At 39.7% G+C, this 144,179-nt stretch overlaps 1 protein-coding gene across 2 annotated transcripts; it reads left to right on the top strand.

Moving 5' to 3' along the window:
- Window positions 1–32,410: 32,410 nt before the first annotated feature.
- Window positions 32,411–128,156, top strand: RBMS1 (RNA binding motif single stranded interacting protein 1). Of its 2 annotated transcripts, none has more exons than XM_086464971.1 (14): window positions 32,411–32,531; window positions 59,957–60,132; window positions 86,012–86,070; window positions 88,651–88,742; window positions 100,741–100,898; window positions 104,052–104,131; window positions 113,935–114,041; window positions 114,928–114,977; window positions 115,072–115,165; window positions 118,424–118,474; window positions 120,619–120,729; window positions 121,389–121,469; window positions 122,714–122,798; window positions 125,642–128,156. In XM_086464971.1, exons 1-13 carry the CDS (start codon window positions 32,469–32,471, stop codon window positions 122,789–122,791), a joined length of 1,200 nt encoding a protein of 399 aa, XP_086321097.1. In that variant the 5' UTR covers window positions 32,411–32,468; the 3' UTR covers window positions 122,792–122,798; window positions 125,642–128,156. The 2 variants fall into 2 exon arrangements, with proteins under 2 accessions (XP_086321097.1, XP_086321096.1); XM_086464970.1 differs by having other exon boundaries at window positions 113,935–114,050.
- Window positions 128,157–144,179: the final 16,023 nt, after the last annotated feature.

Raw genomic sequence — 144,179 nt, 5'->3', positions numbered from 1 at the left:
GATGAACACTAATTGTATTGTATATGAAAAATGCTCTGAACTTTCATCAGCATCCAGAAGAGCAGTTCAAAGCTTGTGAACAAATTATAAACATAAATGCTTCAAATAGACAATGTTTTCTTTCAAATCTTCTTTTTTTTATCGAGACCTCTTGACCTTTGCTTTCTGTAGGAATAATACTAATCCTGTGCAATTTCAGATAATCACAACAGTCACTCATCAGAGAACACTACAGGTTTATGTAGTATTTGTAGACTTGAAATTAAAATGTTTAAACTATACATTCTCTTCACTTTCACTGAGCAATTTTTACTGGTCATTGACCAAAAAATATTCATGCTATTGTCTGAAGTTGCACTTTATTAGGTATGATAGAAAATTATGTTCTATTCTGTACTAGAGCTGATAGCAAGAGGAATAATAGTTTTATGTTGTCAGACCCTCAGTCTCTCAGTTGTGGCTATTCTGTAATAATTTTTTCAGTTTAAAAAAAATGGCATCTCGTTTGTCTGGACAGCTATTCGGCTGGAGAACGGTGACTTGCCAGTATTATTGCTTAAAAAACACAGAATTTGGAATAGTGCATGGGCTCTTGTGGTAGTAGTAGTAGATAAACAATTTCACTGTCCCTCAGCGTGTTTGCTAACACCGTTAGAAAGTGCTCTTCCAAGCAGCCCCATCATGAAGGTTTTTTTCTGTGAATGTACAGCAACTTTATTACCTTTGAAATACATTTCTCAAATTACTGTCCTTTGCATTAGGCCTTTCTGCCAGATGTGATTGATATTACATTGCCAACTATTGCCAATATTGTATTTTTAATACAAAAAAGTTCTTTCAATATCTAATGAGGTCTTGCTTTTTAAATTAGATCGGGTTTTGTATGTCTTGGGAATCCAAAGAAAGTCCCTGTCTTGCAAAGTCAAATTAATATGTTGGTGCTGTAAGTACATAAATCAACCGATAGTAACTGTGTAGACTGTGAGAGGAATTCACTGTTTGCTAAACACGCTTGGTACACAGCTTTGTGCTTCTAGGCTGGAAACAAGCACCCTGTGGGGACACTCTCCGTTTAGGCGGTGACTGGTATTTAGGCGTGCAAGAATCGCAGGCTGAGGAGAGTAAAAGGAGATGCTAAACCTAAAGGCACATGGCTGCTGTGAATCAGTAAAGTCACAGCTGTGCCCACTGTGGACTAGAAAGGCTTGCCTGCTAGCTTAGGCAGGGAATTTTTTTGTTGATATCTATGCGTAACTTCACCAGTATTTCCACCAATTTGAATGGGCTTATGCCCAAGGAATAGAGGGATAAACTCTGAAAGCTATTAGTTAGTTCACTTTCAATTGTAATTATCACATTTACTTTAAGGCTGTAGGAATACCGCGCATGTCTTGTGACAGTAAATAATTCTGTCTAAATAAAATTTTAATGTCTGCTAATATAAATCTGCCTTCTCCTCACTGGCAGTACATTTTTCTTCTAATAATACGTAATGGCATGCATTTGTAACTAGGCCCTCTGTGTACTGGTGCCAGCCATCCCTGTGCAGATAAGGGGTTGTCACTGCTTCCGTGATGAATTTGTATTATCTAGGTTTGGAGCTAGAGTGCATTTTGTTTCTGTTAACTCATAAACTGGGACTTTACTCAAAATAAGTTTGTAGAAAATAGTTTGTACAAAGTACGTTTCTCTGATTTTTTTTTTTTAATTGTAAAAGGAAGATAGCATCGTATTTGAGCAATACTTTTCTTTCAATTTGACTTAAATTACCTTTTTTAAGTAAGTGAGAGGATGTTAGCTGGTATTTTAAAATGTGGGCCAAACGCCTTGATGTTATAATGATAATACAGCTGGTTGAATTTTTTAAGGGATTCACTCAAACATTAGCAAAATAAGTGTTAAAACAATTACCAAAAGATAAAACACAAACTGCTTCTTCTGGCAGATATTTTCTGATATATATTTGGATCCAAATCATGTCAGTATAAGGTAATACACAAAGATGAAGTCCTATTTATGTCCCAAAAATAGGCCTAAAATGATACATGAGCATTGCGTCAGTCCCCTGTCCAGATACATGAACCAGTTTCATGGCTATTGTGATTATCTCAGTAGACTTGAAACATCCAGTTGATATACATCCACGTCAAGCTCACTTCAGCTACACAAATCGTTATTTCAGTGGAATTAATAGTCCGGTGTTGTACCCCAGAAAGTCAATGATATGTTCACTCAGTCTCATTTGCTGCTTCCAGAGAAAACTACAATGCATTTGTAGACCTTCCTGTCCAACACACCCAGATGTGCAGGTTTAATTTTGTGCAAGTACTCTCTATTTGCACAGTCCCTAACCACTGATGTGATTGGAATTAGATAAACGAGGAATCCAGATACCGATCATAAAACAGGTTTCCCTCCTAGTCTTTGTCCCCATAAAATCTTGATGCTTAACCTATAAATTGTTTGAATAGTTTTAGTGCTTTTTTTAGATAAGTCCTAAGTATGAATTGCCAGAATGTTGCTGACAGAAAGTCTCGCTATTTACAGAATATACATGTGTTCATAAATTCTTCCAGAAATTTGTTGTTTATTTTTTCATGACACAAAAAGCATGACAAAAAAGGCACAAGCCCATTCCACTTGTAGCCATAAAAAAAATACAAACCACTGTAACCCATTAAGCTAACTATAGTATTAAAAATTAACATCTCCAGACTGCATGCTTCCTTTTCTTAACTTCTGCACAAGGACAAAAATGGATGTGGCGTGCATGTGAATCAACATGAATTTGCAGTCAGAAAAAAAGGACTAGTAACAATAAACCTCCACGGATGCAGTCCTGAAGAACTTTCTTTCCAAATGTGTCCTGTTGTAAAGCACTGGGATTACTCATAGTAGTAAGGATTTGTTCTGGGACTTTACAGGGTTGCCACCCAACCATTTTGTGGTTCCCAAGATATGCAGACCTTTTATAAAACACAGAGGAGCTGAAAAGCAAATGGAAAGTACTTTTTTATATGTAGCCTTGCCACTTTGGAGACACTGGGACGTTCGGGCCTTATGGTGCCATCACATTTTAAGCAGAACTCTCTGGTGCTTTCACTAGCAAGTTCTACTTAAGAATTGATGGCAAGAATATGACCCCGGTGTGGTGTGTGCTTGCAGGCTGAGCGGTGGTGGGAGGCCAGCTGTGGAATGTGGGAAAGCGGCTGAACTGCTGAAGTCATGCAGGGAATGTTAAATGTGTCTCCAGCTGGCAGGGAGCTGCAGCTTAAACACAAGCTCCCGGTCCTGGGTATTGCCGAGTGTTCCCGGCACCCTCAGCTCCTGCTGCCCTGAGCACGGTGCCGATACATGTGGCAAACGGGTCGAGAAGAAAATTAAATGCCTGTCACCTTTTAGGGGAGTTTTAATGACAAATGAAGCAAGGCAGTGAAGGCTTGAACTTTTTTATTATAAACTAAACTGTTACAGTAGCCCTACCGAGGCAGTGAGAAGAGTGGTGGAGAAAAGTTAATTCTGCAACTCTCAGTAGAGAGAAAAAGGGTTCTCGTATGTTTCTTTTTTATTTCCTTGGGGTATGTCCTTCTTAAAGAAAATGCAATTCATCCTTCTTTAACAACGCTCTAAATCAGTGGGGGTGTTCTCCAGCAACTTAGCCAATGAGTTCCAGTTTCCCAGCAAAACCAACAGGGGCAGGGACTGCCACCTACCTGGCATGGCAAAGGGCAGAGGGAGAGTAAGTGGGAAATGTGTTGCAGCCCTTCTTCTGGGTGGGCAATTAGAATTTCCTCAGGTGATTAACAGGGGAGCTGCTGTGAATACCCCTAAGGGATACCTGCAGGTATTTTCACATGGTATTTTATCATGCTGACATAAGCTCAGGTTGTCTCAGGCCTGAGCTAAAGGGAAACCATAGTGGGGCAATGCTTAACCTGAGCTAAATAATCCTGCTGAGGTGTCAGCAAGGTGACTGCTGGTCCAAGGGCACAGGCCATATAATCCAGGTCTACTGGAAGAAGACTGTGTAGACATACCCTATGTTGCCTAGAGGTATGCTGAGGGAAGAGTTAGAAAGCATGACAGTGAAACTCAGAGGTGGCAACTGTGTTACAAATAACAGGAGTTTGTAGAGTACTATCTGTTAAGTATGATATAATCAACAGTAGCAAATGGATTATGACAAACTGCAGCATATAACTGCCGAACCATGTAAGTCCCTAGCAACAGTCCTCATCTGGAAATTCCTTGATGCCTTCCTAAGGTTAATTTTCATAATAAGATTACAACTTTCAAGAGACAGGATTGATCGGCTGTTGATTTTCAGCTTTTGTTTAGCTAAAGGCTCCACCCAACTAACTCTGGTCATAAGACATTTTCTTCTGTTAGAGTCATAACTCAGGATGTGTCACAAATGGCATTAACACTGAAACAGCAATGGGCTGTGCCTCCTTATTGCTAATCCTGACCACAAACCTCTTGACTCTGGTTCAGCAATAGAATGGAGAAACATTAGAAAAACACATTTTTAAACTTTTCCTATGCAAGCAATAATTGAAAGGGTTTCAGAGCTTAACTCTGGTGAATCTTGCTGCACAGATTTCAGATGTTACTTTCCCCAGCTAACCGCACTCCCCCCACTGCCTAGCCTCTCCCTACTCATATACCTTCTCAGAGGAGGCAGCAAGGAGACATCTGCCCATACCTCTGCTGTTTCCTTGCAGAATTTGACACTACCACCCAAGTTCATTATCCTTGATCATACAGCATCATAAACACTGCTTCTTGAAGCAAGGTGTCCCCACCTTGGTAACTACAGAAGGCTACCTGGGAGCAGAGAAGAGTGTTTGCTGTAGGCAGTATATTAAAAAGGAATACATCTGGGACTGAAATAGAGCTTCATTGAAAAAAATCTAGGTGGCAAAGGGGATGGGAACATAGCAGCCAAGGCAATACAGAAGAGCAGAAACAGAAAGAGCACTTTGCAAGCACATGAAGGCTCAGCTACCAGCCTCCTCCTCAGTCCGTCCTATGGGAATAAAATGCTTCTCATAGTCAGGAGGTGGGAGTGCCTGGAAAGTAACTCTAGTGGTGCGGGAGGGTGGGGAGATGTGGGGAAAAAAGGTTGCTGAGCTAAGATACCACACGCTGTACTTGGAGCAGCAGAGACTCAGGCTTTCCCTTCTGCTCACTCTGCTACTCTGGCGTTTTTGGCAGAAGAGCAAAAAGGACACCTGGAGGCAGCAATACCTCAAACTACTAGAGGAATGCTTGCAAATGCTTCTCTGCCAAAGCCTAACTTGTAGTAAGAACATTCACTGCTGTCAACAGTCAACAAAGGAAGTTGTTGCTGTATCGTATCAATAGAAGCAGCTGGTGCAAGTAGTGGGTCTAAAGGAGATGAACGGGAGGTGAACATTAAGTGCTCCTAATTTGTTCTCCAAGGTCTGCAGCTCAATTCAGATCAGTATCCTATAATACAGAAGATGCATTGTAAAACTAAAGCTGTTTTCAGATGTATTCTTTTGTAGCAGTACCAACTTCAAGCATCCCTCTTGTCTCCAGCCATTCTTTCTCCCCACATTACCCCATCAACAATGCCAGCATAGCTGTTAGAGGGGCCATACAATGAAATAGATCTGGGAATCGGTCCAGGTTAAAAATAAACAACCAAAATGAATACCAGGAACAAGCAGGATAAGGGGGGAAATGTTTATGCTAGCACTGTTGCTGAAAGAAATGTGTAAGAAACTTTGCACTAATGAATTCTCGTTTATTATTGGAAAAATGACAACTGATGATGTGCAAAGTAAAACATCAGATCTATGTCCTGATAGTCTGAGAAGAGCAATCGTGATTATTATTTACCTTTCTATCTTATGAAAGGGATTAATATAATGTGAGCTAGTATTCATTTATTATATAAATGTTATTGCCATGGAGAATATGACCTTGATAGGCCTCCCTGTAATCTATAAGTAAAAAAGGGGTTACAGGAGTTAAATATTAAAAATTGCTTTTGTGGTACAGAGGAGGAAAAAGTCATTGTGAAACTTGGACTAGAATTAGCGAGTTTCTAGAGAAAATCCTGTGCTTTAGTATTAAAGCATTTCAAAACTAGATTTTGTAGTCTTTGGTATGAAGTAGACCAACAGTCATGATAAAAGGCTAATTGAAATATATAAAGAATGGATTTTTATTTTCATTATTACAAATGAAATGAGGAAATTAATTTATTCTTGAAGTATGGAAATAGGGGGAAAATGAGCTATCTTTTCTGAGTAAAGGTTAATGACTGCTGTTTTACAGCATAAAAAATAATCCAGTCAGTCAGTCTGTTCTTACTGGTGAAATATCTTCATATCACAGGACATAAAATAAGCTCATAAAGTGAAAATGGAATGAGAAGAGCATGCTATATTTGGGAAGAAACCAGCTTTAGGCTAGGACATCCTATCTGATGTGTTTGTAAACAGGTCTTTTGATTCATGTAAATAGGGCATGACACACTATATTTCATATCTGTAGTTAGTTAAACAAGAAAAACGTAGCAGTGAACAACTGGATGTATGGATGTTGAGACACCGGCGTTCCCTGGGTATGCGGTGAAATAGGGTGCCACAGGCAGAGGTCTTTCCACACCCAAGGAGCTTCGCCAACCTCTTCTAACATCCTAACCCCTTGAAGAAACCTATTTTGCCTTAAGCAGGGATTCTGTTAAATAGTTTCAAACACAGCCATATCTTATCTATCTGGGTTTTATGCCTTATAAAGTGGATCAAAAGACTGGATAGTTTGGGGACTAACATTTATCTGACAAGAACTATCTCAAGAAATTTTTTTTTTTTGAGTTGCTGAAATTTGAAAACTGGGAGTGGAAGGCAAAACATTTAGAGTCTACCTGAACTGGAACATTTTTAGGTATTTCAGTGAAACAAGAAGTTGAGAGCATTCTGCTTCAAGCTGAGTTAAGCATTTCTCTGCCCCAATTAATTTTCAAGATTTTTTAAAGCTCATTTCAAATTAAGTAAAGATCATTTTGAAATGCTATATTTAATCATTTAATAAGAAAAAGTTTAGAAAGAAATAAATGGGTGTATTGTCAATGGCTTTTGTGAGGTTTGTTGTTGTTGCTGGCTGGCTGTCATCCTTGATACCAATGAAGAAATTAGCTCAGATTTGTTGGTGTGCTGTCTCTGGACCCTCCTTGTGCATCCGTCTTCCAGATCAAATGTCTCCTTGTATATTTAAAGCTCTGTCCCTAATGCCATGCCTTGATTTCTGGAAGATAGGGGTATATCCTTTATCTTCTTCCTGGCTAATAAAAATGCTGATTGAACTACATTGCTATAAAATAAATAATTTTTAATCAACTTTCGCCTCTGTGGCCTGCTCCTCTATGCCTTTGCTTTTCATAGATTTTTCCAGTAACTTCAGCAAAAGTGACACAGTTTCTGAGAGTTCAGTATTCACTTACTTTACACCAGGTAAATTGTCCCATCATTTATAACACTTAAGATTTTAGAATAAGAATGTTGTTTATAAAGGCATGAATGATGTTGACATGTCTTTATTCCATCCGCAACTGATTTAAAAAAATCCATATTTCCCCAAAACATACGTGATTTCCAATCTGATGTTACTGTCTAAAGTCACAGTAGCTAGTAGGAAGTGAACAACGTTGTCAGCGTTCAATGGCTGTTTGTTGGTAATGTGAAATGAGATGCTGGTCTCAGCCTGTATTTGCTGTAGTTACAGAGGCCACTGTTTCAGCTGACACTCTTCCTTGTACGCTCAGCAGAGTTAAAAAAAGAGAAGAATTGCATACTCGTTCCTTTTTGAAGGCAAACCTCCAAAAGCAGGATTGAAGCAAATCCACAGGGCAGTCAGTATCAGGAAGTTTGCTCTCCCACTGCCCACGTTGTACCTCCTTTTGTGGAAAATGGGATCTTGTCATTTCCAGAGCTACTAAACTAGCTTTGAGGTAGAGAAGGAAAGGATTTGATGTTTAACTTCAAGATGAATTTAAGTTTTAACTTTGGGATTAATGTCTTAATCCAAATTTAAGCAAGTCCTTAACTGAAAAAAACCCAACCCTTTTGAGATTTAATGTGAAAATCATGCAATGCTGACTGTGGGGCAATAACTGAGGGTCCAGGCCAAATGCAGAACCCCTTTTCTGTGAATCTCTTGCTGCTAGTCCCTAAGATTTCAAAGGCAATAAGCAGGATCATGTTCAGTGAAAAAAATAAATAAATTGGGCCATCAGGGAGGTTTTAAGGCTGTAAAGAGGCTGAGAAGAACAGACTGCATTAATACCACTGGTGCCCTGGAATGATCCACTCCAGCTAACTTGGGAACTGTTAGTTATTCCTTATTTGTTTAGGGAAGTTTAAGACTAGATGACGTTTATCTGCTGGCCCTTGTCAGTGAGGCTGAACATGGCATAGATGAGCAAAAGATTTGATTGTGAAGGTGTTAAGTCACTGAGTATTCAACTTGATGCTGAGTTAGTGAACAGGCTTTTAAAAATTGATGCACAAGTGGGGAAAAGTCTTTAAAGCTCGCTGTCTTCTGTTTACTCTTGAGGATAGCCCCCTAAAATGGTTACAGATGTTCCACCATCTGTAAATAAAGAGTTTAGTAATAGTAGTAAACAACAATAATAAATATTAATAGTAATAATAGTGTTGAGAAGATTAATTATTTGTGCAGTGTTCAAGAATGAAAAGTGTTTAATAAATCAAATTAGTAATTAAAGTTTTTCTATGTAACAGAAAAATATGCTCAGTGAGTTAGATTGGAAAATAATTAGCCAAAATTGTCATTCCCTCTTTGGTCCATCTTTTGTGGAAAGATGAAACCCATGATTGTTATTTTATACACTGTGAACACTGAGTAAGAATGAATGGGTGTTTTATAATTAAATTACAACACATCATGTTCATTAGCACAAAGTTATGGAACTACAATATTCCCAGATATGTCTGTAATATATTTTAATTTTTCTAAAACATTTAGTACTTATATACTTGAGTGCTGCACACAGGCACAACTTCTGTAACGCACAACTTCTAGTCGCATGGTGAGATCTGACATTTCAAATACTGAGGAAAAAAAGTGCTGTCTGCCAGAGCAGACAACAGGCTTGCCGAACTTTGTACTTGAAAATAATGAATTCAGGAAATACCTTGTGCCTGACTCCAGCAACAACCTCTTCCTCCCTAAGAATGATCCCTGCTCTGCGCTCCACAGTGATGGCAAACACACAGACTGGGGTGGGGGGGAAATGGAAAAAGAATCTATAGCTAATGCAAATGTCTTCTGATCATATGGATCCATGTCGCTGCTTTTGCTTACATGAGGCAAAGTCCTTCACTTCTCTCAGGAAAGCTCTGCATTCTGCAACTGAAGGCACCATTTTCTTCTAAAAGAACAGGCAACTGCATTCTAAAGCTGTCTAGGGTAGCAGCCACTGTAGGATAACATTTTAAATCCAATCCATCTCTGCTATTCAGCCACCATTTCCAATGCAGTATTGAATTATTTCCATAATTCTCCTGCTCTCTGACCCAACTTCTGCTCTTCATGATGAAGTGAGCAAGGAATCTGTACACAGATCAAGAGAGTCAGCATTATTTTACGCTGAGAATTTGTCTATGAAATTTGGAAGAAAGTGATATGGTGGAGTCGTACATTTTATCTCTAGAATTGGTTATATCTATTGATACACCTCTGAAAGAAAAAAAAAGAAAAGATGATACGAACATATGTTAAAAATAAGCAAGGTTTTGTGTTGGTGAACACCCCTTCCCCCTCCCTGAGAAGGCTGAACCAAGCATACAAGAAAACAAGGAATGTCCTTGTTATTGTATGCTGATCATCATGGTTTTTCTGTGTCTCCCTAACCAGGATGGACAAGGGCTGTGACTCTTTATTGCCTTGCCCTGCATGAAAGTATTTATAGCAAAACAAAGTGGGCATAAGGTGTCTGTTATCCAGAGTCTTCAAATAAATCTAAATCTAAATCAAATCTTCAATAGTCTTCTAACACTAGAATAAATGACTACCCAAAGCATGGGGAATTTGTGAATCAGATCCCAGATCTCCCCCATCCCGGACTACCTGCTTGTCATCAGCTTTCCAGTAATGGATAGCTTAGGTAGTCTGCAAATAATCAAGACAAAAGGTTGATCCAAGAGTACCCGAGACAGTGGGAAGTCTAGCAGCAGACACACCTCCCAGAACACTGTAACTCCTAAATTGTCCTTTAGTTAAAGCCCTTTTGTACCTTCAAAGAAATAAATCCTGACTTCTGCATTTGGAAGAAAGATACTGCAACTGTGTAATTACCTATTATAGGTAAAGAAAGTCCTAATTTGCTTTCAAATGGGGGTCAGCTTTCTTGTTGCAAGGCTGGCCTGTCAACACAATGTCTAGTTCTCTTGTCTAAACTAAAAATCTGGATTGGTCTAACAATATATATTTTTTTGTCAGTCAGGTGCTTATTTCAGATCTAATCCCCATTATGGATGTTTGCAGGCTGCAAATGCAAAGCTTCCTGTCTGATGGCTGCCTCCATGTTTCCATTTCCATATTTCACATAGCCGTTACCTATTTCATAATTTTGGCAATAGCCTGACAGATCGCTTCAGCAAGGTAGATGGAAAAATGTCACTTTTCCCGACGTGACTCTCATGGTTTCTGTTGTCTCCCTTTATTTCTCCCAGTTAAAACCAGCAGCAATTAAACATTAGTAAGATGACAGATCACCACCATTTTAATTTGCTCATGTATTATCTCTATAATATTTTAGATTCTTCTGTTGACTCTTAGATCATAAGCTAAATTATCAGCATATAAAAGTTCAAACAGTAATCTGTGTGAAGGGAACAGTACTGCCTCCAGTTCTCAGCTCTGCAGTGCAAGGAACTTTTCACTGTCCCATTTGAATGTATCACCTTGTGTCTCCCATGTTGACTACAGAGGTTTTAAGGCACTGCAGCAAGGATTAGGTGATGGTAGTCAGTAGGAGTGCTGTGTATTCTGCCATGATCACCAAAAGAATATTATTCACCTGCTTTATACTCTTGTTTATACCTGTTTTATGCACTATTTTGATGTTCTTAAATGATAAAGATATCAAGACCTGAGGTCAAAAAAAGAATTGAAACATCATTCCACCTGACTTTCTTGACCTTGCCCAAACCAGTGTTTGTCAAATGACTATTGATTGCACGTTTCAGTAACATTTTATTTTATTTAGATGTCATTTTCTTTAATAGTAAGTGATGTTTTTGAAACACTCTAAGTATTCTATGTTATAAAGAGATCAAAAGCAGTCCTAGGTTGAGAAAAAGATTGAATTTGGTCTCCCAAATATTGTATGAATCAACTGCTTTAAAAAAAAGATTGTCAGAAACATTAAGATTCCAAACAGGTAACATGAAACATAGACAAAACTATCAGCTGTTATACTGTTTGAGTCATGCTACAAGTGTATAAGCAGAACTGCTTTAAAGTCAATATTAATAACCAATATTGGATTGAATAAAAGGTCAAAGTATATCAAATCTTATTTAAATTCCAAGGGTAAAAAAATGTTGCTAGAAGTGTATTCAATAACAGGGTTTTTCAAATCTTCAAATATGAATGGAAAAGTAACAGTAAAGAGCAACCATAACTCTAATATCATAGTATTAATGCCCCCTTTTTCACTGATACGTTCAAAATAGCTTTAAAGTAAGATCCCAGGATATCCGTATATTTTACTGCAGAGCAATGAATGCACAGTGGAGGAATCATGCAGTGGCAGAAGCAGAATAGAACCTATATGGCTCTCTTGCATCCTACCGTGGTATACTGATCACTAGACTCCTTTACCATAAGTGTCCTTTTTTGCTAGGGAGCTCAAAAGGACAAATTTTAAACTATGTATGTTGGCATCTCCCTTTTGTATTGGCTTTCAATACCTGGATATTTGTACTGTAGTCCTTTTGTTATAAGAATGTGTTCAAAATTAGTATACAGGTTAGAATCTGAGGAGTAGTAAAATGAAATGGGGGGTAACAGATGCTTGATTAAAATGATGAATGATATTCCGAGCATATCAGCAATCTGTTACTAAGGTTTTAAGCGAATGAGTAATAATATGGATTTCAGAGGATGCTGAAATAAAAGCATGTATTGTCAAACTTGATATGAATAGACTCCAATCTATTGTCACAAATAGTGCCTTTTTACTGCTCAAATGTATGTCTCAAGCTTTTGTGCAAAGTGGTTTTCTCTTCTTTTCCCTTCTTGTAGCAACTGTATTTCCTAAGGAGAAATGTTGAATGGGAAAAGCAGAAACTTCTAGTTATGCTGTTAGTTCATTTGATAAAGGCGAAAACCATCTCTTCTGCACAAAACCCGCTTTGTGAGGGTGCCAAAGAGCTTTTTGGATGGATGGAAATTAACTGACAAATACATCCCAGGACTGCACCCATCTCTAACAGCTTTTTTAGCTGACGGCCTGGCCCAAGAGCTGCCTCATTCCTGCAAATTGTGTGAAACCCTACAGCCCGTGGTTTGGGGAAGTGTGTAGGAACCCCTCCAGTTCAGTGCATCTAGAGCTAAATCTGCTCCCGGTGGATTCAGAGGTAAAATATCTGATGATTTTAGCAAAACCAGAATTTACTCCCTATTCTAGCACATCTGCCAGGGGAGCCTTGCTAAGGGTTGAAAAAAATGGGTGTTTGTGATCTGCATTCTGCTTGTGTGCGTGCACACGTCTGTCTTTCAGACTAAGCATACGCATATAGAAAATATTTTAGGGAGAGTTTTGACTTCCATGCTATTTTTAAAGTGCATTAGGAACTGGTGAGTTTATATAAATGCTGCGTAACAGGGATAGCCTCAAAACTTCAAGGTTGCTTTATATATTGCGATGAGTCAGTGAAGCTGTCGGCAATGTAGAGAGGCAGCTCTGCAGCGCTGGAGGTTGTGGGTGGGTGGTGAAGTGTTCTAAATACATCACATACAAACTTTCCGAATAAGTATAAAAGCAATTTCCCTAATTGAATACACTTTTATTCTTCCTATCACAGGGATTTATGGGCTCCCTCTAGCGGGTAATTTTAGCGTATGAGCTTTTCTCGCCGACTCGTTCTTCTCGGAGAGGGTGCAGCTGACAGGCAAGATGGCTGACAGGCTGCAAGAGCCCCGCGGTTTAAACGTCCTCCCGGGTCTCCGGTCAGCCCGTTGCTACCGCCGCTCTCAGTAAAGTTACGGGGAAAAGTTACACAGCGCATAAGAGGCGCCCGTTACCGCCCGGTTCGTTTGAGAGCAGAGGCTCTGCCAGGGCTCCCTCCCGGGGCGCCACCTCCGCCCTCCCGCCAGCCCGCCTGGGCGGCAGCAGCCGGACCGGCCCCGCGGCCGCCCCCGGCCCGCGCTGCCCTTGCCGGGCGGGCCGGGCCGGGACGCCAGTTTCCCGCCGAGGCGGGCGGAGGGGCGTCTCCGCGCCCCCTCGCCCTACCTCACAGCCAGCCCCGGCCGCAGCCGCGGCCCCGGGCCTTTGCCACCCCGCGGTAGGAAGCGCAGGGCGCGGGCGATAAGCGAGTCGGGACGGCCCTGGCGTGGGCGGTGGGGCCGGGGCCGGGCCCGGGCCCCGCGCCCCCGGCCGGCTGCCCTTCAGCCCGTGGTTTAGGCCGGCGATTAAACCCAGGTTTTAAAAGTCTGAAGCGGTATTACGGTGAATAACGTTTGTTATGAAAACTGGGAGCGTTTCAGGGGCCTCGCTTACTCTTGATTGCTTCAGAGAAAACATTTTGTGGTAGGAAAGAAAGGAATTGGTTTGGCTTTTTTTAGTCTTTTAGTGCGTTTTACTTCTTGGTTCTCTAGTCTTAGCAGAAAGCTAAGGGTTCCGGGGTGTGAACGCTGATGAGGGGTGTGATTGCTACTACGTATTTCTACTTGTCTTAAATTCTAGTTTGCTTAGTATTATTTTTCTGAGGTTTGGTTTGGTTGGGTTGTTTGGTAGGTTTTTTTTGTTTTTTTTTTTTTTGAGAGGATTTTAATGGCGTTTTTAATTCTACATTTGGGTCTAGTTTGACCGATAAAGTCCTGCTAAAGCTTGCATTGCGTGAAGGGTATGTGCTTGTCATTGGAGATGTGCGTAGAACAGCGAGTTACTTCAAGGAGAAACGAACCGACAGAGTCTTGAATGCTGAATCCTGCAGCTCTCCTAGCTGCAAAAGTAATTAAATTTGATTATTTTTCTTCTCATTATAGAGGCACAAAATAAGAGTGGGAAAATGTCACTGAAACAATTAAAACTGGCAATGAAAAATAAGAGGGTTTTTTTTTTTCTTTCCCATACCTCCAGCATAGTTACATTTATAACTGAGTATGTGTCTCTTGTGGTCTCGATTACATCCTGTGTTTTTAGCTGGCAGCGTTTCCTCTGCAGAGGCCCTGTTCTGTATGCCAGCATACATTTCTGTGTGTATTAAGAGAACAGAATCAAGATGAAATAGTAAATGAAACTACACCCCACCCCCCCAACAAGTGGGTTTTTAATACTAATTCTTGGAACAAAACAAGAAGCGGTACATCTTTGTGTTTCTTTTTTAAAACCAGCGAGTGTGCTAGATTTGCCATGTCGAAAGAAGAGTGAGCAATTCATTTAAGTCATCAAGCATGTTACACAGACCTTTCCCCCGTTCTCTAAATATTTGAAGGCTGTATTTCTTCAGTAACGTTTGCTGGAAGTGGAGCTTGGCTTCTCCAAAGTATTCTGGGTTTCAGAATCAGGATGCGAATCCTCACCTTCAGCCACATCTCTTTTTTTCAGTTTGCATAGAAACATTTTTGGAACAGTGAACTCCACTAACAGCTGTATTCAATCTCGAGTAAAAGCACTTCCTGAAAAAAGTGAAATTAAACTTAATATACAAGCTTGCTTGGAATATAATACTATGGAGTTAGGGAACTTTGTGATTGTGAAACCGAATACGTTCACCCCGCTGAGGTAATTTCTTGTAAATTGTACACTATGGAAATCTTTAATCAATGTCAATGTTTTTAAAGCTAAAATTCATACGTTTCAAATGTGCTTTTTATTTCCCCTCGCCCAGAGAGTGCATTAGTTTGCTCGATTTGGTTTTGTTGTTTGTTTTTTTTTTTAAAAAGAAGAATTTTCTGCTGTGCTTGTGTGAAGTAGGAGAGGAGTTAGGGCATGAAGAATGGCACTTTTACCTGCCCTAAGTGTTCGACATCGTAAGTCCAGTCATGAAAATCATGAGACTGATTAAAAAAAGACAAGTATTTAAAAGCAACATCTGATTTTGTAGAAAAAAATATTTTTTAAAAATCAGGCTGTTCTTCAGTTTAACAGTGCAATGTTACAGAGAAGGGGTGGGAGGTATTCAGTATTTTTTTTATATGTGTATGATGAAATGTGAGACTCTGGATATATTTATACTATGATCCAAAGGTAGAAACTGAGCTAGCCTGCATACTGGTAAGCGTCACTCTTGCAGTATAGACTAAAACCACGGACTAAGGCTCAGTTTGCAGCCAGACTTACGCCGTTGAAGCTGAAACCCACCTTGTGGTGGCCACACTGCTCAGGGTATGCGAGCTTCAAAACACAAAACAAAACCAAAAGCAGCCACGCATTGAAGCCGCATGTTGGAAGTGTCGACGTAAGTCTGTCGTTCATCTGACTTCATGATCCAGGACTTCAAAACAAAACCAAAAAGAACACCACACCAAACCCAAATCGCTCAGTCGTATTTAAATTTTAAATAGAGGAATGGAATGTTTAAGTCCTTACAGGGGCTAAGCAGCAGCGTCAGTCATTGGGGCACGCCAGTGAAGTCCTGCCCTAGCTGGTACCTAATTCTGTATGTACCTAAGGATCTAAATACATTTTGTGTATATTTCTGCATTCGGTAGCTTGGAAGGAGAGTATAAGGGCAAAGGTTTGAATGGAATTTTCTTATGTTTGGTGTGAGTGTCGTAGCCACAGGTTACAGAGCTTATTCCCTTCTTCCTTACTAGCATTTCATTATTTTACGTAAAACTGTGACCACGTTGATAGCAGAGATTGAGAGATCCACTCCTGAGTGCTCAAGGCAGCGGGCGCTAGGACTGGGTGTGAGTGCTGGCTCCAGGTTGAATTTAGGGCTCTTGTTTCCAGTGGGATGTTCTGAATGTGTGTTTCTTCTGAAGCATCTGTGGTTTGTCTTCCCTTTCCCTTTACTCAGGGCATGAGTAACCCAAGGGCCTACCTTGGAGCAGGAAATTCCAGGAGGGGGAAGGCCACCTACTATGTGCTACAATAGCTAGCCAAGTGACTGACAAACTGCCATTTAACTCCTCATGCTGTCAGCTTTAAAGAGAAACCCTCCTTTCAGCAGTTTTGCTTTAAAATCAAGCTTCACTTCCTGATTTACCAGGAGAGAACAGAAAAAAAAGGTCATTCGAAATATTGTAAAATACTTTTAAATTCTAGGAAAAGTTGGATTTTGTGTAAGCACTGAGCGTTTGGCTGTATTTAGCTAACAAAACACGCAAAATTTCTGCTCTGTGTCATATTGTGGATTCTGGAAAGTAAAAATGGTAAATGTTTTAACTCTTAATCTGTATGTTCACAGGCACAACATTTCCCATTTGATGAGGACAGTCTAACTTTAGTAATATTTGCTGGTTTTATGATTCATCAGTTTAGAGAACTTTCAGGGCAAGTTAATTATCTAGTGTGAAGTGGTGGGGGTTGTCATGTTGCTGTATATGCTGTATATTTTTGGATTATCTGTATTTTTCTGTGGAAAATACAGGTGTGAATTGCAGTAATGCAACAGACTATTTGGGGTACAAATACTTTTGTACAAAAATATACATTGGAAGTTTTCTTTTAATGTAAATAGAAATAGTTGTTTGCACCCCACTTGAGCTCGGTTATGGCTCTTAGGGCAGCAGAGTATACCTTAGCGCTTTGGCTGCTTTATGGCTGGAACACCATATTTTAGTTGGCTTTCTTGTAAAATGTAGGCTATATACTCATCTGTTGGATGTTTTGTTCTCTCTCGGGAACAAAATTAGTTTCTTTCTTAGCATGATTTCTCTTTATTTTATCCAAATTCATGTAACTGAAATGAAAATTCTGCCCACCCCAACCAGTTTTTTCCTTTTTACCACCAACAAAAGAACTGAGCATTTTTTCCATTCCTTGTCCAAATTGTTAAGACCCCCCTGAGGAGCTTTGTTTACAGTGTCTTCTCATTCTTTTTTTCCTTGACATTCTCCCCTCCCTCCAGCAGTGAGATACTAATTAAAGAGAGGACACAGTGACCCTGGGTTGTTTAGAAGTCACAGGGGAGGGGTGGTGGCACAATGACAAAGCCATCCCTGCAGGAAGTAACCAGGCCGGAGAGCCAGCACAATACTCACTTCCATCACCTGGAAAACCCTTTCAATCTGGGGATCTAGCCCAGAAGCAGTTTTATTTTCCCTTTAATAAAATATCTTCGTTACAAACAAAACCTCAGTATCTCTGTGTGTCAGTCTGTTTAACAGGGTTATTATACGAGTACTCTTTTTTTTCTTAAACCATTACTGAAAAATATGGCTCTTATTAGAGTTTGTGAAGTAAAAGCAGTATTAATAATAGCACGTTACCAAATGTCATCTACATTTGCCTTTAATTTAAAGGGAAAGCATGATAACATCCAGCAGGATTATGGTCTTATCTAGTATACACGAATGTCGCAATATTATTATGGCTATTATGACTTAATTACTAGGTCATCGATACGTATGGTGCTTTACAAACACCTAGTGACAGAGAAATCCAGGATTCATTCCAAATTAGATTTTGTGAACTGGACCAAAAAGCCATCACTTTGGATTTACACCTGTGAAAATAAGATTTCTATTTATGCAGAAATCTCCGCTGCAGGGCATTTCCAGCATAAAGGTGAAGGCAGGGTCCTGCTGCTTGCGCTGGGGCACCGCCTGCTCCCGTGCAGCATTCTGCTGGCAAAGCCAGGGAGACTCTGTTGATATGTTAGTGCAGCCAATTAGATAAATCAGCAGGCTCTAGCCTTCGCACTCCACCTTCAGTGTTATCTGTACAGTTTTATCTTGTACCCGTAAAAGAATCCAGCTGATTTCAGTAGCTATCCACTTGGGCTGGCCCGAGTAAATCAGATTGCAGTGTTGAAGTTAGCAACACGATACCTACCATTCCTGTTGAATACATGGAAAAAAAAATCCAACTGTCTGGGAGCTGGATCAAACTGCAGACAACATGCACTTTCAAATGCATAATTAAGGGATCTTTTGATTTTTATCTTTATGGATTTTTTTTTTTTTTAGCAATTAAGAATAAAATCAGCTGGGAGAAACATCCCCTGTTCGAGGCAGAGGAGAGAACACCATTGTGTATCACTCCACAGCCTGACATAATCATTGTCGTCTTACTAATAATCTCTTAACATTGAAGTTTTGTCTTATTTTGGTTTTTTTTTCCTTTGTTTTAATTCTTGGAGGTATGATGATGCATGGAAAAATTGTAAGTTTTAGTATGCTCATTTCACTAAGTATCAATCTGTGCAACAAGGTTTGCACTTAACAACTAAATGTTGTCTCTTCAGCCAAATTTAAAGTCTAAGTGTAACCCAAGAATGGTAGACATGGATCCATTGGATCGGTCAGTTCCACATATCTAACATGCCTTTCACTTTCAGTGTTAAGGGGTGTAAAATATATAAGACAAAAAAAAAAAAGTCAGTGTATATGTGTTTTCAGTTATTTTGTAAAATCTTTGCTTATACCAGTCAAAAATATCCTGATCAAATGCAAGGATTTGTGTAAAAGTACCTATATTCCAGATAGCAGGTGTCAGAATTTTGGTAGCATTTGTTCTGTAAACTCTTTTTTTACTCTTATTTTTTAACGACCTACTGATCCCTCAAAAACTAAGGTGCTGTCACTTTTGATCGGCTAGTGGCCTTGCGTCTTCAGGAAGATACTATGCCCCAGCACCCTAAACCAGCCTGAAGAACAGATCATGTCTTTCCCTGCTGTGACTCTGTGACCCTTCGCACCTACCCAGAGCGCGAGCTGGCTGTGTACCAAGAGACCTGCAAAGTTATTGCTGTCTGGGCAACAGAAAAGAGCCAATGGTATCAAAACCTAATGCTGTGGTCGCGTGATCATGAATGCCAGGTCTGTGCCCTGTGGGACTGCTTGGCTGTGCAAACGTGATCCAGATGGGGTGCGAGCACATGCGAGCTGCATTGCTGCTGCTGCTGCTGTGCACAGCGCAGGCCTTGTGATCGTAGAGGCGCAGCAGCACCCGCAGCCTGCCCAGAGCTCCTAGCAGCCTTCCTGCGCTGGTGCCCTTTCTCCGCTAAATGCAAGCGGTGTATCACCAGCGCCTGAGCCGGGCTGGGTTTCTGGCACCGCTAAGGGAACAGACTCGCTGTCTGATGCAGCAGACACTGCCCTGGGTTGAGCAGTGGTGACCAGTGTCCTCCCAGGTGCTGGCTTTTGCGTGTTTGGATCATTTGTGGGAGGCAAAGACAGGCGTGAATGCAGTGACTGTCTGAAGGAAAGAGTCTGCTTAGAATGAAAACACTGACATTTTGGACACCACTGGGGACTGCAATGTTGGAGTAGACAGGAGACAAAAAGGGACTAAAAAATGCCTCTGTCTGGGTAATCTTCAGTTAGAGAGCAGTCCAGGTGTCTGAGACTATGATGAGGCATATGTACCGCTGGACTAAAATTGTCACCCTTCAAAAATTTGGAAAAAGAACTACATACAGTTTGTTTTTTAAGTGACTTTTACCAAGGAGAGCCCATTTGTCCTGCGTATTCACTGCATCGCATCATGTGGCTAATGCAGCTTTGATCCAGTACAGAGTTCCCTAAAATTTGATTTAGTATCTTAGGGAATCACAGCACAATTGATTCAGACCAAAAAGTATCAGCCAGTCTTGACATCACTGTTCGTTATTGCACTGCCCATTTGACTGGATTGTTATTGTTCAGATTCCTTTCTGGTTTTGTAATGGCTGTATTTCACATTAAAGTTCAATGCTTTAATTAAGGAAATGACTGAATAGGAAGTTACTGTAACCATGATTTCAGCTTTTAAAGAAAGATTGTTGTACACGTGAGGGAATTTGTGAACTTAAGTTTTCTGTTAAATGTGCAACATCTCCACTTTGGTTTTTAAACCACTGATATTCAGATGGATAAATCACACCATTTTCTTTCTCTTTGTGGAGCTTTATTAGTTTGTTTTCAGGCACATAGTATATTGCAGTGTCTTTCCCTGAAGTATGGTTTTAAGCAAAGATGATTTAATTTGCAAGTTTAATTGAGAACTGAAGGCAAAACTAAGGACATTCTGTGTTTGCAAATGTCTCTTCAAATAAAAATATTTCATGTGCTGCTACATAAAACCCTGAGTAGCTGCTTGCGTTCGGTTTTGAGTCTGGTCGGGGCTCTGCAGTCAGGCTGCTTCTCGCCATTGCCGTTCCCTCAGCAGTTGGGTGGGATTTGGAAGTTCCGGCCTCTGTGCCTGGGCCTGGCCAAGGCTGTTACACGTTACAGCTGCTCCCTGCATCAGAACTGGGAAGTCGCTCCTTAGGAAGAGTATGTGTGTATAGCTGTAGATTTAAACTGAATCAGTTTCCTTTTCCACTTCATAGCACGCCCGCGTGAACAGTTGATTCAGTCCAGCTAAGGAGCGTGGTAATGTCTGCTGCGAAGAGTGGAATAAGTGGCTGGCGTGGATGTGGAGAGGGAATGCTGTGGTGGGGGGAGACACCGCTTAGATGAGATCTGATAGGAAAGAGTAGCAAAGACTCAGTGAGAAAAAGAAAGGAGCTCACATCTACTCATTATGACAAGTACCTACTCTGCCAAATGGCATGTTTATTAGTTTGATCAGCTATCAAATAATTACAGTGGTACAGTAAATAGCATTAAGTACTATGCGTCATCTGAAGCCTGGAGTTTCTCAGCGTGAAAAGGCATGACTTTCTTTTTTTTTTCCTTTTCAGTATGTTTACTTTATAGTTTACAGTTCTTGAAAAGAGCAAGGAGCAGTCTAGTAGTCCAGCACAAACTAAGATCTGTAGGTAGGTATTGTAAAATAATGCCTGTTGTAGGGTGAGGTGCCTAGCAGGCAGTAGACACTGACAATCAAAAAGTAGCTGGTAGTTAATGACAGGCACATTGCCTGGCTGTTTTAACATTTTAACAAAGGAATTCTAGCACGGTTTTGATTCCATTCTTGAATTTTATCAGCCAAACATAATAGAAAACCAGTAATTAGACAGTTTTAACCATTTAAACCAACTGTACTGAGGAATCAAAAATACAGATTATAAGAGGATGTATTATTTTAAATGGAAATGTTATGGTAATACATTCTAGAATTAACCTTTTAGTTAAATTAAAACTGCCTTTTGTTTTGTTAAAAAATTAAAGGTTGTCTACCTTGGTGACATTTCAAAGACTTAACCTGGTTTTTATAAGGAAAAAAAGGAGGTTTTTTTTTTTTTTCTGTATTCTACAGTGACAGTAGTAAAAACTACAATAAGGAAGCTCAACATGAGTTGCTTGTTTTGTGTGATTCTGCTCAAATGGATTTGTGGTCAGATTTTACTTATTTTAATACAGAATATGTAATTTATTGTTTATTTTTTTTAAATGAAGATTCAGATTGGACTTTATTTTGCAGTTTAAGTAACTTATACCTCAAAGTTTTAGCTTCTCCTATTTTTCTTTTCTGTTCTTTGAGTAAGAACAGTTTGGTCAAATCTGCTGGTGTAGCCAATGCATAGCCCACTGAATATAGTCACCCAGGGATTAATACAGCTCTCTGGCTTTTTTTCACTCTGGCCTAGTTCCTGCAAAATCATGTGCCTACATGATTTAGCCACATGAACCGTCATATTGTATGTTGTCGCTAGGAAAAAGGGTTTATTCTTTCTCAAGTTTAGAAGTAGATTAAAAAAAGCTTAATGCCTAGTAACATCAAAAAAGTTAGTAGTTTCCATAGGTTTTAGCAACTGGTATCAGGAGCTTGCAGGTGAAATTACTGTTGCAACGTATGGATTTTTCTTTACTCATACCTCTTGTCAGTATGTTTGTAGTTGATTTAAGAACGCTCCTTTTTCTCCAGGTAATGTCAATAGATTTCATACATGCAAGCACAGAAGTTAATGCGTATGCTTAAATGATCTGAGGCAGTGTTGGGAACAACCCTTCTGAGGAATGAAGTAGCAACTTCAAGTGGAAATATAATGAACAGGGGGATTAAAATGGAAGCATTTAGGCATATTTAGATTTTGAACTTTCTTTTCAGGTCTTTTAAATGGTGTCTGTAATTCTGATAAAAATTCTTGAGTTGTGAAACAGTGGGCTTTACTCAGAAAACAATTTCTTGGATGCAAAATGTATTTTTTCACTTTGTGCAGAATGTGATTTATATAACATCTCAGCTGACATGATCTGACATGTTTTTATGAATTCCTTTGCAAGGCAAAAATGCCTCTAGTTGCAATTTATAGTAATGAGACTGTCTGCTGTAAAGTAACTGATTACAATGAAGGTACAAGAAGCAAGCATGTTTGCTTTTCCAAGCCATTAACCTCTCCTTGCTTCTGGAGTACCTAAGCCTATGTTCTGCAGCAATGTTATCCATGGGTCTCCAAAATCCTTGTTTGTCCAAACATAATTGTGTGTGTGCTTCACCAAATATAGTTGGATGGTATTTTGGACTGGAGTTCAGCCAATCAGGTTGAATTATAGGTCTGACAGGTAACCAAAAAATACAACAAAGCTCCATCCATAATCACGTAAACAAATATTCACATGAAAACTTTTCAATGATCTTCAGAATGTTGAAGGGTAAATTGTGTCTCAGGGTCAAAAGCAATATTATGGTAGTACCCAGTTGTTTTTATTATGTACTTCTGGATTATATTAGGGGACAACTGGATCAGGTCCTGAAGTGGGCAGTTGTTTGTTTGGTAGTTTTGGTGGATAGGTAAAAAAAACCAGATGTGCATGCAAGGGCATATGTTCAAATAGATTCATGTTAAAATACTGTAGAGAAAATTATCCAAATTTGCTTCCTGCTAGAAGATGATCATCTATTTCCTCCTAGTAAGTAGTCCTAGAAGGTTCTTGTAGCCATTTGCTGAAATTCTTTTTGCCTTAGAGCCCCGTTCAGCAAACACCGCTGGGAGTTTTTCTCCACTCAAAAATAAGTTTGCAGTGTAACTTGCTGCACTGGAATATTGTGAAGATCTGGTCCCTGGAGAGTTTAGTGCAAAATTCTTTTTGAAGATCCCAGGACAGAGAAAATCCTGGCTCTGCAGAGCCTCTGACAGAAGCTGCAATAGTGGAAGATAGGGGAAGGAGTTGCCGAGGCAGTGAAGAACTTCAAAGAATGCTGGAATTAGGGGCGAAAGTTCAACCTAATTCTTGTGTTATCCGAACTCGCTCACCCAACTCTGTTGCAGTGCATCTGCACAAAATGGCCGGAGTCTGGTTGTTGCAATAACCTCACTTTTCTGGAATCTGACTGGAAATGTATGGTTAAAAAAATGGTCGCCAGTGAAAAATGTTCTGAGTAAAATTCCATGAGGGAGCCCTAGACTGAGAGAAGCCACCCAGCCAGCAGCACCTCCTCCCATGGGGGGACACACACCTTCCCCGCCTTGCCTTCTCCCATCTGCGTGCTCCTGACACTTGTGATGGTCTTATTAGACACCTTGGTGACCCAACTCAACTCCCTGCCATGGCAGAAAGAAAAGCAGAAAGATTTCTGCTGGGTTAGTGAGTTGAATCAGCAAGAAAAAGAAAGAGAGGATGAAGCAAAGGGCTCAAAACCGTGAAGCTCAGAGCAAGAAGGGGGAAAGGAACAGAAGAGTTCCTCCTTTTCAGCGTCCCTGAGTGGTGAAATACATTCAGAAGATCACAAAAGCACAGTTGTGTTTTCATTCTGGGTGAAATTTAGGACCTGCTGGTAAAGCCCTATGGACCAGACCAGGATTTCATTCCAGGTTTTAATCTTTGATTTATGTTCATTGATATTGGTGAACAGACCTGTGAGATATGGCTGTGCAGTGTCTGATAGATACTTTGAATCCAACTCGAGAGAATGTGTTGAAAACAACTTTAAGAATCTATTTACCTAAATAAATATAAAACTTAATTATGATGCAGTGAAATATTTCCCCACCACAATTTGTGCTGCTGCCAGCCCATGACACTTAGTATAGAACAATTAGTAAATAACTCTATGAATTATTCCCTGAAATAAATTGTCCTAGCCATCTTGATTAATTTACTGATTACAGAACATAAATATTCAGATCATCTCTGAATTTAAAATTACAGGAACTGCAATGATGAAGGTGAAGACAGACTTGGGATAGCAATGAAGTTTGTTGCTAGTTTAGCTCAGAGTGCAAGTGGCAAAAAACCTGTTTGCAGCCGCTGGTTGTACAGCATGTCAGAAAATGATGCTTCAGGGAAGGGCTGCATCAGCAGGGGCTGCATCCTTCTTTCACCCCCCAAGAGGGCTCTGCGAGTTATAGACAATCACAAGGCGCAGGGAATCTTCCACTGCAGGGTCCGAGTGCCATGCTGCTGGGGGTCTTCCAGTGCCATGGCCACTGGGTGGGTGATTTATTAGTGCTGAATTTACACAAGAGGAAGAATTTTCTTTTTCTGAAGATGTATCCGTTGATCATTTTGATCTCTATTGTATTGGTGTGTATGCATATACAAGTGTAACAAGTATGCAATTTCAAAACTCAGAGGGGTAGAGCATGCATTTTTAGGGGGAAAAACGGAGTTTATAGCTGCTTTGGTAAACTAAAGAAGCTTTTCATTTTGGCAAACCCATAATGCCTGTCAGAGATGTATGCTACACCAGGTACTTCAGGAACAATTCTATCAAGGTTTATGTGGATACTTTTATTTTAAAGATACCGAAAACGAGATAAGATTCAGACTTCTTATTGAATATTTGCTTAACTTCTGCCACATGATCTTGTTTCTTCCCTTCATACTCAAAATTAGGTTATTATAATCAGATTGTGTATTATAAACAAATGTCTTTCTGTTTGTATGTGATTATAAAACAAACTTGGAGGGTAAAGGCTATAATATTGACACAGATAAATTTATATGCCCCTTTGAAATCTATATGGAAATCAGTTTCTCACACTCCAGCTGAGATGATGGAAAGGGACACCAGAGAGCCAGTAAAGCGCTGTCAGTGTACTCAGGGGAGTTTGAGCACTGTAAAGACATTTGCAGGTCAGAAATGAGGTTAATTGACAAGGATGTGTGTGAGGACAGGAAAAATTTGCACAGTGCTTGTCAGCAGGTAGAGCTGTCAGTTCTTCACTTGACCGCTAGTATTTGCCGAACAAACGCAACAGGACTTTGTTCCAGGGAAAGGGAAAAAAACCCCAAGAAGAGTCATCTCAGGACAACAGCATTGTTTGGAAAGAGCCGTGTTTTGTGGTTTTGTTCCAAGATTTCCACACGTACACACCTACTGTACACAATCTCCAGTCTGCTTCTCACTCCGGCCAGCGTGAGTGCTGGCTGCAGCAGAGGTTTGCAGAGCGGTATCTGGTCTGGTTTTTTCCTCAGGTATTCATCAAGCCTACAGCTTGAGTGTGCAAGCCTGGTTTTGCACTAGTGACAATGACTCCGTCTTTTTTGGCATATCACATTTTAAGTGACTTTTTCTGCCTTTTTCCTGTTTCCATAATGAGCCATGTTGGATATAGCATATGTGCAGTTCCAGCCCGCTCCTCGTTGCTCTAGTACAAAATTTGCCTATAATGCAAATAGCGCATGTTTCATTCAAGGCTTCAAAGGCATCCGGTTTTATAGATGTGGAAAGACCAGGTAAGGGTCTGAATTTTCTTTTTTTCTATAGCCGCAGAGCACCGACAAATCTGAGGCTATTTCACAGACTTAGATACCAAGAAAGCAACACATAAAGGAATAAAATTCGTGTCTGGCTGATTTTCGGTCAGACCCTGCACTCTAACCACTGCGTAATGATTTATCTTTTCAATGCCATTAACTGTTCTCAATCTTTAAACATATTTTAATTGTAGGAATCTTGTAATTAATTTTCTTTCTTATTTCTAAGATTCTAGTAAAATAGCAACTATTCAAGCCTGGCCCACACGATTTTCATCCAAGAAAATTCAGCACACCAAAATTGAACTGATTGTGGCTAGAAAGAGCCTCTTTTCTGTTGGAAAACCAGGCAGATACAACCCTACTTTAGAACCATACTAATTCTGAAGTTTTAGAAAAAATACTTGTGTATTTCCAGATTTTGCTTAATCTTTTATTAGTATTTGCATTAAAATGTAAATATGTAAAATATATAAAAAAATCAAATATCTGCATAGATTCATTGTTTCCTAGGAAATACTTAGCAAATTTTTTCGCTTTCTTCTTCTACTGTTCCGTAAATTTATTCTGCACAAGATGTAAAAAAACCCCACAGTCAAGAAAGGACGTCGAAACAGTGAGCTCTTCTTAGTAGTCTCACTTAAAACATAAATGTTTTAATATAATGATGAACAACTTCCTACATAGTTAATAACAAAGAAGAAAAAACAATATACTTTGTCATTTCAGACAGACATTATTTTGTTCTACAATAAATCTGGCAGCTGTTTACAGACTTTGACTGCTTTATAGTTTCAAACAAGTATCTGGCAGCATTATCAAGCTAATGGCAGAATTCAAATCTTTTAGAGTCATTGTAGTTAATTCCACAAATCAAGATTGGATTTTGTCCTGTGCTTTAATTACTGATTATGAGCAGCCTCCTTAAATTCCTGTTACACAGTAATCCTTTACAGTAATTCTGTTTCATACTTGTGCTTCCCAGAATATGCAGGGTATATTTAAGAAGGGGGTGTTTGTTTGACAGTGGAGATACTTCTATAAGGAAGTATCTTGTCGTGGCTTTCAAAGAATAAATAATGCATTCCATAATATAAAATGCTGGCATGGCATTAGCAAGAGATTGTGTTGCTCTCTCTGTTCATATTCTCGACACCAGTCATCAGTGAAGGAATGGCAACAATTACTTATAATTGTGCAATTTATAAAGTAGCCTTCCAAGAACATTTGAGGAAGCGTGGAAGGAATGAACTGCAAGCTAAAATGAATAGGAGGAGTCAAAACATGTCACGGGAGGCACAAACCCAGTGGCCACAGCAGAGGCATTCTGTGGGCAATGAAGGGAGCAGAGGACCGCTCTTTTTTCACAGAGGGCTGTTGAATTTAAGGGAAGAAAAACTCCACAGTAGAGGTGATGGAAAAATCAGAGACAGATTAGAGGATTCACAGAGAGAACGAGCTGATGGGCTCAAATCAAAAGAAATAATTGTAGTGACTGTGCACAGGTATTTTATAATGTGTGCTGAAATGGCATTTATTTTTTGTATTCTAATCTAGAATATAAGTAATTTGGTATCTGGGTACCAATATTTGAAACAGTACAGCTGGAAAAGATTATTTGTCTTCTCCTTTTAGTTGTGATCATCATGGAGATCTTTTCTTATTCTTGAATATATTCCTGTGATTATCTTGAAGACTGCATTCTTAAGCAGTGAGTTCTCATTGCGTGTGCAATACCTCACTCTTAGTAGATCATATACTCCTGCAGAAGTCATTAAAAAAAGAAAATTTACAGAAGTTCTTATATAGAAAGTGTTTTGCCTGCTCATGTCATTACTATGTCCCATTTCTACCGACCTTTCCTTCTCGTCCTCCCTTAGCAAGATACAGATTTTTTTTTTTTTTTCATTACCTGCATACTGGGAATACTTAAGTAATAAGAAAAACAATGATGAGCTTATTTATCTCTGAAGGAACTACCCATGTAATGAAGTTTACTTTATTCCTTTGGCTGTTATAAATGCCTTTCTTGCTTTCAGTTCTGCATAGATGAATTTAAGCCTAAAAATAAATATCTGCTTCTGGACAATACTTAGCTTCCCATAACCTGTTATTAACACTTTTCAGGAAATGCTTAGTATCTCTCAAAGTTCAGCCCTTATGCTGTTTTCTTGGCTTGCATAGGGTATTTCAGAGTAATTTTGCACTATGGCTCAGCCTCCTGCCTACTCTGGTTTGTGTCTCTTTACATGTGACTGAATGTGAGGAGGGGATGGATCCTCAAGCAAGTGAGCATTGTGGTGGAAAGCCCGTAGGTCTTCTAGGTCCTGTCAGGGTGGGGAAATGAGGTGCCCATAATCACTTCTCCATTAATTGGTCTTCAGGAGGCCCCGCAGTGCCCAGGAGAGCAGGGTTGTGGGGAAATTCGGGAGATCCAATCTGGACTCAAAGGGTTTTGCAAGAGACTGAGAGTGCCCCTTTTAAAGCAGATCCGGGGCTGAGGGACCATCTGTCCTACAGAGGCACTGAATGCCCTGAGGGGAAATAGCTACTTCGGTTGAATTTTGAGATAAATGAGGGAAGCCGTGGATTTGATTTAGAACAGAAATGGTAAAGTAGCAGCATTTAAATGCGTAGAACTGTTTTTAAAGTAACGGCTTACTTTTGCCAGTCTACTATTTGTTAAGAATGATGAACATTACTGGAAAGATTCTTGAGGACTTCCAGTTGTCTCCAGGTTTTCATAGAAATCTTTCTTTCTGTATTTACACAGTTTCTCTGCAAACCTACATTTCTGAACTGTACATAAAAAAAAAAAAAAAACCACCAGAAAAAACAAAACATGTAATTATAACATTGTAGCTCCAAAATGCACCAGGTCTGCTCAGTGAGCTTTCCTTATTTCTGAATAAGCAACTCTGGGTAATTTAAAGAAGCTCTGAACATAATTTATACAGACACTTAGATTTTCTTAGACCCTCCAGTCACTTTTTTCCCTCAGGATCAAAATGAATCGCTCATTTATAACTGTAAGCAGCAAGATGCCTGGCTACCTGCAAGCCTGTTCACACCAGTTGTAACACCGTTAATAATAAAGTCCTTGAAAATATGATTTGAATTATGACATCTGTATACATTTTAAGGTTGGGTGTCTCAGTTTTGTGGTTGCTAAATGAGTAAGACTGAGACTGTTCTTTGCAAACAAGGCATGCTTCTTGCAACCCAGAAAATATGTAGGGACTGTTATCAGTATCTTGAATTGATATATCACTGTACATGTACTGAAAAGCCCAGGGAATTATCTTGAGCCTTATCAACTTAATCTCAAAAGCAGGGTTTTACACAGAAATAATTTTGCCAATGTTTTGGAGTAAGAACAAAGCAGCTTTTTCATATGAACATAGTTTCAGGTCGGAAGGGACCTCAGGGGATCTCTGGTCCAACCTCCAGCCTGAAGCAGCATCAGTGGAGATCAGGTCAGGTTGCTTAGGGCTGTACACAGTCTGGTCTTGAGAACGTTCAAGGATGGAGACTGTGCAGCCTCTCTGGGCGATGCCTGTCCAGCCTTATGTCCGGCCAGAAACTCTCGTTCCAATTTAGGTCTGCTGTCCCCTTCCCTCCAGCCACACTGCTGTGAGGAGCCTGGCTCTGTATTCTCAATAACCTCATCATAGCTCTTGGAAGGCAGCTGTTTCCCCGTTTGAGGCAAAAATGGATACAGATTACGCAAGCCTTTTAAAAAGAATCGAAAATGTTGATAGGTAGATTAGCTCTTAAGGTTTTCATCCCAGAAAATTCTGTAATGTGTTTTTCTTTGAGAACAATAAATAAGCAAATACCATTTGATTGTGATCTAGTAGATGTTTACAGGATTATATTTGTTGGTGTGTGTTTTCCCAATATGTTAGGAAAGAGAGTAATGGTAACCAAGGGAAAGGTGTCACACAGTGAGTTCAAGGGAGGGAAATTGTGTCCAAATCACAGGAAGCTGTGGGACATGTGGTGGCAGAAAGGGCAAGACTGCAGCTTTTCGGATGCTGCTTTGGAAAATTCTTGAGTGCCTTCCCTGGTATGACAGTGACTGAGAGTAGGCCCAATGGAGCGTACAGTGTTTACATCCCTCCAGCCTCTTCCCTGGGGGATGGGGCAGGAAGAGGAGAGGGAAGGAAGCAAAGGATGATTGATGGGTTTTGAAAAGCTTTTTCCCTGCGAGGGGGAAGGTGTGGTCACTCTACGCATCTCCAGCTAACAAAGCCCTCCTGTAGGTGTAGCAGATGTAAGCTTTGTCACCCCTTTGGTGACGAGAACACTGTGCAGAAAAATACTGTTCCTGTTTTTCCTTTGGGAGTACAGATTTGAGCAGAAGTAGCCTGTCACTGTTACAGTTCATACTGCTTTAAGACGGTGTTTCAGCACTGAATCCGATCGTGTCATCTGTGAGCATGGGGCTATAATAAGTAAGACCAGAGCACAGATCGCCTACTGTATGTAGTACATCTCGGGAAGGCATGAGCACACAGCTACATTTCTATCAAATTAAGCCGCAGGTACATGAACATATTAAGCCAATATAATCTGATACTGCTGCCAAAGCAAGCAGTCATATCCACCCTCTTACCCCTGCCTATTTTTGCTCCCATGCTACCTCCTCTGTTACGCTGGCACAAGCGGTAGCACAGCCACATGCTGAACCAGACAAAGGAAATGATCTGGAAGAAAACTAACCTGATCAGAGAGAGAAAAAAAAAGGTTTCACCCAGAATCAGTTGCTGAACCATTGCTTTTTTCAGCAGTGATGCCAACTGATGTTGCTGTAAAGCGGGCATGAGGCTACATCCTTAACCAGACCAGGGAATATGAATTTATCCTAGCTTTAAGCCTCTGTGCTGACTTTATGCCAGCAGTGGGAATACAAATGATCCATGATCCAGCATGATGTTAGGGTAGAACAGACAGACAGTACCTGATCTGGCAGAGTCTGCTGGTACAAACTTACTCCGTGTTTTTCAATGGCAGTGATCACCGTGTGGCTGCAGTGCTTTTCATCCAGTACTAGTAGCCCTTAAACCTGTGTTACCAAATGAAGGCCAAACCAAATGAAATCCATTTTAGAACTTGGAAGAGGAAAAAAAAAAAAAAGGAAAGTTCTGCAGAATGTAGTTCTGCCAGGTGACAGTGCTTTCTTACCACCAGCTGTACTCAGGTGGGCTCTGATCTGTGGTGACAATATGTGAGGACACCAGAATACTTGGTGATTATTTGGAGCCAAGTAACTGAAGATTATGGCTTTTGTAGATACAGCACTGTCAGATGGCACTATGTTACTTGGCCTTTCGGTAATGAACTACCTGGCCATTTTTGGGTTTTGCCCAGCTGTTTCCCACTGTCATGTTTGTGTGTGAGAGATTAGGGCCACTGTGTATCAGGAAAGAGGAAGAAGAAACCAAAAGGTGCCTGACGATGCACATCCATACCAGGAGGTCTTCTGCAGTGTCACCAATGAGAAACTCAGTGGCTTGACAAACTGTAGCTCTGAACTGAAAAACTAGATGACCAGCCATCAGTGGGTGACATAAATATCACAATGTAAACAACGCAAAGTGATAGTGAGTGGAGTTGGAAACCCATTTTCTCCACGTGTCCCCATCTCATTGCCGAAGAACTGCAACGTTTTCCTTGGGCCAAATTTTTGTGAAGAAAATCAGACTTTCCCCCTTCTTCGAGGCATTAAGGGGGGGCTTTGACCGGACGTTCCTCCCCCTCGCCCCATCTCTAAACCAGAAAAACTCGAGAGTGAAACCCTGCAGGACTTACTGCGCTCACAGCAGCCACCCCGCAGGCTGGGGGCGGGGGTGGGGGGGTGGGGTGTGTTAGGCAAAAAACAGGTCTCCCTGCACAAGCCGGGGAGTTGCGGGGTATCCGCAGTCACCTCGGAGGGCGGCGGGCCCGCGGCGGAATGCGCGGCACGCGGGGCCAGGCGCAACTTGCGCCTGGCCCCGCGTGCCGCGCATTCCGCCGCGGGCCCGCCGCCCCCCCGCTTTAGGCCCAACCATTTGCGCGCCGCGGGGGCGCCCTCCGCTCCGCACCGCTCCGCGCCTCCCCCTGCCGCCGCGCCCCGCTCCGCACCGCCCTGCGCAACCCGAGGAGGCGGGGCGCGGGCACCGTGCCCGCTCCGCGCTTCCCTGCTGCGGCTCGGCCCTCCTTCCCTCCCTCCCTCTTTCTGGGCGGTGGTTGAGGCCGGCGGGAGGTGGGGTCGTCTGGGCTGGGCCGGGGAAGCCGGCGGCGGTCAATGAGGGCCCGTTGATGGCAGGCTGGGCGGCCGCGGAGGGGTAGGGTCGGCGCGGAGCGGGGCGGAGCGGGGGGCCAGGGGGAACGACCGAAGAGCCGCAGGCGGCGGGGAAGGCACGGAGGCGGGGAGCGCCCTGCAGCCCCGCCGCGCCGCAGCCCGGCGGCCGCCAAAGTTGCTCCCCATCCCGAGGGGCAGCCGGGGATCAGGCGGGGCGATGATCTTCCCCAGCAGCAACAGTAGCGCGGCGGGCAGCAGCCGGACTCCGTATCGGAAGCAGGTAAGAGCCGAGGGGGGGAGGTATTGCGGGTCCCCCACCCCCGCTTCCCCCCACCCCCCCTCCCCCCCACCCCCCCGAGGTGCTGGGGGAGGAGTGGGGAGAGGGGTGGCGACTTGCGTGAGTTGCAGCTTGCAGCGTGTTGGCTTCCCGAGAGCTGGGATTTACAAAAAGAAACTGTTTTTTCTTTTTTTTTTTTTTTTTTTTTTCTCCTTCCTCCTTTTAAAAGCTCCGCCGTGACCTTGCCGAGCGCCCGGGCGGCCTCCGCCGGGTGACCTTAGCGGCGGTGCGGTGCGGGGCAGTGCGGGGGCCGGGCGGCTGCGGGCCCTGCTGAGCTCGGCAACAAGTTAAAAAGGAGCCGGTGTCGCAACACGGGCCGTGAAGCGAAACTTGGGGCTGGATGTTTGTCGCTCGGCGTGAAATGAGCGAGAGGATCGCGGCGCGTGCTTTCTTTCAAACAACCCTCCGAAAATCCGCCGCCGCGCTTCAGGCTTGCCCCTTCTCCCCCCCTTGAAGCACAAGGGAAATCCTGTGACATTTTATGGGCAGACAGATCGCTCTGATAAGCTCGGAGCACTCGCGTCTATGGAGCTGTACTGAAAGAGGTATTTGTTTGTTTGTTTAGGCGCTGCAAATAAAATAGTTGAAATAGTTGGGTTGCAACCTTGCTGGGCCGTTGTCTCTTTGGTTGCGCTTTTTACTTTTTCCCCAAAAAAATGTTGGCATGAATGTTAAATTAATTACAGCGAAGCGTGTTGTTTTTCATTGATTTAAATTTTTTTTTTTTTTTTTTTTTACCTTTTGAGTTAATCGGAAAGTGTGCTGTGTGTTTGTGTGCCAGAGGGTAAACGGAGTAGAGGTCACTGACAAGCTCCCGGCTTGACAAAGCATGCCAAAAATACTATGGCAGGCTTCTTTCCAGGTGAGGAAAAATCCTTCCGTGCCTGCCGCTCTCAGCAGCTGAAACAAGTAATGTGACGGGCTCAGTTGGCAGTGCTGGGACATGTCTCCTGTTCCGCTCGGGGTCAGAACTAGCACATCGGATCTCACTGCCGCGCACAGTGAAGGGTTTCGTAGGGATAATGGGGAAACGGGCTTCAAAATTTTTGGTGCGTTGTTGGGACGGTGTGTGACCTGCGTGGCTACCCTGTGCCGCCGTGAAAGTTAGACTAAAATTTTCTTGAGGCTTAAGCAAAAATCGCTATTTCCTTTCTCCTCCTGCTTTATTGTATAGAAATATCTTTTTGATAAGAAGCACTCGTGTGTTATCTCAGCAGCACCCTGCAGATGCTGCCTAACAGTGCGTGCAATTATCTTTGTATCTCGTATTCGAAGTGTTCAAGTCCATACATAATAAAACATGCTCATTGTGTGTGCTGGTTTTGGTTTGTTTTTAATAAATGCCCTGGATGCGCCCACGCTGATGATCTTGTCTGGTGCTGCTGCACACTTTGAAAATGAGGCCAGTTTATTCGATACTATTTTCCTCCCCTAGCCGAAAGGCCCACCGGTCGACGCGGGCGCCGTGGGGTGCTGCCCCGTGTGCCGGGCAGGGTGTCGGCAGGAGCGGGGGGCAGCGCGGGCAAGGCCCGTGGCTGGCAGGGCTGTGTGCTGCCTGCGGATGCGCGCTGCCTGCTGGTCTGGAGCAGGCTGATAAGATGCTCTTCTTTTCACGGCGCACTCCTTAGATTCAGAGAGCTAAAAGGGCCGACTGAATTGGAAAAACAAACAGACCCTTTTTTTCCCAATAGGCAGAGAAAGAATTGAATGCGGGGGTATTATGTGGGCTTAAGACCCTGGGTACCAAAGGTTTCTTTTGTTAGTGTGTAGCCAAACACTTCCTACATAAGGAGCCAGGGCCTGCGCCTTTCTCCATTTAAGCCCATGGAAAACTCCTATTAACTTCATTGATGTAGACTAAGGTCGTTTAAAGCTTGACTTTCTGATCCGCCTTTCACTCAGACTTCACCTGCAGGGGTGAGCTGATGTCAAACAGTGCTGAAGAGTGTGACGAGTCTCATTTTTCAACTCTTGATAATTAAGAATAGTCTAGATTAAGTCTCTGCATGCTCTGTGTAACCCACATTCAGGGAATTGAATTATAATTGTGCTTTAGTCTGAGACACTAGGTCCTGTTAGTGTAGGGAAAGTAGTCTACCATTGTCCCTAAACGGGAGCAACTGGGTTTCCTATGCTAACAGCATGTAGTGTATGAAGCTGAAAAAAAAACCCACTTAAAAATGAAACTGAAATCTTTTGAGTAGCTTGTATGTCTCTCTTAGTAGAGAGTAACATGTGGTATCAGAATAGTATTAAGAGCATTTCAGTTTTATTATTGTCCTGTTTAATTTTTAAGAGTCTATAACAGATTCAGGTGAAAGAGTGAGCGATTTATTGGTAAAAGGCAAGGCAATACTCTCTTGGCTTATTTTTAAGGCACTGTAATGCAATGTGAAGTTTTGCCTTCATTTAAAACTTTGGCAAAATACCAGTTAGCTACAGTAGGTCCAGAGCTTTACCCATATTCTCTTTTTGTTTTCCCAAATAACCGTTTTGTTTTATAAACGAATCTGTGCTTATAGTATTATGCTTGTTATCTGCTGTATCTATTTCGGTGTGTAACTCGGGCATGTAGGAGCCAGTCAACATCCTTGGTTTCAGGTCAGATTCAATTGGGTGGTGCTGAGTATTTTTTTTTCTCTTATAGAGTATTTGTAAGAATACTAAAATATGGTCTCTGAAGTTGTATTTTCAGAAGATTTTCCTGCATCATGGACAGACAGGCATATTAAAAATACTCCTGCCAGGCTTAAAAGTTAGATGTTGCTTAAATGAGTGGCAACTCGTCTGAGAGTTGTCTTGAAATGCAGATTCAGGTCTGGTTAAAGAATGAAACCCATACAGTATCTTCAGTAATAACCTATCACAATGCTCGTGGCCATGTGAGCCTTACTGAAAAAGGTAGGCGTAAGCTAATATTTTTACTAACAAGGTTACTCGAGGTATGCAAAGAATGCACATGTGTGCATCCGTGATGGGAAGGAAACAAAATGACATACGATATCCTGCTTAATACAGGCTTTCTGAGCTCTCGGTTTGTGTGTGCCGAGAACGTGATGATTCTCTGTCCCTCCTCCCACTTTTGTTATTCTCATGTAAATCGAGGTGCTCCTCCAAAGTAAATATTTCTACACTCTGTAAAATTATTGTAAATGGCTTTCTCCTGCCATCTGCTCCTTGAATCTACAGAGCTAGTGCAGCTATTTGATTAGGGATTTTGAATCGCTTTGTGCAGGGAGGTTTCGCTGCTCTCAGGTTTCTCGAAGAGGAAACCAGAAGCAGCTCTTGGAGGCCTGGGACTGAGGCAAGCGTGGGGTCCCACCTACCACAGCCTGGGTGCTCAGGAAGCCCCGTGTGTCTGTGCCTTTTAACACCTTTGCCCGGTAACAGTGGTTCTTGTTATGTTTTGGTGAGTGTAATGTTTATCTCGCCAGCCTAAGGAGATTTACATAGTTTGCTGCTTTTGAGTAGATTAACTGGGCATAGCTGCACGTGAGGAATTTAACACTGATTTGGTGCTTGGCCTGTGTAAGGAGAGGCATACAAAGCGTTTGATTAATCTTTTCATGCAGCTCTGTTAACATCAAGTGCCCTGTTACGCAGTGGGTTTGTTAAAAGTTGAGGATTAAGGTGGGTTTCTTATGATAGTGAAATGAAGAAAGCTTTTGCCAATTTTAGGCTAAAAATGTAGATTAACTTTTCACACTAACTATAAATTTAATCTATCAAGAAGCTACACCTGTAATCCTACTTTATTTCCCAGTTGGCGCTGTGTGTGGTGTCTGTGTGTGTGAGAAGGAACCTCATTAAACTTGCAAGACCTGCGCATGGTCATAACTCGAAACATGCGGCTCTGCAGAGCAGTCTGCGACCAGGGCGATTGGACATACACCTCCTGTGTATACACACCGTGCTGCGGGGGGAGGCTGAGCAGCCTGAGAATGAACAGGTATCTTTGGTTACCTAAAAAAATGAGATTAATTTTTTTTTGTTTCTTTCTTTCAGAGCTGTAAGAATTACATAATTTTGTGTCATCAGCTTGTGCTGACAGACTCTATTTCCCTTTACATTGAATATTACGTTAAAGGGTCTACCTGGGTTTAACAAGACTCGGCTCTTAAATTAAGTACCAGCTACTTTAAATTCTTAAGTGCATCTGTAAGATTGATTGTGAAGTTCTGCTTTATTCTCAAGGGAGCAAAACTGCACCGTCAGTGGGTTTCTAGACTTGTAACACAAACGTGAGTGAAAAATAAAAGGAAGCACCTTATCTTGTCAGGCATGATGTTACAGATCATGAAAAGCGATATGATTGTCTTATCTGTATTTAGCAATTTGAAATTTTTGTTTAGTATTTCTAACAGGGTGAACAATATATTTTTATCTCTTTGGAAGTGTTATTGTTTAAACTATGTCGTTAAGCTTCACATGGAAGGGAAAATAGAAGTCTGTGTCTTGAACATCTGCTGTTTTGTTTTGGGGTTTTTTTTTTTTTTTTCTTTTTCCTGAAACTTCCAACTGTTAAAAAAAATTGCTTGAGTTAACACATTTCAGAAGGGTTAGATCCTTTAAACTAGGATTACTGGCAGGGAGGAGAGGGGAAGGAAGGAAGGGAGGGAAAAATACGTTCCTGAGAACTTGAGATGGCTCCTAAAACATCCGCACAGTGCTGCAACCAAGTAAATACAAATAATAGTCACTTAGTGTGATAGCTGTTTCGGTCTGCTTTTTTCTTTCTTTCTTGTCTTTTTTTTTCATCTCTAAAGTCTTCATTAAAATTGATCTTTGCTTGTTGCGTGAGATGGTGTATAACAAAAGAAGGCAGTGCAGAATGGGAACTTTTTCTACTGACTTTCCCTCACAGCTCTGTTTCCAGCTTCTTAGGAATGTTTTTCTCTGTTTCTAAATCAGATTATTTCTAAAAGGCTTATAAAGCTGTAAACCTAATGAAGAGGTGCATGGAGGTGTTTTGATCTTGGATGAAGCATGTTGGTCAGAAGTTTTCTAGAAAGCCAACAGAACCACATTTAAATGCTCTCAGAAACATTGTTGAAGTAATTGTTAGTTATTTTGGATACGTTTCAGAATACAGTGTCCTGTGGTAATTATAACAGCCCTGCAGAAGCCACTGTATTTGCAGCTTCCTGATGCAACAGGAAAGGGAAGGGATGAGTTACAGAGGAGAAACGTCGGGGGGGGGGGGGGGGGGGGAGGGGGGGGAACCATGGGTTAGATAAGCACAAGCCTCCTAACCCAGCAACTTAGGAGAACATACACACAACAAAACAACAACGTGCTGTAGGGGCTGGTTACTGTGATTAGCGCAGGTTTAGCTCTTGTTTTCCTCAAGAGACTGCAGTTAAAACAGCGTATTGACACACAAAGTAGTTTTAAACTGCAGTTGAAGTAATTGAATGCTGGTGAGGGATTGCTTTAAACAGATTTGAGATGAACTAGGTTCATGTCAGTTTGAGTTAGTTTATTTGTAGCAGTTTAAATTTAGCAACATTTATTACAGTTTATGTAAATTGATTTTTAACAATAAAACTTTATACCACTTTTAAGGCCTAACCTGTGTGCTAAGCTGCACTGGCTTAAAAATGTCTAGCAAATGTTGTGAAGTGTTGTAAGCTCTTCAAAACAGAAATATAGGTTACAACACTTAAAAATTGTCTTTTTCTGAATTTGTGATGTAGTATGAGGATACATCGGCTCTATGGTCTGTTGCAAAATAAAAGCTGATAATTACAGATATGTAAAAATATATAATAATATAATACATAATAATACCTTTTTGTTCATGTGTCCTCATAAAAGCAGTGTTGTTCACTTAACTATAATAGTTTAGGAAATCACTGGTGTGTGTCTTATTTGTTTAAAGTATTCTGCTTTAGAAAAATGATGTGTCAAATAGAGTGGGTGTTCTGATTTTTTACTTACTATGTTGGTAGAACTGTAGAAATTTGTGAAGTTGCAGTGGGAACAAATAATGCGTTATTCTGGAGCGCCTTGTTTGGGCTTCATTTTCCTTGGTTCCTTGGTTGAAGAGTCAAACTTGGTGAGCATCAAACGAAGTCTAGCCTGACATTTACCTGTTTGAAATGAAATGCTTCTTTATAGCAGCCAAATATACGTAACTTATTTCACCGATTCTGTTTCTTGACAGTGTCTCTTATTGACAACGGCACTTTCACACCTTGTTCTAAGCGTTTTTTTTGTTCCTCCACTTAGATGAGAAGGGGATTTATTTCTTTCCTTACCTTCTATTGTTTTCTGTTCTTTTATATCTGTGTCTCCTTTACCATATGGTGCTTTGCTTCAAGAAAGTGGAAACATGACTCCTTAGGTTAACTACAGCTCGTATATTCTGTCATCTGGGTACTGCAGCACAACAACGTTAGAAGTCAGTCCTTTCAGATATCAGAGGTGAGTGGTTGGCACTTATATTTTTAGCGTGCTTGGGGAGTGAAATCCAGGACTCAGGTGTGAGTTCAGGTGAGTGTTACAGGGAGCTTTTCTCAGGCTTGTTAGTTGCTGCAGGGCACTTCTTTCATGCCTGAATAAAATGCTTAACTCCTCCAAAGTGATTCAGAAACCTGTTGTAGGATTTATCAGACCCACAGGGACATTATCAGGTGGTGCTTGTGCGACTGCAACAACCTGAAATCACTGACAACACCAGGTAGGCAAGGGTACAATCAAATACAGATCCTTGTTTACAAATCCACAAAAAAAAAGTAAGATTCTTAAAACAGAGGAATGGGAAAAAAAAACCCAGAAAACCAACAAAATAGTGGTACAGGACCTGAAAGTTTCCTTTACCTTGTATGTAGCCCTGTGGCAGGCAACCTCCAGTCTTCTAGGGAGACTGGGTATTGTGCAACCGTGTTGCCTTGGGTTGTGTTCAGAGGAGAGACTCTGATTTAAGTATCTGTATTTCCTTTTATACTTAACCCATTTGGAGGGTAAGGGGTAGAGGTTTCTTTTTATTTTTTAAGTTGATGATGCTTCTTTCACTCATCCTTCTTTCAACAGACCATAGGTGTTTTTTTCCTACTTTGGAAGTAGTAATGTCTCTTGGGCATCACCAGGTGCAATGCTGCCTGCCCGGGCTTTGGAGTCCTCTTCATCTAGGCACTAAAGAGATGGTTGGTGTGTTGCAAAGGAGATTTCATGCTGTGATGGATGAATTTCAAGTCTTGCAGTGTTTTTTCTTCTCTTCTACCTATATGTGAAATTTGCTAATAATGCTTTAAACAGTGGTGTAACAGATTTTTCTGCAGACTGCTCTTGGAGTAGGGGAGACCATGTTGTTCCAGCCACTGCAGGTGACTGGCAACTGTGTAGCCTGTGTGCCCATCTTTGGGGATGGCCATGGTGACCCATTTTGAACCATTTGTATTGCTGTACACATGTGTTTGTTGTTCTAGCTTACCTTAGCTAAGGTTTTAGGTGACCTATTACGACATAAGACTCTTTAAAGCATGTAGTGTGGAAGTAACATATAGTTAACTTGGCCCATTTCGGCTGTGCTGTGGGAGGAGGGACAGAGCAGGTGTACCATGCATCTGTGAATGCATTGTATGGCCAGGAACGTGCCTCCTGCGAGCCCAGGAAGGCAGCACCTGCCCCAGCTAAACCTGGGCTTCGGCAGAGCCGGGCACACAGTTCCACAGACTTCTGTCCTGTATGAAAGCAACTGCCAGCAGGACGAGATCCTTTGAAGTGTTCAGTGGTCTGTCTTCCAGATGAGTTCAAGAAGAGTTCTAAAAATGCGGGTCTGAATTTTGAGACTCTTGTTTATGCCAGTGTATATTTACATAGCCAGTGTTGCCACTGCCTGTGGTGAGACTACTGACATGAGTAAGTGCTTATTGAGACAGAGAACCAGAAGACTTTTGAATTTCCACAGTGAGAAACCAGAGATGAATAGTTGGTGCATCCTAGGGTTGGTATTTGACATGCAGCAGAATCAAATGGTATTTAAATTGCTTTAATATTGTTCTGTCCAATCTACTTGCCTTACATGATCCTCGTTATGACAGTACTTGTGCTTATTTAAAAATACTTCTGTGTAATTTGGGAAAAACATTTGAGTTTGATATTAAATACACTGCTTAGCTGCTGACCTTTGAAAGGGGGACGTTTTTTGGCTTTTCTTCATCGTTCCAGGAGATGCAGCTCTGGATGCTACTTACGAGAAACACTTACCAAAACTGGATTTTTAAAAAAGTATTTCTGCAGTGTTTAGCTAAAAGAAAAAGATAAATAATAACTGTTCCTTTATTGTCTTAGTGCAACAATGCTGGCAATGCACATGTATACACGTGTATATTCCAGAATTGGGGACGGTTTTTGAAAACTGGCAGTATCTTGCAGTACTGAGGAGCTATAGAGCATGCTTGAAAGCTTGCGTAATTTTTGTGGTGAAGAATACCAAGATGTAATCCACTATGTTAAAGATGCTAGTGAAATTTAGGGCACACCATGGCACTAACAGAAGAATACAGTGCCTTTTTGGTTGTCTGAAGAGCCCTAGGAGCTGCCTCCATTCCCAGTTACAATATTCCACGATCCTGTGGAGGTTAATGCAAGATGGAAACAGTTAAGGAAGTAATTAATTGTTTCAGCATTATGTTGATATTTTAATTGCTATAGTGACAAAATCAGGTTAACTTTTGAACCAGACTTTGTCAGATTGCCAGCAAACAGTATACTGTCAGATGTGGAGTGTCATGGATTCAGGGAAGTCACAAAGGGCTAAAGAGTGGCTTAGTCATTAGAAAAGGTGCTTCAGCTTTTCATGTAACCAATCTTTACATATTCAGATGAGTTGTTGGGAATTCCCTGCTCTGAAGCTCCTGATCATTTTGTGCTTTCTGTTTCACTTAATGTTTCACTTGCAACTTTATTGTTTTAATAATATTAATGTATGGGTGTTTATTCCAATATATAGGATGATGGAATGAAAGATCTAGCCTATGTGTGTGTTTTATCCTTCTATCAAAAGACCTTTTTTTGGTGTGACACTTCTCTGGCCACCCTCTTTCTAAACTACCCTATCCTCAGAGCTGGTTTCAGTCTCCACCTTCTTCCGCCCCACGAAAAAGTTCTATATTGAGTGTCTTGGGTGATAATGAAAGTTCCAGGTCAGCCACACCTATAAAGTTTATTCGGGGACCGTACAGGGGTTAAGATGGTAGTATGAAGTTCAAACTGTCCTGTCAATGGTATTTTGGATAATCTTAGGTAAATTGTTTAGGTTTGGATCTTCAAAGGTATTTGTTAATACTAGTTTCCTACTGCCCATAAATTTTGTACAGAAATGTACTAACATGCAGAAGTGGGTCAGATATTACAGCAATTAGGACTAAATATCTTGAACAGATATACGCATGCACACATACATACACAGGTGTATACATTTAAGTCTGTTTTCTAAAGCTCAGGATACAGCAGATTACTTAGAATGATAAAACTTCATGTTCAAATTCTGCCTGTCATTTGCTGTGTGAGTAGTTCTTTATAGCCTATGGTAATGTTCACATGATTACTATTATTGATATTTCTAGTTTAATAACAATGTCAGAGTTTGTTTTGGCAGGAAATTGGACTGGTAAAACTACCTAGAACTCTAGTTTTAGAAAGTAGATGTTGTTCTTCTGCTGGCAACAGTTGTCCTTATTTCTAAACAGAAGTTTAGTGTGCAGAAAGGTAGAGTTCAACCAGTAAAATATTACTCAGAACAGGAATAACTCCATGAAGTTCTGTGGCCTAGATTCTGCAGAATTTTTATCTAGATAGTTTTGATGGTTTTGTGGCCTTTATCGTTCCTACTAAATTAACTTTTTTTTTTTTCCCCCTCTCCTCTGGGAAGTCCTTATTCCAATATTCTGTTGTCCCATTTTAATTTTGTAATCCAATTAAATTGCATAAATTCAAATATTTGGTTTATTCTTTTAGGAAATGCAGTGCACAGTGTTTCAACTTCAATTTACCGTGACTGTTGTAGCAAACTAATGATGACTTACACGATTACTGATCATGCGATGATTGCACACATTGGTAAGCTGCAAAGGTAGGATTGCCGCTAAGAAAAGCGGAGCTGAATGTTCTTACTAAAAGTACAATTCCTTGAAATTGCCTGCCATGTAGGACAAACCTGAAAGCAGTTGCTCAGGACTGCAGTTGTGTAGTAAGTAGAGGCAAGCGGTTAATTTATCTTAAAATGTTAGCTGGGCAGGTTCCCTTTCACTGCAGTGTTTTAAAGTTAATTATCGATTCCAAGTGTACTTATCAAAAGCATTTTCCTTTATCTATAACTTTTTGATGTGTTTAGAGGTATGGTTCCTCAGCTGAATTCCTGTACTAGGGACCAGAACATGACTAATAAAGCTGTAGATGAGCTGGGCTCTGTGCCCAAATGAACTGGTTTATTCCTGACTAGGGTTTGACATGGTGTGCATCATGTCTAGCCATAGATAGCACCAGACATAGTTCAGGTGAAATATGCCTTTCCCTTCCAGAGGTGGAGGCACTCTCACACAGGTGCTGCAGCTGTATGTGCCAGCTGTGCTCATGCAGGGCCTGCTGACTGCACGAGCTTTTGAATGCATTGGTGGCTGCTCTGAGTGCTACTTGTGTCACTTCTGCGGTTTTAGCTGTAATCGTTTCTACGTCCGAGTTAGACCATTATCTATGCTGCTGGGACCAGTTCATCTTGGCAGTTGAATTCCTCATATATTTAAAGTGGTGTATTGGCAGTGCATGTGGAAGCTTTCCTAGGTGTTATCTAATTGTTGTGTTTTTTCATTTCAGAATTAACAATGATCTGTAGTGTCTAGGAAAATGATTCGTTATGCAGTCAGACATTCACCCCAGCAGCTATTTGGAGTATTGTTTCCTTTAGCTTTTAAGATGCACCAAGGAACAGCATCCTGCATTTGCTCAGCATACTGTTGCTAAACATTTGTAACTTAGTTAAGTTTCTGGATGTAAAAGGAATCATCAATTATCATGCACTGTGAAGTCACTAACATTTTAATTTTAGAATAAGTCATATCATGTTGCTTGAATTTCAGACATGTGATTGATATTCTTAACCACTTAAACCCACTTTTCTCTGAGAATTAAAAACTAGCTGCATGAGTTAAAACTGTAGTTTGGAAAAAAAAAAGTTTATCTCTTGGTTCAAACCAAGAGTGAGATTTCAAAGTAGAAGGCAAAATGTTAGGGAAATTGAGTACTGTGGAAGTGAGTTAGAATAGCTCTTCTGTTTGCATTATTCAAATATAATTTCCAGATTTCAAGACGAACAGGAAATGATAAATAAACCAGACATAAGTACACATGGTTTTTTGGAAGTGCATGCACAAGGCTTTTGGAAAAGATTGTCATTTGTAAAAAGAAAATAGAATGTTTTCAGCACTCAGAAAGTATTGGATCTAATAAGTGATAAGCATCTACCAAAATATCTTCCTTTAAAGAATGAGAAAAGACGGATGTGGGTTTGTTTCAGATAAAGTTATAAGGAAAATCTGACCCTAAGGCCAGAGCAGTGTTGCTGCATATGGTACATACACAGGATTTCACCAAAGTTTTAGCAGACAGGTTTGAGCATGCTGCTTGTTGCCTTGCTTGTTAAGGCTTAGTTACAGATGTAGGTAACACATGTATTTGCTGCAGTTGTCTTGGTTTGTGTATGTAAAATTTGGTTTAATTCCTGATTGTTTGACAGCCTAATACTGTTTTGTTAACCACTTCCATGAGTGGTAAAAGAAGCAGTCTGAACTTCCTTACTTCCTTTTCTTCCTTTTTCTTTCTTTCTTTTTTTTTTTTTTCCCCTGCTGTGGTTTTTTTTTTGTGTGTGTTGGTTTTTTTTTTTTTATTTTTATTTTTATTTTCTTTAGCAAGGTGGAGACACCTGAAGGGGGAAAGAACACCCATGAGGGCAAGGCTACTGCTTTTGGTAGTAGTGCCAGCTCAAGCTATTCTTTGAACTGCCATCTCAGTTTGCTGGGTCCACAGTTGTCCTTAGCTTGCCATCAGTCACATCTCTGCCTCATTCCTGTCCCTGTGCCTTCTGCCTTCTCTTACACGTGTGGCTCCGGGGCAATCCAGATCGCAGAGCTAATTGAGCTGAGGCACACAGGGACCGCAATTGCTGCCATCGCACTTTGGTCTTCTCTGCCGAGCCAACGGAAAGGTTGGCTTGAAAACTGAGCTGCCAACAGGGCTGGCAAAGTCATCTTTGTTCCTTATTTGGTTCTACACCAAAGCCAGCTTATCAGACCAGCAGATCTCACCACCAGCTTTTTGACTTCCTTATACCACCCTTTTCCTTTTCCCTATCTGCACATCCTAGATCTCTCAAAGTGCAGTTTCTAATTCACAACTTTATCAGGAGTTGACTTTCCATGTTAAAACACACTGTCTATAATGTTTGAAAGATTTCAGCTTTCTGTGCTGTTCTTAGCTGACCCGATGCCACGTTCAGACCATCAAAGGTCACTACAGACAAATCTTCCCTATTGTGCAACTACACGTCTGCTGGGGAGCTCCACCAGAAGTTAGTTACCCTTGAAAATCTTGCCCTGGTTTTGACAGATGAATCTTCAGTTTAAATCTTGTCTACCATTTACAACTTCAAGAATTTCATCCTACTGAACGAATACTAGTTTCCTTATTTATAAAGAGAAGCAAACTACTATTTATAAAAGCAGGCGCATGTTCTGGATTTTGCTATGCTGATTTTAGCAAGCTCCTTGCTGTGTTTCATCAAGTCCCCAGATTTGTTGTGTTCACAGTATTGTGGTGAATTGCCTTAATGTATGAAATGACTTCTCCTCATCTGTGCACGCGTGATCACTTGCATTTAGGAAAATATTTACATTTTTAATAACTTTGTGTAAAGAAGATTAGATTTACTAATTGGTTAGATTTCTAACTACTGCTTTTAAATTAAATGTGTAATGCTTCTATTTGTTAAAGCTTAAAATTCAAAAGTGTTTACCCACAGATCATCTCAAATCGGTGCTCAGCAACTTTGTGCTTTAAACAGGTTTTCTAAAGTCAGCTTCTCTGGGCCATGGAGGTAGACGTGCTGCCCGAACTGGCTTTCATCAAACAACAGAACGGTTTTGCTAGAAACAACCTGAATCTGTTGAGACTGATGCTGAGCAAATGCTAACAAGCCCTGCTTGATCCAAGTTGAATGGGATGAAATAGCATTTGGACTGTACTAAGCATTGCGTTCTGCAGTATCCTAGTCCCCGTTTCCTCCAAAGGTGCTGGAAAAGGGATCTCTATTAAGTATGCTGGTAATGAAATAATTGATATGCGTGTTACTGCAACATGTGAAACTATCCTTAAAGAAACAAAGTAAATGCTCTTTTTCTACTCCTGTGCTAAAAATTGTCTAGCTGGAGAGTTAAAAAAAAAAAAGGTGTTGGAGGGCATAATCATTTGACTACTGTGAGGTGCAAAAGGCATACAGACTGGAAACATGAGAAGAAAAATTTTCACTTTAACTTCTGGGAAACTAAACCAAGCTACAGTTTCAGGTTAGGAATTTGGAGACTTCCAGAGACATAAAAAGTTATGACTTCCTTATCTTTTCCAGGAGAAAATTGTCCAAATGTCAGCATTTTCCTTGTGCTGCTCTTAGCATATAGTTTCAAGAAAGCAGGTATTAAAAGCTCGTGGAAGGAAAAAGAAGAAAGTGCATGATACTATCTTAGTTCTCAGTGTTCAAACAACCTGTAGTTTTAACTCTAGATTTGAGTAGATAGGATACACAAATCTAAGAGAATGTAGATATAACTGTTTTATGTGTGTATACACTTAGAGACACGCTTTTTAAGGACAAAGGGGCAGGATGGTGATAACAAATCAAGAGACACATTCATAGTTTCTTGCTGCTGGTCAAGCTGTATTTTCTGCTGCTAGTGTTTCCTGACCAACTGGGGCCATCTTAAATTGTCTGTACCATCTTAGCAGCATTTTCTGGAGTAATAGCAGCTGCAGAATAAGTGCTGTTTGGTGTTTGTCTGAACTGTTCATCAGACAGAGGAGCTGTTCTTGTTTCTGTCTTTCCCAGGAGTTAAAACTAGCTGCTTTTGTCATGCTAAACTGATTATAGTTTGTTCTGTGGTGCCTGTGCACCGGTAAATCTGTATGTGCTATGTAAGAGAGAGTTGTGCAGATTGTTTTAGGCATGACAGACCCCTCCTTTTTTCCTGAAGAGCAGAGGGTATCTTGTCTGTGACGGTGTATTGTGTCATACATCTGTAGAAAATGGACCTTTTGTACCACCTATGTTGAATATGCTGTAGTGAACATTTGGCCAAAAAGGTTGGATGTGGTAGGCTTTAGTATGGCTGTGTAACAGGGCAAGATTGTCTCTGAGAAACATCTAAAGTTCACTGTTACCCACTGGCCCCCAAAATTTAGAAACAGTTGTCCTTGATGCTGGTGTTGGGTCTTCCTGCACACAGCTTGTATTTAGCTCTTGCTTTAAGTTCCTTTTGCTGGGTATAAAGCATACTTAAAGCCTTGCGGTATACATTGCCTTCCATGGGAATACAGCTAACAGCTTGTCCATCCTGGAGCTGTTAGCACACATGTAACTGCACTGATACAGTTACGTTAATGAAAATCTTTGATAAGTACTACTGCAGCGTCACGCCCACGCTGCGGGCAGTGCAGTCACTTACCTGCACTGGGGTTTGTAAGATTGCCCCCCAACGCCCCCCCCACCCCAGCAGGAAACCATGCAAGAGGCAAACATTTTAAAAGCAGTGAAGTTCAACACTTTTTTTTTTTTTGGTAACAAGATTTGAGCTTCTATGTTTTATTTTAGGAAGCCATGTAGAGTCTCACTCAGGAGTCATTTAGAAGACTTCAGGAATTTCATTTGCAGTCTCGTATGCACTACACGTGGTCTTGTTAAAAATCCGAAGAAAGTTGATATGTGTGTTGCAGCATACAAACCGAGCACAGTTTGCTCCCTTGTACTGTGTAGAAAAGCTCTATGTTGAAAAGTTTTGCCAACATTATACAGTTGTGTCTTCTGATCTGTCAGTTTTATACAATGCTGAAATATATAAAACTCTTGGACAGATTTTCAGCTTGTGTAAATGAATGCAGAACCACGGGGTGAGAGTGGAACTAGGCCGATGTGTGCAAGTGCAAAAAACTGACAACTCCTTACGTAACGAGTCTGATGATTTAAAAAGTTGCTACTGATCTTGCTCGTGTTCTAAAAACAGCTTCATTGCTAATTTAATAATACTTGGCTGCTTCTGTTCAGTTAGGTGTTTTTGCCATGGGCGACAATCACATTTATGGAGGCTTGATCACCCTACCATAAAGAATTGCAAGTTCAGTGTTAGACCATATATATATATATATATATATGTGTGTGTATGTATATATTTGTACAGCACTTGCAGCAGTGTGGTCTCAACTGTGGATTCCTTGACTGTCTAAATATCATGACAAATGTAGCACAAACTCTTAGTTCCATTTCTGCTGAAATGTAATTGATAGCCATTTCAACTTGCACTGAAATAATTGTGAAAGTTTCTTACACTTCCCTTTTATGTGACTGCTGTGTATTGAAGGCAGTGGGATATGAAATCCTGAAGCTGTATTCAATCCACACCATCAGTGTTTCTTGAATTAGGTATGTGTTTTCCCAGTTATATCTGAGACTCGCTTTAATACTTTACCAGCAATGTTGTGTATGTCCTTTTCCAATGTGTTGATTATAAAGAATTATATCTGCAGCATTTTATCATGTTGAAGAATATAAGAACCACAAGGGCACTTTTTGAAATTTCAGAAGTGAGTAAGAAAAAGATAAAAGGAACTTTCAGCCCAGCACAGATCATGCTGACCTCAGTCTATGGGAAATACTGTAAAGGACTATGGAAATACTTGCAGTGGAGTAACTAGGAAACGCAGTGATGCTTGGACTATGTTTTCCACTTGTGCAGCTCCTGGAGGAGTCATTCATTCCTGTGGAAAGTGATGCAAGATGCTACCTTTCTCACTAAGTTGGTTTAACTGTGACTTGGCATAGGCATATAACAAGCTGCTGAGCAACAGGGTTGGTATCAGTGTTACAATAGCCTTTGTGTTGTACTTGTGCAGTATATTTACACTGGCTTTTGCTTTGCTGATAACCACTACAGTAGTTGGGCGTGAAGACACAGAAATGCATGAGACAAACAGAAAAAGGAAAGCATTTGCAAATTGGGTAGGAAGGATAAAATATCTAAACCGCTCTCTGCTTTACAGCATAAATTGTGCTGCTCAAAAGAGCCCGTTCATGGGGTCATCTGGATTCAGTCATGATGATGAAGTCTTACAAAACTGGCTGCTTTTTTTACAGGGTTTTTTCTGACATGCCACCTTTTGTCCAGATGGAGATGCTGGCTGCAGTGAAGTGGGCACAGTCTGTCAGAAAGATTAAGATTTAGGAATGCAGAAGAAAGGGCCAGAGCCAGCTGCCTGCACTGTCCCATCTATGTTGTCAAAGAATGCAGCAGGAGGAGCAGCAATAGGCTGGGGTATGCTGCGCTGGGCTACCAATTAAATACTGGTGTAACAGAAAGATAGCATTGCCAAAAATAATGGATATTCTCTTCTTTAAGACAGAATGAAGTACCAGTGCTGCCGCTGTGCTGGATGTAGTATACTGCCCACAAGGAATCAGCAATTGTAGACAAAAGAATTTTGATGGGAACTGACTCCCTCATACATGGTCGGGCACAAGTTCTTCAATTTATTTTTTAACTTGAATAAACAGAAAATGACATAGCGGATCCCATGTCAGCCAAAAGAGCCATCTGTGGTCTAACCCTGTGACAAACGGTATAGCAATAATTCCAATGCCACCAACAGTGTGGAGTTTGCCAAAAAAGCAGATGCTTCTTTTGACATGCATCTCCAATGTGATGCCGTTTTTATCCTATAATTGCTGTCTATGGAGGGAGGGTGGATAGGATGGCCAGATGAGCAGAATGATGAAATTGTAGTTTTGGGAGAAAAAACAAGAGTTTGGAAAATAATAACAAAAATTTTAAAAGAAACACTAAAAAGAATTTTTAACAAAGCTGGAATGAAAAAATGCAGGGTTCTCCTATGTGCTTCATGAAACCTGTGACACTTTTTAAGTAAGAGACAATACTTGCAAGAGCTTATCAGAAATCTTAAGTCTAATACAGTATGGAAGAACAGTAAATAATACTTCAGAAACTTTCCTGCACAGGTTTTAACTTTTCAAAAGAAAACATTTAATTCTCTTATTTTGAAGAACTAAAGATTGGCCAAACATACTCTTTTTACTGTACTGCCAGCCTTTGTAATACAGATACTGCAGCAGTTCTCTGAATAAGCCAAGGTGAGTAGCTATGTGTCTGTACTGTGCTATTTTTTTTAACATTGTACTTACACTCGTCAACAGCAGCTTTGAGATATGTAAACTTAGCTGGACTAACCACCAAAATTCAATGATGGGATGGCATCCTTAATTGTTAAGAAAAGAGAATGACCTCATGAATGTTCCTTATTTACTACTTCATGAAATTAAGAACTTAATTATCTATGCCCATAAAAATACACATTTTAGCATATCATAAATAGACTACTTAAAACCAGTAAGTTTTCAATCACATTGAATATTGTCTGTGGCCGTATTTGTTGACACTGGAGGTAAAAGTTCACAACAAGTAAAGACAAAAAAGGTGAACAAAATAGCAGTTGAGCAGGGGATCTGCATTCTTCTAATAGAAGAGTCTGTCCTCTGGACAGAAGTAACTGCCTTGTGTGATGCAGGGTATTCTCACTGCCAGAGCTGTTTTGCAGGGTTCACTTAGAGAAATGGTTACCTGCTGTCTCTTACTTTCCTACAAGGGAGCCAAAAATTACCCAGGATGGATCCAGGTTTCTCATTTTCCATACATTGAAGTCCCACCTGGTGGTGCTGCTTTTGGTATGTTCCTGCTTCCCATTACACTGTAAATGCAGCAAGAAGATAGTACGTATTTATTTTCAGATCTCAGTACACCTGTTTCCAGATTCCATGAATAAGAAACAAATAATTGCCAGTTTTCCTTTGCATTTTTTACTATGGGAGATAGGTGATTGTTTTAAATTTTTCTTTCTAAAAACATAATGATAGGAACTTTGTATTATCCTAATCAGAGCAGTATTTTCTGCTTTGAGTTATTAGTGCACCTTATGATCCTCAGTCTTGTTTAGAGTAACTTCGCTTGTTAAGCAGTGCTTAAAACCAAAAAGGCTCAGAAGCACCATGAATTGGAGGGCTGGGGAAGAGGAAGCAGCAGTAGGATCAATGATGCCTTTCAGTGTGCCTTTTGGTCTGCTTCCTCCCCTCCCACGACAGCGCATGCTGAGAAGCTAATGAGTTTATTAGCTTGTGCTCCACTCCAGTCCACACCTCACTTTCTGCTACAGGATGCCTTAGAAAGGCAACTGCTGATCTAGGCAATATTTCGTTATTTTGCTGATGGAAATACCATGTGGGACAGTGTCAGAAGTCTCAGTCAAGATCTCTAGGTATTTACTGCTTCTGCCTTATCCACTAAGCAGGTTGCACTAGGAATGAAGAAAATTAGATCATTTTGATGTGAACGTTTTTTGACAGATCTATTCTGATTTTTTTGTCATTTTGTAATCTTCTAGATTCTTGTAAGTTGATTGTTCAATAAATTGTTCCAGAATATTTCTGTGAATTGAAGTTGGGCAGGCTGCTGTGAAATTCCCTGGGTCATTGTCTTCCTCTTAAAAAAAAAAAAAAAAAAAAAAGTTGCCAAACATTTGATGAGAGAGAAATGAAACTATTTATGGGAATTCTATATGTGCCAGCTGCACTTTGGCTGGGCAGTTTTTTCATGCCCTGGAAATTTGACAACTTTCATAAAGTAGAACAATTGCCTGAATTCTTATTCTTTTTCGATTTTCATCTGTTTTGGACTGACACCTGAAGAGTTTTTAAATTGTGATAGTGAGTAGAAGTTTCCCGTTTAATGAATGCTTAAGCAGAGTCCTCTGTACAGTGAGAAGGGACCACTGTAATATTCTAGTTTAGGGATCTCTGAACCTCTCAGTGCTGTGAGCACCAAAATAGTCATCTGAGAGGCATATGCAAACTTCATACTGCTGCCTTCAATGCTCTGAGAAACCTTCCATGTGCTTATCCCTGGCATTTCCTGGACTCCACTGGAAATATGGCCCATGCCACTATATAGGACCTTCCTGCTAGCGTATGACCCAGTGTAGCCCCTCTCCCATCACACAACCTGAGACATAAAAAGCTTATTGAGTCATTTTTGACTTAGAGTCTGTAAGTACTGACTTCTGACCTGCCATTGAAGTACTTGTGAGTGGTATGTGATTTGCCAGCTCTGATGTGACCATCCCTCGTCTAGTCTTATCTGCTGCGTGGCACAGGAGTTTCTAAGTCAACTGCTGTTTCAGTTGAAGCATTTCTCCTACTAATGATATCTTGGATGTTTCCTGTTGTGAAGAACACTAAGTTTTTATACCCTGCTATTAACGTGTACCAACAGATGTGTAATGCAAGGGAGGAATTATTTTTATTATTTGTATTCAGTGTCATGTGCTGGGCTTGCTACCTTTCAGAGACTTGCATAAACCCATAAGTATGTGAGTTAAGCCTCTCTGAAAATGGATGTGTTTTCTTCTAATTGTAATTTGAATCCTGAGGCTGGAACAAAAAATTTTAACATAGCCTGCGGATTCAGTACCATTTTCTTTGTGGATCTTGAGCTTTTGCCTTGGCGGATTTCACTGAAGAAAATAGGTCTGCGTATTTACTAGAGTCAAGAAGGAAGTTGGCAGCAAATTGTTTTGTGTCTATTGCTCAATGATGGACTAACCACAAAAACATGTACATGCTTTTCTGTCGGATAGATCCTGGTACCAAGCTCACTTTCTTCAGGTACTTCAGCATCCTGACTTTCTTTTCATAGTCTTTCGATGTAGTCTAGCTGTTGGGTTGCTGCAGCCTGTTCAAATTTCAGAAACTAAAACTCAAATAGTTTGCTTTAGATGTGTTTATAATTCTGTCATGGCTAGGGCATGGTGCCAATGTATTGTTTCAGAGGATTGTCTAGGGAATCTAGGTATAAAACTGAGAGGGAAGAGGATGCTGTGATTCACAATGAGCAAGTAGAAGGGAGAAGGGTTGATAGTATCTGCAAAGGAACAGGACATAGCCCAGTTCAGCACTCCTGTCTCTCTCCTTTGTGATACCTTTTGTGCTGTGGTGTGGCTACTTTCATGTATCTAGCACCTTTTATTTTCCTCTGGACTATGGGAGTCAGTTGGTGGAGCACTGAGAAATCCCTGACAGGGGATAAAATCAATGGAGTGAGTGAGGTCCTGGGAACTTTGCAGCTTTTTCATTATCATCGAGACTTCAGAAGAGCTGTCTGAACCAGGAGGAGGTTCCTGCATCCATTGCTTGCTCTATTGTTGCAATCTCTCCTGCTGTCTCCAAGTGAGAGATCTTTTTTTTTAGTAATAATAATGAAAAAAACTATTCTTGGAGAAAGAAACTGTTCGGTAGCATCAGTGTGGGTTTTGTCATATGCTTCAACGTGGCCAGGATTATGCTCCCACTTTTTCAAGTGCCTTCATAAAAAGGAAATACGTAGATTTGGAGCTTTGTTTCTTTACTAGCAGAAGATTGCTGTTGCATTAAGCTTTAATATGTATAATTTAAATAATATTGGTTTATCTCCTGTAAAAAAATATGGAAATGTGACATTTTGTAACAAGCCGGAGTGGTTTACTTCTGTACTTTCTGTTGTTGGTAGTAGTTGCTTTCTGACAAGAACAAGTTTAGTCCGGTTATGTTACTGTGAAGGGTGGTCTGTCCTTTCACCGTCTTGAGGAAGAGGAAGCAAAATAGCTGTCAGTGAGGAGAGAGCTTGGGTTATAATCGGAATAGTCTAGGGGTGAAATTAAGAGCATCTGATCTGAAACTAAGGGGTTATGCTAGACTTTTGTTGTTTGACTGCTGATAGAGACATTCTCCATTAAGATCTTTTTTAAAAGAAGCTGAGAAGAGTACCTACTTGCTCCTGCGATTCTGTATTTCGAGGAAGGGTTTCTTAAATGGCTCAGAAATAAGGTGTGTTGACTGCTTTCCTGGATTTTGTCAGAAACATTCCTCGTTCTTACTGGCAAGATGGTTCAAATTAGTTAAAACACAATGGACTTGAAGAAGGACAATATTAGTTAGGAAAAAAGGTCAAAGTGAAAATAACGTATTTTTTTTTTTTTACTTTCGTAGATACGTGATGATACCATCTATGTTTTTGCTTCCTTTTATTTCCTTTTAGTATGAAGACTATCATCCGTATTTAGAAAAATAATTTTCACAGGACTTGGCTATAACATGCAGGCAAGAAAACAGGCATAATCCTCTTTTTATCTTGCAAAGTCCCTCTTAGAACTTATGTGTTAAGGAAAAAAATTAAAGCTGAAGCTGAGGGGCGCTTTTTTTTTGCCTTGTTCAGTGTGGTTTTTTGTTTTTTGTTTTTTTTTTTTTTCTTTTTAGTACTTGATTTTCAACCTGTTTATTGCAGTCCATCATTATTGTAATGACAGCTGTAGTATTTCGGGCATGATTCTTCCATGCCAAGATATGGAAGAATTAGAGAGGTTTTTGGGAGAAATCTAAGGCTGATCTCCAGGTGCTACTGGGCTGTCTGTGATGTTTCATAACACGGAGAGTCTCTGCTTGATGCCAGCCTCCACCTACAGGGTCCTACCTCCTCCAGCACCTAGTTGTTTCTGCTCCATGTGGCTGGAGCACCAACACCCATCTTCACTGTCTAAAGGAAGATGGAATAGGAATGGATCCTGCATGTCCAAATAGCTCTGTATGATCATGAGACTCGATATCTGTGGTCTCAGCCTTGTGCAGTAAACCAGCACTTACTGGAATAGTCCAGTTGACTCTTGCAGCGTTGCTGTGAGACTATGTTCTTTACCTGTGCAAAGAGAAGTTAAGATCAGTGGTTTAAAGGAGGAAAAGGGGCTAGGTCTCAGGGTTTTTTCCTACTGAAGAGTTTTTCAACAGGAGTCTGGAGGACCCAGCTTCTGAGATGCTCTCTACATATATTTATACTGATATCTCTGTATATTGATACTGGTGTCATCCTGAAAATATTTAGAAAGCAGTTGACTCGCTGAACCTTCCTGTGACAAGTGCTGACAGACTGGAGAACAACAGTTGGAGAACCTACCCTAAGGCAAGAGATACAAGTACGGCAGCGGCAGATCTTTCTATTTGTACTGGTTGACTCGTGTCCATTGAGAACTGGACTTGGAGAGGCCTCTAGAAATTCAGTTTTGCTTGCTATAACATTTCAGAATTGGAAACCGTGAAATAGAATAGTGCAGGACACTCAAAATGGCATCTTCGCTACAGGCTTCAGTTTGCAGGCTTAGACTAAGAGATCAAGGTTTAATGTTCCCTTAGCTAAATGAAAGTGATAAAGCAATTGTCTTCATCAGTGAACAGTCATTTCTGTTGAACGTTTGGAGTTCAGGACATGATTTTTATTCCAAACAACCTCCTGTTCCTTAAGTTGTGCACCAAGTGTGGCAGTGTCTTGCTTCACTAGATGTGGCATCTTATATTTTCCTGAGCCCTCACTTTCGCTGTACATGTGAAGCTCTGTGTTAAGTAAATTAATAAATAAATAAAAAATCAAGCCCCAAGTTAATCCAGAAATTTTCCAGATTCATGTAACTTAATACTTTTTATCATTGTTGCACACACACACACAAAAAGTGTGGTAATTTTCATATCGATGCCGGTTACTGAAGGTGCTGTTTCAAAATGCTGTTCAGTGAAATCGGGAAGGTTAGGCAAAGTCAGGCAGGGTAAGCAGGTACTTGAGTCTTAGTCACCTGAACAAAGATAGGCAAACACCAGTGACAATATTTTGAAACTATGAAATGATCCAAGTAGCAGTTCAGGCTAAATCAGATAGTTAATGTATGCTGTAATTTATGGCTTGAATTTAGAGTAGATGTGTGAGAACTATCTCTGTTGTTAAAAGTCACGGTACTTTTCCCATCAGGAATTTTAGCCGAGTGAAGGAACTCATAATTAAATGCTAGCCTGTTATATAACTTCATAGACATGCTTTTATAACACAAAGTCAGAGACTTAAATGGTTTGCTACCATAATAATCACACTGTTTTGGGACAGTTGTTATCCAAGTTATCTTCTGCTTGTTGGAATTTCCTTGGACTTTTGTAGTCTGAAGGCAGCAAGGACCAGTATCTCTCAGGTGCCAGGTCAAAGGAGTTTCTCAGGGTTGTTCCGTTTTGTTTTGGTTGGGTGGGTTTTTTTTTGTGTGTGGTTTTTTCCTGTTGACAGCGAAGAGCTGCTTCTCCTCCTTGGCAGGCAAAATCCTGCTCTGACTCATTTCCAGTCCTTAAGCATAGAGTGGTTTATAAGAAAGACAGGAATGGTTCATATAATGATGAGTATATTCTCTAGTTGTTTTTCAATACTTGTGCTTATTCCTATTTGGGTTTTATATTGAGAAGAAAACAAAGACAGGCAGTTTTCCTTGGTTTAAGGCACTCCACTGTTCTGTCACAGAGCTTTTCCTTGTTCCTTTCCCACTGCTGTGGTTGGGCTGTGGATGGCTGGAGATGAGGTGAGGGAGCTCCTCATAGCTGGCTCCAGAATGGGGTGGAATGATCGTACAACACATGGGATGATTATTCTGTTACTGGCCTATTTGGCTTAGATGTTTGTTGAAGATGACAGGAAGAAAACAGCTGTGGAGAAAGAAGGATCGCTAATTACCTTTGGGAGTGAAGACTGAGGAGGAAATGGCAAACCAGTGTGACAATGGTATTTCTTGTGAACAGGAATATTATCGCAAGAAATAATGGTCTGTTACTTAGACATATTCCTCCTCTACTTGTTTCCAGTGTTTTAATTTAAGATGCAATGATTAAAAAGAAAAATTAATGAATGTTTTTTACGTATGTTACGTTATTGCAAACTGTTGTGAAGTCCCTATGACAAAATCTTAAGAACAGCTTTTGATACATATTTGTAGCTGAGACTACAATTTGTGAAGCAAAACTTTTCAAAATTGATTTCAGGTTTTATAAAAAATTCAGCTAATGCTCACGAAAGCAGTTTCTAAACAGACAACCCCAAACTTTGGCCAGGTCTCCACTGCTGAACAACTTGCCAGCAAGCACTACATCAGCCAGGGGTGTGGAAAAAAGTCATACATCCTTGCTGACATCAATACGTTGGCAAAACCTCAGGCGTGGATGCAGCTGTGCCGGCAGAAGAGAACTTTTATCAGCTTAGCTTATGTCGTTTGGGGAGGTGACGCAACTACGCCAGCAGAAAAACTCTTCTTTTGGCATGTGCTGTCAGCGTAGGAGGCTCTGCCAGCGCAGCTACAGCAGCGAGGCTCTGCACCACTGCCGAGCCTTTTGCAGCAACTGCAACTGGAAAAGAAAAGCCCCTTTGAACAAAAGAGGGACCTCTATAATTTGGTTTTTACAAGTAGTCGTCAATGAGGAACAGAGCGGAAAGAGTGATTCAGATTTTAAAATTAAGTCTTAATGTGAAAAATGTGTTTAAGTCGTATGGCTTTAAGATGTCACTGGCCCTTTAATGGTTATCTGTGTGTCTTTGGGTTGCAGGGTTTGAGAGCTGCAGTACACCCAGCATCTGTATTTTGTAAAGCCTTTAAGGCTGGTAAAGGTATGAGTTTCTGTGGAAGCAGTGAAAAACCTTTTGTCTGTAAACTTAGGAAGACAACTGTAATCAAATTTACATTCCCATCATATTTGTATGTGACCACTAGCACTAGAGCATCTTCATGTTTAAATTTCTCAGAATGGAGTGTTTATGTTTTACAGGAAGGCAGAGTTAGGATTCCTGCTCTCTCTATACACGCATACACACATTTTCCTCTCCTGCCTTTGGCCAGCTGGTGACAAGATTTTACAAAACTCCAGTTCTTCATAATGTAGAAAACCAAAGATTTTAAGGGAAAAATGTTGAATGAAGTGAAAGCAAAACCAAACCAAAGATACTGAAAAGCAAAATAGAGGCTCCTAATATCCAATAGTAATTACCAGTTAAGACTAAGACTGATACGTAGGTGTATGTAGACTTTTATGGCAGCTGTATGTGCATGCATGAGGGAAGTGCGCACTTCAAAACCTTGAACAGAGTAGTTGTGCGCTTGATCGCTATATGCATGTTGAGAACTCTGCTGAAGGCTTTTTGAAGAGAATAGCAGCACTGTGCCAGGCTAAGTTTGTTCAGTTTGTTATGAAAATGTTTTGAAACTAGTTGCTCTGTCATTCTGCATTGCTTGTAACCCTAAAAATAATTGCCTGGCATTACTGGAAGCAGAACTGTCTGACAGCCCAACTTGTGCTGCTATAGTTAAAATCCATCAATGTTTCCATTACAAACTTGGAGGCAGGGTTTCATCTTTTTCCCATTTTAAATCATGCCTGGAAGAAATTTTGCATCAGGGCTTCAACTACAAGCATAAATCTTTTGGAAGAGATTTGATGTTTCTAAAAATCTTTATTTAAAAACGAACAAATCTCCAACCCTAAGGCAATGAAATATTGATATTCAGTATTGAAATGTTAAATGATCAGGAATATATTTCATTCTTTTTGGTAATTTTCAGTTCAATTAAAGTAGGCAACAACAAAGTTTCTACATATCAATGTTGATTTTTCTAGTAAGTGTTGCAGTTTGCTGTTCCAGTCTATTATTGCTGCATAATAAACTTTGCAATATGCTGAATTGGAAGATTTCAAAACCTTGCTAGGGAAACATAAAAAAAGAAACACATAATTATCATAAACTATCTCATATAAGACATGCCTTTGTACTTTCTCCCACTTGCAATTTCATTCCAATTTCCTGAGGTTATCTCCAAAATAGTTTCACTTTTCTTGTGTATTAAGGCTGCAGTTTTATGGATGCTTTAAACCGAGGTAAACTGTAACCCCTCCTCTCTGCCTACACATTCCTGTTCCCTGCCTTGTGACAGCCAAAGCTTTTGCGTAGCACAAAACCACATGCGGTGAACCAGATCAGGGAAGATAATTTTTTTGGTTCAGGCTGTGGCTGCACAACTGTTTGTACTAGTCCAGAGAAGAAGGTGGCACCAGGGCAGGAACAAGTGAATCTACACTGACGTCTCACTTTTTATATTCCACTTTATTTTTTTCTGTTCCCTTACTGTTCCTTTCCTCTGCAGTTTGCAGGGTGGTTCTTTGCTATGAGCTTCTCGAGCCATGGAGGCTTGGGTTTTTGCAGGAAAGGGGCCACATGCAGCCAGGTCTTTTTGTCAGTAAACCTTATAGTCAAGACTTCTACTGGCAACTTTACTTCTCTAGAATATTTGTTAAAGTATTCCTGTCTCACAACACCACGGACCTGCTCATAATAGTGTCCTGCTATAGTGTTGTTAATGCAAATGATTAAGACTGCTTTACTGCAGATTTTCTCTAGGGTGTTTTTATGTTCCATTAGGGTCTGATTTTAAGAACAATAGCATTAGATACCTTGAGGACTAGGTAGAAGTGCTTATGTGCTTATCTCCTTTTGAAACTTGATTTTTTTGCCATTATACAGAATATTTTTCTTGACACTCTTGAAATAATCCAGAGATACTCAGATCAGTGGCAGTATGAAAGTTCTGCCAAAGCACACAATTAACTTGAAGTCTGGTCCTTAAGCTATCTGTGCTCCCTCTCTATCTTTAAAGAAACAATAGCAGTATTGTGTGAAGTACTGAAAACCAGAAGAGATACAAAAGAGGCTTCTAATTATTTTTATATTTCTGGATAGATTAAGGAAATAATATAGTCATCGTGTCTGCCACAATAATTCATTTAATGCATCTGAAATAGTCGTAGTGATGTAGACTTAGCTTATACCTGCTGGAACGTAGAGGAGCGATGTCTCTTTATTTCATTTTCACATCAGATGCCACAATGAAGAGTAATAAAAACCTGTGAGTAATATTCAGCAGAGGTTATATATAATCTGAGCCTGGGTCGTGCATGGAGTATGCTTCAGATGGTGATTGAGTATATTAGAATGTGCCCGTGAAGCCTGTCCCAAAGGTGGTGTGAAAGCAGGTGTATTTAAAATACAGGAGTAATTATGTACAGATTTAACACAGTGCTCCAGATGGTAAACAGGCTACTGTAGACTGAGCTGATATGCATGCTGCGATTGCTATCTATAGTTTACTCTAACACACTTTTTCCTTTGCAGCAGTCCATTGTACCAGCCCACCCAATGGCTCCTCCTAGTCCCAGCACCACCAGCAGTAATAACAACAGTAGTAGCAGCAGCAACTCAGGATGGGATCAATTAAGTAAAACAAACCTTTACATCAGAGCACTGCCTCCAAACACCACTGATCAGGACCTGGTAAAATTGTGCCAACCGTAAGTACTGTGCTTAAATATAAATTCTACTGCCATACCTTAAAAGCTTATCGTAGGTATACAAAACGAGTGTTTGGATTATGAAAGGGAGAATAACAAGATTCGTAAATAAAAATCCTCATGCTGTAGTACAATGGCAAATTTCAACTTCCCTGGCAATTGGAAAGTAAAGAATGTCTTTGACACTTTGGAAAAGCAAAGAAAGTTGAAATATAGTAGTGAACAGAAGTAACCCATTGCTTTAGTAAAAACTATGATTGCTTATACTGCTGCCTGATGCTGTTGAAATCACAGATAAATGAAAAATAACACTTAAATGTGAAACTCGGTATTAAGAACCTGCAACAGTCTCCTCTGTTTGCTACTAAGATAATCTATTGATACAAATTTCTCAAATAATTGTTTTACATCGCTGTAAATTACACTGTGCATTTGAATACTAAATTAGTTTCAGACTAACTTGTGTTGGCTGTACATTACTGCACGGTTATATTTATGATTAGAAATAGTCGATCTGCCTAAGAATCCTCTCTAGTGGCTGGAGTTCCAAGTAGGCTTGGCTTAGCAGAAGGTTTTCAGGTAGTGTTGTTTAACATGAGTTTTTTGTGCTTGTGTGAGGTTTTTGGTTTTGTTTTTTAATTTTTACAGTAGCACATGCCTTTTAGTTACTTTCAAATGTGCGTCAGCTGTCAAGAGACTGTGCAATTATGTTGTTTGTACACTGTTTAAAATCACCTTTCTGAAGTGTTTTACTGAATTTTTAAAATGCTTAGTACTTCCAAAATTCATAGTGCATTTTCTAGATTATTTTTAAATCAAAAGTGCTTAGCTAAATTTTCAATACTACCTACAAGAAAACAGCCGAATCTCTCTTGAATGAATGGAGAATCATTAAAATTTCTATACAATGCTACTGTCTGAGATTCTCAAAGTAATTTTATGTTCAATTTAGCAGATAAGTAACTAGGAATATAGAAAAATACATTCCCAAGATCACAACACAAGTTAGCAAAATAGCTAGGAAAACCTCTGTGTCTTGGATCCTATCTTATATGAGGCACCTTCAGTTTTGAATATTGCAAAAAATCTGATACCTACTTTATAGAGAGCGGTTTTTCTATTTCCTTTTTTGAGCAAAACTTGGACTTTCAGCATAGTAGTCACATTTCAGTCATCTTAGTATTACAATAAAAACAACTTGGTCTCAGGTCTGTAAAGAAAAAAGTTTTCTGTTTGCTCATTTTCCCAACAGCAAATACAATCCATGTGTTTTACAGAAAAGAGAACAGATTATCAATCTGTGAAAAGATTCGTTGATGAATTAAACATTTTTACAGCTTCCTGTGCAACAATGACCTCTCGTCACTTGAATTTTAGTTGCAGATGCATGTTTTACAGAAGTGGATTTTTACTTCCCATTTTTGTCCTTTGAACTGATGAAGAAACCTTGGCCTGTGCACTTATATTGTGTTAGGACGGAGTTGTGAGGTTATTTTGTGCTGGAGCTGCCCAGTAACTACTCTTCGTGCAGTGGTTACTATACCTCCTTAATCTCTTCCTGAAGACATTTTGGTTTGCACAATCTTAGATGTCATCGACACATGAACATCCTAGAAAAAAAACGGTCAATACTTTGCTGTAACTGGTCCCTTTCCTCTTGGATAGTCAAAAATTCCAATTTTGTTGTTGCTGTTCAATATGTAACTGTAGTCGGAACAGCATGAATTTTGCAAATAAAGAAAAGGCAAGAACTGCAGCTATGAAGTTATTAAATCAATTCTGGCATGAATTTACAGACTTGGAAGGTCGTGGATTTCTTCCTGTGAGATATTTCTCTCCTAAACCTCTTACTTGAGAGGAAAGGAAGCTCCATCTCAAAATTCTCCATTTCTGCTGAGGAACCAAGTCAGATGTCCAGAAATTTTAGACTTGGACCATTTTTCAAAAATCTGGGTAATGGATTAAGAGCCTTAAGCTTCTGTGCCAGCATAGACCCTGAGCGACTAACTTGATGCTGCAGTAAGGTAGAAATGACCACAATCTCTCCTTGTTCACAGAAGCTCAGTAGTCCACTTTTATAGACTATGGAATGTTTCGGATGCGAAGTGTTTCCTTCCTACCAGTCTCCTTAAATGTCTAGGACATAGAGGGCAAGATATTCTTGAAAGTGAACCTGTCATGTTTGTTGTTTAACCTGAGACAATACAAAACAAGTAGAGAGTAAAATCTTGGACACATAGTGAATGAAGAAACTACTGTTTGCTCCAGATCTCTGAAGTACTTTCATCAGCTCTTTCCAAATGCCTAATATTTTACTGGGAGGCTTTAGAGTAATTTTAGCTCCTTTTCCCCAGGTAAGAGTGGATCTTGCCGTCTAAGAGTCTCCACTGGAGTGCTTGATGTTAAGAATGGATAGAAAGGCTGCTTTGCATATTGTAGGAATGATCTTGCTAGCTGGCAGTAAGCAGTTTTCAGTGGATGTACAGAAAAAGGTCACTGTCTTTTGTTTTATATTTTTTGGCTGTTGTCAGATAAGACAGAAGAACACCTGTGGGTTGAGGAAATGATGTCTGAAAAACATCATTGTCACTACAAATGCCAGAAATATCCCATCTGCACAGATTTTTCCTCTGATCATCATAGACTTGTATCATATACACTGTGCTGGAAAGTAATTTTCAGTGTTGGTTATTGTTGAGAAATACTGCTTTCAGTATAATCCCTCAGAATACAAGGCAGAAGAATCTACAGAGTTCTTGTGCAGGGCTCTGGTTATACAGTGAGTTTTATGTGCTTTAGTCAATATGTTTGCTTGCTCATGACAGATAGCAGTGCTAATTTTGGCCATGTTTTTATTTTGATTAATTATTTTTGTTGAATCGCTAGAGAAACCTCTTATCAAATTATAGAAGTGTTGGGCTTGCTTTCCTGTTGTAGCACACAGCTGTGCAGTATTTATGAACACAGTTAGCAAATGTTCACTAGTTTTGTGGAAAAGTATTTTCCTGGCAAGAGCGCAATTTGCCAATATACGTCTCTACAAATCTGCTCTCCGCCTTCCTCTGCTTGGTTCTTTCTAGTTTTCTGTTAGATTGAGCTTCCTCCTCTTTTCTAAGATGAAAAGAACATATTACAATTTTGTTGTGAAGGCTTACCTGGGAGTACAGCTGTTTTCAGGCAGTATTATTGGGTTTTGTGTGGGAAATGAAGCTGCCACGTTTCTGAATAGTTCAGTGGAACTTGAGCCTGCTACTCCAGTTCTGCATTGGGAAAACAAATTTCTTCATATCAGTTGTGCCAGAGGCAGAAGTGTGGGGAAGAATAAGGTAGGTATTATGTTTATTGCAAGGATGTCGTAACAGCCAAGCCAGACCCATAGCCCGGAGTGTTGGGGGGACACCATGTGTGTCAGTCCTGGCCATAAGAGCTTTCCATCAGGTATGTAAGGATAGGCAAAGCCATCGATGCAATATCCCACAGATACTGTCTTTTCTGTGGGAGGCTAGACAGGAGCAGTCAGCTAAATCGGAGGACAAGAGCAGACGAAAGGAGAAGTTAAGTAAGGAGCTGATGAGCACGGTTTGGGGAAGCCTGCAGGAAGCTGCCTGACTCCACTGTGCAGTTTCTTTTCCCAAATTATGTAGTGCCATTGCATGAGATCTGCTGTACTGAGCAAACCTCTGCCATGAAGAGCTGGTTCTACAGGGTTGCTGGAGCAGTGGTAGCTACAGCCAAGCCTAATTGTGCTCCCTTCCCCTAATGTGGCTATCAATACTTGCTTGACGTGCCTCCTTCAGCTGTGGTTTTGGGTTTATGAATACATTATTTAGGCTTTAATTGTACTTTCTTATTCAGTGACTGTTAAACAGTAATTTTTTGTAGCTTATTTAATATCTGGATCTGAAGATGCAAGATTAAATCCATTCCAGTTATTCAGTGAAATTGTTGAGACTGCTTATGTGATTAGGGACTTACGCGATTTGGTCTTAGGAGATTCAGCCAGGAGTTTGTAACTTGCTTTGACACGTTTTCTAGGTGCTTGCCAGACTCTCACTAAGCACAGTGCTTCACTGCGGATGACTTTTATGCCCAGGCCCCATGGTTCCAAAGCCCTGTGCTTTCTACTGTCTTAAATCACTTGCTAGCCTGTAGCATGGCATCTCCTTAATGCTGAATTTCTTCAGAGACCTCCCTTTGTGCCATTTACATCATTAAATGAGGATGATGCAGCATACCCTTCATCCTGCTGGCAATCCCCAGTCCCAGGGTGCGATTTCAAGCTTTGAGGCTTAACCCAGGTCTCCCCCTTTCAGTTCAGCATAAATCATCACGCCAGCCCACCCTTTGGTGTCCTCCCTTCTGGTCTGCTCGGACTGTACCACTTGTATCAAGCTGTTTGTAGTCTGTATGATATTTTTGAAATCAGTTTTTGCTCTGGACAGTTTCACTTAGGCCTTCCCTCTTAAATTATCACTGTATGGTTATAATGGGGTTTTTTAATGGGATTACAATTAGGAAAGCAGCTGGTTTAAGGTAACAAAGTTAGTGATCTAATTACCACAACAGACTGTTGTTCTGTGCCAGGATGGTCGGAACACAAAACCAGAACCTTGCAGCAGCTGCCTTTGCTTATGTGTGTTGGGAAATCGTGTATCTTGTTGAGAGAGTACTTTAAGGATTCCTTCCTAAATATCCAGCATCATGAACACAGGGGTAACTAAAACGAATGGCAGGCTAATGGTTGTTTTGAAACATTTGAGCCAGACATGCTATACAGCTTTGTTTCCGCAGCATGGGAACTTTTATTTTTTTTACAGTTGCATACTCTGTTTCCCTATTTTGTGGCAAGAGCATCCAAAAGTTGTTTCAATTCCCTGCTCTTAATAAAACACATTTTCATTGTCATGTGACACCAATTAGCATATTAATGTTTCCATGTTCTTTGCTTGACATGTAGTTGTGACCTCTCCCTGTGCTGCCATTTCCCATCTCCTTCAAACACACTCAGGACTGAGAAGAGGTGAACTGGAACTCAAACATTTACTGTAGCGGGGAACTGCCATTGCTGCGGTCCGTGAGAGCAAGAAATCTCCTAATCTTACTCAGCATATCATTAGAAAAAGGACATGTCTGGACTTTAGGAAGTAGTCTGACTGTCTTTTGCATTTAACTCTTTGGGAGAATGGTCTGGGCAGGCCACTGCTGCTTAGTCCAATCTAAGAAAATGTCTGTGGCACATGAATACCACCCCTTTAGATAGGTGCTGTGGGTAAGGGAAGATGGAAGATTTCAAAGCTGACTTCTCCAACTTTCTCTTCATTCCTTTCTCCTTTATTCTCTATTTTTCTTGTATTTTTCTTTCATGGTTTGTCAGCTGCAGTGAAATATTGCATTCATAATTATATGGAATATGATTTCATGTCATATAATTAAGCGTGATACATCAGTGTCTCAGAAACTGTTCCCTTTGAGATCAGTGTTAACGCTGATTATATCGGAGCAGGAGCCTATGTATTGTTTTTACTTTTTTAGGGTAGAAAGAAGTCCTTTAAAAATTAGTTCTTTTAGAGGTTTTATATATGCATTTTTTAAAAAAATAATACTATTGCATACATCTTTGACTAAATGACAGCAGTTTTACAGAATATCATTTGGTCTTTAGCAATTGAGCAGTATGGGATTTGTAATGTTCAACTGTGTGTTGTATGGTACCAGCATCATCTTTTTCTTCTTCAGGGACTGTGGCATGGTTTGATTTTTCTATAAAGTGCAGTAGACTTCCCTTAACTGTACTTTTTCATCCAGTTTTGCTCTTCAGAGCAAACATAACACCAAGAATTTTGAAAGGTATGTTCCCTAGGTCTGAGAGCTGACAGTGCCGGTACTGCGTTGCCTGTGCAGGCACACAGTGGTGTGGAACACAGTGCAGTGCTGCAGAGAAACACCCGCAGTAACCTCGGGACCAGGATTTAGATAATCTCACTTGTGTTCTGCACAGCTGATGCACCCAGTTTCTCAGCTAGACAAACTGCCAGAGGAGGAGTTGCATGCCAGTATGGTATGTAAACCGGCTCTGCTAGCTTCTGTCTTAACTGATGATCTTTTAAGAGGTTGCAGTCAAAGTAAGTATCCCATTTCTACATCTGAGAAGAAATGGTATTCAGTTTTGTATGTCCCTTTTGCTAGATGCACTGAATAGATGTCCGGCCTACAGGCCGGACATGGAGACTGAAATGCTCCTTTTCGTTAGGGCTTGACTTCCAGAGTCAGTGGCAAGGCATTTGCGTGGTATGCCATGGGAATTGCAGTTGGCCTGGAGATGTGATGTTTGGTTTAAATAGTCATTTCCTTTATTTTTTAGCAACTGCGTTTGGCAGTCATGTTATGAAGTGTCTAGCCTGGCTTGATGTGAAGGAAGACCTTTTATCTTCACTTCAATATTTGCTCTTTAATTAGACAGAAATAAAATTCAGACAGCTTTACATTCATGAACAAATGAAATCCACCCTGAAATCCTCTCTGAGGAGTTCCATGGCATTTATTTATTTATTTATTTATTTTTACAATAATGCCTTCTTGTAGAATGTCATTAGGGAGCCATATATCTTTTTTGGGAAATTGTAATTGAGAAAAAAGTGAAAAAAAAAGAAAAGAAGTTATTTTCTAGAGTCCTATCCTCTGGATGCAGACTGTCTCTTGAGATGCCTTGAATTTAAAACAAAAATAGTTTTAATTTTGTCCTTCCATTTTTTGATGAAGTGAAGATTGAAATTTTTCAAACTCAGTATTTTATTTAGCCTAACAGTAATCAGCAGTTCCCTTCAGCATACCCTCTCAAAAAACAAGCAATCTGAATACAAATGCGTCGAGGAACTCTGTGTCTGCTTTGTGGCTGCAGATGCAGGCACCCAGCAATTGCGCAAGCTCCATCTCCCCCAGGAGATGAGAGTTTTGTTGCAGTGTGGGGCCGGAGGAGAGGTGATCCCATGGAATTTCCTTTAGGAAGTGGGGGCGAGGGAGGAGAGGAGAGTGGAAGGAATGTTTCAGCCACAGCTGCTTGTAAAAGAAGCACTAGGAAAACAGATTGGTAAAAGTCACCGCCATTGAAGATCTCTTGGAAAACAAGAAGCTGATTTGGTAGCATGGGGCCTGTAAAATATGTGAGCATCTGCAAGTCTGCAGGTATTTGTTGTACGGAGGTGCAACCCTTGTTCTGTATCGCAAAGCAGCAGGAAAGAAATGTCCTGTGGCAGCTGTTGGAATGTCTTTTGTTCAGGGTCCCGGTCCCGAGCTTCCCCAATGGCAGGGACCTGACTCAGGTCCGAGGGTGATAGCAACACAGTTATTCATTGGAATAACCAGTAATTCAAGAACGTTTTGAAGGGGATTGTTTAATTTCAGTGTACTACTGAAAATGTTAACAACTACTAATCAGGCTTTTTAGTGGGTTCCCTAATGTCAAAACCTGTCCCTTCTGTTAGAGACTGCTTAGGCAGGCATCTCAGAAACCAGTTCAGAATTGAATCAGCTGAGAGCCCAAGTTGATTTCTGCCCCACTGTGCTTAAATTAAGCTTGCCCTTTTTCTCAGGATAACTTTCAGCGTAGAAGGCAGGATCAGTATTTGCAAGCAGATTCTTATATCTAATGTCGAATATATTGTGTGGTTTCACATAACTCATAGAAGTCTTGTGAAGTCTTGACTGTGTTTGCTAAAGGTTAGTTCTGCTTAGCTCCGATTTCTGTATTGTTAACTCCTTGAAATGAAAAAATGAGCCATCTGATGTTGACACATAAGACCAGTCTTTTTTTTGGTAACCTTTCAACATTTTGTTCCCCCATATTGTTGCCAAGCTGCATTTAGGGTTGAGAAACTTATGTCCCCAAATTGTATGCAGTGCAGATAATAAATATGCATATTTTAGCTGCAGAGTGAAAGCAGTAGGAAATATTTGTAAACAAGTTAATTCAGATCTTACTACCTCCAATGAAACTTGTAATTGAGGAAATAGGGAGAAAAATGAGTGTTTATCCTTAAAAAACTCTACAAAATGTTAAGCCTTGATCCTCAATTGTTTTCCTACAGCTTCTAAAATTCTACCCTGTTTTGACATTCAAAAATTGTCAGCTGCCTCAGTTCAGTTTGAGCAGTGCCTTGCTCAAGAGTCAGACCAACCCTGTAGAAAATTAAATTATTAAAGGGCTGCTGAGAGAAGAATTAACTTCATCGTTTAAATATCTCATCTTTGCAGATAGATGTGCAGTACCTGGGAAAAAAGTCAAATTTTAATTTGAATGTTGATAATGTTATGATACATGGACAGAGAGCAAAAAACACCAATGAAAGCACAAAAACAGAAGACTTTGATTCGGGGTATGTTTTGGCACTGTTACTAGTACAAATATTACACTTGAATAACCTGTGTGAGTTGAGTTAATCGTTAACAGAATCAGTTTTGGTGGAACAAATTTGTTCTGATTTGTACTCCTATCCTGCCCCTTCCATTTCCATTTCTTTTTTTACTTTAATCTCTTCTTTTCTGAAAAGAGGACAAACTTGTAATCTGTTGCTTTGTTGCCACAAGAGAAGTCTACCAAGATAAAAATTGTGTGTAACTTCAGTTAATTTTTTGGATACTAATAATTACATTGAATTAATTGATCGTTTTGGCTTTCTCAATGGAAATATGTTAGCCTAAAATATGTGTTCTTTTTAAATGTTTGTTTATTCTGTGCAGCTGTGTTATTTTATGTACTACCTTTAAAAGACAGAGTATGGGTCAGTATTTTTTGTAGGAGAACATTGTGGACTTAGGCCTTACAAGTTATTAATATTTCCAATCCTAGTGCTGCTTTTTGGTTTAGATATAGTCACTAACAAGCTTTCAGGAGTCTATCAAAATACCCGGTGCGTTATTCTGATGCATTAATGAGGACTCTAATGTCTGAGTGAATACAGTAGTGAAATAAGCATTATGTTATTAGAAGATCTAAAACCAGGAGGGGAAAAAAAAATGTTTCATACAGGGTCATACAAATACTGGAGAAATCTCAGATCTTTTATTTGCAAGCCCTAAATGTCAGAAATAAAATTATCTAAACACCTGAAAAAGAGCCAAGCCATTTATTTGTGGTTTCAAGGACTCTGCTGAAAGGATAACTGAAGACCTTTTGGAGCCTGGAGACTAGCAGAGTTTTACAGTTTAGTACGTAGTTTTACTTAGCATGTGTGTAAAATTGCCAAGGAACTGGTGTGTTAAAAAACCTGGTGTACAACAGAAATGCTTATCTATGCCTCTAAGTCAGTGGCAAGCTCGACTCTTGTTTGTTTGCAGTGTGCAAAGGCCTGAGCCTAGAAAGCACAGAGCACCAGCAAGGAGCCCGCAGCTGCTGTGGCCAGTATTGTGGTTTAAACGCTTAGCGCTCCATAGCGTGGACTTAGGATTTGTTTGATATTGAAGGCTGAGCTTTTCAGCTATGTAATTGCACAGTGCCATATAAACTTCACCGTCTTTGGTTCTTTCTTTTGGTGGTGTGTGGTTTTGGTTTTTTTTTTTTCCTCTTCCTTCTTTTCAGCCTGTAGCTGTGCAGTACCCCAAGGCAGAAATCTGCCCCATGTTAAGTCTGAGTGCCTTGGCTGAGTTCTGGAGAAGCTGTTTGGCAGAGAGGAGAGACTCTTTCCCTTCAAGGCCCGAGGGTATCAGCATGGTGGGGTATCCAGTGGAGCTGACATAGCAGTGTATTTCCTTCCCCACATTGCTGTTTGTAGTACCCTGATCTGAAAAGGAGTGTTTGTAAATCATCTGCCTTTTTTTTTTTTTTTTTTTTTTTTTTTTTTCTCCACCAGAGATCCTGTATTCAGCCCCCTACGCTTCCCACACTTGAAGCTACTTGTTTTTATTGTGTGGCAGGCTTTGTCTTAACTTTTTTGTTAAGGATTTTTTATTTGTTGCCAAAAGTCTATTTGCTATATTTTGAAGATCTCAAATACTGAGAGGGAAAGTGTTGCTCCGCATTCCTTTTTCTTAGCAGCAGCTTACAGGGCTTCCATATTGCAGTACAGAGGTACAGTACTAGGAGTGAAAGACTGTTAGCCAGGATGGCTGCTGAAAAAAGTCCACCACCATGGCAAGGCCTCAGCATGAATGTACTTTTTATTATGTAAATTAGGATCAATTCTTTTAGAACATCTTCCAGATATTCAGAGCTATGACATTATAAAAACATAGAATAATCTGTCCCAGTCTTCTCTTCTTCCCAAGTGAATTGCATGCTACTTTGTTCCATGAGAAATTTTGAAGTGTTTTCCACCCATTTTATTAATTGCTTATTCAGTTAAATATTTGTTAATTCTCTTTGAAGTCTAGGACACTCACTCTGAATTGTGCATTTCGCAAATGTCATTAAATGTTTTGAAAAGAGTGGCCCTCCCAGGAAGAGGGGACAGCCCTGACTCTCACTAATCAACTGTTTCCCATGTAACACTTGAACAGAGATTGAGGTGGTAGTCTAAGGAGCACAGGCTCACTCTTTTGGACAACTGAACTGTGTAGAATTGGTAAGGTGCAAAAAGTAGATAGGTTTCAGTAGATCACAGAAAGGCCCAAGTTGTTAAGATGTTCTTGGGTAGATAGGGTAAGAAAAGTTTTTGAGTCTGATTCCTTTTTGAAAAACGGGAAAGACTTAATTTTTTTCCTCTTAAGTTTCCATTTAAACAATAAATAGCACTTTTTGAAGTAGTGACCTGAAGCAGATCATGTGTTGGTCTAAATCAGTATGGAACATGGGACTTCTGCTTCGTTCATGATGCCTCTCTTGATCTTTTTTATCAAATATGTTGCCTTTTTAACTGTTATGTAAAATTCATTGATCAAGTGATACCATCTGTATTCTCAAGATAGAGCCCTCGACCTGAACTTACTTGGGTCCAAACCCCTCACTTAATCAGAGGAGATTAAGGATTTGGGCTCTTCCATGGTTGTAGCTGCAAGGCCGAGCGGTAGCAAGACTTTACTTTCAAAGGTAACTGATTACTGACCAAGCATCGTGGTGATGTTTATATGGTGGATATAGGTTTTGTGAACATTGATAGTTTCTTTATCTCATAGGATAAAAAAAAAAAAAAGATAATTTAATTAGAAACAGAGCAGAATACATCTAAATATATAGCTGTAAAGCCAGATGCTCAGTTCTTTAGAATTGGCTTGCTGTGTACTTCACAATATACTAATAAAAAGCCTTCTGAAAAAAGGAATCCACCGCTGTTTATATCACCACAACAAAACCAGTTAAATTTTTGCCATGAAAAAGGGGAAATTAGTTTCTGTTTCTCTGGATGAAAATTTATGAGTTTCTGTGATAGAAGACATTTTAGTGCCATTAGGATATTTTAGCTTTACTCTTCTTTTTGTGGTAGTTAGCGTGCCTTTTTTTTTTGTCCTTTCCGTAACTGAAGGGGAGGGAGGCAGCATGGAAGTGCAGAGGAAAGAGTGAATTTTCATAATTTTATGTTGCAAACAGGGAAGGAGTGTTTTCTTCTGCACGTCAGTGACCTTTCCAACTTCTGCTTTGTTCAGTGGGACAGAATTTGCAGAAATTGTAATTGTTCCTCAGGGATTTAGCTGGATTTGTATTTGGACCTGGGTTGCTGGTGCTCTGCCTCCTCCAGGATCTTACAGTTGTCTTCTGCTCATGCTTGTGCCAAAGATCTTTGACAACTCATGAGTTCACCATCTACAGTGGTGGAGGAAATGTGAGCCTATTTCTCTGAAGTTGCTTTGTTCTAGTGGTAGAGGTCACCATTTGGCTGTGACAGCTCTTCTTTATTTTTTTGGCAGGCAGTTCTCTGACATTCTTATTGCTGAGATCATCCCCACTAGGGCTTTCAGAAGAACATCTGACTGGGGCTTAAATTCTTCACGTTCTGCTGTTCTGACCGTATAGTGTGTTATAGGAAAGGTCTCAGTCCTTTACTGTTCTTAATGAATTTGCTTCTAGATACCTTTTGTTGACTCAAAGATCTGTGAATTTGTGGTTTCTTTCTTTCTCCGTGATTTAGTTTCGTGTTGAGGGTGTGGATTCTTTTAATCCCAAGGATAATTTAAGAGAAAAAAGTATCATTAAATTACTGCAGTCTGAGTCATACTTGGTCTGTGAGTTTAGTTCCCTGGCCTTCCCACACAGCATTTCCGATACGCAGTGAGCTGAGGGTGTGCAGGAAAGACTGCAGAGTGACCTAGATACCATTTAACTCTTTACTAATTAGTGGCTTTCTGACATTGGATATAGCCACTGCCTTTTTGGATTCTCAGTCCTTTTTTTGTACGATAGTTGTATCCATTAAATTTTCCTGCTTCTGAGTGGTTTTCATGAAAAATATTTTAAGATTTCTATTTGGATTAGTTTAAACATTGCGTTTAGATAAATTGGTTGGAAAAATTAGTAAATGAACTGTTTTAGAATCTGAAGCGTAGGCATCGAGACTCATCCTCAAGTAGAAGTTACGGCTTCTTTCATATGGTACTTTATGCCTTCTAAGAGAAAAGTTTGTTCTGCTGCCCTCTTGCACGCAAAGAAATAGTCATCTCAGGCTCTCGGTAATAAAAAAGGTCTGTGAAGCCCAGAAATGCTGTGACCATGTCATATATGCTCCCTTGTTGGCATATGTTGTGGAATCTGTTCAAGAAACGTTGTGATACAGAGCTAATTTCACTGACTTTGGGCTTACCTGTCAGCTTTGCTGTCATGCAGTGGTTGGCTGATTTTTCTTGGCTCTGTATGAGAATGTGTTTTTTGACCAGTCCCTTCTGTGGCTGCTGATGCTCTGGGTTTGTGAAACCCCTACAGCTGCTCCTTTTAAGAAACTTTGAATCTATGTCTTACTCTGTTTAATCTAGATGCTGTCCAGGCTTGCAGTTGATATAGCCAGCTGGGGGATCCCCCATTTTCTTTGAGCCCAGTTGACCCAGTCTTGAGTCACCCCTTTGCACACATGCTCATGGGTTGAGTTTTGCTTGCTAGACCAGGATTAACCTCCATTGTGTGTATTCTTCACTGTGGAGCCCAACCATCCATGTGGCTTCCTCAGCCAAAGTGCAGCCTGGGACACTGGATATATACTTCCATGGTGGCACTTGACATGGTCGTGATACAAAAATCGCTGGAAATGGGGGGTCTCTGGGATCATATTAGCTTCAGTCAGCTTGGGTAGTGTGCAGTTTGCTGTGACTGCAGGTCTGTCTGCAGCTCACGGCTCAGAGTAGGCTGAATGTGTTGTGGTTCCAGAAGACTTTGGCTGTACTTGGTTGGCTGCTAAAGTGATGGGATCACAACAGGTTAATGGTGTTTTTAAATAAAATGGTACATTTAAGCTACCAAACCCAAATTTCCATATAAGTATCTATTACATTCTCTTTGGAAAACTGCAGAAATCAAACTCTACCTCCTGCTTGCTTCAATCAATATTCAAAAGAGTGTGTATCTTAAGCAGTGTGAAACTGAGCAAGTGTCACTGAATATGACCCTGATGCATCAGCTACAAAGGCTGCACTTTAGATTTTGTGTTACAGCTTGTGATTGCTCATGTATCTAAAATTTGGCAACAGATGGATAGTATTTTTTTTAATGCATAACGCTCCTCTGTCCCTATCTCAGCACTTAATGCTACTGCAGAGGTCTTTTCAACAAAGCCATGCAGTTGTAATCAATAATATGTGAGCTGATGTTTCTGCTCAATAACATATAGCCACTTAAATGCCCTTCTGGAAGTATTTTGACCCCTAGAGAGAACTGCTTTAGTACAACCATTTTCCCTATTGAAATGGAGATATTTGCTATTCAGCACAGCTGGGACTTGAGACTATAGAAGCAAATTCAAATAGGGATAAAGTCTATGTGCTGTGCTATTAAGGGGGCAAGGCCTCTGGAAGGCTTAGCAGTGATTTTGAATAATTTGTCAATTTAGTGCTGTTCTAGTATGATTGACATTAAGTTACCAGAAATTAAAGGGCATCAGACTCTAGTATTAATTGTACAGTTTCATCATTACGAGATGTTAATTCTAGTATAGAATAGCTATTGAAAGCAGAATGTTACTATGAGTATTTCGTAAAAGAAACGTTAAAATGCAGTTCAGAGAGACTGGAAGTTACTTGAATGTATTGGGTTTTTTCATCTTCTGCCTTCCAGACCGAAGAGAGGCAGTCAGCCCTTGCCAAGATGGGGTGTTAAATTAGTGCAAGATGCAAGTAAGAACAAATAGGTATCTGTGTAGAAGGTATTTTAACCCAGTAGGCCAGGTCTTGGAGTCATCCTGTTTGCTTTGTGTTGTCCTCGTATTACGAAAACAGAAGGAAAACAAAAAATACACGGACATATTTTTAAAAGGTTATTGATGACAAGCGTTAATTCAGTGACCAAGCGTCTTCCATACAAGATAAATACAAGAAAAAGTATTATGTGTGTGTGTGTGTACATAGATATGCTGTATTTTTTAATATATATATATATATGTATGTAATTTACACAGTATGTGAGACAGTTTTTTGTAGTTCAGAGTTGACAAATGGTTCAGAGCTTAGGAAATGGGATGTGGCTGAAAGTGCCCTTGTACTTTGGCAATTTCCAGTCTCATGGTTTTAATGACTTTGCCAGCATATTCCTTGGGGCATCTTTTATTTAAACTGAGGGTGTAAGACTTGGTTACCAACCTTCACTAGAAGTGAAAATGATAGGCGAGAATAAATTAGAGAATAATCTTCTGCAGGTGTACAGGCTTGTAGCATTAAAAGGTATCTGTCTGTCTATCCAGATAGGAGGTAGTCTCACACTCGCTAGGACTGCAACCAGAATAACGCCTTTTGGTTTATACTGTTCTGACTAAAACAAGGGAATAAAGTATTGGAAAGTGTTGATAAATAATTTTATTTTCCCCTTGCCTTGTCCTTAATTCCCTCCCACAAGAAAAAAAGAAAAAAAGAAAAAAGGGACAATGCATCATATGCTGACAATGACAGAGTTTGGCTTCTTTGGATGGAGGAGGAATTGAAAAATAAAAGGTCTTCAGGTAGGGAGACTAATTTATGCTCTCAACCTGATCTGTGCTGTTTAGCACAGGGAAGAGAAAGGAGTTATGAATAACAAGAACTTCTCTCTTAGGTCTTTATAGTTTTATTCTTTCAAGCTGTTAGTGTGGGCTCTGCAAAATTGGTGAGGCTGAAATTTGCCAAGATTTATGGTTGGGTGTAGAAATACTGCCTTACTCTCAGATTAAAACAGCTAGCAGTGGTAAATCAATACATGCACGTCTGCAGACCTGCCGTGAGCTTGGCTTATAAATACATATTAGCATTCATCTGGTTTAATTTCTCATCTTCCCATATCATTGTCTTGATTAGTGAACATTTCTCAGTATGAAAAAAATAAGAAAAGAAATTGCTAGATTGTAGAAATAATATTCCAGACTTGTAATTTGAACCTGTTTGGAACGTCATTATTTTGCTTGCAAATGAATTATGATTTAAAAAAAAAAACCAAAACTGTATCTTTCATGGCTATGTAAAACTCTGTGCTCTCATCTTTTTTTATATTCTTTCTGGGAGCCACAGGAACTATGATAATTTATTTTCCAAGAATATTGCTTCAGTTTTTGCTTTCAGTTGTGTGTAAAATGCAGATATTTTTTTCAGTGCTTTACTCTTAACCCAGGCATAATTTGTATCCTTTCTGTAGCGTTAAGGTAAGAGAACAGGGCAAGATCATTTACTTTCTTAAAATAACATGGCTTTGTTCTTCCATCTTGTAGCTGTAGGAAGCTGTAACTCCTTCCCATAAACCTGAATAGCCTTGTCAGTAGATGCACAGGCAAATTCCTGCAGAAAATGTAGGTTGTCCTATGTTTTTTTGAGTAAGAATGATTGTAGTACTAAGAAGTGGGTTAGCTAAGAATTCCAAATATCTTTTAAATTATTTCTCTCTTTTTGTAAAATAAGGATTCTACAGAGTTTGCTCTGCTGAGCTGGATGCTGAATGATACATATTAGAAAGTGCAGCCTGCTTTGTGAGGCAGGAATTGAGAGGCAGATGTCTTGATTTATTTTTTTTTCTAATATAGTAGCATTTATTGTTAACTTCGTGTGTGAATGTCTTAGTATATGTTAGTTGATTTATGATAATTTATGATAATTCTGAGATTTATTGTTTGTGACTATCTGAATAACTGCACAAATAATTTTCATATGAATGATCCTCGGTTCCATGTCTTATGGTAAATCTTTCTATAATGCTTTCAGTGTAAGACTGCTTCATATCAATTACAATATACTATGTTAGAAGTACAATAGTAGCAAATCAGTTTCTAAACCATTCAATCTAATTTTGCACAACACTTCATATTCCATACAACTCTAAAATGTTTTTCTCAAAGAACAATGCCACATAATTTATAAGAAGAACGCAGAGTGGTCTTTCGCTAATGTTGCTCATCAAACTCAGTAGAGCGTTGGCAGGAAACAACACTTCTAATGTCAACCAGCATTTGTGTCCCTACAAACAGAAGTCTGAAAATGTAATGTAACTCTGTGTAGTTCACACCTTTTAAAATACTTAAAATTTGAGTTTTCGAATGGGTAAACAGAAAAATCTCCTAAAAATGTAGGCATTTACTTAGCTCTGCTGAACTGTTGATTTCATAAACTGTAAAGATGATGATAAACAAACAATTTCATTTTCTGAAAGAACAGACATTTTGGTTAATGCATTACTGGGATTTTTATTTTCTTTTTCTTCAGTTTAGGAGAAAGCAAGCTGTAGTTACTTAGACAATACTTGCACTTCGAAGTGTGGCAAAAAGTCAAATCTGTTTGGGTTTCTGAAAGGTTATTTATCCTGCTTAACCTATAAACTGTAAAGTAACAAGGCTACTGAACTGGTAGATAGCCTAGCAGATGGTTCAGAGATTATGCTAAATTGCCTCGGCTTGTCAGAAGTTAGATTGGGTTGCTGCAGGGGCAGTGGCTGCAAGAAACACTGAATGGAGTAGTTTTTTTCAGTTTGTTGCTTGAAATTCCATTTTTCTCCACAGCGTGTGACATCTTGTGTCTTTACAAGACAGATATGTAATCAATGAATTTAGGACCAGCATGTTAGTATCCTGGCTTTCATGAGAGTCATTAGGATGATGAGAATCTTTAGTGTCTATGAAATACGAAAGATGATACCCTGTGCAGGGCACGAGGTTGGCTCTGCCACTTTTGCTGCTGTTGTTCTCTCTTTTTTCAGTGTCTGGAGCTGTTACTTTGGTCCCTCCCTACCATCAAGTTGAGTGTTATTATCTTTCTAGCCTATGAAAGATTAAATGTGAGTTAAATACCATGTGTTCAGTAGTAAAAAATAATGGTGCAGCTGAGCAAGGATAGGCCAAGATTCAGGGCTTTGAAAAAAAGTGGGTGACTGTTAATCATAGTTCTGCTAAATATCTGTATTGACATCTTCAGTGGAGTGACTGAGGCAACAGATGCCGATAAACTTGTCAGAGCCTAGAGCAGAAGTTACAGGTTCATCCTTCAGAATTTGCCTTTTCTTTTTTTTCCTTTTAAGTTAACAAAAAGCCCCCAAACAAACCCTAATATAAAGATTCTATACCTAGGTATTTTAATCACTCATTATTTCGGTTCTACTGCTGTTGTGTTTTTCTCCAAGTAGCATCAGCTGAATTCTTCTGGATGCCTGCTAGGGAAGAATAAGAGAGCCTTCCCCTCCAATTCCAAAAGCTCTTTGTGGGGGAGCTTCATGGATTGTTTAAAAAAAATTTTTTCCCCATGGTTGTGTTATCATAGTACTGAAGAGTAATTGCTTTTTTTTTTTTTCCACATATTGCAATGTTCTTAACTTTATAAGGTACAACTAAATAAACATGCCATTAATTTTTTGTTGATTTAAGATTGATGTAGAAAACACCTCTGCTGGCAATCTTTGGAAATCTGTTCATTTACTACATGCTAGAAAGCCACATTAGGAATGCCGTTTTAGTGTCAGCTGTAATATGTCTTAAATGTTTAAAATACCCAGAGATACTAAAAAAAGCAATTTTCCTCAGTTGTGCTAAACGAAAGGGCATTGTACAGTGGGTTGTGCTTTTAAGATAATCAATTTCTTGTGCAAAACAGGAGCATACTAATTGAAAACCTTTGCAAAACGTCATAAAATAGCTGTAGGATGCTAACAGGACTTTTCCCCCTTGGTTTGTCAGCTTCGAAGGAATGGATAGAAATTATTCACATCTCCACAAAGCAAGAGGAAGCAAACATTTCCTGAGTATAAAAACATGTCTTCCCTATCCCCACAGCTCATCCTCAGCTAAACCAGGAAATAAATACTCTTAAGAAAAACAAAATGGGTGGCTGAGAAGTAGTAATCTCCAATTCTTCCTGCTTTTTTGCATTTTTGCTATTTGGTAGGGTTTTGAATTCCTGATTCTTTTTAGCTATAAGGAGGAATTGCATTTTTGTAGAGACTGTACACTATAAACCAAATACCTATTCATTAAAAACTGCTTTTTAGCTATTAAAATGAATACTGTCCAAGAAACTAAGAAGGCATTTATTCACACTTCAACAAATTGTATATGTGTCTCATGCTAAGCATCTGCTCTTCTAAGGACAGATAACTGTAAGAGCTGATAGTATATCTGATTTTGCATCTGTTTTTGCTACTTTCGATTACTTCTCAGTGAAATCTGGAATTGTAACCTACTGAGCTGGAAGAAAAGATCCTCTGTACCAAATTAATACTAGTTTGTATTTGCTGATGTTGGTAACTGCACCACTAACGATGATGATATATGCTGATTCTTACTGAAAACACAAATATGCAAAGCTTAAATGAAGAATCAAAGGTAGAGAGGTTGTGAACAAAGCTTTCTTGATCTTGTGAAGAATTTACAGCAGCATGTAAGATTATTGAATTGTCAGTAAAGCCAAGGATCTGTGGGGTCTGGTTTTTTTGGTTGTGGGATTTTTGTTTTTGTCGTTCTTTGGGGTTTTTTTAGTACGCAGATCCTAACTCCTCAAATAGTCTTCACATTAATGGACAAAATATAATTTTAGTCATTTTGTAAAGACAATCAAAACAGTAGTTGGCTTCCATAGTAATGAATTCTAATTAATTTGGAGGTATCAATATTTATATCCCAAGTAAAATAATAAAGCACAACAATGAGAACTACTTGGCTGTTTGGATATTTTGAAAGTACCATTTTTCTCTCTGAAGTACCAGAGAGTCAAAGGGACAATTCATAAGAAAGAAAGGAAGTAGCTTTATGTCAAAACCACATGACCACTTAACAGCTTCTCTTCAAGGCAGCACTCTAATTTAGGTTCACAAGGAAGTCTTATTTTGCACATGGTGAACAATACGATCCAATGCGTGAAACAAGGCACACCTGGCTGAGTTGATTAACCCAGTGCTTGAATATCTTAAGCTGGTAAAGGAGATTTTGCTGAACCGAACAAATTAGCCAAATTAACAATTTCAAAACACAACTTGTACTAAACTAGATTATGCATACCCATTAACTGTGCAAATAAAATAACTGCAACTTTTAATGTAATGTTTAATTATGCACCAAAAATGATTGGCCCAGCTTTTGGTGGTCAGTACTCATTATGTTCCAGTAGCAAATCTTTAGGTACGTGATGACCATAAAGCAACTGAGTGATTCCAAAGAGTTTCTCAAAGAACAGTGTGTCCTCCAACAACAGAAAACAAAATATGGACAAAATGTTCTCAGCAATGTCTCCTTCTACACTAGGGCATAGATGCGGTGAAGAAGAATTTAAAAATGGAAACCATATGGTTTGATTCTGTTCTCCAAACTCAGTATTCTGCTGGATTGAATAAATTTCTATATCAAGTTTTTGTAAGAGAATGTTTACCCCTAATTAAATAGCAGGATTAGAGTAGGCTACCACAAGGACTAGCAGTATGGTATTGACAGTTATTTTCTGAAATTCCTGTTATTGGGAAGTTAAAAATTTGATACATGGAGAAACAAAAACTCCCTGTGTTTATCTAAGCTTAAAAGGGAGCAAGAGCTTAAGGTTCAGTACACCTAAGATGCAGCAGAGAGGGAGATATGCGCGCCAGATAAAACCTTTTGTACTGCTCAGAGGCTGCTCTGAGCTTGGTTTTTGGATCCAGGTGAAAAGATTGCTGGGGCTGGTTACGTTCCCTTGGCTGTGCTGTTGGCTTAGAAATGCCCTGAACACTGGAAGAGCAGTGAGGAATGGGAGCCAGCTGTACTAAGCCAGCTCTTGCTGACAGCTCCCTTGACCCTCTTCCTCAGTTGCAGGGAATTGCCTTTGCTCCTTTTGCACCAGGTGGTATAGAGGAGCTGAGGGCTGCAGCATAGATGAGGCCGATCCCATGGACTGCTCAGGTTTTTCCTCTTCAGGTCTCAGTTGAGATGAATGGGTTGGGCTTCCACATACAGAGAGATAGACTGTGGTGTGGGCTTGGCTGTTAAGACCATTAGTTTCACGTAAATGTTTTGAATCGTACTGTTCAAAATAGAATACTCTGTGTTTGGGGAGGTGAGGATGCTGTCTTTAAAGTTGCACATCACTGATTTGCAGAAGTCAGTGTTTGTTACATGCATTTTTTTAGGGTCATACTGAAGGATAAAGTTACTCCCTTTCAAGCAGGATTTTACTGCATTTAGAGCACATGCAAGGTGCTCGCTGACCATGTTGAGCACTGAATAAGGCCATGTTTGAATAAGAAAGGTTTTTTTTTTAAAAAAAGTGGATACAGACTAGGCATTCCCACCTTCATGTTCTTTTAGTGTTACAAATAATATACAGGAATTGCTTTGGAAGTATTTGCTTTACCCATTTTGTTCTAGTTATTTACCCTAGGCTCAAGTAAGGTTTGTTTTGATGTGGATCCATTCAGCAACTGCAATGTAATTTAGCATTAACTGATCTGCTCTCCCACATGACCCTCCTTGCTGGTTTGCCTGTTTGTTGTGCGCTCTCTTGTCTTTGGGTCACCTGGTGAGAATATTGCCTCCATACCAAAATTTTTGTGTTCAGACAGGTTCTCTTCCCTTTCACAATTCTGCCTTATGGTGAGTTCATGTACTCAGAGCCACTTATATGTTATGAAATCCATGCCTGGTTTTACCATGTGATTCTGGCTCTTAGAAATAAAGAGCATTCCATGAAGGGCAGTGCTAAGATGCTAAGATGTAAAAATTAATCTAGAATAAACACAGAAGATATGCAGCATTGTTTCTGCATAGGAGAGGAGTTCTGACAGCACTGCAGTAATGCAAGGGGTAACAGCAGAATCTCTAGGAATGCTCTTTTTACAGCTGGACTGGACTTAGGCAAAGAGAGATCAGTGTTCATCTTCAACACTAAGTTCAGGACAGTTCAGGATGGAGGACCTAAGCAGCTCTAAAAGGCAAGGACTTTCCGTGATTTCAGAGATCCTTCTGGCATGTTAAGTGTCTGAGTCAACGTCAGGTGGTAGAGAAACCCTTCACAGCCCAAGCTGGAAGACAGTTTGAAAGTACTGCAAAGGCAAGCACTGTGAACTTGGTAGTATGAGCTATATTATGTTAAGCTGTTATGGACAAAGATTTGAATGATTCATTCCTGGCAACCCGTATCAAGCCTCTCGCTGTTTATTCTTATTGTACCTCCTCTAATGCACCCACAAATAAGTTCTTTCAACACTTAAAATAACACTTGTGGCGAAGACTTCAAGCTACTTCATTCCCCATTCTTTGTCATGCTCGTGATGGCATCTTATCGCCATCACATTTGCAAGTGTGTTTGTTATACTAGCAGATGTACAAAGGGAGAAAAAACAAACAGTGGTTCAGTTTGATCAGTGTGCTTCGTTTTCTAAGGACCCTTTTCTTTCAACGTCATGGAAGTCGTCAAAATTAGGCTTCAGAGATGCTTTAAATGTCAAAAGTATTCTTAGCTATTGTAATAAATCTGTCATTGCGATTATTTGCATTGGGTTTGACCATGTTGCTGAACAATGTGATTTTTAAAAAGTATATGGTGATGCTTTGCTTCAAGCCCTCCACTTCAAAAGTATCTAAGACAAAGGTATAGTGCTGTGTTTTGACATTGACATTGCCTGGCAGTACATCTTCTTAGGGCAGCTGAGTAAGGTGGAGGTTGCCCTTTCATTTCTGCAGAAAGAGTATGTAATGGGCAGTGGTAAGCATTTTCGTAATAAGTAAGAGTACTGTGGATCTTCCACATTTGGATTTTGAACAAGTTTCTTCTTTATCTCCTATCCAAATATACGTTTGTATTGGTGTTCTGTACTATAGCAATAGCTTGTACACTTGGCACACAGACTTGTTACTGGACAGACCCCCTTTAGTCCCGTAACCAGTGCACCCTGGCAATTATTTAGCTGCCACTTACCCAAGCCCTTTTTTCCTTAATACGTTAGTTGATGTTGGTACAAGTGCTATATAGGAAAGAGATGCAAAGCTGGAAACATCTTTCCATCTCCAAAGATAATTGAGACTAAAGAGAGAACGTGTTAATAGCACTCAAAAAAAAAAAAAAAAAAAAAAAAGAAAAGAACTAAATTGCTGCTGAACATTCATTTGATGTTATTTTGGGGAGGGAAAAACCTACTTCATAAGGAATACCTAGTTACTTGTCACCAGCCAGATTAGCAGTTATTTCTCAAGATTAGCACTTAATTTAAAAGAAAGCATATTTTAAAAAATTGCTTCAGAGGAGAGACAGAGGGAACGAGCAATCGCCAATCATTGTTGAAGTGATTCTGCCAGCCGTGAGAGATATGCTCTGCAGTAGGTAGCAAGTCTCACCAAGCACACAGTAAGGCTTTGGAGCAGAAGAGTAGCCTCAGTAGGATTCCTAAGACAACTACATCTGCATGAGCTTTGAGAGGAATGATGATCTTCATGCATGACCTAACATCATAATCATCTTTGGAACCTTAAGTTTTCTCTTCCTTGCTGTGTTCTTTTTGTAAGCAAGCGGTATGTATTAGTTTGCCCCATGACTTAGATGTGTTCAGTAGCTCATTGATTTCTGGTGAATCTTGATTGTGGTTGCACCCAGCAACTGAGCAGTTGAAGACAGGAGCCTGTGTTAACAGCAGTATTAGGACTGCAGAATTCAGGAGGAAGGAAGTGGATTTTCATGACGGTCATCACTTGAAGGAAGCACTTAGGAGGAACTGCAAGGATTAGCTTCCCTAATACCAGACCGCATGGTGGGAGCAAGGAGGGGATGTAGCCCTCTGCCAGGTTCAGGTGGGGTGAGCTGCTTCATAGCGTGAGTGGAGAGCTAGCACTTAGGAGAAGTATTCACAGAGAAAATGGTAGGAGAAATCCTGGCAATAGCTGCTATTGTTATCCTGGTTCTCTGAATCGTTCCTAGACTCACTGCTGAAACTTCTTGGCAGTCTTCCATGGCAGCTGGTTCTTTGCAGGAGCTGTGCTATCTAGGACAGTGAATTAAATCAGTAGCAGTCTTGCACATTGGAAGATGGTCCATGAAGTGGCTGTAAAGAACAGACATGCAAACACCTATTTATGGGCTGGTGTGCATCAGCATCAGTGGGGCAGCGCAGTCCGTAGCCACCCTTGACTCCCTTCCGTGACCAAACTGGCTGAGGGTTGCGGTTACTTTGTTTACATAGGTAGCCGGCACTGTAGTTTTTCAGCACCACCTTTCTACACTGTCAAGAACTGAAAGAGTAGCAGGGACAAGATCATCATTCAGGGATTTTTTTCCCCACAAAAGATTATGTAGCTCTTCACTTTAAGAAGCTTAGGGAAGCTGATAGGATATGTAGAGTGCTGGCTGTCAAATGTAATGCTGGGTGCGAGCAACTTGGGACACGAGAGTTAAGTTGGAGAGCACTGTCCCTGAACAGTTTGCCTCTGTCATTGGTAACGTGCACGTTTACTCTGCACTCAGAAAAATTCTGGAGAAAGTTTGAAAAATTTTGACTTGCGAATTATAGAGCTTTTTAAATGGAATTGGAAATTCCATTTAGAAATTATTTGGAAATAAGTGGCACTAAGGAAGTACCTGCTCCAACTATTAGGCACAATTTCTATTGCTTTATTACAGCTTCTAGCATGGTATATTTAGGTATGCACTGATTTTTGTTGATGCTTGTACATTTTTAGGCTATAGATGGATAGTTTTATTTTATACTAGTGTAGGTGCTCACAATTTCAGATACAATAGGGAAGCCAACACCTAATGGCTGATGTCTTAGGTGTCCCCTTGCAACTCTTTGAAGCCATACAATAACTCATCGAATAGACAGAAGGTGCTTGAAACTTGTCACAATGAGTGGTAACTACACTGAAACATGTATTTTAATGTTCTTTAGGGGGAAAGTACTTTGTAAATAGGCTTCATCCTTGAATAACTGTCCCTTTGCAAATGAACAGTTATTTGAGTACTCTAATTAACTTTATTTGTTAGTCTTATTAGATATTTTGAAGAACTTTTAAGACTAATACAGCTACTGCAGAAATTGAGTTAGTTGTCTTTTAAAATAGTATCTTTTTGAAATAATACTCACCCTGAGGTTATATTTAGCAGGTGAACTGGGAAAACTTCATTCTTCCCCAAATTTCACTTTCTTATGGTGATAACATTTCTCATAATTTTCAGTTCATTTTGAGTTCTTGTACAATGATAAAGAACCTCTTGGCACATAGTGCTTAGGTATACCTGTTAATGTAATAAGGTACATTATAGTCTCATGTGAAAACGAGCTCGTGTTGCTTCGTTTCTGTCTTGTATACTCACAACACTGTGTCAAATGTAGTTCACAAACGAACAGAGGAGGTTATGGTAAGGAACTTGGGAAACCTGTGCTCCGTTTCTGATTCTGCTGCTGATGCAGGCCAAGGGAGTTACTTTTTTTAAACTGAAACTGGGATTTGACTTCCAAGGAAAATTGCAAGTTTTCACCAGCAACGACAAATTCTATTCTAAATATGATCAAAAAGCCTAATACTTACAGACTTTTCAGAGCATTTCAGAAACAGCAATCATTCCTATAGCTGGGATTGCTGTCTGCCTGTTTCCCAAGCTTAATTGCTCTTAAAACTCTGGGTGCTCACCTTTGGACTGTATAGCAGGTTGGCACCTGGGCTGCCCAGTTATTGAGAAGCCGAGGAACAGGCAATGAGTTTGTTTTTCTTTTTAAAAAAGAAAATTGAAACTTTTGTGAGGGATGTTTTGGTTTTAGTTTGAATTGTTTACATTTCAATTTCCCGTTTTAAAAAATACAGAAAATTTTTTACCACCTTTGCTGATCAGCTTTCATAAATCCGACTGGTCACCTTCCAGAACAGTTTTTATTCTTTTTGTGTTTGTCAGTGTTAGGGGGAAGAGATAGCTAAGGTTTTTACTGTTTTTTGTCGTTGGATTCCCCCCCCCCCCCCGTATCATGTTAGTTAGCAAGCCTAGCACTGGCAAGGCAGCCTGTCTGCTTTATCTCATATATATATATTGAGAGAGTCGAAGCTTATGTCTAAAATGTGGTTTCTTATATGTACCAGCATGTTGACTGTATTGTGTTCTTTTCTATAAAGCACTTTTTCTCTGGCTTGTTTTGGGATTCTTGTGTGCCACTGTGAACTTAGGGAGACCAGAACAAGATCAGACTTGAAGTTGTTCATCTTTTTTTGCCACTTCCATCTACATATGAATTTTCATCATATAATTATATAGTTTATATATTATTCCATTTTGTTAAAAGGGTAATAGGATATAAAATAGTGTGAATTGGTATCTGTTGTAATAGGATGTTCTTTTCCTGTTTTCATTACGTATGTATCATACATTTTAGGTATGGGAAAATTGTATCCACAAAGGCTATTTTGGATAAGACAACAAACAAATGCAAAGGTATGTATATTTGCCTTTATATTACATTCACTTGAAAGTCATGATTGATTCTATAAAATGCATTAATGTTATATTTTAAGTGCTTTTAATCTTTTTTACCATTCTTATTCCTAAACTAGTCTTATTCTTGCCCATGGTTGATGGGTTCAATACATGTGTATCCAGTGAAGCTGGCAGACTGCCTATGTCAGGGGTGCAGCCAAGCCAGAGTGAAGCTGACACGCACAGTACTGGTTGGCAGTTTGCCTCTGTTTTAAAAACAAAAATGAAGTTAAAAGCAGCTTTTCACCTTTTGCCTGGAGAAACTAGGGAAGCTTACAGAAAAGCATTCAATTGTACTAAGCATCTGAAAAAATTATATATTGTGGAAATCAGCTCAATTTATTAGAGTAGTTTAAAGCAGCACTTAATTACATGTTCCAATATTCTAATTGTATTTTGTTATATGCTACTGAATGTATTGGGAGCAAAGAGAGGGTTTGTTTTCACCAGCGTAAATGCAGCTGGAAAAAAATTAGAGCTCCTTTAGGTAAGCTGGATGCATCAGTTCACAAATTTTCATCACTTGTAATTGCCGTGAGGTCATATCCCAGCGACGTGCATGGTGGCAGAAGGTGTGGTAGCAGACACTGAAATAACAGATTTCAGACTTTTTACAATTAAGAGCATAATTTCTAAGCAAAGTGTATATGTTGTGACTAGGAAAGAGGAGATGTCCTTTTCAATGATTTTAATTCATTAATACCTATGAAAGCACTTAACTGATTTAGTCTGTCCATTCCCCCAATTCCCGAAGACTTCAGTAGCTCTGTCAGTGATACAGAAATTCTCACATTAATGTTTTAAGAGATTTAAGCTGACTTTTCCAATACAGATTTTAAATCTCACTGGTGAAAAGCTGTAACTTAACAGTCTGTTGTAACAATATGCAGCAAGTTAAGGCTGCAGGGAAGCTCACTGCATGTCGCTGAAATTGCAGAAGGAATGTAAGTAGGCAGAATGCAGATACCTAACTGGAATTCAACCAAAAGATTGACAGCATCTCTGGCTCTTGCCAAAAAAACATACCATGGGATTTAAACTAACTGGAACAATGAGCAATTGAGTTTATATGTCATCTAGAAGATGGCAAAGCCAGCTTTGATGATATGCTTGGTATCAGTATGTAACTTCATCTATATTGCACCCTGTGGTGCGGTGGTGTTGATAACCTAGGCTGTCATGGGTATGGAAAGCTAGTTTTGGGTATGGAAAGCTAGTTTTGCCTTGGCAGCACAAAACTTGATATGAGCTAATTCACTCTGTTTCATGTCAAGATTTAACAGTCCACAACACCACATGTTACACAGAACAATATGTTGCTTTCTTCAGCTTCTTGGCAGGTTAAATAAGCTTGCACTGATGTACAAGGCTGCTCAAGTTGTTTTTCCCGAGTTGAAGACTTTAAAGCTGGTTCAGTTATATCTTTACACAATCTTTTTGTTCTCAGTATAGACATGTTGTAAGAGAATACTGTTACCTTCTGAAGAAATAGTTCCATTTTCTACTCCTCTAGAGGGTTTTTTTTTAGTTGTTGGGGTTTTTGTTTGTTTTCTTTTAACCCAACTTAGACATTGGAGAGGGATTTCTTTAATATATGAGGCAGTTTGCTGGTGGGAAGGAAGGGGGTTGAAAAATATAGAAATGAGATTTGCAATAACATCTAGGGCAAGTAGCTTCCAAACTCTGACTGCCTTTTGGTGAGACTTGAGCATCCAGCTCCCAGGTTGCATGAAAAATTCCAGCCTGTAAGGTCGGTGTCTGTAAAGGCCATGGTGTATTGCTGTTCAGATGTCGTAGAATCCATTAGCTGTATGTTGTTCAGAATAAGAAAAGAAGTTATTGCAAATACATGGAAATTGTTACAATTAACTTTGCGTTTATGTTAACATTTAAAGATTGCATTATATAGCATAGAAAATGCTTTCAGGACAATTTTTTACTCATTTCAGTAACAACAATGGGAAAAGCTCGTTTGATTTCACTGAAGCTCGATTTTCACTCGCTTTTAAAACTTAACTGTCTTTTATGTGTATACGATGAAGCAACTAATTCACCAAAAATTGGATTGTGATGCAGTAAATATACATCTCTTAAACTAATTTCTCCCAATTTTGAGAGTCAGTGATGTGTAATTTAGAGGCTTATTCGTCACTTATTCAAACTGGACTAAGAATTTAGAAAAATTGACTGATTATGCTTTACTCGGTGGTCTCTACGAAATAAGCTGATGATGTTACATTTGATCTTAGATAATACGTACCAGATAACACAAATATTACTTGTTAGCAGTTTGGACAAAATCCTGGTAATGAGTGGGCATGGAAATTGATTTGTTCCACTAGGGTAGGTCCCCACCAGTTTCAAGGCTGAAGGACTTTGGTAGATCGGTTTTTTGGGACTACGTGAAGAACTTGGGAGTTCAAATTGGCCCACTTCACCAAGAAAAAAATAGTGTTAAATAACTATGCTAGTAGCATATGAACTGTTTGATTATAAGCTGCTTGCTGTCTCTTTAATGAAATATGGTTTATATTTCAGGTTACGGTTTTGTTGATTTTGACAGCCCGGCAGCTGCTCAGAAGGCGGTTTCTGCTTTAAAGGCTAGTGGAGTCCAAGCACAGATGGCAAAGGTGAGTTAAAATAACGGGCTAATTCTTGCCATTGGCTGTGAAGATGCCCAAGCTTGTACGTCAGCAGAGCATCGGCAATGTGAATTTTCAAGTTGCGGGCCCTTTATGGAGGGCACGGCCCTCAAGGTGCGTGATGTATTTGGTTAATAAAATGGGGACTTTCCACTGATGTGTGCCAAATCATCTCAACTAGTGAAATAAAGAAACACGGTATGGTAAAACCTCCAAACAGATCTGGTTGGATTTACCAATTTATTCATGATACTATTTTTGCATTGGCTTAATCAAAAGAAAGATTAGCAATAAATTGTAAGAACTACAGCAGGCTTAATGGTTTAAATACAACATATTAATTCTTGAAACAAGGCAATAGCTGAAGTAGTTTACAGCACAAAGGTATGAAAGGTTTTATACATTGCCTGCTTGTTGTCAGCAGCCTTGCAACTTGGGGATGAATTTTTAAGCACAGCATGGCAGAACTTAACCTTGTGACTTTGTCTTCAGACTTTATAGTGTATTTTCTGTCAACGTAAGTAAAAAAATCTGGGCATTCGTGACAGATGTCTTGAAATTCCTAGCCAACTCTCTGACAACCTATTTCTGCATCAGGGCATACCCAAACATTATTAAAAATAAAGACATACGATCTTTCTTGTTTTTCTCTCATTTTTACTGATCCTTGCCCCTGAGTCAGGTTATTAGCCAAAAGTGATCTTCAGAGCAGTGCTCTTTCAGCATCAGATAAGTTTCTCGAATGTATGACATCAGGGAGATGATACATTAGTAATGATTTTGTCGTGCGTTCTTGTTAGGTCAAATGGCCTGGTTCCAACAGAGTGCCATAAACACCACTACAAATTTATTTATTAAATAAAGAAAATATTACCAACATAATCTGTTCATATAATTTGTGGTACCTCTTAAAGCAATTTTTTTTAGTTTGAAAATGATATTCTAATTTAAAAAAATAATAAACCAGTAATTAACTAGTAATCTCAGAGGCTTTTTTTAATAAAGTAGTCTGCCACAGATCTAGCAAATCTTTTGTAGTTATCCATTAGGTACAGATTTTTTTCGGATGAGATATTTTCCACAGCTTCTCAGCTGAAGAGAACAGTTAAGCTAACAACATAAAATGTCTTTGGATGGACTCCAGGGCAACAAAATGGAAACCATATGTTTCATACTTAATGCATGTTTCATTACAGCCATGACACAAACGTACATGCTTACTGGAGAACACTTGGTTTTCGGGGGGGTTTGTTTTTTTTTTTGTTTTGTTTTTTTTTTAATAAGATTTTATGTGTGTTTAATATAGACTTTTAATTGTTAGTTTTCAGGTGATCACTTTAAAATATTAGCAAATCAGAATCCTCACCTGGAAGACACTATAAAAGTTTACTTGCGTTTGTGTACTCAGTATTTTATCCTTTTGCATGTTACCACCTGTGCCATGAAGTGGCCTTCTTGCAGTGAAACTGTTCAGGCTTTAGTCTGAATGTCACAGAAAGATTTGGAGGACAGTTTTCCGGCTGTCTGGCCAAAGGATTTCCTTACTGACCATTACAACTGTTTCAGTTTCAAAGAGAAATAAATGCCTGTTGGTGGGATTTGTCCGTGGGAAAGTGTTGTTACTGCGCTGTGCCCAGGGTGTCAGCCAGCAGCATGGGTCCTCAGAATTCTCAAGCTCCTCCCAAACGCAGTGGTAGTCCTTGACCCGCAGGAGCTGAAGGGGAAGGAAAATGTTATTGCTGAAGCCTTGTTCTGACTCTGGCTGCTGTAGTGTGGTGTCCTGCTGTAGCTATATGTTGGTGAGTTAAAAATTAGATCAGCCAGTTGATCTACAAATCCTAGTTTAGTAGAAGTGGTTCAGATCATACGTATTAAAACCTTTGTTTGTTTTTTTGGAGGTAACTTCAAATGTTTGACTTTGTGAGCTTTTCCTATCCATAGGGTAAGACCATGCCGTACTTAGTGGTCTGCTTCCAAGTTGATCTTACTCCAGAAAAATCTAGTCTCACCCACTGTGTTTTGGCTATTGCTGAGCAGACCGGGAGGGCGTGAGGCCCAAGACATGGCTTCAGGCCAAATCCTCCCAAATCTGTTCCAGGGGGGTCATTGTTGGTGGAGAAGTGGCCGCCTCTTAGGAGATGTCACAAAAGCGTCAGCAAGGAAACCCAGTGTCACACCATCACTCAAGAAACATTATGCCTTCAATTATTCTGCTCTTTTGAATTGGGAGCGCTTAACTAAAACGAAACAAGTTGGGAAGTGTTTTGCTCTGTGCTGGTTAACAGTATCTTCCAGTCACCACTGAAACAGAAATGCCTCCAGTGATTCCTGTTGGTCAGGTAATGGTGCTGATGAGACTGCATTGGCAAGGGGTGGGAGTAGCTTTTGGACATAATTTTAAAATGGAGGTAATGGGCTATTGCCCCTTTCCTCTCTTCCATTTGAGTATTATCAGTGTTCAGTCTTGTCAGGAGTCTTTTTCAGGGTGTACAAGTGTCTGTGGAAAGGGATCAGGAGATGATGTGAGCTCTACTGGTAGCCAGCTTGTTTCAGGACCTAGTACAAACCCAATAGCTTATCTCTTACTCTAGAAATAAGGTACGGAAAGAGCAGATACCTGTCTTGCAAGAGTACTGTTATATATAAGCTAGTTAGTAACTGGTGAGTGTCTAGTTTTTATTTTCATTCATTTTAATTTCTTGGAATGTCTTTAATGGTAATTATTTTATTGTCCTTGCTCCTAGAGGACTGCTTCAATAATAAACCAATAATAAGTGGTTCAAAAGCTCTGATTTTGCAGCGCTGTGCGTTCTTGCGTAAGATTAGTAGTAGTATTGAAAAGCTCTGCCCATTTTCTTCATTCGAAAAATTATAGTTGCTGTCAGAGTGAATTTTCTGAGAAATGTCTCTTCTCTTTCCCCCCCACCCCACAGGTAAAATTGGTGAGATAACTGTAGGTTTCTACACTGTTCAGAGCAGATAGCAAATGACTTTGTATAGGAAGATAGATGTACACAGAAAATCTACTGTATATTGGCATTTTAAATGGAGATTTAAAAAACCGAGAATCTGTAAGGGATGATTTAGAGATGGTGAGGTCTAAATGCTATGGAGATATGAGTCACCTAAATTCTCATAGGTTTTTGGCCTTGAACATAGCACAAGGTGTTCGAGTCGGTGCTCAAAGTTTTGTCTCATCAAATGGTGTTCAACTGAGTTCAACTGTAGTCACTGAAGCAACTGTGTTTCAGATGATTGGAAAAGTGGCCCTTTTAAATGGAAACTGGAATTTAATTTGTATTCTTCTGGATGTAAATTAATGTGTAAATATAAAAGATAAAAAAAGAACTTCTGAATAAGAACCATTAATTAAAAGTACAGTTCTCATCTTTCTATCTAGCAGACTTAAGCCAGGAGGAGAACGATTGTATTTGCAGCCCAGATAAAGTCAACTAGAGAATATCTATATTGTACTGACAGCAATGTAGAGATACACAAGGTAGCTAGAATAACAGCCTGGCTGTGGCAGCTTAGAGTTCATCGAGTGCTAAACAACTTCCTTCCTGGTGTGGCAGTGACATTTGTATAGCCATATTGTCTAGCTCATGGTAGGTTAACAGATCTCTGAGATAATATAGTGAAAGGCTTATATCTACTAAAAATGTTCCACATATGGAGTTACCACTTTTTGCAAAGAGCTTGTAATGTACTTTGGGCATCACAAGAAGGATTAACATACATTCCAGTGTTCTCACAATTGTATTTCAGCCCTGTCCTTAAAATTAGCGTAGGGTCCTCCCTTTAAAATGGTTTAATCATCCAAGTCCAACACTTGCTGTAGACTCAATGAGCCTGATCCTCCAGGCTTTATGTCGTTGAAGACCCTGCCTTCCTTCTATTCTCTCTCTCTCTCTGTGTTCATAAGATTTTTGGTTCCTCCATATGCACAACGTTGCTATAAGATTGTCAAGACTATTTATAACTTAAACAAGTGATGTTCATTCTTTTCCAGTTTGTGTTTTCCTAATTGTTTTTTTCTACAGAAACACAAACTTACCTTTAGTAAATGTATGCCATTTATAATAGAATCCATGAAAGTAGTCCATGGACATGGAAGATTTCTGTGGTCAATGAAACTCATTAATTTGAGCCAAGGAATGCTATTCCATATACTAATGTGCATTTTTGGGGGAAGACTCATTGTTTATCCTTTCAAAGATTTCCCCACAGTTGCACATTTTTAGGACTTAGGGCTTCAGATTAATAATGTTATAATTTCCTCCTTAAAATCTTCACTTCCACTGACACAATTAAATATGCTCCTGCTTATAGTGCATTAGCTCTCACATTAACAAATCACTAAATATTTTCAGATATTTTAGGCTTCTGCAAAAAATTAGGGACGTCATCAGAATTGTTTCTTATTCAAATTGTGTCAGAAGGATGCCTGTGATAACGATGCAAAGTATATTGTACCATCATATACTGACGCTTCCACCATTCTTAAGACACAATTTCTGTTTCCTGGAGCAGTCCATTGGCCCTCAAAGCAAAGACCAAACTCCCTGAAACTCATTACGTGGGGGTGGTTTTTAGTTTGTGTTAAATATTAGCCCATTGTCTGAGTTCACACTGATCCTTCAGAACCCAGAGATGATGTGAATTTGTAATCTTTATTTTTTACTAATGGCTACAAAGGCAGAACTGTGAAGCACTCCCCATGTGCTGGTAGATTTATCTTTCTTTCCAATTAAGTTCAGTGCAGCAGCATATTTTTTTTATAGGCTTAACTTACTTTAGGTGACTTTTTTCCTAAGCATATTTGGAAAAGATGAACTGTCACACTATATAAAGTGCGAACTGCACAGCAGGTATGGGGGTTTGCAGTACGAAAGGCTGTTTAGCCACTAGTCCTTATCTCTGTAACAGAAATCAAGGCTTTTCCACAGCTATTAAGCATAATGTATTAAAGGCAGCTTTCCTTCATGTCGCCAATGAAGAACATGGTTTTGAGTTAGCAAAAATGAGAAACAGCTAACTTTTATGGCTTTTAATAATGTATTGCTTTTTGTACTTGTCTTCACTGTGGCAACCTTCTGGAGAATTAAATCAGTTTTCATTCCTATAGAGTAAAGTAAGAAAATAAGTTTGGGTTACCATGGTAGCTAGTGCACTTAATCTAACTAGAGAAGGTAGGCATATTGCAATTTTTTTAATTCTGCATCTGGCCTTCTGAATGCCAAAGAACAGATGACAGGCAAACAGGAGATAACTCAAGGAGATTTCTACAGCAGTTTTTAGCAACTGTCTTGTAAGGAAGGTTTTCTTTTTACCTACTAGGTAGCATTTCCTTAGGTAATAGTATCAAGTCCTACTGTAATAGACTATTTTAGAATCATAGAATAGTTTGGGTTGGAAGGGACCCTTGAAGGCCATCTAGTCCACCCCCCCTGCAGTGAGCAGGGACACCTTTAGCTAGATCAGGTTGCTCAGAGCCCCATCCAGCCCGACCTTGAATGTTTCCAGGGAGGGGGCTTCTCACCAGGATGGTCACCTCCCTCAACCTGCTGGCCGTGCTTCTTTTGGTACAGCCCAGTATACGGTTGCCCTTCTGGGCTGTGAGTGCCCATTACTGGCCCGTGTCCAGCTTTTTGTCCACCAGTACCCCCAAGTCCTTCTCGGCAGGGCTGCTCTCAGTCCCTTCATCCCCCAGCCTGTATTGCTGCCAGGGATTGCCCTGACCCTGGTGCAGGACCTTGCACTTGGCCTTGTTGAACCTCATGACGTTTACACAGGCCCACTTCTTCAGCTTGTCCAGGTCCCTCTGGATGGCATCCCATCCCTCAGGGGTGTCAACTGCACCACTCAGCTTGGTGTTATCTGCAAACTGGCTGAGGGTGCACTTGATCCCAGTGTCGATGCCATTGCTGAAGATATTAAACGGCACTGGTCCCAGTACAGACCCCCGAGGGAGACCACTTGTCATCGCTCTCCATCTGGACATTGAGCTGTTGACCACTACCCTCTGGATGCGACCACCCAACCAATTCCTTATCTACTGAACAATCCACCCATCAAATCCATATGTCTTCAATTTAGAGAGAAGGATGTTGTGAGGACCTGTGTAAATATTTTAAGTAAATATAATCAATTTTCCTTCTTTGATTTGTAAAGGTTTTTTAAAGTCATTATAAAATAAATTGAAGGTAAGCTGAATTTTGCTTACTTGGGGGCTAAATGACTATCATTTCAGGGATTGCATGTGTGTTAAATAAGACTCTTAACAACCACTTTCCTTGTGTGCAGTGCTTCAGCCCACAAAGTCTTAATCTCAGTTGCTAAGCCATGCTGTGGCTTGTTTAGACAAGGGTCCAGTGCCCTGTTATGAACTGTGGTGGGCTTATTCAGCTTTCTGTTGAAAACAGCCGCATCTATGAGCAACATGCAGAACTCCCAGGAAGCACGCTGGTGCCCTTGTATCAAAGGGGAGGCAAGAATGACAAGGAATAAAAAGGGAACGTATGATTGCAGTGATTGAACACAGTGCTTATTGCAGTTAAAAATTCCTTTTCATACACTTCTTACTCCTTTTTGTAATACAGATGTGCCTGTGAAAATGAATTAAAATGTTTACCTTAATAATCATATATAGTGTTTATGCAATTCTGGAGAACAAGTGAAGATTATGGTAGTGATTTTTCCCCTGGATAGTCTTGTTAACAGTCTGTGGTCAGACAGTATTAAAACTGTGGTGAAAACAGACATATTTCAGTGAGACACAGGCCAATTGTAAATTTTGAAGTAGTTTCTATACCAAGGCAGACAAGCATTTAATCCCTTCCCTATCAGCCAGAGGATCTTCCATGCTGTGAGCAGTGCCTAGTCACATGTTTCTGAATGGCTATCTGTTCGCTCTGACCTTACACAGAGCAAGAGAAAACAGATGTCTTATCATTTTGCCAAGTTTCTTGCTTGCATTTAGGAACAGTTCCACACGCACAGGGAGGTTTCTGTTAATTTCTTTCAGATGATGGCAGAGCGTTTCATATTATGTAGGACTCCTGATCATCTCTTCCTACAGAAATTAATATTAGCAGTTGATTACTCCTGTCTCTTACGAGAAATACTGTATCTTGTAGTCAGCTTAAGTTAGTTTTTACGAATAAGTAGTACATTAATCTGCAAGAGCATTTTTCTGCTAGAGAAATTCTGGAGACGTGGCTAAAGGTGTTTGGTCAGAAATGATTTATAGAAACTTACTGACTTGAGTTGCTAAAAGTAAGACTTCCTAGTTTCTTCAGTAATATGTATACTTACAGTAGCCCACAAATTCCCTGACATTGCCCATCATCTGCAAATATTGAGCACTTTCAGGACTTGCTGAAGGTTCTGTTAACTGAGCACAACCTGTATGAGATACAAAGAATCTCAAATTAAGCAGTTTTCCTAAATTGTGTAGATTTTTTTTTAAAAAAAATCTCAGTAGTTCAGTGGTTTATATTTTAATGTTAGCTTGCTAGCCTGAAGTAGGAAGCTTTCCACTGACTTTAGTAATTCTTTTTGATCATTCCCATAAAATGATTCAAATAATTTCAAGTGATTTAAGATTTCTAAGGTGAAAGCAGCTTATAGATTTCATGTGTTTTAAGCACAGGAAAAAAACCTAGCTTTGAAAGCACTTAGAACAATTACAGTGTATAGGCCAGATTTGGGCTGAATTGTTATGTTTGTGGATATTTTCACCAGTTTCACTTTTTTTGTTGAATTCCAGAATAAAAATTAGAAACTTAGATATCAAAGGAATTATTTTTCTTTTCTGAAACAGAACTGTAGTAACCATATGAATTCAACTATGTTGAGACAGGTTTTGGTAAGGAAGGAAGTCCCAGAACTTAACATATTAAACTGTTTGCCAGAGAGACAGAGGGATGAGTTTCAAAGTTTGTCTGTCTCCTAACTTGAATTTTTAACTGTTTAACCATTTTCCATGCCAAAGCCTTGTATAAAAGCAAACATCTGTTTGTATGGTGCCTTTTGTGTAAGACAGGATAAAGATGGATGGGGGGTCCTAGTTGTGGTTGCCATTTGGAAGTCAGCTTGGAAATCCAGCATGTTCTGAGGAGAAGGAAATGACTTGCTGCTTATGATCTCCCTAAATGTACCCAGATAGCTGTTTTAAGGTTTAGTAGTCTTGTGGACATGACAGAAGCTGCATGGAGACATAAGTAGTGAACAGGAGGAGAGGAGGTGTTTTGCACATTAATAGGCATATTTTTTCTGCAGCCAAACAGTATAAAATTCCAAATACACGCTGGAAAGAGTGCTTCACATCTACCCCAACAGTATTATCTTAGTGTTGTAAATGAGCTCTTTCGAGAACCAGTCTTTTTTTTTTTTTTTTTTTTTCCTGCAAAGTGAAGAAGTGAGTGGATTAAATTAATCTGTCCTGATCTAGCTAGACTTGATGATCCTTATGGACCCCTTCCAACTTGAGATGTTCTGTGATTTGTCCTTACAGCTGAACTGCTGCCATTCCCCAGCGCGGCAGTGGGTTTGCACCTGCAGTGCAGATGCAACCTTGGTGCACTGTGGAGTGTGCTTGTTGGCATTTCAACTATTTTGTTATGAGATAATTACAGATGAATGAATTTTCAACTGGTATTCCAGAATTTCAGTGTGACATCCTCATCCGTTGGCCGCTTTTTTTGCGCTTTCTCTCCCATGTCTGCCGTCTTTACCGGTTCTAGCTGTGGACATATGTAGGAGTATTTTCAAACTCCTTTTTTTCCGCTGTGGTTAGTATGTCCTGTCGAAGGATCAAAAGCAGAAATAATTGAATCTCTGTGAGTATTCAGGCTGTAATATAGACTATGACATAGAGAAAGAGTCAGGAAAGCAGAAGTAAGTCCTTTCCAGTCACCCGTTCAGCATGTGCCTGACCAAAACCTAATCTTGTTACTAATACAAATACGAATTGTTTTGTGGGCCACAAGTCAAATTTTTCCATCACAAAATACTTTCTGTTCAGAGAAAGCAATTTCCTTAGCACAATTTCCTCAGATGCACTTTTTTTTCCTCCATTCCTGAGGGATTGGCAGAGTTAGCGGTAAAGTTGCTAATATTCTTTCGGAGTTGAGCATTCACCTCTCTGACAATGTTATTACATGATTTTATGACATGAAGTTTCTTCTGCTAGATGGATAGGTAGAAGAGTTGAGCTTCCCAGCATGTATGGAGGAATATCTTCATATGTTACAGTGAGTCGCAGTAGGTCTTTGTGTCCCTTTTGGTAAGGAAAGCTCCTGAGCTCTCATCCTGAATACACTGCCTGTATAATGCAAAAGTGTGGTAACCCTCTAGATTGGAACAGGAGCCTGGGAGAAGGGGAATGTGATCTACTTAGTTACCTGAATAAAGCAGATTGCTCTGACATTCTGCAGTTGACTGAATTTCTTTCTCTTATTAGGTGTTTCTGTTTGTAAGCATTTCTTTTTTGCATGTAAATTACATTTTTATTAGTGTGAGCAGAATGGGACCATTTTTATCCTTTCAAATGTTGTTAGGCTTTTTAATGAGAACATTTTTATAATATAATTCAGACTTTCTGTTATTATAGAATAAAAACATTAGTGAAGTAGATAAACATATGCAAAGGGTCTGATTTTCCAGCTTATATACAGTTTTAGGTTTTTCAGGGAAGTTTTGGGATAATTGTGTGCATTATATTTTATAACATAATAAAAAGTAAAATAAGCCAATTTTTTTTCTTTCAAATACTATTCTGAGTTTCAGGAATTTATGCTATAGCTACAAATGCAATTTTGTGATCCTTGTGGCTAAAACCTCCTGTAAAGCTTTTGCTGATAGTGTTTATTAAAGAAGGAAGTAAGCCTGTGTATCTCAAGGTACAAAACTAAATTGACCAATACAGTCTAAGTTACAAGCTAATTCTAAAAACATGAAAGCTGTCTTCATTTCACGTTCCTATCTGAAGAAATTTGAACTGTATGTCAAAGACATAACTGTAATGGGGTTTTCCCATCACGGTTCAACATTGCCCAGCTATGAATATTAATGTCAGCTCTGGTCTCAGCGAATCCATTTTCTTGTCTTCTCTTTCTGCTGGTTTTTCTAATACAAAAGAGAAATCAGATGTTCTATGATAATTTAAATCACAAACTTTTATGTGTACTGTATAGAGTCAGTGTTTTGGGGGGGATGCATGGGTAACACGAGGAGAAACATACTCTGTAGTCATGCCATTTGTAATGGACTGTAAAGGGACTGACAAGGGTAACGCTTGGGCACTTGGAAAAGTTTGTGTTTTGTAAGCTGTGTGGGATTTCAGTGTGCCTAGGAATTACAGTCGTATCAGTGGCATGGTGCAGATCAGGAAGATGTAATGGAAACATGTTTTCCTTTTATAGGTCCTTTGATGCTGAAGTTTCTTAAAAACCTTTACAGAAAACTTGAAAGCCCTTTCTAAATAAGTGTGAGACTAGGGGTGAAAATGCAAATAGGGAAGGTCCATAAGCACAGAATTTGCTTCTCTGTTTTTAAGTTTCATTAATTTTTGAACATGAGATTTCATTTCTGTGCCTAAAAGGCGTGACATCCCTGCCCAGCCCCTACTCCTTTTCTTTTTTTGTCCTAGGGAAAACCAATCCCAACTGAGAGGTGATAACCAGGATAGCAAATTATTAACTTATGCAATATGCTACCAAAGGTACTGAGATGTTATTAATATAAGGGCAACTTAAGGACAAATTGAGGTCTAATCTGCATAAGGAGGTATGAATACCCATACAGGTATAATCACTTTAATAAATGCTTTAATTCCAGTAGGAAAGTGTTGTGGGTTTGTTTTTTGTTTTCTGGTTTAATTCAAACTTCCCTGTAAGTCAGTTAGCCCTCTTGCACAGAATGAAAATACACTGATGACTATGCCAACAAAATTTTATTTGTTTCAGGTCATACCATTCTAAATGCAAAAAAAAAATATATGAATATATATTGCATTCTACAGAGACTTAGGTCTACACAGGGAGCCACAATGACAGTATGGAGATTTTGCACAACTGTAAGGTCCAGGTCATATAGATCTGTGTAGATTAAGAGCGTGTTTCATCATGGAGTGTGGCTAGCAATTGGCAGTATGAGAGGGATGCAAGAGGTGCTCCATAACTGCAGGTGGAGAATCTGTAGACAAACATTGGAAACACTCAATTTCAATAAAAATGTTTCTTTGATTGAGATTGAATTTCATGGTACATACATCGGTCACACAAAGTAGATAGCCCAAGGTCAGGGGAATGGCGAAGACGTGACTAACTACTCCCTAATCGCTCACCTCCTGGGTCCCCTCCTCCTTCATTTTGTCTATCTCTAGAGAAAGTGTTTGGAAGGCTTTTGTATTGTCTGAATGCATAATGTAAGTGTTTGGTAAATACTCAGTAGCGTTCATGTGTAGAAGGTGACAGTGTCCCACGTACTTCTGTGTGTATCAGCCTATTCTCGTGGTAATATTAGGTGCATTGTCTCCTTATTTCCACAAATTATTTTCAAATTGTCATTCCAATGTTTTGTCTTTGTAGTTTACATCTGTCTTTTTTTGGCTCTTTCCACCAGTCTTGTATTTCTTTGTCTGCTACTTTTGTTCCTTTACCTTGTTTTTGCTTTTTTTTTCTTTCATAAAAATCTGAAACATCAAGTTGTAATACAGGCTATGAACTTGTCAATTATTTACCTTTATCTCCACTTTAAAGTGTCATTGTCAGCAGTAATAGGAGAAGGGGGGCTTTCTCAGGAATGCTGTATACAGTGACAGAAGATGGAGGTCACTAATGCTAGGGAAGAACAGCCTGTAGAAAGAGTCCTGAGAAGTAAAAATCTGGGCCAGTAGTTACTTGTAATTGTTGTTATATTTATATTAAAAATATCTTTCCAGTCGCAGCAACAACAACAATTCGTTTTAATTCTCTTTCAGCAACAAGAGCAAGACCCGACTAACTTATACATTTCCAATTTGCCACTTTCAATGGATGAACAGGAGCTTGACAACATGCTGAAACCATTTGGGCAGGTTATCTCTACGAGGATACTGCGGGACTCAAGTGGGACAAGCCGTGGTGTTGGCTTTGCAAGGTACTTCAGTGGCGTTGGCCATGCTGGCAGCTTTTATTCATTTTTTAAATTAAAAAGGTAGGAATAGGAGGAAAAGGTAGAAATTACTGAAAATTGTAAGTTTTTTAAAGAAAAGGGAGATCTAGATGGAGATACCAGCAGGGTTTTGTTAATTCTTCATTTGGTAAAGCAAATATGGCCGTGTCTCATCTCGCTTAGATGGCTAAATCTGAATCTATTGCTTTTGTTGGACAACTATCTAGAATAAGAGTTCCCTCTCTACCACTTCCTCCTCTTCTCTGTACTTCTTCTTTCTCCTCTATCCCTGAAGCAGTAAGCAAGAATTATGCAGTACTTCACAGAAACTTTGGTGACATTTCTGGCTTTTGAGGCTTGAATCAAGACAGGAGACAATAAGGAAGAACCCCTCCTCCCCCCTTCTATTTTTCTTCCTTTCTTTTTATTCATTAGTTCCTCTGAGAAAATTGACTCATCATTGCCCTTTGAACATCAGCCCTTTGAATTTTCTGACTCATTAACGTGTTGTCATCTGGGAAAGAAAATATTTTTAATCACTTACAGTAGATCTCACTTTAAATATTTGACAGCTTGGTCAAATATCTCTCCCAAATCAACAAGAACAAGTATTTTCCATAAATTAGTAGATAACTCCCAAATATTCCATCCATGTGAGTCTACTTTTTCGCTAGTTAATTCAGTTGTTTGTTTTGGGGCCTCTTCACTGAAGCCTTTTCTATGCCTTTCTAACAGTTTTCTCTCTCTTCCATTAAGTCCTGCTTTAAACCTAGTATGCCAATCTGGAGGCTTTAGATTGGAGATTTCTGTCATCAAAAATAGGGGCATGCTTTGTGCAAAGAATTGGGATTCCCAAAATACATTGTAAAACCTCTGTCAACGGTCGAATTCCAGTAAATCAGGTATTCAGCCAACATTACAATAGCTCTGTATTTGAACAAATAGCAGAATCTAAAATTAGTGCACAGAAAAGAACTGAACAAATAATATCACCTGGTGAAGCCAAAATTTTTAGGGATTGGTATGAGTAGTTCACAGCACTGTGATTTTATAATTTTTTTTTCTAAATCCTGCCCCCCAATTTATTTGCTTGACAGACTGTCCAGTTACAAGAAGATACAAAAAGGAACAGAATTAGAAACAACGGGATGATATTCCTTTATTTAAGAGGGCAAAACTAGCAAGTTTGGTTTCTACCAAAATTTCTTTCTGTTCCCTTTAAATAAATCAATAAGTACATTTTTGATGTAAATTTAATTGGGCATTTTTATTTTGTTCGTACACTTGTATTTTTTTCATATAAACATATGCATAAGTATTTGAGTGGGAACTCTGTACAAGTATAGACAGTGCGTATGTGTTTTTGGATGATGTACAAAGCAATATAGATGCAAAAGTTGTATTTACTATGAAGGGCAGAATCCAGTAACACTCAAGCTGAAATTCAGTAGGCATTATGAATTTATTCAGTCTTTTGTCCCTAAACTTGCTTACTAACTCTACCTTGAATCAGTGGTATTTTAGGAATGCTTTTATTCTAATATAACCATAAGAGTTTTAGAATTGTATGTAAAAATCCAAAAGACTCGTGTGTATCCAAAAACCTCACTCGTATTGAAGACATTAAGAGATTCGTTTTAAAGTAAGTATTTTCTCAATAGGTCCTCATATAAAACATTATATGTTTTATAAATATAAGTAAACCTAAAGGTTTTTTAATATACATGTTTTATATTGACATACGTATATTATACATAATTTATAGAATAAGCTGTTGCTGTCATATCTAATAAGAATTTCTTCCCTTCTGCAAGGTAGGTATTGGATAAATATTAGTTAAAGTTAAAATTGTCCAAGAAAAATGTAGACATTAAATAAAGATTTTAATTTCTTGCCTTTGGGAGCATTTTATTAGGTTAATAAGGGGTAATATATTTTATCAAGTCCAGACTTGCATCTGAAACTAAATTATATTGTTTGTTTCATGCGAGACAAAAAAAAAAGCTAATTTCTTTGATGCAGATCCAACAATCCAGAACTTCTGAAAATTCTCCAGAAGGTATTTTTGAAACCATGAAGAAACCTTCTTGTTCAGTCTGGCATTTTGGTTGTTGTCTCTGACTGTATTTTGTTGGCCTGTGCAGAAGTCTATCAGAATTAAAAAAAGATAACTTAGTGATTTTTTGCTGCTTCTTTGCTGCTGAGGCCATTGGCCTAATTTGTGTGTTGGAATTACAGAACTTAATGAAGAAGTAAAAGGAAAATGTCTGTTGGCCGTTATCCAAATATAATCTCGCAGGCAGCTGCAAAATATATTCTTTTGAAATAAATTTTGTTATACTTGCATTGTCTCTGTCATCTGTTGCAACTTAGTCCAAGCTGGCAGTTAGGACCAACACATCAACATTGCAATGTAAGGATGTAGCTGCAACCTATGGAGCCGCTCCCAGACTAGCGCTAGCTCACCAGTAGTCCACCCAGTCTAGTAAGTCTTATTTTGACAACAGAAGTGCACAAACCTGTTCAGGATGCTGGATAAATTCTCAGTAGCCATCACAGCTATTCTGTTAGTGCTTCCTGTTTCGAAGGTAACTTGAAAACAATTAAATAAGAGACAAGTATATCATTTAGTTAGGATGATGCATATAAGCTAAAAGCTGCAAAGGCAGTTTGGGTCGTGCAGTCAGGCATGTTTATATTTGAGTTTATTACTCTTAAACTGTACAAACACTTCAGAATCCTCAATCAAAAGTGGCATTAACATTTGTTGTATGTATCATGGACACTAAGGATTCTGTTATGAATGGTTATGGATCAGTCTTTCTGCTTCCTTCAAGACAGCATAGGTATTTTGTACTGTAGCTGTCCAAGATATGTTCTACCGAATTTCTAAGTAAATAAGGGTATTGTATTTGCAGTTTGGCACTCACTTTGGTGTCAGAGTGCATAAAATGTTAACTGAGTTTAGTTTGACCTTTCCGAAGTTGTGTGTTCTTAGAAAACATCCTCTCTGTTGCTCACACATGGGAGAACAAGCCACGAAAGTGAAGTGAGAAAAAGCAAGAAATAGGCTTAAAAAAATCACGAGAGAATCTGAATGAGTGTTTAATTTATGCAAATTATTCTTTATTTTCTTAGAATGGAGTCAACAGAAAAATGTGAAGCAGTGATTGCTCATTTTAATGGAAAATTCATAAAGACACCAGCAGGAGTTTCTGGTATGTTGCATGTATTTCTAACAAGATGCATGAATGGGTTACTGCTTACATAGTGGAAGCCTGTTACACCAATTATTGTATCTGGCTTCTCACTCAAAGGCAGGCTTATTAAAATTAAACTGTGTCTTGTTGGATGGCTGTAATACTTGCTCGCTTGGAACACAGTATATCACTTTTTTACTGTAAAACTTTTCTAAGAGTCTAGTAGAGTTCTCTCCTAGCACATAGACAAGCAGCTAAGAAGCCTTAAGCCAGCTATGCACAAATTTTACATCCCACGTGATCCCAGTTGAAGTCAGGAGACAAGTATGTGTCGTACGTGTATCAGAACAGTATTTGGCTGATTGTCCGTGGATAATTTTGAGAGGCAAAAAATGGAATACTTTTGCCACCTGTTGGTGATTTTTTTTCAAAGTAATTTAAAAAACCCCATGTTTTAATTAGAAAAAAAAAATAGATTCTGTGGCAGTGTTTTAATGCCAGGCACTCTCATTCATTGGGGAGCTCTGTCTCTCAAGTCAAAGTAGGCTCTGAGGTTCTTCAGAAAGATGGAAGGAGGTCAGCAAAGAATGCTACTTCTAGAAATATTGTGCAAGGCAAAATGCAGAGAAACTACAGAGTGCAATTTTGTTGTCACACCAAGTTCCTCATCAGTTTGTCTGCTTTGTCAGCACTGTTTCTAAGAGACAAAATGTATATTCCATAAACACTTAAAAATGAGGAAAGGAAATGCACAGCAGCAGAGTAAAACAGAGAAAAGAGGACAATAAAGGAGGAAAGAATACATCTCTGACATTCCAGGCAGGTTTTCGTAACCATTTTATTGATAAACCAGAGTGGGAATTTTACAGATTACATTGTTGATGTTGTTGCTGAAGCCGCCTTTATCCCACTGGTGAAATGTTCTCTGCAGCCAGACCCTGACACCGAGGAGGAGGAAAGCAGCCCTCGGCAGGCAGACAAGAATGTGGCTTGTTTAGTAAAACTACATACAGGCCTTGTCCCTGAAAGATTACTGTAGTTTGAGGCAGTCTGTGCTGCGGTAGGGATGGAAAGCTGCTTCAGAGCACAGGAAACCGCTCCCTTCACCAACACTAATCTAACACAGCATTTCGATTTCCCTGGCTTGGCTTTTGCAGACCCCTTGCATTGGGATTGACTGCCGAGATTATTTAGTTAAAACTTTGTTTTAGATAGTGGCTGTAACATTTACTTTTCTATTTCATATACTTAGCAATCTGTGTTTTATGAGATGGAAAATCCCTTTAGGGGCAAGGAGATCATGGAATGATTTTCTCCGAATGCTAACTGTGCTCTGATCCACCTTCCGTGATTAGTTTTATAGTGCTACTATGGCGTGGACATAATTAAAAGTAAAAAGTATGGAGTAACCAGGAGTTTAAATTAACATATGGGGTTTCTATTCAATTACAGACAGTAAAAAAAACTGTAACAGAACCTTATATTAGTGCTTTTTAATTTGCTCATTTTTATTTTCACATGCGTTATCCCGTTCTGAATGAATGAGCTGTAAAGAATGTCATTGCTAATCATGCTCTGTCTCTGGTGGGCCATGGCTGAAGCTGGAGTTGCACCCTTATATGATCGGGTTCAACAAGTGGAAATAAAAGGTTGCTGCATGGAATTGTAAGACCAGTTTCTGCAGTGTGGAGGAAAAACATTTACCAGAAGATGTGATTAATTAGGGACAAGAAATTTGCACAGAACTGGTGATTGTCAGAAAGTGGAAACTAAAGAGGGGTCTCAAAATGTAATTTACCTCACAGACCTTGACTTCTAATGCTTACTTGGCAAAGTAGTCATGTAGGCTCTCTGTCTAGAATAGGTAAAGAAGCACGCACCGCCAGACTGATGTATCTCTGCTGTCAGCTGTCCTTGCAGTTGCAAAGAGCGTTAGATGAGTCACTCAGAAATAGATAACTCTAAATATCTGAAAGTCAGTTAAGTGAGATGAGTCGCACCCTCCATGATGCTGAAAAATGCGACAGGTAAGTAGGTGCATAAGGGAGTCATGAGAATCTTGTTTGTTAAAGACTGTCAGTTTTGTTATTTAGGGTGCAGCCCCAACTCTACTTTTCCATGCTGGTGCTTTGATTGGTTGCTTCTTAGAAAGGTTTTTGTGGACTTCCAGTTCTTCCTGGAGTTTCTCACCACATAGGAAGTACATGGCCAATAATACAGTCCTACTAGAGGATGCAGTTTATGCGTAATAATATGCTGCAGTCTCCCCAAAAGTGGGGCAGAGACACTGGGCAGCTGAGGTCTTGGACTACCTGCACAGAGAAAAGTGGATGTAGTGGGAAAGCTCTTGGACAAACAAAGGTTGGGAAAATGTTTTGAAATAGATTAGCATCCTTTGGGGTTACAGAGAAGCAAGTTCAAATACATGCAACATAAAATAGTAGAACTGGAACTATGTTTAAATTAAAACATTGTGTCCTAGAAACTTGGCTAAAATCAGCAAAGGGAGCTGGCTATAAAAACACTGTTATCAGGATGAGGAGGGTAGGAGAGACGGGCCTGTAATGAAATAGGTGTGGGAGGAAGAACATCTGTTCAACAAAAACATGCTTTCATAATGCAGCTTTGTTATTTTAACTAAGTTTGGGGTTAAATGTAGGAACGGGTTAAAAACAGTTATAGGAAGCATAAGTGAAACCTCTTCTGGAGCATGAGAAGAAAGAACAGAAAAACTTTTATGAATCTGAGAGGGCCAAAGGTAGCACAGGGCTTTCACAAAAGTGTCAACTGTAGAACTGAATGAGTGACTGGGCATTGATGATACTGAGCAAGCTGAACCCAGATGTCACAAGCTATTCAGGCTTTATTTCCCTGCTCCATATTAGCTTAATGAAATATATTTAATATTTAGTGTGTCCTTGTTTGTCTACAGTGAAGAAGGAGGAAGGTTAGCTCAGAGAGCAATTTCGAATGCACTGCAAGTTGGGATAACCCTAAAACTCCTAGGAGTGCTGTATTAGTTTCACCATTTGTTCTAGTTGGGGTTTGTACTTATGTTATTGTAATAGTTTGTTCTGGTTTGTAGACTATGACTTTCTGTCCATTTCTCTCAGGACTTTGATTTTTGTATTTCATTCTCTTCTCAACTGTATGTTTATTACATGATTGCTATATTCTTAAAATATTTTTTGCATTTAGTTCTACTTTTCTCTTCAACGAATTACTGTTTTCCTTGAATAATGTGATAGTTAAAGCTTTTCTACTTTCAATGAAACCTCATGACATGAATTGGAGGAAACAGAATTAGACTAGTATAAGGAGCCAGGATACAGATGATGAATAGTGAGGACAGAGTAGCATCCTTAGCCTCCCTCCCCTGAAGATGATACTTAAATGTTTGCTGCCTTTTTTTCTTGTGTTGGACCCGTAACAATTGAAGAAATCATGAAAGGCATCTCTTCTCTATCACAAACACAGCAGCAAGTAGCTGCATGATGATATATGGGAAATTATTATATAAATAATTACATGGAGCAGTTGTGCTGTAGAATTCATAAGGTATGTGTAAGACTGAGTTTATTTGTCTCTCTTACATTTAAAATGAAAAAGATAGAAGTAACAAAAGTTGTATGCCTGCTGTATAGGCTTTGTGGATTATTTAATACTGCTTTTACTGAAAATAAGTTAGGTGATTTTGTTTTCATGGGTGTAAAGTAGACAGCATTTTTGCTGAGCAACCCATACCATTTTTTCTTCAGGAATGGTGGGTTATGGTGATGACCCAAAAATCACAGTGTATCCATGACCCGCTCTCCTCTTCCCACTTACAGTAAAGATACTGGTCACTCAGATGCTGTTTTAGGGAGGAAAGTGAAGACAGGTGTGAGAGCTCTGCACTTGACTGCAGACTAGGAAGAGGTCCACCAGGTATGGTAGACGGTACTGTTTGGAATTATTGTGATCTCAGACATCTTTCTAGTGCAGGAGAGGAGTGAAAATGGAGCCTTGAAGTAGTTATCTTGTGGTGGTTAGTTTCGACCTTTTTCTGTTTGCTTACTTCTACAAAATATTCAGCACTGCAGATCCCTGTATAGTGAATTTAAGCCTCTTGAGAGTAAACTCATATTTCTTAGTTGTCTTTCACCAATCCTTTGGAAAAAATCCATGAACCACAGTCTGAAAACCAATGCTAAAGGGTATCAAGAGGTCACAGTGCTGGTGTTACTCCTCATTGTCAACTGAAGGCAGAGGAACCAAGATTTTATCCATTATCAAAGATTAGAAGCTGTTACTGCTCTAAGTCTCATAGTTTGCAATTGCTGCTTAGTTTTAAGAAGCAACATTGGAAAAGTACTACTTAAAACCAGTCAAAATACAGTCCTGTGACAAATTATTAAGCCTTATGTAAATTATTAAAGAAATGTAACCCTAAGCACTTTAAGTGAAGATTAGAATGGTAAAGAGTATGTATTTTGTTTCTCTTTAAACATATAAAGCTACTGAAATATTGGGTTGCACAACTTCTTTTTTAATTCCCACAGCTTTTGGCAAAAGTTTCTAGCTGTACAGGCTTGCTCTATCATTAAAGTGATGTTTTAATGTTAGAATTCATTAGTCCATATGCTTTGTCACTAGAAAATAAGCAATGAAAGTCCCTAAAAGATGCAGTTTAATTGAAAACTGATTAAAAGAATAGTATTATAAAACTATTGTGTTGTACTTTTGAATATCTGAAAGCAGGGTTTATTGAAAAGTTGATAAAATTAGCCATGTAAAGTCAAGGGTGTGAACACAAAGTCCAACATAAGAACATCAATTTTGTTCTTGCATTTATAGTATCACCAGGTATGTATTTGGGTAGTTGCTGAACAAATGAAGACTGAATTCTAATGTACACGTGTGCACAATGTGTGTATGACAAAGAAGTATTTTCTCTCTGGACTAATACTGCATTCACATCTTCTGTAAAAACAGTAGCCCTAGAAGAGGGTGATTTGGGGCAGGAGGAGATGGTCAGCACTTTGCATAGCCAGGTTTTAAAGCACTGACCTGCTGTTAAAGCACAGAGAGCTTGCGGTTACAGGACACCTCCATAGCAGCAGCTCAACAGACATCTACAAACCATTGAGAGTGTCTTTAAACATGGTGTCTTAGCTGCAGAAGCATAAGTCCACTGTAAGTCATGGCCTTTTACATCAGCTATCTCTTAGCTGTGACTGCATCTTGGAATACTTATATCATGCCTCTCTGCCTTGTACACACAGGCAAGTCAGTTAATGATTAATGATCCCCTTCATGGCTGGGCCTGCACACTTCCTGGCAATTAAACAATAAAAATGACTCTCCCTTCCTTCCTGGACCACAAAAAAGATGCTTGACTGGTCTGTAGGGCCTGTTGGAGTTTTTTGTTTATATATATTTCTATTGTATACATGTTTGTATGTGCAAGAGAGAGAATACCTTACATATTTGTGAAAAATATGAGGAAAGGTAAGCTGAAGAAATAAATTTCAGATTTAATTTTGATGAGAGTGAGGGCTATGTTCATTCTGTGGTGGGAGGGGGAATCAATAGATCATACTTGGCTTCCATGAAGGTTTATCTCCTCATGACCCTCTCTCTGATGGCCATCAGTCATTGTGTTCTTGAAGCAATGAACGCAATAGTACTCAGCTTGCATATATGGAAGAGCAGCTAGAAATTGCAGTTAGGCTTTCAATTGCAGCAGTCCCCACAGAGTTAAGATCTTGAACTGGAATTAGGGAAGGCAAATGCTATAGAGCCTTCTCACAGCAGTTGGTGGTATTAAATAGACAATCTGCCTCATTTTTTTTTTAATGTGAGTTGGAGCTTTCACGACATTTGGCTTCATTTATGGACACAGTGAGAAGCAAGAGAATCTGGAAGGTCAGAAAAACAGGGGTTCCCATGACCAGATCTGTATCCAGTATGATGGAGCACCAACCTCTGGCAAAACACAAATTAATGCCTTTTTAATTTTTTTTTTCATTGCTGCAGGTTTTGGATATTACATATGCAAAATCCGACACATGTGAATAATTCTTGATCCATTTTTTCTTTCTCTTTAAATTTGTCAGACAAGTGTTTCCAGTGTACTACAGAAGATGTTTCATCATTTAGTATTTAGCTGTTTTCAGTTATCTACTGACAAAAAACCTCATATTTATTCTTAAAATAGATTTTAATGAACATTTTATTCAAAGAGTAGGACAGGCTTACTCTGACTTTTTAAAAAAAATTATATTTTGAGAAAATTATGGGAAATGTAGGCACAAATAATGCTTTCACAGAAGTTTTGTACAATTCACTATGGGGATTTTTAGTGAAAGCATAATGCAGCTTTACATAAAGTATTTATTACCTGTGAGTGCTATAATACAGAATCACAGGGCTAGAAACCTTTGGGTATTTTCTGATGTCTTTATAAGCTGTTCTCATGCCAGTTTCTTTTGACTTGATCCAAAAATTTATAGTCTGTTTTTGAAGTCACGCATGCTTCCCACAATTGTAGATGTTTGAAATAATTTACAAGTGGCCAGAGATGCTCAGCTTGAGGGAGAGCTTTTTTTCATTTATGGCAGTTAAATTCAGTATTTGGATCTCAGCTCTTCCTTTCTTGATGGATTTTTTTTTTCTTTGCTATGTAAAATCACAGTCAAAATAATTTCAGACCAGAACATGATAATCTTACCCATATTGGCTAACATCTTCGGAGATTAACTCCTCTTGTTTCAGCAGAACTGTGTGTGGATTAAAATGCTGCATGATATAGAATCATAGAATAGTTTGGGTTGGAAGGGACCCTTGAAGGCCATCTAGTCCAACCCCCCTGCAGTGAGCAGGGACACCTTTAGCTGGATCAGGTTGCTCAGAGCCCCGTCCAGCCTGACCTTGAATGTTTCCAGGGAGGGGGCTTCTACCACCTCTCTGGGCAGCCTGTGCCAGTGTTTCACCACCCTCATTGTAAGAAATTTCTCCCTTATATCTAGTCTGAATCGCCCCTCTTTTAGTTTCAAACTGTTACTCCTTGTCCTATCGCAACAGGCCCTGCTAACAAGATTGCCCTCACCTTTCCTGTAGGCCCCCTCTAAGTACTGGCCACTATAAAGGTCTCCCCGAAGCCTTCTCTTCTCCAGGCTGAACAACGCCAAGTCTCTCAGCCTGTCCTCATAGAGGAGGTGCTCCAGCCCTGTGATGGTTTTTGTGGTCCCCCCTCTGGACCCGCTCCAATGTGTCTGTGTCTTTCTTGTGCTGAGGACTCCAGAGCTGGACACAGTACTCTCACCAGGATGGTCACCTCCCTCAACCTGCTGGCCGTGCTTCTTTTGGTACAGCCCAGTATACGGTTGCCCTTCTGGGCTGTGAGTGCCCATTGCTGGCCCATGTCCAGCTTTTTGTCCACCAGTACCCCCAAGTCCTTCTTGGCAGGGCTGCTCTCAGTCCCTTCATCCCCCAGCCTATATTGCTGCCAGGGATTGCCCTGACCCTGGTGCAGGACCTTGCACTTGGCCTTGTTGAACCTCATGACGTTTACACAGGCCCACTTCTTCAGCTTGTCCAGGTCCCTCTGGATGGCATCCCATCCCTCAGGGGTGTCAACTGCACCACTCAGCTTGGTGTTATCTGCAAACTGGCTGAGGGTGCACTTGATCCCAGTGTCGATGCCATTGCTGAAGATATTAAACGGCACTGGTCCCAGTACAGACCCCCGAGGGAGACCACTTGTCATCGCTCTCCATCTGGACATTGAGCTGTTGACCACTACCCTCTGGATGCGACCACCCAACCAATTCCTTATCTACTGAACAATCCACCCATCAAATCCATATGTCTTCAGTTTAGAGAGAAGGATGTCATGACCGTGCCAAGGCCTTATATGACCAAGGTTATTGAGATCTAGCTTTTATAAAGTAACATCAAGTTATCTGTTAGTATATTGATATACTACCTTTTTGCCCCAAATATGCTGAGAGAGAAGTTGCTTCTCATGATATAAGACCCCAGGCAAAACGCAGTTCTGGGAATGCCAAAAATCTCTTCAGAAATGCGAGATTTTGAAGCCAATATTTTCTGGTTTCTGTCTCCTTTAGGAATTCTGTTACTTCCTTGTGCATTCACTCCACTGTCCCTAGGTCTCCCATGCTTTTTTCCAGTGTAATTAGCCTGACCTTTCCCTTGTTTATTTTATGATTATAGGAGATTTAATTTAATTAAGTAGGAAATTTAATTGATTTATTTTGTGATTATAGGAGATTTATCTTACAGAGAACTTATCATTCTCTGTAAGATAATACATTTTAAATTAATTTATTTGTCCTGTTTAGTACTGAAGTCCAGCCCTCTGATGTTAAAGTTATTTGACTGCTGAATAACAGTGCACGGGTAGGAGAGGTACAAGTCTCTGATGCATGTGTGGTCAACGTTGGAGATAAGCCAGGGAACCATATACCAGTTCTGTCTTCCAGTCCATCCATCTTTTATAGATAACGCTGTCAAAAGATGTATCATGCAGGATGTGGGTATTTTCCCGGTAGAACCAGAGTTAGTCTTTTAGGTATGACTTCCAAAGCCAGGGATGACTTGTCTGTTAGTGCTAGTTTTGTGCCAAAGTTGTAAAAGTCAAGCTCTCTGCTAGGTTATAAGTCTCTGAGGTATTTAATACTGATCATCTTTTGTAAATGCAGACAGAGTGAAGACCACATCAGCACTGGCTATGGTTATACTGTTTTGTTGCATAATACAGATACACTAAAATTTTTATTGGGGTTGGCTATTTGTGGGTGGCCCTCCCACCCCATGTGTTTACTCTGCATTTGGAAACTTGCGTATTTTCAGATCCAGCCATCTCTCATGAAGGTGTTTCCAAATAGAGAATGGCTGGAGGAGTGTCATGGTAAAGCTTAGACAGCTCATGTGTCGGGAATTACTGGCAGAGAAGTGTTGGCATCCAAGTCATAACAGTGTTTCCACCCTGTGATTAGGGAGGGTGTGGTGTAGCAGAGCTGTGCTTCAGCCGTAGATACTCAGAAACTATTGCAATTTAAGCTAGTAATTTAAGAATACTACGCAAACTTTCTTTTTTCATTGCTTCAGTTTTGACATTAAAAATTAAGTAATGGTCAGGATTATGTTATGCAAAAAAAAAAAAATTTAAAAAGTAGTATAGCGATACCATTTCATAACAGCATGTGCAAAAGAAAAAAAAAAGATAAAAGAAAAATCTGGAAGAATATCTGGCTGCATTGTGTGGTCTTTATAGAGCAGAGATAAAGAGGGAGTGGACAGTTGCGGCATTTTTTCAGTGCAAGGTGTCAGGAGATAAAGGTACCAACTCCATCCTGTTGGTTAGAGCTGTGCCAGCTATTCTGGAGGAGCAGAGCAGTTTCAGTTTTAGGACATTACTGAAACCTCTAAGGGGTGTGGGGAATATATTAAAGGCCTTTGGCCAGATTTATTCTGCCCCCTCCTTAGATGTACCTCCTAAGAGGCAAAGCTTAGAATTCAGATGGCAGTTCTCATTCATCCCCAGACCAACAGATGCATGCTCAGGATATGCAGACCATATTTCTTTCCAACAGGTTTTAGAGCAGTAGTTTAAAATCAAATAAGGCATTTCAGATGCTCTGTTTGTTTGTGGCAGCTATCATTGTGCTATGCAGAACAGTGGTTGATGCTGTAGTACGAGTCTGTGTTATTTAGCTGCCGTTTTGGGAATATAACTTCAAAACCATACCTCATTTGGAACGCTGAACACCCGTGTATGAACGCTACTTCAACTAATATTCCTTCTTTCTTCTCAGTTCCTGCCGAACCTTTATTGTGCAAGTTTGCTGATGGAGGACAGAAAAAGAGACAGAATCAGAATAAATATATACAGAATGGAAGAGCGTGGCACAGAGAAGGCGAGGTGAGACTTGTAAGTCCTCCCTTCAAGCTTTAGTGTGGGTGTACAATAATGAATACTTTTGAAAATGATAGGCATTGAGACTTCTTGGCTTAGCTCTTTGGCATATTAAAAATGTGCAAGCAACACTTACCTGACAGTTTGCAATTCTATAAAATACTTAACTGTATCTTTCTTAGAGGAAAAAGGGCAAAATGCGAAACACTAAATCCTACCTCATTAAAGTGAAAAATAAAATCTCCTTCAACTTGGTCAGGAATATGCCTGAGATATTTCTCATATTATAAAACTACCTGAAACATAACTTTATTTACTTGTAGTAAATAATCCTTTGATTTATGCAGCATTGAAGTGCACACTTTCGTAAGATTAAAATAGTATGCCAATGCAGTGCAGCATTAATTTTTTTTAGTCAGAGCTTTTTTAATCATTAATGTTCAAGATAATAGCTTCATAGGCTGACTGTGGTTAGCAAGCCTAGACACCTCATTTATACGAGACAAGAAAATTCAAATGTGTCTTCTAAAAAACAGCCCTCCCCATTCATTGTTACGGTTAATATATTGTAAGCAACACCCTAACGTAATCATCTTCATGCCCTGCCGCTCAAACACACACATGTTCTCTTAGCCAGGTGTTTCATAGATTGCGTTTTGTTCCTCATGCTGGGAACCTGGAAACTTGTTTTCATAGCCAGTATTGCTGACTGTCTTTGCTATATAATTACTTCTGTCAATTGGGCTTTCCCTAACTTACAGTAATAAACTATTTCAATACAAATTTTCACTTAAAAATAATACAACTAAAGAAAGAGTAAGAGAAATAATTTACAATCAAAATGAATTTTGTCAACTCTTTCTTTCCACTTTTTTTTTTTCTTTTTTAAAAGGCTGGAATGACACTCACGTATGATCCAACCACAGCTGCTTTACAAAATGGGTATGTTAAATAACGGCACACTAAGAAAAAGCCTGTTTGCATTAATGAAAGATGCACAGAACTGTCACTTAATAAGTGTTTCTGCATTTTCTAGATTTTATCCATCACCCTACAGTATTACAGCAAACAGAATGATCACTCAGACATCTATTACGCCATATATTGCTTCTCCAGTTTCCACATACCAGGTTTGTATTTAGAACTTAGTAGCTGAAATGGTTCATGGGAGCTTATGTTTATTTATCAGTTGCTACATCTGGTTTTATGAGTTCTCCAATAATGCTTCATTTTAATGAAGTGGCCTCTTCGTGCTGCATGGCATGAAAATGACGGCCTTAAAAACTAAGAGTGTGTTTGTTTCAGGAAGCACAACAATTTAATGAGATACGTGGGGGCTTGGACAACAAAGTCTCTAACTTGTGCTGATGGCTAAGGTATTTGTAGTCAGTTCTGCATTTCATGTATGATTTTTAATTTTCTCTTGGTCGAGTTCTTTTAATGTCAATAATATCTTTAGAATAATTATTCTTTATTTAAAACCTTCTTGATTTGATTAAATTCTATTTCAAAGATATTTCTCCATGCATTTTGAACTTTTCTGTGGATTGTTTCAGTGAAAAAAAAAAAACTGTACAATAATGTGTTACATAATTGTACAAAGAAGGGTACAGAAACTTGCTTGACATTAGAGAAAAATTTGAAAAAGAGTTCAGAGTTGAAATTGCATTAGCATTCAAATTTAGTGTTTTTATATTAGGAGTAAAGCATTTAATAGTCTAGAACCAGAAGTTACTTTATTTTGAACATTAAATTAAAATATGAGTCATGTACATTTTTTGTTCTTAGACCCCAGTCCAAAGCTTCCCGAAAAGGGAATTTTGATAGTTGTCATCTTGAGTCCCCGCTATGGGATTTTGACAACAATTCAACATGCTGAGAAATTATATGGAACAGTTTTTGTACTCTGATATAAATCTCTTAGGAATGCTCAATTTTAGGGTATTGTACATTTCAGTTTACAAACAGCTTGTATTTAATACAACTAGTACGGCACTCTCAGATGTACACTCTGTAATTACTACTTGAGATGTGCCAATTATCCCAGTGTAAGCTAAATGGTCAGCTATTTTGGCATTTTACTGTTTAACACATAGACGAAGTAAACATCGGTGATTCAGGTCATAAATAACCAAAACTAATGAAATTTGGAAAATTCTTACCTCTATATGTCGGAGGAAGGAGAAGAGGCTGTTTGTTTTTTAGTGAGACTTGCTGAGTTTTCTAGATTACTGTGGGTGAAAATGGTATAGAAGGCTACGTAGAAGGCGTGTAGAAGGATAACATAGGCATTGTGGGCCGTTTTGTCAGTATTCTCTTGCAGAAGTTTCCACATACCCTCCCATTCCAGGTGAGAAGAATGAGGAAGAATTGTCTAATATTAGTTTGGAGGTCTGATCCCTTCTTGCGTGAGCAAAGCGTTTATGTAGGAGTTAAAACAGTATAGTCTGAGGTGAAGGGCAGCTGGATTAATTTCATATTAATTTCTGAGGTGACTTATGCAACACAATGTTTGCCCTTGGCAGGCAGTGTTAGTATTGTATTTTTCAGTATATTGAATCATTCTGCTTTGTACAGCAATACCTCAAAAGTTACAGCAAGTTCTTAGACAGAAAAATATTCCAGTAGACTTAGCTGCTGTTCTTTATTAAAATATAAATTATTTATCAATATAAGACTTTCAGATACTCAGAATCCAGGGAAAAGTCGGAAGTTGGCATGGAAATATACTTCTTAGGAATATAGTATCACGTCTCTGGGCTTATTGAGGTAGGCAGACCACGATACTGTATGTTTTCAGAAGTGTTGTTACCAGCATTTCAATATACATGGCATGGAGCTTAAATTATTGTGGATGGAGTTATTAACATCATTATGCTTGAAGTGCCACAGTAATAGGAACTGAAAATTAAATTGAAGTGTTCTGTATTGGGGAAGAAGGAGGTTCTTGGCCAGAAGAGTTTCACAATTTGAGTATTTTGTCACATCTTCATTAGTAATCCCTTCTTACTGAAACCTGCAGCGTTCTGCCATCTACGCAACAGGACGTATCACAAGAGCATGATTTATTTATTTTTTCTTTGAGGCATGGTATAACCTGTTCCTAGATTTACTCTTGTGAAAAGTAAACAAATGTAATAAAGTTTTGGCTAGCGTTTGTTTCTGCAACTCCTGTATATCCAAATGACAGTACTAAGCCAGTTGCTATCATAGTGTGAGTAGATTAGCCAAAGCTTTAGTCAGGCTGTGCCAGTATTTTTGCCATTAAGCTTTGCCTGAGGAAAGGGAGGGTTCAAGTGTCTTCTATTTTTGAACTCTTGTTTGCTCTTTTTTCGGATTGAAAAAGAAAAAAATACTACTCTTGATTTGAAAATCAGTACTGAAAGGAGGGAAGAATTATTTCCGTCTTGTAGAAAACACCTCACCTGGATTTTTTTCAAGATTGTCTGGCTACCTGTCCTGTTCACAGGACTCTGGGAATGATGGTAGAGGCATTTAAGGGGCTTTAGATGTCCAGCAGCAGTGGTGAGTCAGTTCTGCATGTGCGATGCAGGTCAGAATCCTGCCTTATCTACACACCTGCAGAAGGTGGGGAGGAAACATTTTCATTCTTACCTTTAATATTTCTTGCAGCACACTTTTTCAAAGAGCTGTTGCAACCAGCTCTTTTTAACTAAGGTAAGCATATAACCTGTTAGTTTACCTTTTAATCTTTTTAATTTGCCTTGTTAGGCAAAGTTAGGCATCCTAACTCAGTTTAAGTATTTCGGTAGTCAGTGGTTTTGGAGAGAAAACATGCTAGTTGGAAGAGCAGGAATGCTTGTCAGAACCTTCTCCTCTTCCTGTGCTTTGGGAATAACATACCGCAGTGTCTTGGAGAAGATCAGTTCTAAATCTTCTTGTTCCTGGAACAACATTTCAGCAGAATTCCTGGTTTCTTTTTCTCTTGTGATAACCCAATATTTATTTTATTTTGATCACACTAGAAGGCAAATGATGTTATACCTTCTGAGATCAAATAACTTTCCTTCAAAGAAGTTTCAAAGACAAAAGACGCCTCCTTTTTTAACACAGCAGAAATCTCTTATGCATCTGTTCAGACCCTTTCAGTGTACTTGATACAAGTTTCTGAGACCCGCACTAAAAACACACTATACTGTTCTCAAAGGTGTATGTGGGATATTGTCTCCAGATCTTGCTTCTGATTTACAGGTACAATAAATACACTTTTCATAGGAATCAGTGTGCTCCACAGAGTTACCAATTGCATTAAAAAGTGAATAAATAAGGGAGGGGGCTTGTTAACATGATAAATTAGTGCTATATCTCAGTTGGAAAAAAGGAAAAGAATGACTAAAACGAAAAATAAAATAGTGATTTTGTTACAGGTTCAGAGTCCTTCTTGGATGCAGCCTCAACCATATATAATGCAGCACCCAGTAAGTTTTTATGCTTCTCCATTGTTGTGTTTACTGATTATATATACACGTATAAACACTTTAAATACTTTATAAACAACAGGAAATAGGTCAATTCACACCCAATTACTTCCAGAGTTTTGATAATTACATCATGATTAAATCATGGATCAAAATGAAGAGGAAAACAAAGATAGTAACCTGGATTGGGGCCTCATTTTATTAGGAAGAAAAGAAAGCTGCCTTCAAGGTATCGAGGTGATAAGGACAGTTAGGGTTACCAAGTCAGGATCCTGAGGAAACTTTTTTTTTTTAAATGTAAATGAAAAGCACTTTGCCAATACCCATGTTTTACATACTGTTTAGCTATCAGGAGCTGGAACTGAAGACCTGAGGTTTTAGAATGGGTCTAGCATAGTTCAGACTGGATAATTTGAGAAAGACAGATGAATCTAGTGATACAAATGACATGATGGGCAGTCACTTGGGAAAACCTGCATAGCTTGTTCTGGCTTCACCGCTCATGAGTAATGCTGGTCTCCCTACACTTTTGGCTGTGGCATCTGTACCAGACTGTCAGGCATTCTAATGCGTACTCTCCAGTGATGTTTTACTTCTTATCTATGTCATTTGCCAATTAAGTACCATTATATCTGAGACCTCCTAGGTTTCTTGGGATGAGCATTACAAATAATAACAGGCACTTTAACGTATGCACTCCCGTAGTTTACAAACTGCTTTGTTTCCAGATACAGAAAGGATATTGTCTTGACTTTAATTAACCTCTCCATGCAGATTATAGAATGTAAATCTTCTTGGCAGAACATTTTCTTCTTGTGCATGCAGAGAAGGTGATACTAAACCAGAACACCCTCTCACACACTTAATTGTTGTTGTGTTTCTGGTTTTTGATGTTAAACACACATGCACACAACTGTTTTTAACTTTTCTATCAGCAGAGGTTTTCATTAAAAAAACATCTTTCATGTCATGCTGTGAAAGACACTAGTCGGTATGTTGTAATGCTATAAGGTGTCCTAGTTTCACAGGTATACAAGATGAGATTTCACAGTTGAAAATAAAGATCTAGATTCCTGACAAGTTCGGTTTTGGCCTGTGCAAAGACTGGTGCTGTCTTGCTCATTTGCTTTGCAGAGAAGCCTGCAGTCTACAGACAGGAAATTCTTTTAGTGTTTGATGTGCCTGTGACTCATTTCATCTGCACTGATCACATGGTTGTTTTTCCAACTATACTCTGCATGTTTTTTTTCTTTTCTTTTTTCTTTTTAAAGATTAGTTATTGATTCAGAGTACTGGCTTTCAGTACACTGCAATTATTTCTGTTAGTTTTAAGCCTCCATTGATTTTAATCAATACTTCTGCATGCATAAGTCACACAAAGTATTTGGAAACGTGTTTTTGTTGAACATGATTGGTAAAATGAAATATGCTGATAACTCTCCATTTCAGATAACTCTGAAAACCTTATGAGTGTCCCCTCCATATTTAGGAAGCTCACGTGTTTAAAAATTCGGCATACACTTTTTATGAGATTAAAAAAATGGTACAGGAGTGATAGAAAGGTCATCACAACAGCTAGTAGTTAGACAAAGACTCAGCATTGCTAACCCATTCTTCTAAAATATGTGTGCTAATGGAATCAGCCATTAGGTAGGGCAGCTGTCTTGTACGTGAATATCGCATGTGACTGGTAGTATTATCCTAACACAAATGTTCCTCCAAAGCCTCCATTCCTAAAGATGAGATAAAAGTTTCTTTCTAAAGCCTGAAATTCCAAAGCTTAAGCTAAGTGAATCTATACCTGGCAATGTGTGCAAATTTTTGCTTTAAAGTTAGCATCTGGTTAAACTCATGTTTTACAAAGTATTTTCAGCAGGTGTCTCAAGTGCATTGTACATCAGTTGTGTGTTCAGTAGGAAGTCAATGCAGTTCTTACCACATTCCCAAACTGCACAAAACGCATCTGCTCGAGTAGAATATTCAGAATGTCCCAGACCTGCATCCTGAGTCAGTGCCTGGGATTAAGAAGAGTTCCTGTGGTATATCGCCTCGGAAGGACAGCCCATACTTAGATTCTTCAGTCAAAAATGTAATTAAAATCTGAGTGTTGCCGCAACCATTTCTTTCTTTCTCTGTTTTAATAGGGTGCTGTACTGACTCCCTCCATGGACCACACCATGTCACTACAGCCTGCATCGATGATAAGCCCTCTGACACAGCAGATGAGTCATCTTTCATTAGGCAGTACTGGAACAGTATGTAGCAATTTAGTACAAAATAGAACTTACACAAGTTGAAAATACTGCGTGTAGATCACAGTATGCATGTGCAGCTTACATGTAGGAAAAAAATAATCCCTTAAATAGTCTTTCTCCAATAAAATATTGTCTCCATTTTAAAATCACATTCAGTAGTTTTTATTCAGTCTGTTAGCTGATCAGAAATTGGAAATGAGTAAATAAAAATAGATCAAAGCAAATGAAAGGAGCCCAGGAGGCAATTCCAGAGTTATATCAAAAAAGAAAAAATAGCTGTTTTTTACTCTTCAGGAGTTCAGAGTTGCAGAAAGTAACATAAAGTGTGGAACAGAAACTAAACCAGAAGAAGACATGCAGGCTAGCTTCTAAACTGAAAGATCCTTATTTTCCTAGCAGATAGAATTAAAAAAAAAGAAAAGATGATGACTGGGATTAACAGAGAAGGAAAAGTCCTTTTCCTAGTCTTTGAAGTCCAAATTTGAGTTTTCTCGAAACAGGTATCTCACTTTTCTGAAAAGCCTATTGATTTTCAGACTCAAGAGTCTTTCTCTCATGTATTTTGCTTTATCCGTTAAACAGTATCATGATAGGTATTTTGAATACTCTTAAATTTACATTGGGCTTTAACTCAACTTAGTGGACTTTTGTCTTTCTAGTACATGCCAGCCACAACAGCTATGCAAGGAGCCTACATACCCCAATATACACATGTCCAGACAGCAGCGGTTCCTGTTGAGGTCAGTATATTTTATAAAAGACCACAGATAAGAGATGTGAATATGATACTAGATTTTGTTTGCTAGGAAAACTACTGTTTAAAGCCTAACATTATAACTGTGAATGTACTGTGACTGCAATGTATATTAAAACTACATAGGGTCTTTATTCTCAGCTAATATAAACGGTATTGTAACAAAGAATGATGTGTACTTCTGTCAGTATAGTACTTGGAGCAGTCTTCCCTATGAGCGTAGCTCAGATGAACTTTGTGTTTTGTGAAATCTGACTTCCAATAGGAACAAGCCAGGGGGTATATTGTAGTTTTAATCTTTCATTTAGTTTTCCTGTGAGCAAACCTTCTCTGCCAACAGACTGTGATTGTAAGTTTTTGCAAAGAATCCTGATTTTACCCTGGCATTTCAGGATACTGTGCATATTTGCCTAATGAACACCTCTGCAAGTCCAGTTGAAGAGCATCATTAAATGGTAGACAATAGTTTGTCTACTATTTTGACTTACCTTACACCCTTTCATAGGCCAGTACTTTTTTAACAGGGGAGCTAGACAAGGTATGCTGCAGCATTTCTATTCAGAATCAGTGCTAGACAGTCTCTTCCAGAGCCTGTAAGAAAAAATATTTCATTTCAAAGTCTATTTGTCCAGAAACTCCAGAACTTGTTTGGTTCAGTTCAGAATCTGCCCATGTGGGTCGGAGAAGTACTTTTGGTAATTAGCTGATTGCACTATCTGGCAGAGCACTATCAGCTGAATTAATTCCCTGGTTTCTGGGGGGTCTGTGTGCAAAGTCCCAACTACAATTCTTTGTGTTGCTTAGTGCCAATCACACCACGGTATTCCAAGCGATTGTGTTTGTACATGTGGTAAGTAGATCTCATTCTTCTTGCTGTCCTCCAAAAGGAGAGGGGCAGAATGCTCTTTTGCATTTGCAGATAGAAAATATACAAGCAGTTGTTTGCTCCCTCTGTGTATTTATTTCTATAATGTCAAAGGTTTGTGGGTTTTTTAAATTATCATCAAAGCATCTGAGGAAATACCAGGTTTGCATGATCGATTTATTTCTCTGTTTGCTGAAATGTAAATCAATGCAGAGTTAACACCTCAAATTTGGAATACCCCACTTGAGAAATGCTAGAAAGACTTTAGATTCGAAGACTGTTAATTGCATGAGTCACATGGAAATACAGATTGCAGATAATGCTGCCTGCTGTTGTCTCATGTCTTGTCTTCCTTTTTCTTGCAGGAAGCCAGTGGTCAACAACAGGTGACAGTAGAGACGTCCAGTGACCATTCTCCATATACGTATCAGCAAAATAAGTAACTGTGAGGTAGGGGCTCATCCTATCACATGAAAGATATGAATTCAAAGATATTTTATTTCATAACTTGCAGTACAATGTACTGAAACTTTTTTTTTCATGTCCTATAAATAACGCTGATAATATCTGGGGACAGGCAGTGAAGTTAATTTGAACTTGAACAGAGTTGGAAGCCAGGGAAGGAAGCACAGGTTCCAGAAGTGAGTTAATGAATTATGAGTAATAGTGTTTTAATAATTTCTCTATAGCATAACTGCATTATGTTGGATTTTGATTTGTTCATCTTGGCAGCGTGCTGTGTACAAGAATAACAATGAATTAGTGCAAAAATAGGAGAATCACAATGCTAAAGGGAACTGCATTTATATATATATCCTCTAGTTCTGTGGTATGCTTAAGATTTGGAAGCAGCTTTTTACAGACCACAGGCAGGGGGGTGGTCTGGTAGAAATCCTTGTGACCTTTTCTCCTGAAGACTTCCCTGCTCATCCTTTATTCTAGGAAAAAGCGGTTTGGTCCAGAATTTTGTCAATTGATTTTTAATCCATGTCCTTGTTTGACTCTAATTCCAGAGTTTTGCTTTCATACTCCACGTTTCCTCATGGCCTTTTCTACTAACCAATCATTAGCTTTACCTGGACTCCTTCCACACAAAAGTTTTGCTTTCTGTAAATTGCCATCCTGAAAATATGGTTTGCACTAACCGTTCCCTTCTCCATCCTCCACGTTTTAAGATTCTGGAATTCAGTTTTTCATTAACTCATCTTTTTCCGAGTGCTTTGTCAGCCAGGCAACTTGACTTACATAACGCATCAAATTTTGTGAGACCTCATATTGCAAAATTCCGATCAGCTGCAATAATGTGCTGGAGGCTGTCTTTGAAGGGTTTTTCTGCGGCCCTCGCGGCATTTACTAGGTACTCAGAAATCATAATCAAGTTATGTGCAAAGAATTTCTAATGGTGTGGTATTCTCCCTAAAATGCATAGATCTAACAGTACACACATTTTGGTGTTACCTTTGATTTTGCAGGTCGGCTGTGCTATTTGAGAACACTGCTTTCATCCCCATTATTGGCATAACAACTTCTTATATGTTCAAGCATGTAAAGATAGAAAGAAACCAGTGGGGAAGCTTCGCGCATTCAACAGATGGCACAGTCTGCATAGCACAACACATGACCTGTGTTTATTATTGTAGTCTGGCCAAATGCTGGCATCTAGAGAAAGCCCACATCCTTGATTTGCTTCCAGGGCAGGGAGAAAGCAAAGCCACAGGCTCTTCTCGTTATCCATCTCCTAGTGTTAGAATCATGGCTCCTGCACGTTTCCCATGCCAAGGCTGTTGGCTGGTGTTAACCACGTTGCAAGGAATTATTTGTTTTGCCTTAAGTCTTCCCTGTGGGCCTGTAAAACCTCCTTACCCATACAGATCCGTGGTAGACGGCAAAGCTTAATCCTGCACGTCACCTCCCCGTCCTGCCTCTCTCTCCCAGCCTGTCGGTATCTTTCCCATAGACTGGGGCCAGACAGGAGCAGCAGCGTTCAGTTTCCTGAAAGGATGAGACGTGATGCTATCGAGACACAGTTTGTAATGATGACTCTGTGTAGAATACTGAGCTCTGTGAGCAACTCTGTATGTTTGCTGTAAACCAATCCTCCACGTATTTTATTCTTCAGAGAAGTAGCGTTACGTGTATTTATATGCAGTAGGAGCCAGTGAAATCTCAGTCAGCGGTGGCTATGGCAGTGGGCATGTGGGGAAGGTTAATATTACTCAGCTGATTTCAGCCTCAGAGTATGGCATTTGGTATTTCTGTCCCTGGAACATGTTGGTACTTGTCATTTTTCAGAGAGGTGAAGGGCAGGGAATTGACAGTTATTTCTTGCCCTAAATACAGGGAACGCTGCAGTCTCTTAATTGTTGAGGCTTCGTTACTATTGTCAAACTGAAACTTTTTTCTAAATGCAAATGCAGGACTTTTGGGAATGTCCTATTAGAGGTCAGTATACATATTGCCATAAATAAGGGGTAAATGACAACTAGCACATTTTCGTAAGTGGGTGCAGTTGGTCAGAAACACACAGCCTCCTTCCTTTGGTGCCTGCCTTTAATAGCTTTATAGCTTCTTTTCAAAAAGTTGCTACTATGTGAAAATAGTGAAAGGGACTTGGGGAAGAAAAGAAGTTAAACATGCACCTGTAAACGTGCAAGCCTTACAATACCAGACTTTGTCTTGCCTTGAGAAATAAAAAATTGTCTAAACTTTTTTCATTAGCTGGGTGTTTGTTTAAACCCATGTGGCAATTTAAGCCAATACAGTAAATTGAGAAGTCTTCTCTCAAATTTAGTGAGCCCTGAATTGCTCTGAAGTATTAGCGATCGTGCAGGCACAGCAGCTGTCCGTGCGTTAGCTGTTGTACAGACCCTCCCTGAGGCTACATCAAAGGAAAGTTGTGTTCCTTTTCCAGAGATCAGAAGCCTTGGAGGTGCCGCAGAAGTTAAGCTCACACACTTTTGGTCAATCAAAAGGAAACAACAATAACAAAACAAGAAGGGAATAGCTTTGAGTCCAATCTCACGGTTCCCCAGTGGGAACTCTGCGTGCTGAACAGGTATTGGAGACAGAGGGGGAAAGTACGATACAGGCTGTATCCTGGCGGAGAGCCTTATCCTGGGAAGGGCCGAGCATCTGTGGTGCCGCCTGTGTTACTTCTCAGATTCATACTCGGATTCACTTAGTCTTCTCACAGCTGTCTAACCCAGGAAATGATGTCGTTTTATGGACAGCTACATTAACAAAAAAGCGTGCAATTGTAACTCCGCTCTAGCTCTGACCTTTCTGTGTTGCAGATGTCCAGTGTTGACCTGGCCTGGAGAAGGGTGCAAAGGCTGAAACAATCATGGATTTTACTGATCAATTGTGCTTTAGGAATTATTGACAGTTTTGCACAGGTTCTTGAAAATGTTATTTATAATGAAATCAACTAAAACTATTTTTGCTATAAGTTCTATAAGGTGCATAAGAAAAACCTTAAATTCATCTAGTAGCTGTTCCCATGAACAGGTTTATTTTAGTAAAAAAAAATTTTTATCAAGTGTTATGACGCAAAAAAAAAAATATTCAAATTTCTGGGTATGCACAAATGACCACGAAGACTTATTCAAGTGCATGACAGAATTTGTGTTTTGGTTTATTTTTATTTTGTTTGTTTCTTTTTTTTTTTTTTTATTAATTGTATGAAATGGGTTTTCTGAAGTTTAAAATAGTAAAACATCTAAGATGATGTTCTGTGCTTGCAGTGTGTGAGTGTTGCTTTAGTGCAGTGTTGCAGTTATAGTGTCTGGTCTTTTAGCTTTCTGTTTTTCTTTTAATGTAGTGTGAAGTGTCTTATCCTTTTCTATAAATTCCAATTTGCCTTAACTCTTTCAATGCTGTAGCTGTTTCAGTAAGTAGTCCAAACTAATGGTGTAGAATGCTTTGACCAAATGAGCTGGTCTATTATGCCTTGTAAAACAGCAGCATAGGGCTTTTAAAGGTAGTCAATAAAAATTGCTGAAAATTTGGCTTTTTTAATGTGTAGTAAGTGTTTTTAATGATTTTTCACATAATATGTAAGGTAGTGAAATGCAAGAGGGGAAAAAATGTTTTGTGTGAAACACATTTTCTGACTGGGGAAATTTTAATAGGGTAAATTGTTTGTAAGGCCATATGCCAATAGTTCCCTCTGGTAGTTTGAACGATTTAGGAACTCTGCTGTATGATGCAATGTAAAATCTTTTTTTGCCTTTTTTCAGAAACTAACTTGATGTTCTAGTTTTAGCGTAGGTAGAGTGGGGAGTTTGGGGTGGGGATATCACCGAATGTTTTTGTCCTTCCTTTATACTAATGATAGTGCTTTAGGATGAGGATTGTGCTGAGACTTAGCAAACAGAAAAGTTGCTATTACAGCAAAATGGCAAAAGCTAAAGGACTCATTTTCAAACATACGCTGAGATGTAAGTAGAAGCATAATTGATTGGGTACTAGCTCTCTATAGTAGGTAAATAAAAATAAAAAGACTTGGCACTTTTAAAAGGTAACTTTACCAAAGAACAAAGAGCCAGTAACCAATAATTCTGTTTTGTCTCAGCATTACGTCTTCTGTACTCTTTATTTTTGCCGGACCAGTTTGCGGTTAGGAGAATGTGCCTTTTTTGTACATTTGCATTTAGGTTTTATAATTTTAATTGATGTATGGACACAAAAGCATGAAGGAAGACTTGGATCCAAGCAGTGCCACACTTTACATCATCACTACAAGTGTTAAGTGTAAAGAAAACAAATTTTGAAACTATGAAATTCCTGATTCATAAATACACAGTTATTTGTACTTCACATATTAGATAATTCACTGCTACTAAAGCTCTTTATTACAATTGCATATGTTTTAAATCAAATGATAAATTAAGTTGTCTTCCAAAACTGTGTACTTCTCTGGTCAGCTGTATATGATCAGTTATCTACCTCAAAGTTTATTTCCTTTTGTATTGGGACAGGTTGCTGGCCCTCCCTGTTTCCACAGACCAAATCATCCTAGCTCGGGAGCTAGGGCTAAGCAGTTGTTTCTTTCAAGTATTTTTTAGTTTTTAAATTTTGTGTGAGTATTGGAGTATAGATGTCGGTGACATTTCATAGTTTCAAAAGTAAATTGCTGCTCTGAGAAGTGTAGATTCTAGTGAAATACATAGTCATAAGAGATGTGTTTTTGTTTTTTCTTTTTTTTAAAAAGTTGTGGTATTATTGGTTCTATGCTCCCTGGAATATTACTGCTTTGTAGAAGTCCAGACTTCCTGCAGCACCTTGCCTGTATCTGGTAATTTTCCAAACCTGGATCTCTCACTACTTGATACTTTTGCGTTAATTAAAACTGCAGTATGATAGCTGTGTTAGAGGGAGGGAAGAGCTGCTGCCAGAAATGTCTGAACTAAGTGCCATACTCATTGTCTGGGTAAGATTTGGGAAATTTAACCTCTGTACATAAAGAAATAATCAGTTACTTAAACATCACATAGTAGACAGCCATTAAATTATAAAAAATTAATTTATGAAGAAAGACCTTTTGTACAGATTGAAAAAAAAAGATTTTCATAGAGATATCTATATGATCAAGAGAGTTAATTTTTTATTTTTGTTTTACTAGTGCCACAAACTTGCCAGTGGTAACTTATTTGTCCGGTTCAAGATAACTCTGTAGTTTTGTTTCCTAGGACTTGTTGTTAAACGCCAAAAGACATTTTTGAACTGTAAATTTGATTAGATTGTTAGCTTTTTTCTGTTTTATTTCTTTGAAAACTTTTGAATAAAAAACATCCAAAAAAATGAAAATGCGTTGTCTTTTTTCCTTCAGCCCTTCCTTTATTGGGGGAAAACCCAAGCAGATGATGGTAAAACCTTTGCATTTATTTTGAAGTGCTTGGAGTTGCTTTCTGCTTTACAGTCGGGCTTTCTCCTTCCTCTGTCTTTTGTTAAAGTTTAACTGTTTCAAACCACACTACAAAGTCACTTACTCTTTCAGACAAAACAGGAAAAGATGTATGAAAAATATATGGTGAAATAACCTGATTTGAATGCAAGAACTCTGTTGTCCTCTGTGTCAGCCCGCACAGAGAGTTGCATGTAACCAGGCCTGCTCGCTGTAGTTGTGAATACAAGCCAGTTTGCTCGATGTAAGGGCAGAGATGGAGGGTCACTTTGGTAGTTCATAGCATTGAACTGCTGCCTAAAAGTGCTTTCGTCTTCCCAAGTGTAGTGGCGTTGGCTGGCATACCCAGTTCTGGAGAGCAGAGGTGATACTTCACTGGAATTAAAAATTGTCCCAAGTGTGTGCCTTCCAGCTGCAATCTTTGAGCATTTTATTTCTTTAAAGATAGTCTCTGGTTTTCTTATCCTTTTGGCACGACCACCACTGCTGATGGTGTGTATCAGGTAGAGGACTGCCCTGCCCAAAATAAGGCATGGAAAGGAAAAAGAGTAAAACATCAACAAGCGTGTCTCCTCAGCCAAATGCTTTTCCAGTCACACAGTCCTCGGTACAGCTTTGTAACTACACGTATGGCAGGAGAGGGGCTCTGACCCAGTCTTGGGTGCCTAAGGGTGCACCCAGTGGCAGAGAGCAGTGGCTGGGTGATCCAGTGGGCTCCCGCACCTCGCCACCAGTGCTGGATAGGCAAAGGGAAGGTGTGCTCACCTCGGGCTGTTCTGCCCTGGAGAACCCTTGGGACACGGTCCGTTGTTAGGCACCTGGTTCTGACAGACACCAGGGGCAGTGCCAGCCCTGTGCCAGGCCAGGCAGCCTGCTGGGGGTCAGCTGGGGTCATGCTGCAGGCAGTGCCCAGCCCAAGCTTTCGGTCACACGATACTAATGCAAGATGCTGAGAATAAATGCGTTTCCAGTAGAGATGGCGAAAGGGACTCACCTAGAGGTTAGGAAACTTGATTTACATTAGCTTATGCAATAAAGACATCCTCGACAATGATGGCTCTTACTGTTATTGAAGAGAAAAAAGCCTGACGCTGTGTGCTACTAAACACATTTAGACTCCCATAACTGAAGAAATGCTATTTTTACCATTTTGTGGTTATTGAAATACAGGTATAGCATGTTGCCTGTCTAAAATGCAATGGATGAGAAGATGAATACAGAAGACTTTTAAAGGGTTTTGTTACATTATGCCTGTTCACCGCCATACTGAATTAATCTCAGATTAATAAGCAGTCTTTTTGAATTAAGTACAAATACTACCTTACAAAAGCTATATGTAATAGACTTGGAATAATGTAGGTTAGAAAAGCTTTTTGCTATCTATTTGCTTTTCTAATTAGCCCCATGATAAACTTAGCTGTCTTACTGTAACTCCAAGTATATTTGATAAGAATGAATGCTTTCAGATTAGTGCCTTTTGCCTGATGTAATAAGGTTGTGTGTATCACTTCTATCAGGCAATCTGCAATAATGCAATGTCTTTATGTAATATACTTTTATGGTATATAATAAAACTCATTAATGACTGGCTTGTTCAAACGTTGACTCCATCCTGTTGCATGCAATTTGTTTTGAACCCTATTTGCAAACAAGCTGTTTATAAAATGTTTTACCTGTTAACAAATACCGATAAGCATCATGTTCATGAGGGATGATTTTATACTGATACTAATATTTTGTGCAAGATTATGCACAGACCCTGTGGTTTCTTGGTTGTTAATGATTAGAAAGTAGCCTTTCTTTAGGTGATGGACAAAATATTTTATCTTCCTCTGTTTTCTAACTAAACTGGGGAGTTGCAAGACAAGTGCAAGCAATGCATTAACATCAGCGTGACAAAGTACTGTTGATAGCTGAGCTCTGCTAATGACTGTTTGCATATATTCGGCTGGAATATTTGTGCAGTGAGCCAGAGTAGTCTAAAGCACTTTCCTGGTACTCTTTGTCAGTTTTTCTCAGAAAAAAAAAAAAAAAAAAAAAGGTGCTGTTTTGCTCTCCCCTTCTAGCTTTAATTTATGCTATGGTACCCCCACCATACCAGACAAACTTGATGACTGACTAAAACTGCAGCCTCACTTTCTGCAGAAACATCATATGAGAAAATACATTTTATGTGCCAGAATATTTATATGAGTTTGTCCTCCTACTCCTCCTGTGCACACTTCACTGCACTTGTTCACTTTGCTTTGATCAACCACTCCAAAATTATTTGCAAACTTTCACATGCGTTGCAATAAGATACTCAACCTTGTCCTGTCCAGCAGTGTCTTATTGTGAAAGTCAATGTGCTATTTGGTGGCATTTAAGACATGTATGCTGTTACCTTCCAAACGCTTGCAACACTGATGTACTCCTTCAACTGTGAAAGATCATCTGTATCGTTCTCTAGCCAACAAATTCTGGCATTGATTAACCCAAACAAATCTGAGGTTTTTGGCTCTCAGACTTTGTCCATTAATCCTATCCAGAATAGGGGTTAGGATATACAAAACCTATTCTGTTTGGCAGCTTCTCCTCTAGCTAGTAAGAAAAGCCAAGCTGATGTCAGAACAGCAAAGATTTACAGTGCAGTGACCAGAGGGAGTGTGTAAAAGCCTGCATGTGGAAGTGAGTCAGTCTTTCCTTTTCAGGACAGCTCTAGCTGCATCCACTATCTGAGAAACCTGTGCAGCCTCTTTCTGCAGTAAAGAAGAAATCATATAAATCCCAGGAAAATACTACTGGGATTTTTTCCATGTTCAAGGAGAAAGGACAGCTTATCAACAGGCAAGCTTTAACAGTTTAAGTTATCTTGCCTTTTTAAGTAGTATCCCCTCACTTAGTACTTACATCAGTGGTGTTTGAATTCTGCTGTGTTTCATCGGTATCTCTTCAGCTGAATAACGTGATCTCTTCTGACAGCTTCACTGGGATAGAAAGAGATTTTTGGAGAACTTAAAAGAATGAAGGTATGTGGCACCCTAAAGACTTCCCACATGCACACTACAGATGTTCATATCAACCTGCTCAGGCAGCTTTCTAAGTAGCTTTACTGTTTTAGAGCCTACCATGCTAGTGTTGCCAAGGGAAAAAACATCTGGAAAATTATTTCTGCATGTACACTCTGCTGATCCTAAAGAAGTCATCTGCAGTAGGAATTTTCCCCAGGATTTTCACCACCTTAAATTCACACACAGGGCTGATGTTTTTAAGCAGTACCTGAAGCATTTAAGGGTAATGGAATGAAACAATGGTTTAAAAGAAGGCCAAGGTAAAATTTACTAGTAAATAGAATGTTTGGTAAATAGTTTGAGCTTTTTGCAAGCACAAATAGAAAATGACTTTTCCTTTGTGTGCTTCAGCCTTTCCCCAATGGAAAATACTTTTCCACCAATGAGAAAATACTCTGCTAATCTTTTTTGCCTTCCAGTGAATGTAAAAAATATGAAAATGTATTTACAGGTATTTGGTACAGCCTTGCTTTTATATCAGTTTATCTTTAGCCAATCTCAAAGATAATCTGTAAGCAGACTATACATAACTAGGAGCATAAAGCAGTTACTTATTGACTGCCTACAGAAAAGAAAGGTAGGATTTCACAAGCCATTAGGCTGAGTGCGAGTACGCTCACCCAGCAAGGTACCCGCGGCAGCTCTGCTGGCCAGGCAGGCATCGGGCAGGAGGGGAAGGGTCAGTCCTTGCAACTCCCCAAAGCAGACCCTCAGTGCTGTCGTGTTCTGTCTTCTGCCCAGCTCCGTCAGGGGCACTGATGGCCTGCCCCAACAAGCTGACCTGATGCTTCATGGCTAGCCCCGCTCGTTTCCTCCTTTAGATTTTATACCTTTCCATATTGCTGCTTTCCCTCCTGAATCCTTGAGCTCCTGGCAATCCTATCCCAACAGCTCTATCTCTGTCCGTAATTTTACCTTTCTTACCTCTCCACAGACTTTCTCACAGCTTTTTTTCAGCAGTCTGAGGCAAGGTTACGCAGCTGGGCCGCATCAGAGCTGGGCCTTGGTGCAGAGACAGCTCCAGCCCTGGGAGAGGGGAGGGAGGTGTATGGTCGAGGCTGCAGTGAGGGGGTGACGTACTCCAGGTCTTCCTTGTGTCAAGAAAACATCATTCAAGTGCAGCTGGAGGACTGGGCGTTCAAAGAGCTCCAAGTGTTGCTGTCTTTGCCAGAACAGAACGAAAACTAGGTTACAAACAACTTTAAGAGAGGCCAGAGTAGCTAGGTAGAATAAAATGTCTCAGAAATTACCAGCTGCATGTATCGTAAGTTCATGACCTCCTTGAGCCCTGCTCTGCCTACTTCCCATAGTTCAACAAGTTCAGCTGTCGGTAGGCACAGGGTTCATACCTGAGTGGGAAGGACGCAGCACATCAGCAAGTCACAGGCTTCACATACTGAAAAGCCCGTTGCCACTTGTGCAATCACTGAGCCGTGAGCTCCTGAACCACAGGAGTTACTGAACAAAGACAGCAGTAGGGATATATGGTTGCGTGTGAGAATGGGAACCCTTGGGTTTTAAATTGTTTCTTAATGAACTATAGTTGTATTTGAGAGTGGTCTAGTTGCATGTTCACTGGTGTCTCTAGAAATGACAAAGCTTTACCCTCCATTCTAGGGCAAATTTTCTCCTGAAGTGTTGAAAATCCAGATTTCAGTTATTAAAAAAAAAAAAAAAAAAAAAGAATTAAGCTGTTCCAGGAATTCCTTTACTGAAAATATTTTGCAGATGAAACTAGCCAGTCATCTCTGGGAAAACAATTCAGGACAAACCATACCATTGCGTGTATTACTGTAAGTGTATGCACAGCTCATCTGTTCCAGATGGTGATCATCTGATCCACCCTCCAATGTGTGGTGCTGCCCCGTTTCAAGGCTGCAATTAATTTCCTAAGCAAGGTTGTGCGCATCAGCAAACCCAACTGTTGGGACCCGTCCTTTTTTAACCGGACTCACAGAGGTGAGTGAGCGGTGCAGAGCCCTGGGCTCAGGGGGGCACTCTGTGCTGGCCTGGGCTCAGGCTCTCCCCATGGCAGCTACCTTTGCCCCCACTGCTAGTGTAGGCAGGGGCAGAGACTGCGGAGATCTCCACACCCCAGCTGTTCTGCTGCTGCTGTTCTTACCTAAGAGTTTAAATAACATTTATCTCGCAGCCAGCAGAGGGCATCTTGGTTATAAACTGAAAAAAATCAAAAAAGGTGAACTCCCATTCATGTTATGTAATTATGGTGCATTTATAGTTGCCTGTAATTAGAAGAAAACATCCCGCCTTTGCACAATACAATGTGAGTGCTCACATTTCTAATAATATGTTTTTACTCGTCATTAAGACAGCAATAGGGTTTCTATATCAGAGGAAATAAAAAGCCGTCCTTTTCTTTTGGTTAATGAAATGTGTAAGGATGCCTTCACTGCACAGCAGGCAAGGGGAAAAAAAAAAGAAAAAGAAAAAAATGAATCTAATCAAAACCACAACATCACTAAAAACACAAGTGCTCCAGGCAGGGTCAGGGAGAATTGACAAGTAGCTTGTATGTGACAGACGAACACAAGAGGAGCCATACAGCAAGGGGATTCTGGAGAAGTCAAGCAGACTGCAAAGATTCAACCCAGACCAGACTGAGAAACCTTTTTCCCACTAACTCAAAGCCAGTCTATTTGCATATACTCTTGGGAGCATCCTTTTTATTATTATTATTATATCTTTGTAAGAGCCAAGACAATTGAAAATACATTCATTCAAAACACAGTGTAAAAGAAACATACCTTTTCAGGAAGTAAATAAAGCTCTGAAAATCAGCTGGTATCTTGGGGGCTGAGTGAAAAATCCATACTACAAAACAAAACTGTGCGAAGTGTTTGGGGTGATACAGGAAAGGCTGCTCATTTTTTGCGAAGTTCATTCAAGAAGACCTTTCAGTGGTCATTAAAGATGACTTACTTACTATCCAGATTAGTAATACAGGTGGGGAAGGTGGGAGCAGGGGACATCAGAAATAGTTATTTTTGCTGGCTTGACTCTATCTGTAGTACGGCTTGACTCTAATGAATAAATTAACCATAACCCATGGTGCTTCAAGTCTCAGAAGCTTTTTGTAGCATCCCTTTTGGTCAAGGTGCTTGCCTACACATTTCAGACAGTTGTGTTTATCTCTGGTTCTGCTGGACACCAGCCTTGTACTGCCCCAGGCAAGCCCAGCAACTCTGACCTACACAATCTTGCTCTTAGATGTGGACTACAAGAAGCATTTGTTAATCTCTGCCAGGGATTTTGTCACTCTTCAAAGTAATTAGATGAATTGCTTTTGAACCATGCCAAATTGCTGTATCAGGCACAATAAAAGACCCAAAGAGCAATCAGAACAAGTAGGACAGTTCACAGACAGTCATGAATAAAAATACTGTAAAGCTGGAAATATAAAGTATGTCTCTGTTTTGCATACGCCCTAGCCTCAGGCTAAACAGTGCACAGACACAGACTTGAATTTCTGGAAAAGGATCTGATCCAGGCGTGTGTTCACAATTTTTGAGGATTGCTTTTTATATTGAATGAGGATTGGGGAGAAAAAGACACAAATCCAAAAATACTTTTTTTTTTTTTTTTTCCCCCCAAATTTCAGACCTGAAGGTTTTCCTTCTCTGTGCTTTTTTTTTTTTTTTCTTTGCAGTCTTGAGTACTTGTGATTATCTTCTTTTGGCATCCACCTCAATGTCAGCATGACTATGTTTGTCACAGGTTTTATATGCTGCTGCAAGCAGGACTCAAATTAGGATTGGTGTGACCAAAGGACAATAGCTCTGCCAACAAGACAGACTTTTTTTGATCTAACTAGCAGATGCTCTGCTAGCGTCTCTCACTTTTTTTGCCTCTCTCTTGCCTAAAGGACTGAAACCAGCCTGTCAATGTGATCGTACTCAGGAGAGCTACAACTGTTTGCACAAGATCTGAATCTAGCCTAATACCTACTCTAATAACTCCTTCCAACAGCTACTTGTGAAGGCTCCAATGGTACGTTCCATTCAATATATCATAGCTTTAAAAAGCAGAGATTTTCCCAGAAATGGCTACTCTTTTTAGAGAGGCTATTTTGCACCCTAGTGGATTATTTTAGATAGTAACAAATTGTTCCTGCATATCCCTGGTCATCAATCACTTGCAAGAATAATATTGCAGGGGGAGGAGGCTAGAAAGAGACCCTGCTGTGATCCAAACCTTGAATTCCATTTTTTTCCCTCCCCTGTTACTTGACAGTAGTTTTGGAAGAAGAAGAAACTACCAAACATATTAAAGACCTGGCATAAAATGTTGGACCAGCTTTTCAGGTGTCACTGAGGGACAGCAGGTCTAGAGGTGTCACTCCAGTCCAGACTTAAGAAGATCTTAACTAGCTTTAGCTTTTCAAGCAAGCCTGAAGGCTAGTGACTGCCAGTCATCCTGACAAGGTGATGACTAATGGGGACAATTATCTCCCTCCCTTAACATGCTGTCTGTCATGGCGATTTGAAAGGGAGTAAGAACACTTTTCCCTAAGGAAACAGGTTGGCAAATGGGTTTGGGTCTGTTAATGCTTTAGTGTACTTTCATATTAACAAAATGTCAAAAAGTTTGTCCAATGAAGAGCAGGTTCAAGCCCATATTGTCTGCTTTGTAAATTCCTGTTTAATTCATGTTCACATATTGAAAAATTCACTCTATAGCCAATCTGTAATTCCACAGGAGTAAGCTGCAGAATTGCCATTAACTCCAACGCGAGAAAGATACAGTTTTGCATTGTCCACTTCATAAAAGTGACAGCTTTTTTGATTCTAAGTAGTAACTACTTAAGCTGTATAGGATGAGTTAAAAAGTAGCAGCCATCAGTACTTTTAACTTGTTTCTATCGCTTTCATAATGACATTTCCAGTTTATAGACAAAATTGAGACACATCTAACAGTTTGTTACTCGTTATTGCCATTATCTAGCTGCTAATCATTAAAGCTAATTCTTACAGAAGTGTCCTGCATCTCTGACGTATTGATTTTAGCACCCATCTCTCACAGAGCTTTTTTTTTCAGATCTGCTGAGTGTCCAGAGCACGAAGATCCGTTTGTGATGCAGTCACTGCTGAATTTTAAGAACCAAAGTGCCTTCAGTTGGGCAAGTTAAAATTCTTCCTTAGTTAACATTTCTTAATCAACTAGTTTTAGTATAGCTGACTGCACGGATCTCAGCAGAACTTACTGAAAAAAAAGGAGAAAGACAAAGGAGTTACCACCACTGAACTAGACTACTCTTTACAGTGACCAAGAAGCAATCAGACTTTAATCTAAGAGCCACTGTGAAAAGCTACATGACTAAGCTGTGTTTTCATTGTGTGACTGGTAGGAGGAAGGAGATGTAGCACAATACTCAATTTATTTGAAGGACAATGTAGTCATTCAACAGGGCATTATTCTGAACTAATTTAAATGACAGTAGAGCAGCCCACTCTTGACTTAAGAAAACACAAGTTGTTCAAATTCCATATCTAATAATGAAATTGTTCCACTGAGTTATTTGTTGACATAAATTACATATAGTTAATATGTTCCTGTTGCAGACCCTGAGGACTCTTTGTTTATGCTAAATGTGAATGTATTCTAGCACATGAATTACTATCCTCCTGCTTGCTTCTTGGGCGCCTCCAGAATAAGTAATACGTTGGCATAACTTTGCCATTTGTCAGCCAGCAGTCTGGTAGCACATTTGCTCGTCAATCTAATTTTAACCTTTTCTCATACAAGCACTTGGTATTTCATGTAAATCAACCAGACAGTCTGTCATTCAATAGGGTACTATCTTCATAGGCTTCTAAGCTATGTGCTCCATCGTATGTGTTCATTTTTAAGTAGCAGAGGAAAAGCAAAACTAATATATTACTTCTGGTTTCTTAATACCAGCATGCCAGGAATCTCTTTATTACCACAATAGAGACAAATGATATGTCTAGCAGAGGTTTTGGACAATGGGCCTGGTAATGCATTCAGCACTTTCTGAATTGAAAGGTCTGTCCTGAATGGTAAGTAGTGCAATGTGTGGTTAAAGGCTGCGTAGTACATATTCTACGTCTGTTCCTATTATGACTGTAATTTGCAGCTAAGAATATAAAAAATACATGCAACTGATGAATTAAAAATTTATTTATAAATAATTATTCTGTGGTTCCAACAAGTTTCTTGATAAAATACTGGTGCTGACTACAAAAGAGAACATAATTCATTCTGAAATATAGTTAAGTTTGTGAATGCTCATTTCTTTTGATAATTTGTGTAAATAACATGAAAGGTTTACTGGTATATCTTCTACTTTGTAAGGCTTTTCAGAAATTGATTTAGCTATGAAAATAGTATGCTTGAAGTTTAGCTGTTTTGTCAGGGTTGCTGTAACTGTGCATCACTTTAGTATCTTTTATTTTTTAAACACGAATATGAAGGTCATAGTCCATTTATGCAGCCTAAACCCCATTCTGGCTTTTTTCAGATATTTTCTGCATTAAGAATGTTTTAGAAAAAAGCAACTGTAAAGTTGTACTGAAATGATCTGTGATGTCTGCTAAGAATTCGGTCCCACACGACACCTGTAATCATTCACTGCGTGGTACCACAGTTAACTGTTTCAAATAATTATGAAAATTATAGTTTGACTGATCTAAGTTTTCCTTATTAATACTTTGAGACACTGTGTTACATTTCACTCCACTAGGCTTATGGCTGGTAAAATAAAACTACATATATTTAATACTAGATTCTGTTCTGAATAGTGATTTATGACACTGTACTTGGTCTGGGGCAGACCCCGAACAGCACCTGCCTTTCTCCCCAGCACAGTGCTTAGTAGTCCCCTTACCAAAGAGCAAAAGTGAAGCTCACTCACTCCTGTAGCATCGCAAAGCCCCTCCTCAGTCCATACTCTCTTGTGCTGCTGTTTAGTTACAGACTCCATCACACTTTGTGTCCATCCCCATTGTCATGCCCCCTTTCTAGCAACTTCTGTACATGGTATGCACCCCAAAATTTACCTCTGTTGCTGTGGAATTAATTCGCCTGTGTTGAGTTTCCGGGTATGAGTTCTATCTAATGATATTTGTGCAATTTCTACCACAAAGTTCTGGTTTTTATTGAGGTTGTACTGTAATAGAAGTCATAGCACATAAACTGTTTCCAACACCACCTCCAGCATCTTTTGTATTTATAAATCAAGTACAGGCAATATTTCCCCATCGTGGTTTAAACTGATATAAGACTTAATTTAGCACTAGTTTGACTCAAAGTTTTAGCCAGAGATTAAGTAATTATCTTCAGGAACACAGGCCTGACATTTCTGTCCGTCTAAATGTACATCAGAAGAATTTGTCCCATAAAATATTCAGGTACTTTTATGACTTAATTTTGCATAGCAGGTGCATACATGAGTTTATCCTCCATGCTCTGATGAAGTTCTCACATGAGAGTTTGTTTGGCTTCTATAGCTAGACTTTTTATGCCAGGAAGCTGCAGTTTTTGCTCTCAGAGATGTATCTAGGCAAATTCAATATGGTCAGTAAGGTGGGCTGTCATAAGCAGTGTCAGCATTTGATTTCACTGGGCTTGTCAAAAAAAATTTTTCATGTGATTTGTTCATTGCATATTAGAAACTCTGTTTTACCACCACTGTTTTTGCAGCTGTGAGCCTTTCCCCTTCAGGGAAGTGTATATTACCAATAAATGTTTGCTCTGAAGAAAAGCAGTGAATTTCTGGGGATGGCAGGGGCTGCATCTGATTACAGGAAAAGTATTTTCTGGTCTTACTTACTGTTTGTGCATTAAGGCACATGTTGTGTTTAACAAACATCTTTTTTCCCTTCAAATTTTCCGTGACTCTTGATCCTTGTGGGTTACTGAAGAAATATAATCGATCAACAGGATCAGAAGTTACAGAATTATATATGGGATGAATCTAGCCTCAGATCTTTATTTAAGAAGGAAACGAATCTTTTAATTCTGTGCCTGTATGAAGAAAAAAGAAAAATTATGGTAATGAGTTGCTACCACTGCAGACAACTTGTGTAATCTTTTTCTCTGGGGTACATATCTAAGGACAAACTCAATTCTAGTTATTAGCAATATATTCTTCTAAGAATCAAAGGCAAAATCCAACCATCTCTGTTGGAAGGGCTCAGTCTTTCTCTTTTCATGTGATTTTTTTATATAATTCAAAAAAACCTTAAATACATTTTCAGGTACTGCTAATGAGACAGCTTCAAGAATTATTTCCCCAGAGCCATTGATCATACTACTTCTGTTAATGTCCATTGGTTTTTTAATCTTCACTCAGTCCCACCTATTAAATGATGAGTCTAGGTATTAAAGTCTGAATTCAGCTCACTTCATTGTTTATGTAATGTTTCCTCCAAAAAGGGAAAGCAGATGCCACCCATGGGACAAGTACAGCAAGCAAGTTTATCATTTGCAGCAACTTCGATATTAAACTGGTGCACAAAGGGTAAGCGCCACAATAATGTACTGTCAACCTGAGTTGCAGGTGTGTGGGCCCCGTATGAAAACTAATGAGAAATGAGGATGTTCTGTCCTCCCCAGCCCACGTCTGGCATCCTGGCTGATCAGAGTTTGCATACCTGTCCTCCTTGAATTATCAGAGTAAAAATGAAAGTGAAAGAATAAAGTCCTAAAAATGTAGTTAGAAACACTCTGCTGACAGGAGGATTTGGCAAGCTGCACTTAGGAAGAGACTATACTTATTTAAGTAAATAAAAATGCTAAAAACAAGGAAAAAAACCCTCTCAGATCTAGTAAATCACCTGGTATCGACAGGTTTTTTTCCACTTTCTGTTGACAAATTAACAGTACTTCTATGCTAAAACGGCCATAATGATATATTGTACTTTTCCACTGTACTGACCATGGCCCAGAGAAGTTTTATTGCTGATTTTTTATTAGAAAGTTATTCTGTAGACTTTTAAATTCCATTTTTAAGGGCATGCAACAGAATCCCTAGTGTGTCACAGTCCTAGTGTCACATCGATGGTAAAAGCCCATGAAAATGGTCTTTATGATTTGTATTACATAAATACATATAAATGCATATCAACCCCTGTTCGTGGAGCTAGCCTGCCAGGTTTGTCTCAGGTCAGGGGAGATCTCCGGTGCTGCCAACACGCTGGGTCTCACCCACCGCCCCCAGGATGGCTCAGCCCCCCTCGGCTCGTGCTCCCCAGCTAGTGTGAGCAGCTTGAGCTTTTGGCAGACCATGGACGCGCTGGTTGGTGACCCCGTATGCTGGACGCGGCTTGCCAAGGTGACTTATGACTCACTGTATCTGATTAACTGCAGCTGACAGCCAGAAACGGGAGAGCAGGGAAGTGCTGCCTGCCTCACGCAGCTCCTAGCTGGGGGAGTGTGGTGGGCTTTCTTGCTGTCCTTCCACATCCATGTTCTCCAGGTGCTTCTGGCCTCCTAATCAACATCCAGTTTACAGCTTTAGGTCCTAATTAGCTTCCAGAGACACAGCAATGAAAAGCCATGATGTGGGTTTGTAAGAGGCAACAAGTGTTACTGTTCCTTCGGAGCAAAATTTGTCCTCTGCTAGTTTTTCCATCCAGTTCTAAGGGACTTTTCTCTCACAGTATAACCTACTACTCCTACTCTGACCTTACTGCCTCTCCTATTGAATCCCATTTTGGGTCCAAGCCTCGCTCCCTGAGGCTTTTCTTCTTTTTGTTTGTTCCCCTTCTCTCTCTGCTCTGAAACACCGCCACAGTTTGGATGGTCTCGAAGGAAATTGTCTTCCACCCCCAACCTTTCACCCCCCAGCCCAGGCTGGACTGAACGCAAAGCCACCTCTAGCCCAAGGCTACTTTCTGTCAAAAAGCAGTGGGTGACAGTGACATTAAAGAAGTAACCTCCAGCAGTCCCCACAGTGTACCTTCCTGGGGTCTGCTCTCTGGGCACAGTCCTGGCCAAGTGCCACATTGCAGCTCAGCTGGCCCCATCTGAGGGCAGCTCAGGACAGGGACAGGCTGAGCAGAGCTGGAGCAGGGCAGAGCTTTGAGGGGGTGCCCTGCAGCACCCCACATCACCCACCCTCCAAGGGACCCTGTGGCTGCCCCAGGAGCTGTGCCACCAGCTTGCTGGTGGGAGTCACCCACAGGCACAAGGTGAGTGAAGTTTGCTGAGGGAGTTCAATTCTTTGAAGGCAGGGAGGGGGAGAGGACGGTACACGGTGTTTGTTTCGCAGCAGCACACCCTGTGCGCTTGCAGCCCAGGAAGAGTCAGCACAGGGCCCCGTTGCCTCCTGACCTGTGTGCATCAGCCCAAACTGCTGTGCCCCAGGCAGGGTGAGGGAGGGGTGGAGCATGAGCTGGTTGTTATCTTCCTGCTTGGGTCTTGCAGAGATGGGGTGGTGACTTTATTTATTACTGTAGGTAGAGGGAAAGTGGCAGTACTGGTGGTGAGGGGTCCTCAGTTGGGCCTCAGGACTATGGGGTCTGCATTGGACTCCTCTGCCCCTGTAGCAGGGCAGCCTGGCCATGGGGAAGGGGCCAGTGGGCTGCCGACCCCGCTGTGCCACTGCAGAGTGCCCCAGGCACCACAGGTCTCAGCCCTGCTCCAAGTAATGCCCTTTCCCTGCCTCTTCTCAGGTTTTTCCGATCCTCCACTAAGTGCATCCTAACCCTACTTTAGATCCTCATCTCATCCCTGCCTGCTTTGTGTGCCTTTACTTTCCTTGCAGTGCCCCCTCAGCTCATCTCCTGCCCAGGGAAACGATGTACACTCTGGGATGCTTCTGCTCCTTATACCTGGCTTCCCACTTAGTACCTTAGAACAGGGCACTATAGCTGTTTGCTGCTCTGATTCCCAACCTGGCTGGTACTGATAATTCCCTAAGGTAACCCTGCCTGACATTTCTGCTTTTGTCTGGGGCTTGTCTGGGATTTGTCTGTTGATTAGCCTAAACTAAATGTATTCTTCTACTCGGATCAAAAAAACCTAGTTTTATGTCTGGTAAGATGAACCTGCAATGCAGTTTATGAGGAAGAAGCACCTTCAGAAAGTGCGTGTGACCTGGGCAGAAAGCAAGTGCATGAGAGGTGCATTGCAGAAAGAGAGTGAATTAGGATTATAATGAACAGAATACTCATAAAAATCGTAATAGCTTCAACATTACTCTTTAAAATAATGGATTAATTATTCCAGTGGTATTGTGCTATGTGTCCCTGTACTAAGAGGGCTTTTATTTCTTCCCTCTGGAGTGGTGAAAGAAAGTGGTCACTTAAATCGCTATTGACGTACAGCACATGAATTCCAATTTTGATTTTATGAACAGCCTCTATCATCATGTCTCGTGTGGGCTGCCTCACACTCATTGTACTGTGGGGTTAGACACACTGTCACCATTCCTATAAATAGCCTGTTTGGTTATGAAGGACTATTAGTGTTTCCTCTGGGAAGAATAGGACTTTTGACTAATGGCATTTTAGGCCAGTTTTCTTTAAACTTTCTAGAGGAGATAGGGTTTGGAGAGTAGAAAACCTGCTAAAGCCAATAATCAAGGTGCTAATGTTTGAAACACCGACACTTGTTAAGCCTGGAGAATTCACAGAGAAAACTGAAGTTAGAAGGAGCAGGATGGTGGTGTGCTTTTGAAAAAGGAGGCTTGGCTTCAGGGCTGATGAGGAGCAAGGCAGCTGCCATGCAGAGAAAAAGAGGCTCTCTGTGATCCAGTGGAAAGCTGAGCTGCGGCGCAAGGACGGCTGCAATGTTGGACAGTCTGCTCTGTGCCCAAAAAATGCTCAAGTGTACTGGGGAACGGCAGGTAAGGCGATGTGTTTTTCTGTATCTTTTTGGAGCAAAGCAGGAAGTAATTGTATGTAGAAACCCATGTGTCTCAGGTACCAGGTGTTTAGCTGTTAGTATGATCTTTTGAATGTGGAGAGCACCTGCAGGCAAACACCCTCAAGGTCAGTTTGGTAGGGATGGATGTTTTTAAGCTTCTGTAGGGAGTCGGGATCCCTGGTTCTAAGGACATAAATCGTTTGGGCTGTGTGACCCCGTTTCTGTGAGTAAATGCTCTGGAGACATCAAAGGGAGCACACATCCAGCTGGCCATGCAGCCAGGGAAGTTTCATTGCATGCAGTGTGAGGGATCAAACGCAGCACAGCACTGAATGACAGGTAACAAGGTTTGGTAAGTGTCTTCTCCTGACTATTAAAAGTGATAAATGCTAAGATATTTGGGGGTTTTCCTTACAATTAGCAACCGATCAGGAATTCAGACCCCACCTTCCACAGCCTGGGAAATTTTCAAGAGTGTGTTTAATCAACAGCAGCGCCCTTTGTGCAAACAGTGAGTCTGTACACAAGAAGATTGCCCTACCGAAAGAAAAGGAATAGAGCATTACATTTAGGGATGCAACTGACTTCTGAACAGCGAGGAAAGCACCACACTTGCCAGTTATCTCTTCTGTGCATTTCTTCAGTTGTGGCTGGGGCCATCTGATGAGTGTTTCCCTTTTGCTCCCAGCACAGCGCAGTCTGTCTGCTGTCAGCAGTTAATGAAGTCACTTGCAAGACGCCATCCCCTGGGGAAAAGCACTGCTATGAATAGACCTGTTACTTGCGTCTCTGGTTGCAATGCACTCGGCGCTTCTTTTGCTGTGCCACCATCTCTGATGATCGTGCCGTTTTTTGAACAATGGTCTTTCACTCTAGAGCTACTGTTATTCAGGATGCCAAAAAATGGTCCTCTTCCTTCTGGCAGAGCTGTAGAGCTCAGTGAGTGCTTCTGTGCTGTCCCCAGTGACAGACGCAGGTTCTGAGGTACAATAGGCTTACCAAAAATGTGCAGAAAGTGAATGAGTA

The sequence above is a fragment of the Leptosomus discolor genome, chromosome 5 (assembly GCF_034619465.1).
Source record: "Leptosomus discolor isolate bLepDis1 chromosome 5, bLepDis1.hap2, whole genome shotgun sequence".
Lineage (NCBI taxonomy): Eukaryota > Metazoa > Chordata > Aves > Leptosomiformes > Leptosomidae > Leptosomus > Leptosomus discolor.
This window is presented reverse-complemented; position numbering and strand designations above follow the sequence as displayed.

What these genes read in the sequence shown, in the direction of transcription:
- RBMS1 (XM_086464970.1), top strand. Translation starts at nt 32,469, where the DNA reads ATGATCTTCCCCAGCAGCAACAGTAGCGCGGCGGGCAGCAGCCGGACT. An exon ending in TCCAAGCACAGATGGCAAAG is followed by an intron (nt 88,743 to 100,740) that starts GTGAGTTAAAAT and finishes ATTCTCTTTCAG; the next exon opens with CAACAAGAGCAAGACCCGAC. An exon ending in CAGCAGCGGTTCCTGTTGAG is followed by an intron (nt 121,470 to 122,713) that starts GTCAGTATATTT and finishes TTTTTCTTGCAG; the next exon opens with GAAGCCAGTGGTCAACAACA.